The sequence below is a fragment of the Hypanus sabinus genome, chromosome 30 (assembly GCF_030144855.1).
Source record: "Hypanus sabinus isolate sHypSab1 chromosome 30, sHypSab1.hap1, whole genome shotgun sequence".
Taxonomy (NCBI): Eukaryota; Metazoa; Chordata; class Chondrichthyes; order Myliobatiformes; family Dasyatidae; genus Hypanus; species Hypanus sabinus.
In genome coordinates, this window is record NC_082735.1 from 35,999,536 (window position 1) to 36,143,714 (window position 144,179).

General features: G+C 42.8%; 1 protein-coding gene across 2 annotated transcripts; it reads left to right on the forward strand.

Moving 5' to 3' along the window:
• Positions 1–9,942: 9,942 nt before the first annotated feature.
• On the forward strand, positions 9,943–85,156 carry LOC132383566 (PR domain zinc finger protein 1-like). 2 transcript variants are annotated; one of them, XM_059954707.1, is made up of 7 exons: positions 9,943–10,010; positions 24,393–24,615; positions 50,077–50,196; positions 68,777–69,026; positions 78,850–79,898; positions 82,532–82,660; positions 84,068–85,156. In XM_059954707.1, the coding sequence occupies exons 2-7, from the start codon at positions 24,445–24,447 to the stop codon at positions 84,623–84,625; spliced, it is 2,277 nt and encodes a 758-aa protein (XP_059810690.1). In that variant the 5' UTR covers positions 9,943–10,010; positions 24,393–24,444; the 3' UTR covers positions 84,626–85,156. The 2 variants fall into 2 exon arrangements, with proteins under 2 accessions (XP_059810690.1, XP_059810691.1); XM_059954708.1 differs by lacking the exons at positions 9,943–10,010; positions 24,393–24,615; positions 50,077–50,196 and adding an exon at positions 68,550–68,655 and having other exon boundaries at positions 84,068–85,152.
• Positions 85,157–144,179: the final 59,023 nt, after the last annotated feature.

The following is a 144,179-nucleotide window of genomic DNA, read 5'->3' on the forward strand; positions in this document are numbered from 1 at the left end:
CATCCCAAAGTCACTACACAATAGCGTTACACAATTAGGCCTAAACAACAAATTTATGTAAATCTGCAGAAAGCCATAACACTAAACACCGCTAGAATAATCTGGAAGTTCCTAGCAATTGTGAAATGAGTGTGCTTGGCTATACCTGTATCTTAGGTTTTACCAACTTGAGCTGAGAAAAATAAAAAAGCACAACAACAATAATAATAATGATGATAATAATAATAATAATAATAATAAACTAAGCTATAAATATTGAGAACATGAGATAAAAAGTCCTCATAAGTGAGTCCATAGGTTGTGGGAATAGTTCAGGGATAGGGCAAGTGAAGTTATCCTTTCTGGTTCAAGAGCCTGAGGGTTGAGGGGTAATAACTGTTCCTGAACCTGGTGGTGAGAGTCTCGAGGCTCTTGTACCTCCTTTCTGATGGCAGCAGCAAGAAAAGAACATTACTTGGATGGTGGGGTCCCTGATGAAGGACGCTGCTTTCCTGCAGCAGTGTTTCATGAAAATGTGCTAAAATGTGCCCCAGGTATGTTTAAACAGATGCCTGCACCAAATTCCCAGGCTCAGAGGGTTCCCGAAAACCTTTGAATATTTCTGAATCATGCAAAAACAATGAAAAGTTTTGTAAGCTATTGAAATCTTTTTAGAAATTCATATTGAAACCAAAAGCAGACAGGTAGAACTGGAACAATATAAAGGCGGCTTTAAAGGAAGAGGTAGTTCACTTACGGCAAGCCATTGTTGTACTATTACAGCTGTGTAGAGCAAAGGGAAAACGAACAAGCTCAGAGCTCCTTGCTCAAAGGGTACTGTAGAGTAAGATTTATTTGTGATAAGTGTTGGATAATAAATATCTGAGTCAGGCTTATTATCACTGACTTTATGTCATGAAGTTCATGTATTATCAGAGTATGTATGTATTGTACAACCTTGAGATTCGTCTCCTTACAGGCAGCTACAAAACAAAGAAACCCCAAAAGAACCCATTTTAAAAAGACCGAAAAACATCAAATGTGCAGAGAGAAGAAAAAACAAATAGCATTCAGAATGAAAGTCAGTCCACAGACATGAAACTGGGCATCAGCATAGCCAGAGCAGGCCACAGCCTCAGTTCAGTGCAGAGCTGAGTGAATGTTGCGAAGTAGTTAGCAAAATCAGCCAGACCCTTGCCTCTGGTCCCGATACCCTGCCTCTTCAATCTGGCCTGACATTAGAATTGTCCGAACAATGGGTCATTCCTCGGTCTAGGTTCCGGGCCCTGTCAATTCGATACGCTCTGGGCCTGGGCCTCGCTGCCACACCTTGGCCCGTACCTGACCTTTCCAAATCGGTCTGGCACTTCGATCGATCAATCCATGGGTGTTTCCTTGCTCTGGGATTGGGGGACGGGCCTCGCCTTCGCTCACCTCGACTTTGCCTTGCCTCTGCTTGTCTCAATTCAGCCTTGCTTTCTCGCCTTGGCTCTGCCTCAACTCTGCTCACTTCTCCGTAAGCAGGATAGACTTCCAAGGATTTCAGAACCAAACGTTATTCCACAATCATCATTATCAAACCACTCTGTTTCATTATAGCATGAACAATACTTATTCATTTAGAGATACAGCACAGAACAGGCCCTTCTGGTCCTTTGAGCCCTGCTGCCCAGCAACCTTCCACAGTCCCGATTTAACCCTAAATTAAAGATGGGACAATTTACAATGACCAATTAACCCACTATCCAGTACGTCTTTAGACTGTGGGAGGAAACTGGAGCACCAAGAGGAAACCTATACATTCCACAGGGCGGACGTACAGAATCCTTACAGATAATGTTGGAATTGAACTCTGACCTCCGCAGCCCCGAGCTGTATTAGCTTGGTATTCTCTGCTGTGCTACCTGTGGTGTCCATTTTAATCTACTTTACAAAGCTGCCTTTGCCAGTTCACTCAATCTACCTGCATATTTCATTAAAATTATTAGATCTGGGTGATATGTTTGGTTATTTATTTATTCAGTGACACAACAAGGAATAGTCACTTCTGGCCCTTCAAGATGCACTACCCAGTAACACACGATTTAACCCTAACCTAATCACAGGATAATTTATAATGACCAATTAACCTATTAACCAGAACATCTTAGGTTTACAAAGCAATACACATTCTGATTACAACATTGTTGGACATATTCCAGAGTGCTATAAACTCATAAACTACTTAAACTTTTCCCTTAATTATAACAAGATATATGATTGATGTAAACAATACTCATTGTTGTAGATGCAGTGTAGGATTATGTTGTGTGGAAATTAGTTATATCACCCTCTCACCTTGTTAAAAATGATTGTACTTGGAATGCAATCTGTTGGCAGCAAGGTAACGCAGGTGAAATATGGGAGGAACTCAGCAGGTCAGTCAGCATCTAAGGAGAGAAGGAAAAAGTCGATATTTCAGACCAAGATCCTTCATCAGGATAATTGATGCAACATAGACCTTTAGGACCTGAAAGCTGACGTTGACGTCCATCCTCATATCCTGCATATCAAGATTCATCATTATACTTCTGGAAGGAAGGAGATATGAAGTGAACTGTGTTGACAGGAATCGTAAGTCGTTTTACATAACGATAAGTTAACATATTCCTCAATACGGTACGGTAGTGTAATGGTCAGCACAATGCTTTACGGTACCAGCGACCAGGGTTCAGTTCCCACCACTGTCTGTAAGGAGACTGTATGTCCTCCCCGTGAAGGCTTGTGTATCCTCCGGATGCTCTGGTTTCCTCCCACAGTCCAAAGACCCACCAGTTACTAGGTTAATTGGTAATTGTAAATTGTCCCGTGATTAGGCTGGGGTTAAACTGGGGGCTGCAGGGCAGAGCGGCTTGGAGGGCTGAAGGGCCAATTCCGCGCTGTAACTCAATAAATAAATAAATAGTTGGTGCCTTTAATTACAGCTCCTTGCCAGGCTATGAACAGACAGTAGGTGAATACAGTTAATCATCTGGGAGACCAGCTGAGTGTTTTTGCCAGCTGCTGTAGGGCTGCAGGTATCTTCTGCCAGGTGTGAAGAGGGCACCTCCGCGTCTCATCTCTCACCCCACTTTGAGCTGCATCACTGAGCAGAGCTGGGAGAGTTGAACAGACCCACTCCCTGAGTCTGTGAGACTGGCTGGCAGCCACACCCACTGCTGCTGTTTCGGTGAACTTTGATTCTCTCTGTGCCTTGTTTCTGCCCATTTCTGAGTTATAAACTGTGTGGGTTACTTGCAGAGCAACCTGCATACAAAGTCAAAATAAGTAAGGAAGACGTCCCATAGCCTCTAGAGCAGTGGGTCCCAACTTGGCGTCCACAGACCCCTTGGTTAATGGGAAGCTCCATGGCATAAAAAAAAGTTGGGAATCCCTGCCCTAGAGTTTTGGTTTGTAGTCTATTTGAAGGGGATTGAGTGGTCCACTGAATAAAGCTGAAGGCCAGCAAACTATTCTCTTTGTAAAATGTCAGTACCCATACTGTACATACTAAATTACACATATGGGTGGGAGGAATAGCACTGTTCTTGAACTCATTCTGTCTGGACGTACAACAGCTCGGTATGGCAACTGCTCGTTGCCACTCAACTGCAAACAGCTCAACTCCAGCCTCCCCTCCAAGGACTTCGTCTGCGCTCCTCGCTGCCGCAGAAAAGCAGCTAGCATGATCAGAGACCCCAACCACCCTGGACACTCTCTCTTTTCCTCTCTCCGATCAGGCAGAAGATTCAAAAGCCTGGAAGCATGTAAGAACAGATTCTGCCCCACTGCAACACGCACAAGATGCTGGAGGAACTCAGCAGGTCAGGCGGCATCTATGGCAATGGATAAACAGTCGACGCTTTGGGCAATGACTCTTCTTCAGGACTGGAAAGGAGAGGGAAAGCTGCCAGAATAAAAAAGGGAAGGGGAGGGGAAAAGTCTAGATCGAAGGTGATAGGTGAAGCCAGGTGTGTAGGAAAGATCAGGGGTTGGAGAACAAGGAATCTGATAGGAGAGGAGAGTGGACAGGAGAAAGTGAAGGAACAGGGGACATGCTGTCCTGTTTGTCTTGTAATTGTACATTCAATTTAAAATTATGTCAATAACTGTGCATGACCCTGTGAAATCAGAATCAGAATACATGATTACATGATAATATAGAAAAAATACTGAATGACATTAAGTATATATGCCTGTATTAAATAGTTAAAGTAAGTAGTGCAAAAGCAGAAATAATTTTTTTAAGAAGTAGTGAGATAATGTTCATGGGTTCAATGTCCATTCAGAAATCTGATGGCAGAGGAGAACCATAGAATCATAGAACATTACAGCATAGAAACAGGCCTTTTGGCCCTTCTTGGCTGTGCCGAACCATTTTTCTGCCTAGTTACACTGACCTGCACCTGGCCCATATCCCTCCAAACCCCTCTCATTCATACAGCTGTCCAAGTTTTTCTTAAATGTCAAAAGTGAGCCCGCATTCACCACTTCATCTGGCAGCTCATTCGAAGGAGCTGTTACTGAATCATTGAGTGTGTGTCTTCAGGCTTCTGTACCACCTCCTTAATGGCAGCACTGAGAGAGGGCATGTCCTGGGTGGTGGGGGTGTTAATGACAGTCACTGTCTTTTTGAGGTACTGTTCCTTGAAGATGCATTGGAAACGACGGAGTCCGTCTAATACCTAAGATGGAATTGACTAATTTTACAACTCTCTGCAGCTTACTTCAGTTCTGTGCAGATGGTACCCCACCCATAAAGGACAAAATGACTTTGCAACCTTTTTACCTTTATGGCTTAAATTGACACCTTGCAATTAAATTTACTGCTTGGGGTTTAGAACGGGACGATAATACTGCTCAGTGTCAGAACATTTAAGTATAGGAGAGAATTACAGAGCTTTATTAGTCAGTGATGGAAACGACTGAAATAGCTCGTGTTCTATATGTGAATGTGAAGTTTGATTGATGGAGGCAATGTGTTTCTGAGCTGCTTAACCACTTTTCCTTTTCTCTGGAAGAAAGATTAAGGTGAGGCCTGAATTAGTTGGCTTAAAATAGAACGTGTTCTTTTTGTCCTTCCTAATTTCACTGTGGATGAGGCCTGAAAATCTCTGCTATTTGGCCATGAGAAAACATTCTAGACATAGATCTGTGCCAGCAGTAAGACTATTGATTTCTACATCTGGATTACTACCACAGTCCAAAGATGTACCAGTTAGTAGATTAATTGATCGTTGCAAATAATCTAGGGTTAAGACGGGGGTTGCTGGGTGGCATGGCTTGAAGGGCCGGAAAGGCCTATTCCACACAATATCTCAATAAATAAATAAATGTGACGTGAAGGCTTTGCTTACTCGTCCGTTGAAAGCTGTTTTTACTGTGCTAATCATTGATTGGCCCGTTTGAAGGATGCAACATCTCTTTCCCGTTGGTTGCCGTGTGTGCCACAGGCCTGGTGTCTGGTTTCTGGTGCTTCAGGGCCTTTCCCTTGTCTCAGGGCACTCATCTTCACACTACGGTCACAACCAGTGCTGAAGAGCCATCGGGGAAGTGAACTGCAGATAAAGTGGGGCCCACACAAACTCTTAGCTCAGTACCTGTCTGTTGAAATTCTGTAGTTGTGTAACTTGGGGAAACTACATGGGGTACCTGCTGAGCTTGAAGTGCCAATGAATGTTTAGTATCGTAGTTTTTGTAATTTAGGGTGACTTAGATGTTCAGTTGAATGTTTTACTGTATGTCTATAAATTAATGGCTAATGTGCTTATTCATAATCAGTTTCCTCTGTCTCGCTTAGCAAACCCTGTGAACCTGCTTCCTTGTAACAATAATTAAATAAAATGTGCCCACGCCACACATGTGAACAATTATCCTCTGGAATGTGGGAGGAAACCAGAGCACCTGGAGAGAACGGGGAGAAGGTGGTTACTGGGAAAATGGACAAACTCTTACAGCCAGTGGTGGGAATTGAACCTGCTTTGCTGGCATGGTAAAGCGACGCGTTAACCACTATGCCACCATCTTCGCCATGTCCCATTGTTTGTTGTCTCTCAGGAAAAAATACCCCACAGCATGAACCTGTGCTGAGAGCTTCAGATCAGGTAATGCTGAAGCCAGCTTACACAATGAGATAAGGTGACATTAAGCACAGAATGGATTTACAAGCCAGGTCACGCAGCAGGTCAGAAATCTCTGAAAGTACCATCGACTGTCTGAACTGTACTATTGCCTTCACACTGTGTTTAATGGTAAACCTTGGAACCTGTCACTGTGCACAGGATCTATGGCAACCATGGAATTTCTGTTCCTGCTTGCCTCAGTAAGAAGGCAGCCTTGGGAACTCCCTAGAATTCACAAACAATGCTGCAAATGAACCAAAGTACTTATCAAAGAACTTGCATCATTTAGAAAAACCGTATTTCATCTCTACAATGCTCCAGTGAGCTCGAGGACTGTGATCGGCTTGACTTCAGACTCATCCATAGTACAGTCGGCCAAGGAAAGTTGACATTGGTCTCAATACATAGTGGTCTCATATCTTCTCTCAAACTCAGTCAAAGATATCGTATTATTTAAATGAAGAGAGTGCTTTATTAAGCAAAGGAATGTTGAGGCAGCATGCAGGATATCTCTGTTATCAGTCTGTTACAATTAGGTAAGCAATTTCTACACAGCGACAGATGAAAATTCCATTTAAAGAGTTATTGTGAATATTTTAATTTATTTAGAGATGCAGTGCAGAATAGGCCCTTCTGTCCCTTTAAGCCACTCCACCCAGCAACCCCCGACAACTCCCGATTTAATCCTAACCCAACTATGGGGCAATTTACAATGACCAATTAACCTACCAGGTCCATCTTTGGGGAGGAAACTGGAGGACGAGAATCAGAATCAGAATCGGGTTTAACATCACCAGCATATGTTGTGGAATTTGTTGAATTTGCAGCAGTAGTACATTGCAATACATGATAATAGGGAAAAAAACTGAATTACAGTAAGTATATATATATAAAATAGTTAAATAAGTAGAGCAAAAAATGTAGTGAGGTAGTGTTCATGGGTTCAATGTCCATTCAGAAACCTGATGGTAGAGTGGAAGAAGCTGTTCCTGAACCGTTGAGTGCGTGCCTTCAGGCTCTTGTACCTCCTCCCTGATGGCACTATGAGGGCATGTCCTGGGTGGTGGGGGGTCCTTAATTTTTTGAGGCACCATTCCTTCCTTGAAGATCTGGAGAAAACCCAAGCAGTCCACGGGGAGGATGTACAGAGGCTCCTTACAGAGGACACTGGGATTGAACTCTGAACTCTGACACCGCAAACTGTAACAGTGTCATGCTAATCACTACATTACTATGACAACATTGAATTGTCTACCCTAAACTTGGTTGCAGTACAAACACAGGGCACCGAGCCACGAGGTACAATGTCTGGAGAGGTACAAACCAATATTACACCCCTCCATTAGTCTTCGAAAAATGGGATAAAATAGCCATCTAGAATGACAATACACTTTAGCAGAGTCCTCAAGATATTGGATTCATATTTAGATTTACTTACTGCATGTATATCAAAACATATGGGGAACATGAGGAGGACCTTTTTCACTCAGAGGGTCATGAGAGTGTGGATGGGCTGCCAGTGCAAGTGGTGCATGTGAGCTCGATTTCAACGTTTAAGAGAAGTTTAGATAGGTACATGGATAGTAGAGGTATGGAGGGCTACGTCTAGATGCAGGTCAATGGGTATAGGAAGCTTAAATGGTTCAGCACAGTCTAGTGGGCTGAAGGGCCTGTTTATGTGCTGTACTTTTCTGTGACTATGATTTTAAATAAGTGGTGCATCTAGAGAAAAAAGTGAGGCAGTTTGCATGTATCCAAGGAATTAGCTGGGGCAGCCTGCAAATGTTGTGCACCTTGGTCTGGAGGAACATAGTCTCTTTTGGCAGTATGCATGTGTACGGTGAATGACAATAAACTTGAACTTAACAGTGTCAGATTGTTGACACCGAAGTATCTATTTTTGTTTGGTCACCTCCATTTATGCTCTGGCACTTTCTTGTTGCCGAGCCAAGTTAACGTACCACTGGTTACTCGTGTATTAACACCTTCACATTAGGCCCACTTAGCACTGGTCTCTTGCAGAGAATTGACTCACTCGGTCCTGGGTACTCTTAAAGTGACACTGTCTCCTTCCTTGCAATGCTGATTTCATCCGCTCTCAACATTGGACATTTGATGGCCATTTTGTTACAGAAATTATATTTCAATTCATCCCACTCATACCTTTTCACACATGCATTTCTTTCCCAGCCAGACTCAACACTAGTCTAAGCAACTTGTACTTCCTGCCATTGACATCGAATGCTTCCAGCTGACTTCGTGGCTTTGCAACTTCGCATGTCTGTATGCACTTCGCTGGTGTTAACTCTGCTTCACACGGGAACTATTTTCCTAGGCTGGACATTCATATCACGTAGGTCATCTCTGAGAGGTAGCACATTCAAAATGGTGCTTATCTGCAGACAGTCTGACGTCTGATGAGGGCGTATTAAAGGACTCTCGTTGCTTCTGGTGGTACACAATGGCCAACTAGCTCTTTCTTAGGAAGTTTACCATTTTCATAACTGCCTGCTTGTAATGCATTTAATGCTTTCTCCAAGGTACGAATTGAAGGTTTTATGGTACAATTCTGGGTGTTGGAGTAGAGATGCGTCTCTACCAAAGGAGGTTTAAGGCACTCCTTATCTCCATTAGCCTGCAGGTCACCCTTGTGCAAGGCATAGCACCTGCTTGGCCCCCAATCAGGGTCACATGAAGCCATGGGAGCAGGTGGTGGATGGTCGTATGAGCAGCCGGTGCATATCACAAGTCCTGGTAATGCGACCAGTGACGCCACACAACCTCTGTATGGAGTTGATAATGGCTGGGGTCACTCATCTTTTAAAGACACTGCCCAACAGAAGGCAATGGCAAACCACTTCTGTGGAAAAATTTGCCAAGAATGATCAAGGAAGTGATCACCCATGTCAAACTTCATGGCACATAATGGATAAACGATGGGACAATTCTGTCAACATGACAAGTGAAATGCAAATACACTATGCTCTGGTTGCCAGCTCAAACCATCTGCTTTTGCCAACTCAGTAAACTCTTCCAACCATTCCGTCTATCAATACATATCAATGCAGCTACAAAGAAGACATGACAGCAGCTATATTTCATTCGGAGTTTGAGGAGATGTTATATCACTGAAAACACGCACAGATTGCTACAGGTGTACCATGGAGAGCGTTCTAACTGGCTGCACTACCATCTGGTACGGGGTGTCTACTGCACTGGATTGAAATAAGCTACAGAAAGTTGTAAACTGAGTCAGCTCCATCATGGGCCCCTCTGTAGAACCCAGGGCATCTTCAGGAAGCGATGTCTCAAAAAGGCAGCATCATCATTAAGGCTCCATTCACCCAGTATATGCGTTGTTCTCATTGCTACCATCAGGAGGGAAGTACTGAAGTCTGAAGGCAACAGACTCAATTATTCAGGAACAGCTTTTTCCCCTCTGCAGACTTTGAACCCATGAACACTACCTCACTACTTTTTTATTTCTATTTTTTGCACAATTTATTTAATATAACTATTATATATATACATACCGTAATTCACAGGTTTTTCTGTTATTAAGTATTGCTCTGTACTGCTACTGCACAGACATCAAATTTCACAACTGATTCTGATTTTGTTTTTTCATTCCGTTGAAATCCACTTACTCAGCTGCTTACAGCGTTGTGCTTCGAGCAACTGAGCAGAAACACACAAAAATATAATTCAGCTGACCAGAAATGATGCCAGGCTCTTGGAAAATGCCAGCCTCCTGACCAGTAAGTCAAAAAGCCCAGAAAGTCAAAACTTTTGCCATTTATTTCTCTCCATAGATGCTGCCTGGACTGCTGAGTTCCTCCAGCAGTAATAGCATTGAGATGCTGAAATGTTTTATTCATCAGGAAACTACAGGTTAGTTTCTCTAATGTCTATCATTTTAAGATTGCTGGAAGCCATTATTAGAGAGGTAATGGCAAGACTTTTACAAAATCATTATAAAATAAAGCTGAAACAAAAAAGAGATGTTGCGTTGGATAACTTTGCCTGGGCTCTTTGACAATTTAACATCATTATCCTTATGTGCTGTGTCGTATGACGTGGGCCATCATGGTCTTCCATCTGTCCTTAATCTGAGTTCTGGTAAGCTCTTCAAAACTCTTGTCTGTCAATTCCTTGATGTAAATCATGAATATCATGTGCTGTAGACTGCAACTTTATCCTCCATCAATTTTTCCCATCATTGGAAAATGTTCATGCTTCTCTTTCCTCAGTACATGTCCCTGAAATTCCAGCTGCCTTGTCCTGATTGATAATATCAGCTCTTTTCTTATTCTAGGTTTTTGCAATATTTCCTCATTTGCTACTCTGTTATTCCATAATACTTTCATCATTCTGGTCAAAAACCACATTTCTGCAGCTTCAAGTCTTCCCTCATTTTACTTTGATGTTGTCTAATGTCTGCTTGCATGGAAGAGAATGTTGGACAATTTAATGACCAGGATGAAATAGGGGGAAACACTGGATGTAGCGTATTTGGATGTACAGAAGACATTCAATAAGATATCACATGAAAGACTTCTGTACAGCATAACAGCATCCAAGGCTCCAGAGTCAATGAAGAATACTACATGGAAGCAGGACCTTTGACTCAGCTTATTGGATGACTGAGGATCAGAGGTGGAGAGGGTCAGCAACTCTAAATTCCTTGGTATTATTATTTTAGAGGATCTATCTTGGGACCAGCACATAAGTGCAATTACGAAGACAGCACGGCAGTGCCTCTACTTTCTTAGGAGTTTGCAGAGATTTGGCATGACATCTAAAATTTTGATAAACTTCGATAGATGTGTGGTGGAGAATATATTGACTGGCTGTATCATGGCCTGGTATGGAAACACCAATGCCCTTGAACAGAAAATTCTACAGAAATTATTGAATACAGCTCAGTCCATCACGGGCAAAGCCCACCACTCCACTGAACACATCTACATGAAGTGCAGTTGCAGGAAAGCAGCATCCATCATCAGGGACCCCCACCACCCAAAACATGCTCTCTTCTCACTGCTGCCATCAGGTAGAAGGTACAGGAGCCTGAGAACTCACATCACCAGCTTCAAGAACAGTTACTACCCCTCAACCATCTGGCTCTTGAACCTGAGGGGTCAATTTCACTCAACTTCACTTGCCCCAGCATTGAAATTTTCTCACAACTAATGGACTCAGGAACTTTTCAACTCATGTTCTCGATATTTATTGCTTGTTTATTTATTATTATTGTTTCTTCCCACATGTATTCGCATAGTTTGTTGTCTTTTGTACTCTGGTGAATGCCCACATTGGTGGGCTTTTCATTGATTCTGTTATGGCTGTTATGCTATGGATTTATTGAGTATGCCCACAGGAAAATGAATCTCAGGATTGTATACAGTGACATATATATGTACTTGGATATTAAATTTACTTTGAACTTGAATATATTGGCATGTATAGATTGTTCGGTCATTTTTGGACTGGCAGTTAGTATCACTGAAATCTGTGCTTTCTTCTCAACTAATAACAGTGCATATTTGTGACTTTGATTAACGGATCGAGTATATTGTAGTTGAATTTGCCGATAATGCTTAAGGTAAGTCATTGAGCAAACTTTGAAGAGCACAAAAGAGCCTACAGAGTCATTTTGAGAAGTTAGTTGAATGGTAAGAATTTGGTGTGTGGCATATAATTATGGGGTTACAGGCTGAAAGCCAGGAACTAGGATTGAGGAGGAGGAAAAAAAGGATCAGCCATGATTGAATGGTGAAGCAGACTTGATGGGCTGAATGGCCTAATTCCGCTCCTATGTCTTATGGTCTATAATTAAATGGTAGGGCATTAAGTGGCTAGCTACTTTGGAAGGAAAACTAGAAAAATAAATTATTATTTAAGTAAGATGAGACAAAACAATTAGCAGTAGAAGGGGATCGGCGTTGAAATGCAAAATATTTGCATGCAGTTTTAACAAGTAATTAGAATTAGTTAAGGGTAGCGCTGCAGTATAGTCTAATGCTCTAACAGTGGCAATGACCTACGTTCAATTCCACTGCATTGCATAAGGAGTTTGTACGTTCTCCCTGTAACCACGTGGATTTCCTCCAGGTGCCCCAGATTTTACCCCCACATTACAAAGATGTATGGGTTCGCAGACGAATTCTTCTTATGGGTATAATTGGGTGGTGGGCTCGTTGGGCCACTGGTCCATGCTTTATTTCCAAATAACATAAGAATAAATCTTGGTCTTTATTTCAATATGTCATCATCATCATCATTATGTGTCGTGTCGCAATCATGGTCCTTCCATGATAATGACTGTTCTTGGCAGATTTTTCTACAGAAGTGGTTTGCCATTGCCTTCTTCTGGGCAGCGTCCTCACAAGATGGGTGACCCCCAGCCATTATCAATACTCTTCAGAGATTGTCTGCCTGGCGTCAGTAGTCGCATAACCATGACTTGTGATCTGCACCGGCTTGCTCATACGACCATCCACCATTTGCTCCTGTGGCTTCACGTGACTCTGATCGGGGGAGGGGGGAGGCTAAGCAGACAGTACACCTTGTCCAAAGCTGAACTGCAGGCTTGTGGATGGAGGAAGCACCCTACACCTCCTTTGGTAGGGAAGTATCCTCACCCCATCACCCAATTTCAATAGGTAACCAATGTAAAATTATGAACGTTCTGTGTTTGCAACTTTTTAAGGCACTGGTGAGCCATCACCTGGAGCACTGCATTTAGTTTTGGTCTCCACATTTATGAAACCTTATATTTCCGTAGGAGGTGTTGTAAAAGTGGTATTCATGGTTGATTGTTGGTTTGCAGAAGGTGATATTTGAAGGAAATATTAGCAGGATGAGCCTATACTTGTTGGTGCTTAGAAGAATAAGAAATGATCTCATCGAAAGACAAGATTTTGAAGAGGATTTATAGCAGAGATGCAGAGGATATTTCTCCTGCTGGGCTGAGTAGAAAAAATGATGCATTGTTTCAAAGTGAGAGATTGAGAGATTGCCCAATTAAGGAGATGGGGGGGAGGGGGGAAAGAATTTCCTATCTCAGAGGGTTCCGAACCTTTGGAATTCTTCTCTCTAAAGTGGTGAACCCCTGAGTATAGAAAATCTGCAGAGACAGGAATCCAGAGCAACACACACAAAATGCTGAGGAACTCAGCAGACCAGGCAGCGTCTACGGAAAAGAGTAAGCAGTCGATGTTTTGAGATGAGATCAAGGGTCCTGCCCATCACTTCCCTCTGATGCTCCGCCCACTTTTCTTTCTTCCATGGCTTTCTGTCCTTCTATCAGATTCCCCCTTCTCCAGCCTCGATCCCTTTCAACAATTAACTTCCCAGCTCTTTACTTCACCACTCCCTCCTCCTGGTTTCACCTATCACCTTGGGTTTCTTCCTCCTCTACCCCCACTTTTTTAATCTGACTCCCCATGTTTTTTTCTCCAGTCCTGATCAAGGGTTTCAGCCTGAAGTGTCGACTGTCCTCTTTTCCATAGATGCTCCCTGCAGAGTTTCTCCAGCATTTTGTGTGTGTTCCTTGACAGTCATAAGGCATGGTGTTGAGGTCAAATTGTATTGTTGAATGACAGAGTAGGTTTTTGGGAGACTGTTTCTGATATTCTTCCATTCCATATTATCATCTTCCTCCACCTCAATCACAGTTCCGATATTAAATCCAAAGTTAGAGAATGTTCTTAAATTATTTAAGATTCTGCTCTCTAAAAATCTGTGCACAGCAGGTGTTAAGGGATAACAGAGGTAAAGGATTCTAATCAAGGGGATTGCATGCTTTATGTGTAGAATAATGGAGGCTCCAGCTGAGAATTGGCCGATAATGATGTGGCTTGGGCTACTTATAAATACCATTACAGATCCTCAGAAGCAAGATACAGGCTAAAAGTTTTCATAGGTTTTGTGAAGATCATAACAGAATTATTTATCCCTAGTACTAAGTTAGAGGTGAAGAGTAATTGAGGGATTTGGGAACAAAAGTTATGGGCTAACTGAACCGATATAGTCATTCACATCTAGAATAATGGACATCCAAGAACAAGTTGTAGACTTTAACTTAGCTAAAGGTTTAAGGTTTATCTACAGAACATTCAATATTTAGGAGTGAGTTACAGACCAGCATCAGATTGAAGGGTTTGGCAGACTTACACACAGTGGCCACTTTATTAGATACCTCCCGTATCTAATGGCCAGAGTGAATGTCTGTGGTCTTCTGCTGCTGTAGCCCACCCACTTCAAGTTTTAATGTGTTGTGTGTTCAGAGTTGCTCTCTGCACACCACTGTTGTAACGTGGGGTGACTTGAGTTATTGTTGCCTTCCTGTCAGCTTGAACCATTCTTCCCATTCTCCTCTGACATCTCTCATTAACAAGGCATTTTTGCCTACAGAAGTGCTTCTCACTGGATGCTGTCTGTTTCTTGCAATATTCTCTGTAAACCCTGTAAAATCCCAGGAGGTCAGCAGTTTCTGAGATACTTAAACAACCCTGCCTAGAACCAACAATTATTCCACAGTCCAAGTCATTTAGATCATATTTCTTCCCCATTCTGATGTTTGGTCTGACCAACAACTGAACCTCTTGACCATGTCTACATGCTTTTATGCATTAAGTTGCTGCCACATGATTAGTGGATTAAATATTTGCATTATTGAGCAGGTGTACCTAATGAAGTGGCCACTGAGTGTATGTTGTATGTCGAAACTTAACTACCATAGAATTGGTTAAATGCCGGAATCTCATGAAGGGATTTAAAATAATGATTTATTTGTAATAAGGTGTAAGATGGAGTTTTATTCAGTGGGTTAACATATAGGACAATATTTAAAATATCATGGAATGTTTTAAGCTGAACATTTAAGAGAACATTTTCATAAGTCAGCTCAGGTATTCAGGTTGATTGTGAAGATGCCTTTGTGGCAAAGTGTGATAGCTGGTGTAAAATTGGGATTTACCCTACAACCATCAGGATCCTGATCCACAGTGCAGAACTTCTCTCACCTCAACACTGAATTGATTCCACCACCCATGGACTCACTTTCTAGTACTCTACCACACATATTCTCAATATTGCTAATTTATTAATGATTTTAACATTTTTTGCACTGTTTGTCCTTCTTTTGACGATTAAATGTTGTCAGTCTTTGTTTGTATTTAGCTTTTCATTGATTCCATTGCATTTCTTTGTCCTTTGGTGTGTATGTCCACAGGAATATTAATCTCAGGGTAGTATATCGTGACATATACATACTTTGATAATAAATTTACTTTGAACTTAGAAACCAAGAAGGGCGTGAAGAAGCTGACCTGGTGTTGGAAGTGCACCTGACCTAGAGATGAGGAAGGTCAGTCAGCAGATGGGCTTTTGGTTATGGCATGGTGAAACCCAACTGAAACCCGGTTACTTGGACAATGACTGGAGAGGAGCACAGGGTCTGGCTGAAGTGTGCTGCCTATGACCGTTCAATAGCAAGCTCAGTCTCATTACTTAATTGTTTGGCAAGGTGCAGGGAGGGCAGCCAACATTTTTGGCATGCTGCACCTCAGTGAAAGTTTGGGTTGCAGGAGAGGGGGGGGGGATAATTGTGTGGGAGAGGAATTGAGACTCAACCAGTCACTCACAACAATGGAATAACAGAGCAGAAAAAAAAAACAAACACACCAGCCTCTTGTTAGCCCCCCAGATGGCTGTGTGGAGCCAGAGCTGGACAGCACCATGCCGTGCTTTTGTGCACACGTTCTTTATCGAGGGATAATAACTTCAGTCTTAACAGATATGGTAATTGATTGTTTTTGTATGTAGGTCAGCTCCTGATTGCCGGCTTGTTCCAAGCGCTTGGTATTTAATGGGTTAAGGTCATTGTCAGAGCGAGTGAGACACAGGTCACTGATAGCATCAATCAGAATTATCACTGACCATGTGCTGTCTTTACATCTGTTCTTTGTTCCAGGATTTTATTTTCTGTGGGAGGGGAAGGCTAAGGAGGGAATCGGACAGCTTCCAAAGGCTAAACCATTAATGTCCTCCTCATTGGATAATCTTAAAAATAATCCATTGATGGCTTGGCACCCTGGTAGCCTATAGCTAGACTGAATGCAGACGGAGTCACCCTGCACTCTGTGCGATTGGGTAGTTCTGGCCCATTGGGTTGCTGAGGAGAGTGACTCTCTGCTGTCTAAAGCTTTGGAGGCCCACGTTGTGGGGCTGATTTTGGAGTGGAGTTCAAGCACGGAGCAAGGATGTGGGTTTAATCATAACCAGCAAGGAAAGGGGTATGGAAGGGAGGTTGATGCCGGCACTGTAGAGGCAAATCTTGACCTGTAAGTATGTTCATTCTGCAAGAAAGCCATTGTGACAATGTTCTCTAAAGCTGCTGTATAAATTTTTTGATCAACGTAGAATAAGACAGCCATAACAGGAGATGGACAGGCATTATGCCGATCAAATCTGTTTTGCTTTGGATTCTTGGTAAAGGATTGAGAGCCAGAGAATGACATATGAGAGAAAAGAAGAATTTTCTAGGGTAGTTCTAAAAATTCAGAAAGTTATGCATTGGACAAACCAAAGAAATAGAGCATGGACTCCCAACTTTTTTATGTGCGGACCTCTATCATGCACTGCAGGGTCTGTGCACCCCAGATTTTCAAGCCCTGAAGTAGAGAATGGTGGGAGAGAGGAAACTTGGGTCAGTTTATATTGTGTTTTCCCAGCTATTGAGCACATCTACATGAAACCCTGCCATAGAAAAACAGCATCCATCATCAAAGATCCTCACCATCCAAACCACGTTCTTTCTTCGCTGCTGCCATCAGGTAGAAGGTACAAGAGCATCAGGACTTGCGCCACCAGGCTCAGGAACAGTTACTATCCCTCAACCATCAGGCTCTTGAACAAAAAGGGATAGCTACACTCATTCTACTTTTGGGGTCCCCAGAACTGATGGTCTCACTTTAAGGACTCTTTATCTTGTTATTTCATGTTTGTTATTTATTGCTGTTTACTTATATTTGCATTTGCACAGTTTGTTGTCCATGATCCTGTTTACAGTTACTGTTCTATAGATTTGCTAAATATTCCCACAGAAAAAGAATCTCAGAGTTGTATATGGTGACATGTATGTACTCTGATTATAATATTTACCTTGAACTTTTTTGAAATTTGTATTTCCTTTCTAAGACTATTTAAGCCATGCACCAAGGTTGCTTGATGAAATGAAATTAATTCTCAGTGAACTGCCATTCTTGATGCTGTACTAAGACCATAAATTAATACAAACCTTTTGGAAAGGGAACCCAGTTTTGTAAAAATGGCTGATCCTGTTTTTTATCCACCCCTGTTTTTTAATTAATCACAAAAGGCAATGGTGTAAATTGGAATGAAACTTGCATCATGAGAGTAAGGTGATATTGTTTTGTCCCCATTTTTCCTTGTGGGGATGTTACACCTTGAAGCAAGTGCAGTTTAGGAATTTTGAAATCAATTCTGCAGTTTTCAGTCATGTACAACCTGAAGAAGTAACATCAAAAAATTTGCAAGCAAAATCTTAGATTTTTCCTAAACAGTACTGAATATATTTCCCTGGCTGATGTCTCACCGTATGGGTGCTCTTGACCTGAGTCCCAGGGTACTGTGCCATGTTCTCCTGCAGCCATATAGACACCTCGTTAACTGGCCAAGATCTGGTTCTAAGATCATAATACTTTATGATAGAATGGTGGGGAATTTGGTCTCTTTGTAGTTTTTCATTTTGCTCTTTTCATCTTAAAAGAAAGATCTGATTTTCTTTGGATGTCATTTGTGATTATGGAATATTTTTGTAGTTTACAGCCAATGAAGTATTCTGTGCAGTGAAGTTATTGTTGTCATGCAGGAAAATTGGTAGATAGTTTGCACACAAAGACCCACAAATAGCAATAAGACAATTATTAGATATCTGATTTCAGTTCAAAAGATATTAATTGTTCAAGATACCTCTCTGCATCACCAAACCAGGCAGTGTGCTCTATCTCACTTACCATTGTGCCTTTTCAACCTAGAGACAAACTGTATCTTTGTCATTGCTAAATACTTGTGAAAGTACATTTTAGATATTTTTACCACATGTTTGAAGTGAATTGTGATAGTGAGTTTCTGAATAATAAAGCCAAGTACAGCAGTGAGTGTAGGGGATTAAGGGACTTTTTAAAGGGAATTTTTGTTACATTAGATGCTGCCTGACCTGCTGAGTTCCTCCAGCATTTTGTGTGTGTTGCTCTGGATTTCCAGCATCTGCAGAATCGCTTGTATTTAGATTATCTTTAAAAGATATCAGCATATGGGAACTTTTGTTCAATGGACCTGAGATTTTAAAGGTCCTTCTACTGCAGGTCTATATATCAGGAATCCTTTTTTTAAAGGCTGCTGTCAGCTTTCTCATGATTAATGTCCAGATATCAATTCTCCTTCTTTAAAAGGAATCCATTTGCTTAGGTTGAATACTTATAGCTATAAGAATTTCAAAAATTTATTTTTCAAAATGTAAAAGTAGAATGAGCAATGATGAATCAGCAGCCTGCTTTAAGCTGCTCCTGTATTTCTTCATCATTGCCGTAAGTGGAATTACCCTGTATCCAGCTTACCTGTTCATGTATTTGACTGTTTCCAAATAAAACACCTGTATTTGATAGGGCATTAATCAAAGTCCAGCCTGCTGTCCTGAGATAGAAAGCAAAGCTACAACAAGTGAATCAGCAACTGAAAGAAAACTTCAACAGAACTAAAATTGTTCAGACCGGAAACAAGTGTCCTTGTTGCCCAGTCTGTCGTATGGGGTATTTACAGTCCCACACATCTGCACAGAATGGGCTTGGTAATGCACCTCCAACAGTTCTGCTCTGATAGTCAGGGAACAATGAACTGAGAAGAAATTTACTATAATTATTTTCCCAATAGAATTCCTTGTTGTAAGGACTCTTTCTTTTTAGTTGTGTTATTGGAGATGGACAAATAAAGAATCACTCCACAGGATAATGTATCAGTTTGCCTTCTGAGTGGGAAGGTAGAGGATCTTAACAAAGGACGTGTTGGTCAACCTATGGTGGAATGTAGTGCCATGGTACTGAAGATTGCAGTTCTTCACTTGAAGCTTTCAGGGATATCACTAGTCAGAGCTGAAAAAGGGCACAGCCTAGCCTGGTATCCAAAGCACAGGAGAGTTAATATTCTCCAAAATCTATTTCATATCAAATTCCCTGATGGATATGAATGCTCACCCCTGAGCAGAACCTAATGTTTAACTATAATATGCTAATCTGCTATGAGTGACTAATGTTTAGGATCATCCGGAAATATAAAGATGTTATTGAGTATTATGTCTTAAAAACAAAATTCTACAGTATCTAGAAGATACTAGAAGGTACAGGAGCTTCAAGACCCACACCACCAGGTTCAGGAACAGTTCCTACTCCTCAAACATCAGGCTCTTGAACCAGGGGGGATAACGTCACTTGCCTCATCCTTGAAATGTTTCCACAACCAATGGACTTAACTTTCAATGTCTCTTCATCTCATTCTCGATACTTATTGCTTATTTATGATTATTATTTTTCATTTTGTCTTTGCACAGTTTGTTTGACTTCTGCACTCTGGTTGAACGCCCTAGTTGGGTGATCTTCCATTGATTCTGTTACAGTTACTATTCTATAGAGTTACTGAGTAGGTTCACAGGAAAATGAATCTCAGGATTGTGTATGGTAACATATGTATACTTTGATACTAAAATTTACTTTGAACCTTAGATAGTTCAACAGGCAAACACGAAGAAGCTGTTGATGCTGAGTGAGAGGCATCAGCAAGATGCCCAGGTTCAAATTCTATTCAGAACTAAGCAAGCGGATCTCACATGCTGTAGGCTGGTGATTCTTAAAAGTGTTGTTAAAAGGTAAATTAGCAGCCAGGATTCATCTTCCTAAAGTCACACCTGTCTCGGCTATGATGCCTTTCGTAGTCAAATAACTCACCACTGAATCTGCACCCAGTTGCAGCTCCTTAGATACCAAGTTAAAGAAGTTGAATTCTGTCTGGGTGACCTTCAGCTCATCTGGGTGAATGGGAAAGTGGCAGATAGGAACTACAGAGAGGTAGTTACCCCTAAGTTGCAGGACGCACGTTCCTGGGTGACTGTCAAGAGGGGGAAAGGGAATCGGCAGCCCGTGCAGAGTAACGCTGTGACTGTTCCCTCAATAATAAGTCTACCACTTTTGAAACTGTTGCGGGGGATTAACTGCCAGGGGGAAGCCACAGTGACAGGTCTCTCCTACTGTGCTGTCTCTGACTCAGAAGGGAGGGCGAGAGAGGAAGAATGCAGTCATGATAGGGGATTTCATGTTTCGAGGAGCAAGAAGCAGGTTCTGTGGTTGCCCAGATGGTATGTTGCCTCCCAGATGCCAGGGCCAGGGAAGTCTCAGATCAGGTCCACAGCATTCTGGAAAGGAAGGGTGAACAGTCAGAAGTTATGGTACATATTGGCAGCAACAACCTAGGTGGGAAAAAGGAGGAGGTCCTGAAGAGAGAATTTAGGAAATTAGGCAGAAAGCAGGACCTCCAAGGTAGTAATCTCTGGATTGCTACCTGTGCCACGTGCCAGTGAGGGTAAGAATAGGATGACTTTGTAGATTAGTGTGGCTGAAAAATTGGTGCAGGGGACAGAGGTTCATATTTCTGGATCTTTGGGATCTCTTCTGGGGAAGGTGCATGACCTGTACAAAAGGGATGGGTAACACCTGTACCCTAGGAGAATCAATATCATTGCAGGGAGGTTTGCTAGAGCTGTGGGGGAGGGTTTAAACTAATTCGGCAGGGCAAAGTGAATTGAAACAATAGGGTGGAGAATGGAGCAGTTGGTATACAAGCAGATGCAGTGTATACATTGGACTGAATGTGTTATATTTGAATGTATGCAGTATATGGAGAAAGGTAGATGATCTTGTCGCACAGTCAGAGATTGGCAGGTATGATGTTGTGAGCACCTCTGAGACGTAGCTAAAAGAGGGTCTCATTGAAACCTATCAAATAATGAAAGGCCTAGAAGAGTGGATGTGGAGAAGGTGTTTCTTATAGTGGGGGAGTTTTAGGACTGGAAGGCACAGTCTTAGAACGGAGGGACACCCATTTAGAACAGAGAAGACGAAAAATTTCTTCAGCCAGTCTGTGGAATTCATTTTGCCACAGACAGCTGTGCAGGCCAGTTCAATGGGTATATTTAAGAAGGAGGTTAACAGGTTCTTGATTAATCAGCATGTCAAAATTTAAGTGGAGAAGGCAGGAGAATGGGATTGAGAAAGATAATAAATCAGCCATGATGGAATGGCAGAGCAGACTTGATGGGCTTAATGGCCTAATTCTGTTTTAGAATCAAAAGTATTCTGGTAACTGCTGCTGTGAAGTACTTTACAGATGCTCTTTAAATGCAAGTTATTATTGGAATAGGTTCTTAAATGGTATTTGACCTGTTAGTCTTAGTAAACCAACAGCAAGCTCTGGTGAAACTGTTTTCCTCCTTGATTCCAATTATCCATTTAAAAATTTAAAAAAATATTACTGATCTCAGTTGAGAGATTGCTTAAGGAGTTAATGGAAGGCTGAAGATGGATCAAGTGTCCAATCCTTGCTAATTCCAGCTCAGTCATTGCATTTACCTCGTGGGTAGAGCACTAAAGCATCTTACAGAAAATCTCATCTTACATTATTTGCATGAGAGATACTGCCCTAATTTCTGTACAGAGCAGGCTGCCTCTGTGGAGACAATTATCCATGAAATACTTTCATCAGAATATTCCTTATGAGTAATTCTCCATCCAGGATATAGACAACAGAAGAACATCCCAGGTTCTCTGGCTCATGAAAACCCCTTTATCCAACACTAATGGTGACCCTACATAGGATCTTGTACCATCAATGCCCCTTTCTTGCATCCATCTCCCTCTGTAACCTCTGTAGCTTTCTCTAACCCAACGATGAAGTCAATGACCTAACAGCCTACACAAAAGCCTGACAAAGCCTGGTGAGTCCTGAGGAATGGTCTCAGCCTGAAACGCCAACCATACTCTTTTCTGTAGATGCTGTCTGGCCCACTGAGTTCCTCCAGCATTTTATGTGTGTGTTGCTTGGATTTCCAGCGTCTGAAGATCTTCTCTTGTTTGTAATTGACTTAACAACCTGCCTTGGCGAAGAGTCTTGGCCCAAAACATCAAATGTTCATTCCTCTTCATAGATGCTGCCTGACATAATGACATCCTTCACCATTTTGTGTGTGTTACTCTGGATTGACAGTTTCGGCAAAATCTGTTGTGTTTCTAACCCGGTGAGGTCCCTGCATTCCTGCATTTCTAAAATGTTGGTGTTGGCAACTGTCTGCTACTTTTCCTTTTTTAACAGATGTTTGTTGAAACCTGCCTCTTTGGCTAAGCCTTTGGTTGTCTATCCCGATATATCCTTATGAGCTTTACAAGTTCCTTGAAACCTGCCTCCTTGGCCAAGCCTTTGGTTGTCCATCCCAATGCAACACACGAAAAATGCTGAAGGAACTCAGCAGGTCAGGCAACTATGGAAATAAGTAGATAGTCAACGTTTCGGGTCATGACCCTTCTTCAAGTCTGTCTATTTCAATTTCTCCTAATGAGCTTCAGGATCAAATTTTCTCATCATAATGCTCCTGTGAAGTGCTTTGGGATATTTTACTCCATTAGAGAAGACATTTCAATAAAAATAACTTATAGTGGCATGGGAGGAGGGGTTACCATGAAGCTACTTGAGTGTTGGCTTGGTGCTGAGGTTTTCAATTGTTTATTTAAATTTATATTCCAAATCCCATATACCGGACACCCCATATGGTCCTGTCTTATTTTTTAGTAATGGAGATGCACCAGACTGTGGAAAGATGCATTGGGATTTGAATGGAGATCCCGAACTGCCATCCTGGTGAGGATGGTGCATGAGGTAGCGTGGTGGTTAGCACAGTGCTTTACCATACCAGTGACACGGGTTCAATTCCCACCACTGCCCGTCAGGAGTTGCACATTTGCCCTGTGACCACGTGGGTTTCCTCTGGGTGCTCCAGTTTCCTCTCACAGTCCAAAGATGTATCGGTTTGCAGGTTAATTAATCACCGCAAATTGTACAATGCTTAGGCTAGGATTAAACTAGGATATTGCTGGGCGGCATGGCTTGAAGGCCCAGAAGGGCCTACTCCGTGCTGTATCTCAATAAATAAATGAAAATAAAAATTAATGATGGCAACACCGTTACTGTCACGACTTGAAGTCTTGTACATTCCTCTCCTGCTCTGAAACCTTGGATGGAAAGGGCACAATTGTCAACTGATTGTATGTTCCTGCACAAGCAATGATAATAATTAGGAGTTAACTGCGAGTCAGGGTGGTGCATTCCCTCTTGTCCATACAAGAAATCTGAGGACATAGCAGAGCTGAGGCAGAGTGCTGATGCAGTACTCCACCATCAGAGGTGTTACATTTCAAATGAGGTCCACAACCAAGAAATCACCTGCAGTCTCATCTGCTCATCAGATGTCCTGGCAATGTTTTGAAGTGTTCAGCCTGGTTTACTAGATCAGTATTAACCCTTCATCTAACATCATTATTATGTGCCGACTCATTCCGTGGGCAATGATAGTCTTTGACCATGATTGAAATTGGCAAATTTTTCTACAGAAGTGGTTTGTCATTGCCTTCTTCTTGGCAGTGTATCGGCAAGACAGGTGACTCCCAGCCATTATCAATGCTCTTCCGAGATTGTCTGCCTGGCGTCAGTGGTGGCATAACCAGGGCTTGTGATCTGCATCAGCGGCTCATACGACCATCCACCACCTGCTCCCTTGGCTTCACATGACCCTGATCAGGAGGCAAAGCAGGTGCTGCACCTTGCCCAAAGATGGTCTGCAGGCTAGCGGAGGGAAGGAACGCCTTACACCTCCTTTGGTAGGGATGTATCTCCATCCTGCCATTCCCCACTAACAGCATAGAAGGCATTTGTCTCATTATCCTGTGTGGGAACTTGGTGTATTTGAGTTTACTTCAGCCTGAATCAGTGGCTCCCAAACTGGGGTGCATGGACCCCTCAGCTAATGGTAAGGGTTCACAGCATAACCTAGGTTGTGAACCCCTGCAATTGAAAAAATGAAAGCACTTCAAAATGTTCTTCATTTTCAGTGAAATTGTTTTTTTTTCCCTCTTTGCTTGACTCTTGCAGAGTCTCCGATGTTGTGTTTGGCCCTGTCATGAGGCACTGAGAGGGCACGAAGATGAAAGCTGAGGTGTCGGACATGAGCCAGTGGAGAGAGGTGGATTTGGAAGAGAAGTGCACCTATATTGTAAATGACCAACCAAGGGACCCGACCAAATGTACAGAAATCCCTTGGGCCAGAGCTTCCATACCCCGAAACCTTACCTTCAAATACACAAACAACAACGAGGTAGGTCTTTCCGCAGTGGCGCATACAAAATGCTAGAGGTACTCCACAGACCAGGCAGCACCAATGAGAAGGAATAAAGGGCTTGATGTTCGGGGCCAAGACTCTTCATCAAGACTGGAAAGGAAGGGTAAAGAAACAAGAATAAGAAGGTTGGGGGCAGAGAGAGAGTACAGGCTAGAAGGCGATAGGTAAAGCAAGGGGAGGGGGTAGGTAGGTAGGTGTTCAGGGGAGAGGTATGAAGTGAGAAGCTGGAAGGTGATAGGCGGAAAAGGTAATGAGCTGAAGAAGATGGAATCTGATAGGACAGGAGAGTGGACCACAAGGGAAAAGAGGAGGAGAGGACCTGGGGAGAGGTGTTAGGCTGGTAAGGAGAGTAGCTAGGTGGGCAGGGGAGTGGTATGAAGTGAGAAGCTGGGAGGTGATAGGTGAAAAAGGTAATGAGCTGAAGGAAATGAGAGTGGACCATGTGGGAAATGGAAGGGGTACGAGCACCTGAGGCAGGTGATAGGCAGAAGAGGAGAAGAGAAGCAGTAAGAGCATGGTAAATGGGTAAAGAGAGTTGGGGGAGGGGGGCAAAAATTGACAAAGTGCTTCTGTATCTAATTGGTCCAATATCCTGAGCATCACATTGCAATTGCAATTTAATTTGTAAAACTAAATGTAAATTTGAATAAAATGGGCTGCAGTCTATGCATTTTAACTTGGCATGTTTGCATGCCGGAGGTACATGATTCATACAGATTGTGTGTGTGTGCATCATGGCCTGCTTCTAAAATTTGGTTCTGTTCTTTATATTTCAACTTAAAAACTTGCATTTTCTTCAAACAGAGATAGAGGACATTTAGCCCATCATCTCTATGTCAGCTCTCAGAGCACCCTCCCCCCATTCCTAGCCCCCAATATATTTCCCTGTAATATTCTCTAATCTTCCAGCTGTCAAAGAGGTGTGGGGAGGGTCTCTAGGTTACTGTTCCATGCAACTAAGGACAGAGTGGCATTTCAGAGTCTCAGGACCCTCCTGCTGAAGGGTGTCAGCCCTTTGACTATGACTCTTTTCTGTAGATGCTGCCTGGCTTGCTGAGTTCATCCAGCATTTCGTGTGTTTTGCACAGGTATGTGAGTGCTCCCTGATGGAACTACAGCCTTATAAACCAACATTTTCCAGTGAATATTCAAAGTAGGTCTTTGAATATGACAGCAAAAATAAATAGAGCCAAAAATAGGTACAATATCTTCAGGCAGGAAGCATTTAAAATTTGAAGCTGGAATCAAGTTTTAGATTAAGTTTGTAAAGAGCATTGTATAAACAGCTGGAAATACTCTTCCCTCTAAGCTGTGAGGGCTTGCGGCCCTGTAGTAACTGAAATGCTCCTGCGCACATAGCTTTTGTTCCTGTGCAGCAGGTATTTTCTTTTATATAATGGCAATAGAAATTTGAAATATATATAAATATATTTGTGAAATACCCTGTAATTAATTATGTGATAATGAATATACTGCACTGTGCAAAGATTTTAGGTACTTTACCTATGTATGTATGTATATATATATCTAAGACTTTTGCACAGCACTGTATAATTTTGCTCAAGTTGAGCATAAATGAAGCCTGGAATTTACAAGCAGTATTTTTTATCTGGGCTTTTCTGCAGATTGGGCAAGAGGAGATGTGAGGCAGGCAGCTCAGTAGTGTAGTGGAGAAGCAGAGCTATGTAACTTCATGTTAAAATGGCTTAAATTGTGATGAAATGTGAATGAAGTACAAGAGATCAATGCTGTAGTGCAGCTAACCCTTAATATCTACAATACAGAAGTTTAACTATTCAAGAAACCACTCAGGAGGATGCCATGGTAGTGTAGTAGTTAGCACGATGCACTTGCAGCTCGAGAGGAGTTCAGTTCCCATTAGATCTGCAAGGAATCTGTACATCCTCCCCGTGGAATCCTTGTATTTTCTCCGGGTGCTCCAGTTTCCTCCCACAGTCCAAAGGCATACTGGTTAGTAGGTTGATTATTCATTGTTCTTTCATTTAAAGAACATTGCAAGAGTTTGACATCTCACAACATCTTAAAGTGCAGGAACATTGATACTCGATTTTGTTTCTAGCTTATTAGATTGCTATAATACGCTCTTTTCAGGACCACCTAAGAAAGATATAAATCGGCTGCAGCTTGTCAAAATGCAGCAGCAAGAACTTTAATAATAAAAAAAGAAAATCTGAGCACACTTCACCAGTTTTATCCTCATTACCTTGGCTGCCTGAGTCCTTTAGTCTCAATTTTGAAATCCTCATAATTGTTTCTAAGGCTCTAAATAATCTATTCATTTAATTTATGTAAACCACTTTCAGCCTGCATCTTAATGTATGAGAGTTGCTATATAAATAAAGTTATTATTATTATTGTAAGTTGTCCTGTGATTGAAGTCAATGCGCTGCTGGGTGGCGCGGCTTGAAAGGACCGCAAGGGCCTATTATAACCATATAACCATATAACAATCACAGCACGGAAACAGGCCATCTTGGCCCTCCTAGTCCGTGCCAAACCCTTAATCTCACCTAGTCCCACCTACCCACACTCAGCCCATAACCCTCCACTCCTTTCCTGTCCATATACCTATCCAATTTTACCTTAAATGACACAACTGAACTGGCCTCTACTATTTCTACAGGAGTATTCTGCACTGTATCTCAATAAATAAATAAATGAAGATGTGATAGGTCCAAGCTTCCTCCTTTATAACAGCGTCTGTCTCCACCCCCACCTCCAGCCATCTGTTCTTGAAAATCTCTTCTGTACTTCTCATCATGACTTTGCCAATGTTCCTTTGGTAATGCATGAAGTCACCATATACTATCTGGTAGCAAATCCTCTCACCACAGCCCCGGTGTCTGTAGATGCCAACGGCTTCCAACACGCTAGTGACTCCATCACAAAATTTTCATTTTATTTCCCAGATCAATTGACATCTATTGTGTCTCTGAATGCTCTTCCACCATTACAAGCCTCATTCCTCCAGCTGGGATCCCTTGTCCCATCTTTGTTGCCTGCTCCCTCAACTGCAAAGCCTAGACTTTGGCAGCCCCTTCCCCAAGCCTTCCTCTTCCATCACACCTTCCTCAAAATCCACTTCTTAGGTCAAACATTTGATGACACGTTCAAATAATGTCTTAAGAGGCATGCAGCTAAATTTTGTTTGATAACATAGGAAAAACGTTAACGCAGAGACACAATGGAGAGGAATAATGAGTCAACGTGTCAGGCTGAGACCCTTTGTCAGGACCTGATGAAAGGTCTCAGCCAAAACATCGGATCTTTATTCTTCTCCATGGATGCTGCCTAACCTGCTAAGTTCCTCCAGCATTTTGTACGTGCTACACTGGATTTCCAGCATCTATAAATATTTTACTATTTTGTGGGTTTTAATGTTCACAGTGTTGTTACAGACATAGACGTGTGGGCCATAAACATTTCTTTCTACATCATTTTGATGCTATATGTAGTCAGGAAGTGTTTGATATGCAACATGGATCTATTTAATCTTTTCAATCTATTTTGTGCCTTCTCATTGTTTAATGGCAATAGCAAATGAAGTGTTAAAAACTAGTTTATTCCTGGCAATCCTTCACATAGTAAGAGAAGTATGAAGTGCTCATTGTCTGAAATGGAGGGAAAGGTTTTTCATCATGCCTGTCTCCACCCACACTCTGGGCAAATAGGTGGAAGGCGGCCTGACTTATGGCCAGTCAGTTATCTCACAAGCTATTCAGAAGGAGAGTCATTCCAAAATATTACTAATTTCACTTCTACTTGGCAAAGGGAAGGTGTCACCATTTCTGTTTTGTTTCGTTGGTCTCCATTTTTGGGGTAGTGAGAAGTTATCTCTCCCTCGAGGTCTGCCTCCCTCCCATTCAGGACATACAGCACATCAGAAGTTCTGTATAAGCAGTGCCCCCAGCATTGTCAAAGATCCCTCCCATCCTTCCTACTTGCCTTCTTGCTGTCGGACAGAAGGTACTGCAGCATAAGAACCAGAACTATCAGGCTGGGTGACAACTTCTTCCTCCAGGCTGTGAGACTTCTTAACAGTCTGATTCCACCCAGTACATAGATACACCCTGTTCGAATGTCCACTCCCCGACTCACAGACACTCTCTCATCCTGCAATGGTCACTTTTCGTCTTTTATTGCTCCTGTTTCACGTATTTATATTACTGTCAGTTTTACATCAAACTTTAGAACTCCTCCCTTGGAGTATCAGACACCCTGAGCCAATAGGTTGGTCCTGGACTTATTTCCACTTGGCAAAATTTACTTATTATTATTTAATTATTTATGGTTTTATATTGCTATATTTCTTCACTATTCTTGGTTGGTGCGACTGTAATGAAACCCAATTTCCCTCGGGATCACTAAAGTATGTCTGTCTGTCCGTGTCTGACTATTAAATCAAGTCAAGTTTATTGTCATTTAACTATGTATATGCATACTGCAAAACAAGACAACATTTCTCTGGAGCAGGGTGTAAAACACAGCAGTACACGTAACACACAATAACTTAGAAAACCAAGAACTAATCTACAATGGTAAGCAGAGCAAAGTGCTTAAATTAAATACTGTAGGGCACAGTACAAATTATCTGGTGACACTTCATGTGACAGGGAGATCAGAAGGCCAAAAGGCCTGAGGGAAGAAGCTGTTTCCCATCCTGACCGTTCTTGTTTTTATGCGTCAGAGCCTCCTGCCTGATGGTAGAAAGTCAAAGTGAATGCTGGATAGAATGGCAGGATTCTCCATAATACCCAGGTCCCTGCGCTTGCGGCGCCTCCGATAAATGTTCCCGGTGAATATTATAATAGCACCAGTAACTGTCTTACATAAACATGCATCTTGAACTTACGTCAACCTGTCAACCTTCAGACCATGGCGCACAGGGACTTGTGTCAATGTTACACTGTGACTGCATGACCTGGATCATAACTATAGGTGCTGTGTGTGACTGTATGTACTGTGTTTTGCACCTTGGCACCAGAGGGACAATGTTTCATTTCACTGTATACGTATGTATGGTTGAATGACTATAAACTTAAACTTATTTCCACTGGGACCTTGAAGAGGACCACAACCTTGTAATTGGGTGTGGAAGCTTGTGTACCTGAATGACTGGGAGAGCTATGTTGGCTGGAGTCAGGGCTTAAGGCCCATTTTGGGCCTTAGTAGTTTCACCCATGCCAAGCAGTCAAAGGGCAGAGGCCAGACTAAGAATGGTCCACCGGTCCTCCAGGTTCAGAGGTTCAGCTCAGGGCTAACCCTGTCTGCTGAAACTAAATTGTATGGAATCAATAATGAAGGATCCTTCTACATCTGAGTGTGACAGTATTCCTGAGCCTTCATCAGGGACTTGCATGACTGAGAATAGTGAAAACTGACAGGAATGTATTGACATTATGAAGAATGCCCTAAACACCAGTGATGTAATGGACAGTAAGTAAACAAGTAATTTCCACTGGGAAGCTGGAGAGACATTAGGATTCTCCCATTTTAGTATGAGGGGTGATTGATAAGTTCATGGCCTAAGGTAGAATGAGTCAGCTTTAGAAAACCTAGCACATTTATTTTTCAACATAGTCCCCTCCTATATGTACACACTTAGTCCAGCAGTCGTGGAGCATACGGATCCCTTCTTATAGAAGTGGTCCACAGCAGGAGATGCGTTATATGCACGTGCAGTTCAACTCTTTCAGTGAAAATACAGGAAGTTTGAAGTTAATAACTCATTTCCTTCGACCTTAGGCCACAAACTTATCAATCATCCCATGGTGTGGATCACTTCTGGAGGTCCAAGATGCTGACTTCTTCAAAGAAGGGATCCATGTGCTCCACGACCGCTGGACTAAGTGTGTAAATGTAGGAAAAGTAAATGTGCCAGGTTTTCTAAAATTGACTCCTCCTACCTTAGGCCACGAACTTATCAATCACCTCTTGTATGTCAAATTGGGGGTGTCTACTTCCTTTCACTGTTTACCCGTTTTAAATTTAGTGGCTACTGCATAATTCTCAGTGCAGTCATGATGAAGACTCTCTTGAGAAAACCTTGCAGCAATAACAGCGGCTTCTTCAGAAATAAAATACTAAAACATTTAACTTAGAACATGTTGGCTATATAATGTGGTCTTCTCTATCAAGCTCTGACCTTTGATGTGGTCCACAAAATGGTAACCCATTTTATTTCATTGATAGCATGAGACTGCATTTAACTCTTTCATGCTGTCAAGGAATTAAAATGGGTTAGCAAATTATGGACCACATCAAAGGTCAGAGTTTGATAGAGAAGACCACATAATATAGCCAATTTGTTCCATGCTTTACGATTTTTCAGCTCAAGTGGTTTTCAGAAATGCTGAAGGTTGTCTGTGGACTAGACCAGATCTCCTCACTCTGAATTAGACAATGGTGATGGATCTGACTATCGCTGTCATTCTGGTCCACACCCCTAACCTTTAATGTGATCTCCGATCCTATCCAATTGTCAAACCTCACCCCAGGACCGACTCCCAACTGATCTTTCTCTGGCATGGAACTTGCTTCTTGATTTGATCAATATGTATTTCAATGGATAATCACTGAAGAGTTGAAATATGAAAACAATATAGTTCTATTATTTTCTGGTGTAACAATGCAGATGACATTCTTTCTGTCTTATATTTTCACCCTTAGTTCTGTGAAACCACTGTGCCTCGGGGTCAGATGTTTGAGTAGAAAATGCAGCTGCTGAGGAAGAGTGCAGTGTAGGTGGTGTCAACTTTCCAGTCACCGTTCTCTCTAATTCAGCTACGTACACTAGCCATTGCTCTGAACATGAACATTTTACACAGCCTGAAAACTGCACGGCGCTTCAAACATTTCTTTTTTCTAGACAGCATTGGCATTCAGCAGGCCGGCAGTTTATTAACAGTGAGCTACCGACTTCCATTCTGTGTTTACTGTCATGACTTGTAACAGCGTTGTAACTCGAAACACTGGTTGATCTCTCAAACACGAGAAAATCTGCAGAGGCTGGAAATCCAAAGCAACACGCACACAATGCTGGAGGAACTCAGCAAGCCAGGCAGCATCTATGGAAAAGAGTGAACAACTCTGTGATGAAGGGTCACCATCCGAAACATTAATTGTTTACTCTTTCCCATAGATGCTGCCTGGCCTGCTGAGGTCCTTCAGCAGTTTGTATGTGTCTTGTTATGTTGAAGCTCAAACATTTCAAAGTGAAGGTTGTGGTATGTTTATTATTTAGAAAAATTATGAATTACAGTACTGTGCAAAAGTCTTAGGCACACATATATATATATATATAGCTAGGGTGCCTAAGGCTTTTGCACAGTAATGTAGTAATTTTGTGTATTGCACTGTACTGCTGCCATTAAAAAAAAACAAATTTCATGACATATATGAATGATGATAAACCTGATTCTGATATGGGTCTGTTGTGGATTGAGAGTGGGAAGGGAGCAGGGAGAGGGGTATCAAGGTTGGGAAAAGGGGAAGGGAGAGGGGATGGATTGGGAAGCACTGGAGAGACCTTCTGAAATTATCGATAAACCAATTGTTTGGAGTCAAGTGATCTTGCCTGGTGTCCCAGAGCTGGGTGTGTCCACAGCCATGCGACCCCCCTGCCCCTGGCACCCCACCTCTGGCACCTGTCCCACACCCCTTCCGTGGTGCTCCACCCTTGCCAACATCCTTTTCTCTCACCAGATTGACAGACTTGCTTGTCGCTCCAATGTTGACATATTACAGTACTGTGCTAAAAGTTTTAGATGTCCTAGTTATATATATGTACAGTGCCTTAGACTTTTACACAGTACTGTATTTGCTTCCAAAATGAAAATAAAACCATTTGCTGGAATTCTGAATATCAAAGAGAAAATGCTGAATCACTTTGCTGCTGCTCTTGACATATTTTCAGCATTTTTTGTAATTTTTTGTTCATTTCTGTGTAAACATTTATTTAACCACAACTTTTGTATCATTCTGGGCACAATGCTTTCTGAGGGACATGAGGGCTTTGGCGAGGATACTGAAGAAATTCACAAGAATAGTTCCTGTAATTACAATTGAACAAATAGACTGGAAAAGCTTGGGTTTATTCTTTACAGAAAGCCACAAGAGTGGATTTAGAACGGTTTAAAATCAGAAAGGATTTAAACACAGTAAATAAAGTCAAAGTATTTTCTGAGCAAAACACACAAAATGCTGGAAGAACTCAACAGGTCAGGTCAGGAGATGAACGAACAGTCAACATTTTGGGCTGAGCCCTTCATTAAGACTGGAAAGGAAGAGGGAGGATGCCAGAATAAAAGGTGGGAGGAGGGGAAGGAGGACAAACTAGAAGGTGAAAGGTGAAGGACCAGAGGAGGAATCTGACAGGACAGGACAGTGGACTATGGGAGAATCAGAGATTACGGGGACAGGAGAAAAAAAGGGTCTGCCATGATTGAATGGTGGAGCAGACTTGATGGGCCAAATGGCCTAATTCTGCTCCTATGCTTTAAGGTCTATGGTCTAAATAGAAGGAGGGACACCGGGGGGAGGTGACATACAGGTGAGGAGAGGAGGTAAGAATTCAGAGGGAAAGAGGCGGGTAAAAGAAAAGAGAAAAAATTACTGAAAAGAGAAATCAATATTTATGGCATTGGTTGGAGGCTACCAAGACAGAATATGAGATATTGCTCCTTTACCCTGAGGAGAAAAATGATGCAATCACAGTTTTATAAGTGACTTGCATACAAATAATTCATGAAAGGAATACCCGAAGGAAAAATTGATGCTCATACCATCAGGGCGGAGGCTACTTAAGCCAGAGGTTCCCAACTTGGTGTCCACGGACCCCTCGGTTAATGGTGGGGTCACTGGCATAAAAAAAAAGGTTGAGAACCCCTAACCTAGACAGAATACAAGGTGCTTTCAGTTGCAAAGATGCAAATAACTGGAGGGAATGCATTTGACTTAATTGACAAAAGAGTCAGAGGTGACAGGAGGCAAACCTGGTTTCCTCAATTACCGGTTCAGATTTTGAACGCATGACTCAGTAAGTGAATGGAAATAAATTGAAAAGTAGCCTAATCGCTCTTCATGAGAACCTGTGCAGATGAACTGAATGACCTTTATTGCTGTGCCTCTTTACTGTGCGGTGTTCCATGCAGGATACTCAAAAGGTTGCAAACCTTTGTGAGATTTGTCCACATAGCACTCTTGAGATCAGGAAACCCCAGTACATGTCATGGTCATTGTTCAAAGACTGTGACAAGTCAGAAGTTCTGACGGTGCATTTGCTTCATGTTAAGAGACCTCTAATCGGTTGGAGAATAAACAGGAAGCAGCTCTTTCCTCTGAACTCACTCGACTAAACCAGTAAGTGTAGCTTGTCAGATTTTCTGTTCACCGCTGTTGATGGGGATTTCCTTCACTGCATCATGAGGTGGATTTGAGTTACTGGCATTGAAGTGCTAACAGTCCCACAGTGTTTCCTATTCACCTCTTCACGTAGGCTCAGCATATGTTTCACAATCTCGGTGTTTGGAAGGCGGAAGCAAGAAAGAAAGTGTTTTTTCATGGCTAAATAACACCTCAAAATACAGAGTTAATAAAGTATTGTTGAAGTGTAGAATGGAGAAATGAGACAACTAGTTTTTATAAGTCAAGGTCCATAATGAGCTCAGAACTGATCTGTCCAGTAATGTTGGCTGAGAGGCAAGTTTTGGCAAGAGCAATGTGCAGAACTTCTCACTGATGCTGGGCCACGGCTGCAGTTAAATGATTCACCGCTGATAGGGTAAGGTTCTGTTAGTACTGAGCTCAAAGTGATGACCTGAACAAGTTCTTAGAGAACCCACAATCTTCTGTTAGAGGGGTGCTGTTCCAAATCTACAGAGCAGTGGACAACTGGTGAGAAAGTGATTATTTTTCTTATAGAACCAATCATTCCAGCTGTAAGAATGTACATCAGTCAAAGGGTCACCTCAGACTTGGCTTCCAATTCTCAAAGATGGCTCAGGAATCTCCAGGAGCTGAAGAGTGATATTCTGGATACTGCAGCCATCAGTGTGAGAAAAATCAGGGGAACATGGAATAACTGGGTTTTATTCAATTAATTATAGGTATTTTTTTGGCTATTGAAGTATGGGAGGTGGGATAAAAGGGCATCATCCTGGGGCATTTCCTCTGTGAACTCTGCCATGGACGGTCCCAAGCCTGGCTGCAAAAGGAGGAGGGTTGGGCATGGGGCTAGCAACCCCATCCTGTAAAAACCCAGAGCTACGTCCATTTACTTCATTCCTGGGAGAGCAAGGATCTTCACCAAGAAGATGTATGATGTCATGTGCAGAAAGTAGAAGCCATAGGGTTGATCAGACTTTTGTCGGCCCAGGTCAGAGGAAGCTGGTGAGCTGCTGTCAGCGGCCCATGCCCCAGTGGGGGTAATGGGCTTAAGAAGAAGTATGTCCCTGTGTTGAAATTTCCAAAGCTCCACACCCAGAGTCCCTACCCCTCAGCTTGGATATGGTAATTGACTTACAACTGTTAAAGTAACATCTACAGCTCTGCCAGGGGGTCTTCTTCCATAAGATCACTGGTGGACATTTAGTGAAAAGCCACTTACCTGTTGGTGTCCCTGATTCTTTTACTATTCCTCTGAGGAGATTATTCCCTGTTTAAGAAAAACTTATGGACCCCAAGTATCTTTTGACTGATTATGCCAAATTCCAGCTGCTCTATGTTAGAGAGTATTTTACAAATAAAACTTAGGTGATTGTGCATATCTTTGGTCTATGCTACAGGAAAAATATAGTGGCTTCAGTTAGGATATAGACCAAAATTGCCAGGAGGCTGTTTGATGTAGAAAATATACTAATAAAGAACAGAATGTGAAAAAGCACTTTTCCTTAAATAAACACGTTTTACAGGGCAGTAAGATCAGGTCAGTTAGAAGATGCAGCAGTGTAGCAAATTGTCTCCTGTAGCTGAAGGATGGCAGATAAAGGACCATGGATAAACACAAAGCAGGAGAGAAACATTTGAAGGTCAACATCTCTGAGTCTCTGGGACTCAAAGTTCAAAGCAAATTTATTATCAAAGTAGATAAATGTCACCACAAACAACCCTGAGATTCATTTTCTTCCAGGCATACTCAATAAATCCATAATCAAATAATAACCATAATAGAATCAATGAAAGACTGAATCATTGGTGTTCAACCAATGTACAAGAGGCAACAAACTTTGTAAATACAAAAAATAATAAAAATAAATAAATAAGCTATAAGTATTGAGACTACAAGATGAAGAGTCCTTGAAAGTCCCTTTCAAGATTAATGGTTGAATGTTAAACTATGGCCACATTCAAAATCAGATTAAAATTAACTGAACTCATCATAATTTGAGAAATTTGCTGTCCTGGCTTGATTCTGACTTGCAGCTTCAAAGTAATTTCTGTATTTTTTTCTGATCTCAAACACAGTGTTCTGAATGTATGTAATGCATTTACTTGCAGTAGATGTTCATGATACAATAAAATATATAGAGTGCAAAGTTCAGCTTCTATCCCCTTCATATCATTAAATCCTCTTCTTTAAATGATCAACTTTAAACCCCACCCTGACTTCACTTTGTATCTTTTTGACAAAGAATGCCATAATTTTCCCAATTCATCCCTGTGCAGAACCTAGGATGTTTACCCATGTTAGAAATGCCCAAGGAGTTTTTGATGGAACAGTGCAGCAGAAGCCTTACACTGAATCAGGAGTCCCTAACCTGGAGCTCACGAATCTCTCAGCTAATGGTAGGGGGTCCATGCCATAAAAAAGGTTTGGAACCACTGCCCCAAATAGAACTTGTACTAGAAAGGAAGTGCTTAATGGGAATGTGTGTGGTGGGGGTGCTTGACTCCAGTTAAGTGACCAATGCTGTACATCTCCAGTGCAAAGATTCACTTCAGCTCCTGTTCATAGTTGGAAATTGATCGAACGTGACTGGGCCATCTTTTTTTCCTCAGCAATACTTGGCCAGAATTGGAGTAAATTGGAGTATAAGTATACGTACGTCAAATAGGAAATGACTAGCACCATCCCTTCCCTGAAAAGCATTAATAAATCATGTTGGAATTTTTACCTGACATTAAACTAAACCCAGTGCTGGTCTTGCTATTGATGTCTAGATCCACTAAAATAAATCAATGAATGGAACACAGAACATTTCAGCACAGTACAGGCCCTTCGGCCCACAATGTTGTGCTGAACTTTAAACCTACTTTAAAACAATTTAACCCTTCTCTTGCACAGAGCTCTCCATTTTTCTATTGCCCATGCGCCTATCTAAGAGTCTGTGAAATGCCCCAAATGCATCTGTTTCAACTACCACCCCTGGCAGCGTACCCACATACCCACCATTCTCTGTGAAAAACCTACCTCTGATTTCCCCTATTCAGATATAGGTAAATGTGAAGTTATCCACGGTCAGGAAAACAGAAAGGCGAGTGTTATTGGCATGACAATTAACTGAGTAGACGTACAGAGGGTTCTGGGTGCCCATGATGTCTCACTACAATTATATAGTGTCTTGGTGAGACTGAACTAAGGAGGGCTATACTTACTTTAGAGGGAGTGCAACAAACACTCATCTTGGGATGGTAGAACTGTTGTATGAGGAGTGATTAGGTCAACCCAACCTTTATCTCAGTGTTTAGAAGAATGAGAGGCAATCTAATGGAACTGTGCAAATTTCTGACATAGCTTAACAGTTTGTACGCTAGGGAGATGTTTCCTCTGGGTGGGGCATCTAGAAACTGTTCACCGTTTCAGGATTTGGGGGTAAGATTTAGGACTTCTTCAGATGGTGGCAAAGTAGCATTGTAGAGCTGTTCAGTTTGGAAACAAGCCCACCTACTCAACCTGTCCATCACCAGAGACCCCCACCACCCAGGACATGCTCTCTTCTCGCTGCTGCCATCAGGAAGAAGGTACAGGAACCTCAGGACTCACACCACCAGGTTCAGGAACAGTTACTACCCCTCAACCATCAGACTCTTGAACCAGAGGGGATAACTCTACTCCACTTCCCCATCACTAAAATGTTCACCTATGGCTCAATTTCAGGACTCTATCTCATGTTCTTGATATTTATTATTATTTCTTCCTTTTGTATTTGCACAGTTTTATGTCTTCTGCACTCAGATTGGACGCCCAGTTGGTGTGGTCTTTCATTGTAGTCTATTCTAGTTATTATTCTATTAAGGATTTATTGAGTATGCCTGCAAGAAAATGAATCTCAGGGTTGTATATGGTGACATACTCTATCTGTACCTTGAGAATAAATTTACTTTGAAGTTTGAACCATTGTGACTGTGTTGCCCAGTGATCTAGTCGCATCTGACAATGTTTCACTCACAGTATTGTAACCCTCTCCTATCCATCTGGTCATCTAGATGGCTTTTTAAACTGTTGCTACTCCTCCCACCTCAACCACAATTTCTAGCAGCTCATTCTATATATGACCACAATTTGCATGATGAAGCTGTCCTTGATGTCCCTGTTAAATATCTTGTTTCTATTCTTAAACCCATACCCTCTTGCTTTCACTAGGTAAAAGACCATGTGCTTTCACCATGTCTATGCCTGTCATGATTTTATATACCTTTATCATACTATCTCTCAATCTCATACATTCCAGGGAATTAAGTCTTGGTCTGCAACCTCACCTTGTAACTTGGGCCAAGTCCAGCCAGCATCCTGGTAAATCTTTCCTGCAGTCTTTCTAGTCTCCATCACAGAAGCAAGATAACTGAATAAATTTGAGGAGAGCAGTCCAGTATCAAGACCTGGTGAAAGAGAAAAGTAGGAAATAAATGATATATATCCACATGCATTTGTATCTATCTAAAATACACTCAGTGGCCATTTTATTAGGAACACCTGTACACCTGCTTATTAATGCAAATATCTAATCAGCCAATTATGTGGCAGCACTTCAAGGCATAAAAACATGCAGACAGTTGTTGTTCAGACCAAACAATGGGGAAGAAATGTATTAAAAGTAATTTTGTCTGGCAGTGCAGGAATTGATCCCAGGTCAATGGAAATGTAAAGCATTGTTGCAACCACTATGCTACTGTGCAGCTACCAATAAAGTGTTCACATTATAGATTTTAAAGCATTGGTGGTATTGAGAGTAATGGGGAGAGGGTAGGAAATTATTTTGAGATAAAGGATCAATCATGTTTGTATTGAATGGTGGAAGTGACTCAAAATGCTCATTCTTTTCTACGCATCGAATGATAAACTTTCATGTTTTCTTTTTCTTCTTAGCCCACATGTTACAGATTCTTTCACAGTTGCTTTCACAACTACAGTGATCATGATTTTTGTGACATTAGGACTTGTAACACAAACCCAGGTTACCATATTCTAAAAATATATGTGAATTGTAATTTCAAGAACGCCTGATACTCTTCTGCAAAATGTGTGCTTTGGCCTAGATAAGTTGATTGCCCGGAAACTGAGAACTGTATTTCTTTTCCCAAGAAACTTCATTTCAATGTTAAACTTTAGATAGGAGATTACCAATAATTCATACCAGGTAGGCAAATAAAATAATTTAGTGTTGATGACTGAGAATGAGATCGAATAAAGTGTTGAAACGTTTCCCATAAAAAGCAATAATCAGCTGAAATGAGCTGGTGGACAAAGACTTATCAGGTGTTCACTAGACCTCAGCCTGTTTTGGGCTCTTGGGCATATGTGGAAATTGCAAGTGACTTGTCTGGTGGTTTAATGGCTGTTCACCTCATCTCCCATTCCACCCGAAGGTTTTTCATTCATCCATTCACAGAGCATTGCTGCTTTGGAGAGAGGGTCTGGGCACCTTTCACACCTGTAGCTCCTTGCTTCAGATCAGGACTGTCTGAATTTGAGAAGGTTGTTCCATTTATTTAATTGTAAACGCTGACAATGAGGAGAAATGCACAGAAATATTTTAATAACTTTACTGTATTCGAATGCCCTTTTGTGGAACTGTTCAATGATTTTCATCAGGGCCTGATGGGGTGGGGGTGTCTCAGCCCAGTCAACTCTTCATTCCTTTCCACAGTTGCCACTTGACCTGCCGAGATCCTCCAGCATTTTGCTTGTGTTACTCTGGATTTCCAGCATTTGCTGAATCTTGTGTTTATGTTCGTATTGCTTCATGTTCTATTCGTTGATTAATTTTTGATGATCTGGGCACCATTAGAAGGATCAGCTGTAATGTGCTAGCCATCTGCAATTGCAGTTAAGAAGCTGGTGAAGAGCCAAAGTGTTGAACTACAGCAGAGTTTCTCATAAAGTTACTGAAGATTCTCTTGCAGTGCTGTTGGGCAGGGATTTCAAGGATTTCGAAGCAGCAATGATGAAGGAGCAGTGCTAGGTTCTAAGTACATTTGCTATCATTACACAACCTTGAGATTCGTCTCCTAACAGGCAGCCACAAAAGAAAGAAACCCCAAAAGAACTCGTTAAAAAAGAGCGTTAAACACACAATGTGCAAAGAGAAAAAATGTGCACACAATAAAAGTAAGCAAACAGCTTCAGAACTGAGGTTTTATGAAAGACACAAGTCCGGACGTTAGAGCAGTTGGAGCAGGCCACAGCCTCAATTCAGTGCAGAGCCGAGAAAACGTCATGGGACCACAGACATGAAGCCAGGCATTGCTGCAGCTGGAGCAGACCACAGCCTCGTTTCAGCTCAGAGTTCAGTAAACATCTTGGAGCAGCAAGTAGAACTGCACAGAACCGGCAGAACAGGTCCATGCTTTGTCTCTGATTCTGACACCTTGACTTTTTCAATCTGGTCGGGTGCTTAAATTGATCAGGCATCAGGACTTTCCTTGCTCCGGGCTCTGCTTGCCTCCGGTATGTCTCGTCTCCTCCTGCCTCCACAAGCCTAGCCTTGTGCCTGCACACTTCTCCATGACAGCGCTGATTGTTATTAATAAAGTGCTTAGTAGTTTTCTTTGTATTTTGCTGCCGGTAAGTAGTTGCTAGGCCAGCACCATCTTAAACCAGAAGGACATATTCCAAGGTGAGCATGGAGTATGATCAGGAAGGAAACCTGCAATTACATTCCTGATCATCAGTTTCCCTTGTTAGTTTAACGACAGGTGACAGTGCAAAGAAAGGCGAAGGAACAGGTAGTGTTACAGAGGGAAGGAGTCTGCAGAAGGACATGGGCAGGTAAGGACAGAGGAGGCAAGCAAGAGGCAGATGGAATACAACGTTGGGTTGTGCATTTTAGTAGGAAGAAGAAAGACCTAGATTATTTTCTGAATGGGGAGAGAATTCCGAAATCAGCGGGTCAAAGGGATTTGGGAGTCTTAGTTCAAGATTCCCTTAAGATTAATTTGCAGGTTCAGTCAGTACTGAGGAAGGCAAATACAATGTTAACATTTTTTTGAGAGGAGTGGGGTATAAAAACAAGGATGTACTGCTGAGGTTTTATAAAGTATTGGTCAGACCATATTTGGAATTTTGGAAGCAATTTTGGAGGCTGTGTCAAAGGAAAGATGTGCTGGTCCCAGAAAGTGTCCGAAGGAGCTTCATAAGAATCATCCCAGGAGTGAACTGCTTAATATATAAGAGCAGCATTTGATGTCCCTGGCCTGCATTGGAGTTCAAATAGCTGAGGTGGGTGGGGGAGGTATTGGAATGAAACTTGAGAATAATGAAAGGCCTGGTTAGAGTGGACCGTGCACACTCAGTACCACCTGTACCACCTCAGTATCACCTACACCTGTACCTTACAAAATGGCCACAGAGTGCACAGTATATTTGTGGCCTGCTGCTGACGAGACCATTCACTTCAAGGTTCGAAGTGTTCTGCATTCAGAGATGCTCTTCTGCACACAATTGTTGTGTTGTTCCTTTCCATGCCTTGTGGCTGTGGTGAACTACATATACATGTCTGGACACGCCCCCTGCTGACTGCTCCTGTGGCCCCTCCCACTGACCCCTGTATAAAGGCGATTGAGGCCTGAGCCCAGCCCTCAGTCTCCAGGATGCAGTGTGGTGGTTAACTACTGCTTGTTCTTTCTTCCAGTCAATAAAAGCTGATATCTCGCCTCACGTCTCAGAGAGTTATTGATGGTGCATCAGTGGCGCATCATGCAAAACATCGCTGTTGTAACGCGTGGTTATTTGAGTTACTGTAACCTTCCTGTCAGCGTGAACCAGTCTGGTTCATTCTCCTCTGACCTTGCTCTCATTTACAAGGCATTTTCACCCACAGAACTGCCACTCACTGGATGTTTTTTGGGTTTTTTTTCCCACCATTTTCTGTAAACTGCAGAGACATGAAAATCCCAGGAGATCAGCAGTTTCTGAGATACTCAAACCACCCCGTCTGACATCAACAATCATTCTGTGATCTAAATCACTTAGATTACATTTCTTCCCCATTCTGATGTTTTGCCTGAATAACAACTGGACTTCTTGACCACGACTGCAAGCTGTTATGGATTGAGTTGCTGTCACATGATTGGCTGATTAGACATTTACGTTTGGGGGCAGGTGTACAGGTGTACCTAATGAAGTGGCAACTGAGAGCATGTGTGTCTACACAGTTAATTTTCTGTCCTGAGGGTGACTCCCAGGGTGCTTAGGGTGAGGAAATCAGTGATGGTAACAATACTGAATACCAAGATTAGACTAATAGGAATTAACAGAAATTCACTTTTGAGCAATTGTTGGGAAATGCTGGAATTTTACCCAAAACAACCACTGCTCACAATCTAGTCCCCACTTAGAAAGTGCAATGTTGGCATCCCTACAGTCACATCTACCGTCTGTAAAGAACTACTTCACGTGATAAGATCCAGCCCTGGGTTGTTTTGCTTACCATAAGGCCATAAGATATAGGAGCAGAATTTGGCCTTTATGTTTATTGAGTCTGCTCTGCCATTTCACCACGGCTGGTCCAATTTTCCTCTCAGACCCAGTCTCCTGTCTTCTTCCCGTATCCCTTCGTGGCATGATCAGTCAAGAATCCATCAACCTCTGGCTTAAAAATACATGAAGACTTGACCCCACAGCGGCCTGTGGCAAAGAATTCCACAGATTCACCACTCTCTGGCTAAAGAAATTCTTCCTCAGCTCCGTTCTAAAAGGATGTCCCTCTATACAGAGGCTGTGTCTTCTGGTTTTAGACTCTTGCACCATAGGAAACATCCTCTTCACATACACCCTATCAAGGTCTTTCACCATTTGATAGGTTTCACTGCAGTCACCCCTCATTCTTCTGAATTCTAGTGAATATAGGCCCAGGGCCACCAAACACTCTTTGTATGAGAAGTTATTCAACCCTGTAATCATTTTCATGAACTTCCTTTGAACCGTCTCTAGTTTTAGCACATCCTTTCTAAGATAAGGAGCCCAACCTATTCACAATACTCTAAGTGAGGCCTCACCAATGCTTTATAAAGTTTCAACATTACATCCTTGCTTTTATATTCTAGTCCTCTTGAAATGAATGCCAACATTGCATTTGCCTTCCTCACCACAGACTCAACCTGCAAATTAACCAAATTAACCTTTAGAGAGACCTGCACAAGGACTCCCAAGTCCCTTTGCACCCCAGTTTTTTGTATTTAGAAAATAGTCAACCCTTTCATCTACCAAAGTGCATGATCATACACTTCCCAACACTATATTCATCTGCCATTTCATTGCCCACTCTCTTAATCTGTCTAAGTCCTCCTGTAGCCTCCCTACTTCCTCAAAACTACCTGCCCCTCCAAGTATCTTCATATCATCTGCAAACTTTGCAACAAAGCCATCAATTCCATCATCCAAATCATTGACATATAACACAAAAAGAATCAATTCCAACACAGACCCCCTTGGAACACCACAATCATTCAGAAAAGGCTCCCTTTATTCCCACTATTTGCTTCCCGCCAATCAGCCAATGCTTTATCCGTGCTAGAATCTTTCCTGTAATACCATGGGCTCGTAGCTTGTTAAGTAGCCTCATGTGTGCCACCTTGTCAAAGGCCTTCTGAAAATCCAACTACACAACATGAACCTATTCTCCTTTGTCTATCCTGCTTGTTATTTCTTCAAAAAAATTCCAACAGATTTGTCAGACAAGATTATCCCTTGAGGAAACCATGCTGACTATGGCCTATTTTATCATGTGCCTCCAAGTACCCTGAAACCTCATTGTTAATAATATTCTAACATCTTCCCAACCACTGAGGTATGACTAACTGGCCTATAGTTTCCTTTCTTTTGCCTCTCTCCCTTCTTGAAGAATGGAGTGACATTTGCAATTCTCCAGTCTCTTGGAACCGTTCCAGAATCTAGTGATTCTTGAAAGATTAGCATTAATGCTTTCATCATCTCTTCAGCCACCTTCTTCAGAACTCTGAGGTGTATACCATCTAGCCCAGGTGACTTATCTACCTTCAAACCTTTCAGTTTCCCAAGAATCTTCTCTCTAGTTATGGTAGCTTCACACACTTCAAGACCCCTGACACCTGGAATTTCCACCATACTGCTGGTGCCTTTCATAATGAAGACTGATGCAAAATACTTATTTGGTTTGTCCACCATTTTGTTTTCCCCTATTACTTCCTCTCCAGCATCATTTTCCAGCAGTCCAATATTCACTCTCACCTCTCTTTTACACTTTATGTATTTGAAGAAACTTATGGCACCCTCTGTAATAGTATTGGCTAGCCTACTTTTGTATTCCATCTTTACCTTCTTAATGACTTTTTCTATTGCCTTCTGTTGGCTTTTAAAAGCTACCCATTCCTCTAACTTCCCTCTAATTTTTGTGCAATTATATGCTCTCTTTTTGGCTTTGACAGACAGACATACTTCATTGATCCCGAGGTTTTGTTACAGCTGCACCAATCAAGAATAGTGAAGAAATATAGCAATATAAAACCATAAATAATTAAATAATAATAAGCTAATCACGCCCAGTGGAAATAAGTCCAGGACCAGCCTATTGGTTCAGGGTGTCTGACACTCTGAGGGAGGAGTTGTAAAGTTTGGTGGCCACAGGTAGGAATGACTTCTTATGACGCTCAGTGTTACATCTTGGTGGAATGAGTCTCTGGCTGAATGTTCTCCTGTGCCTAACCAGTACGTTATGGAGTGGATGGGAGTCATTGTCCACGATGGCATGCAACTTGGACAGCATCCTCTTTTCAGACACCCCCACAACATCACTGTCCTTACGAATGAGTTTGTTGATTCTGTTGGTGTCTGCTACCCTCAGCCTGCTGCCCCAGCACACAACAGCAAACATGATAGCACTGGCCACCACAGACTCGTTGAACATCCTCAGCATCGTCCGGTAGATGTTAAAGGACCTCAGTCTCCTCAGGAAATAGAGACGGCTCTGACCCTTCTTGTAGACAGCCTCAGTGTTCTTTAACCAGTCCAGTTTATTGTCCATTCGTATCCCCAGGTACTTGTAATCCTCCATCATGTCCACATTGACCTCTCTTGTTAGCCATGGCTGTGTCATCTTTCCTTCCGATACTTCTTCCTCTTTGGGATGTACATATGCTGTGCCTTCCGATTTCTTCCAGAAATTCCAGCCATTGCTGCTCTGCCATCATCCCTGCCTGACCTGCTTGCAGTCTGCATCAGTTTCTGCATCTCAATGAACGTCTTCCATTCATTGCCACAGTTAAAAATCAAAGTAGTTTTACTCCTGATGAAGGGTTTCGGCCCGAAACGTCATCACTACCTCCTCCCATAGGTGCTGTCTGGCCTGCTGAGTTCTGCCAGCATTTTGTGTTTTTATTAAAGTAGTTTCAGTATCCAATTTCCAAATTGACTCCTTTCATGTATCACACTTAAGGGAAGAGTGACCGCATTCATGTTCTTTGTCTGAGGACCAATAATGCTAAAAATGTGACTCAGTGCAATTGATTTGTTCCCATCACATTACTTGCTTACTTCCATTTTGTAGTTAATTGTGTTCCAGTTAAGTAGGAGTGCTTTCCTGAATGATGGCATCACTGCTTGATGTGGTGAGAATTACTTGCTATAGCTGGGTGAACAGGCAATGTTTCATTATTTGGTCTCCATTTGCCGATTGCCCCCTCCCCTCAATTCCCACCAGTATTGGCCTGAAACCATCTGCCAGCCTGCCTCCTACTAGCCTATTAACAGGGTAACCTTCACCTTCCAAACTTCAACGCAATTAAATGCGATGATGTGGTCTTAAAAGTGTACAAATATGAGAAAATCTACAGACTCTGGAAATCCAAGCAAAACACACAAAATGATGGAGGAACTCAGCAGGCCAAGCAGATCCATGGAAAAGAGTAAACAGTCGATGTTTTGGGCCGAGACCCTTCATCTAATGAATATTTGGGGGGAACATAGAAACAACGGAACATGGAAATCTACAGCACATTACAGGCCCTTCAGCTTTCAACGTTGTGCTGACCGCATAGCCCTCTATTTTTCTAAGCCCCATGTACATATCTAAGAGTCTATTAAAAGATCCTATCGAATCCACCCCCCCTTTGGGGGGGGGATTGTTCCCTATTTATCCTCTAGTTCCCATCCTTCTCAATTCCCTCAGACAACAGGACCTCCTTATCAGCTGGGGCTTCATCATCATCATTGTGAGGTGTTTCCCATGAACATGTGTGTTCTATGAATTAATCTCATTCTACTTTGTCCCAGTCACAGTGAAAGTAGGAAGGGGCAGGAGAAGGACTTCACAGGGTTGAAGTAAGCTGCAGAGAGTTGTAAACTTAGTCAGCTCCATCATGAGCACTGGCCTCCATAGTATCCAGGGAATCTTCAAGGTGTGATGCCTCAAAAAGATGATGTCCATTATTAAGGTCCACCTCTACCCAGGGCATGCCCTGTTCTTATTGTTCCTAACAGGAAGGAGGTACAGGAGCCTGAAGGAACACACTCAACAATTCAGGAAACACTTCTTCCCCTCTGCCATCTGATTTCTGTATGGAGACTACCTCACTACCTTTTTATTTCTATTTTTGCACTACTTATCTAATTTAACAAGTTATGTATGTATAAACTTACTGTAATTCATGTTTCTTTTTTGTCTTATTATGTATTGCATTGAACTGCTGCTGACAAGTCAACAAATTTCACAACACATGCCGGTGATATTAAACCTGATTTTGATTCCAAATTAGTGTCAGTCTCTTCAGGGGTGACAACAGAGAGAAGAGGGGAGAAATTTTGACGTTCCTCCAAGAACACTGTACTGGTTCTGGCATCAAAAGAACCTTCCGTGTGTGAAAAGCATTTTCTTAAGAGAAGGGTTTCAAGGGATGTGGAACCAAGATGGTGAAAGGAGATGAGTTGAAGAGCCACCAAGGTATAAGTGGGTGACCCAGCAGGCTTGCAGGGTTGACTCGACTCTTCCCAGTTCTAATCACTTCATCTAACATTGAGTGTCATCCACTCACTCAAGGCATCACAACAGATATAAAAGGAAAGCAACTACTGGAGATTAAATTGGTACAGAAGTCACCCATCTGTGAGAATTCATTGGTTCCCCTTTAATTCTTGAAAACCATTACTCAAATGAAAGAGAGAAATGAAATGATTCTTTATCTTTAAAGCAGGATGTTGCAACATTGCCATTCACTGGTATTGCTGACATCCAAACTGTTTAATTTCATAATGCTGATTTCCTACAACGAGATTGTTAATTCAGTTTCCCCACATTAGTAGTTGTCATACACAGTCACTTTGTGAATTAATAGTTAGTGTAAAACAGACTATCTGGCCTTTGAATATTTAAGATAATGTCATTAGATCATGGGAGATACTGTATATCGAATAAGGAGCAAGGAAGATACACTTCCATTGCACGCAAGCACATCATTGGGATATTCCAAATTAGTGCACAGCCAAAGAACTGCTTATAAACTCTCCTCAGGCTTCCCTCCAGGTACAGGCATCAATGCCATCTTCAACACACACACAATGATGGGGGACCTCAGTAGGCCAGGCAGCATCGATGGGAAAAGTATAGTTTCGGGACGAAGGTCTTGCTGAAGGGTCTTGGCCTGAAACATCAACTGGACTTCTTGCTATAGATGCTGCCTGACCTGCTGAGTCCCTCCAGCATTTTGTGCGTATTGTTTTTACTTCCAGCATCTGCAGATTTTCTCTTATCTGGCCTGATGGTATTTATAGCCCCATATTGCCTCCCTCCTGATTGGTTAGCCCTCATCCAACTGGGCTTCCGCTCTCCCAATTGAGGAAGTATCTCTGTACCAAGAAAGTATCACTGCATATTTCCCCAAAATAAATATTATCTGCAGTTTATCTGCCCATCCAAACTATGTGTTCCGCTGCAGTGTGACACTGTGCTTTCTACAGTTCACAATACTGCAAACTTCCTGTGAACTACAAATTTACATTTTGCGCATTTCACTCAAGATCAATGCCTTTAATGTGGACTGGGGGGGGGGGGGGTAAGTAAAAACAATGGACCAATCCTAGGTTTGCTGACGAAGCTAATATAGGTGTTACCATGGACACTGTCATGTAGCATGCACAGTAGCATTGTGGTTAGCATAACAGTTTGCAGTACAGGCGATCGGGTTCGACTCCTGCCCCACTGCCTGTAAGGAGTTTATACATCCCATGACTGTGTGGGTTTCCTCTGGGTGATCTGGTTTACCCCCCCCCCCCCCCACAGTCCGAAGACTTACTGGTTGGTAGGTTAATTGTTGTTGTTCCGTGATTAGGCTAGGGTTAAATCAGGCTATTGAGTGGCACAGCTCAAAGGACCATAAGGGCCTACTTCACACTGTGTCTCAATAAAATAAAAAGATAGTGATTACCAAGAGATGTTGATCAATTACTAAGTGGGACAAGGAATGAAAATGGTTTATGTGTGAAGTATTGGGAAATCAAAACATGATAGGACTTTCAGAATGAAGCGTGGGGTCCTGGTGAGTGTTGTAGAACAAAATGACCTCAGTGTACAAATACCTAGTTCCTTGAAAGTGACATCATTTCTAGACAGGGTGGTGCCCAAGTCATCTGACACATTGGCCATGATCAATCAGGTACTGAATAATTGGGAGTTTATCAGTAACGTTCACTCAATGGTCTGTAAGTAGTTTGTACGTTCACCCCGTGACTGTCTGGTTTCCCTCCACAGTCCCAAGACATACTGGTTGGTGGGTTAATTGGTCGTTGTAAATGGTCCCGTGTTTAGGCTAGGATGAAATTGGGGCAGAGCAGCTTGGAGAGAGACGAGCCATTGAGGTTGCTGTACCTGAATGCTGTATCCACACTGTTGCTCAATAAATAAAAAAACAAATACATAATGTTGCACTTGTGTAAGCCATTAGTGATGCTGCAACTGGAGTCTTTCTCCCAGGGAAAGGAAATCAAAAACTAGGGGCATGGTTTTATGGGGACAGGGGAAAGGTTTGAATGGGTCTTGAGGAGCAACCTCTTCACAAAGTGGGTGAGGAGTATATGGAACAAGCTGCCAGTGGAAGAGGTGAAGCATTTAAAAGACATTTGGTTGGTACCTAGATTGTAAAGGCTTAGAGGACTATGATCCAAATGTGGATAAATAGGTTGAGCATAGATTTGCGTCTTGGGTTGGGGAGAACCAGTTAGATTGAAGAACCTGCTTCTGGACTGTGCTACATTTGAGCACTATGTCTTTGCTAATGCATAACATATTGCTCTGAAGATCACCCTAAGTTCAGCATCTCTGATGGCACACGAACACGCAGAGACTGGAAGGATGCGAGCATTGTGTAGGCAGACGTCTTGTGTCTTGGCTCAAAGCATTAGCCGTTTATTCCCGTCCATAGATGCTGCCTGACTGACTGATTTCCTCCAGCTGTTTGTCTGTGTTTCGTAGGATTTTTAGCATCTGTCAAATCTCTTGTGCCTTGGGGTCAGTGAGGCATTTAATTACAAGTTAACTAGTTCAGCACCACATTGTGGGCCGAATGACCTCTTCTGTGGGCGCCATGATAGCGTAGCAGTCAGCATGATGCTATTACAACTCGGGGCATCAAAGTTCACAGTTCATCCTCTATAAGGAGTTTGTACATCCTCCCCATGGCCGCATGGGATTCCTCTGGGTATCCGGTCTCCTCCCACAGTCCAAAGACGTATCAGTTAGTAGGTTAATTGGCCATTGTAAATTGTCCCGTGATTAGGCTAGGGTTTGATAGGTGAGTTGCTAGGCAGAGTGGCTCAATGGGCTGGAAGGGCCTGTTCTGTGCATTATCTCAAAATAAGCCAATTAATGAATCAATAATTACTGCCTCAGTAATGCACTGGAGCTTCCACCTGCACCCATAGCTTTGACCCTGCTGCTGTTGACTGAATGCCTGCGACACTAACCTGGCTTTCCACATGTTAACCTGAGCAAACCTGTCTGTCCTGACCTGCAGGTGATTGGAGTGATTAGCAGAGAATACATCCCCCAAGGGACACGCTTCGGGCCACTGGTTGGGGATATCTACACCAAAGATAACGTCCCAAAGAATATAAGCAGAAAGTACTTCTGGAGGGTGAGTAACATTATATTTATTTGAGATACACCTCCCAGCAACCCACCTATTTAATCCTAGCCTAATCACAGGACAATTTACAACCTACCGATCAGTACGTCTTTGGACCTTGGGAGGAAACTGGAGCACCTGGAGGACACCCACAGTCATGGGAGAACATTCAAACTCCTTACAGAACTCCTAACTCTGGAATACCCCAACCTAACCACTACATGACTGTGGTGTTGCCCCAAGGCCGCAAATCTTATCCTTGTGCCTGCACAAAAGGAAGAGTTTGTATTTACATCACGCTTTTCAGGAGATGCCAGTGAGTATCCAGCAGTTCATTGGGGTAATGGTTATTGTTCTGATGGGAAATTTGTGCTAAGCATATTCCTACAAATTGCAATGACTGGGATCATTCCCTTTTAATGATATCAGTTAAGATGTATTTTGCCAAAATAGTGCTGAGGCACCTTTTCTCTTCAATCAAGGGCAGGTTGAATTTGCTGAACTTCTGACTCCTAGAATACTCCACTGGAGATATCGCTATGGTTGCCAAAGCTGTTGAAGTTCGAAGTAAATTTATTATCAGAGTACATGAATGTCACTAGATACACCTTGAGATTTATTTTCTTGCAGGAAATCGCAGTAAATACAAGAAACTCAATAGGGTCAATGAAAGGTCGCACCCAACTAAAAAAAGTAATATTACTACTACTAATAATAAATAAACAGTAAAAATTGAGAACATGAGATGACGAGCCATTGAAGGTGAGTCCATAAGTTGTAGGGACAGTTCAGTAATGGGGCAAGTGAAATTATCCCCTCTGGTTCAAGACCCTAATGGCTGGGGGGTAGTAACAGTTCCTGAACCTGGTGGTGTGAGTCCTAAGGCTCCTGTACTTTATTCCTGATGGCATCAGCGAGAAGGGAGCACGTTCTGCATAATGGAGTCCTTGATGATCAATGCTGTTTTCCTGTGACGGCGCTCCGTATAGATGTGCTCAGTGGTGGAAAGAGCTTTACACATGAGGGACACATGAAAGGGCTTTACACATGGTCGATTCGTCCCACAGAAGAAGTTGTTCTCAAATGGCAGGGCTAGGCAACCATGGCAAACAAGGGAAGTTAAGGATTGCCTGAAAGCCAAGGAAAGGGCATATAATGTAGCAAAAGTAAGTGGGAAGTTGGATGATGGGGATATTTTTAAAATCCAACTAAAGGCAACTAAAAAAGCTATAAGAAGGGAAAAGATGAAATATGAGGGCAAACTAGCCAATAATACAAAGCAGGATACTAAAGGTTTTTACAGTTATTTAAAGAATAAAAGGGAAGTGAGAGTTGACATTGGACCACTGGAAAATGATGCTGGTAAAGTAGTAACGGGGGAAAAAGAAATGGCAGTACTTAATAAGTACTTTGCTTCAGTCTTTACTGTACGAGACACTAGCAGTGTGCCAGAGGTCTGTGAGTGTCAGAGCAGGAGTGAATGCCATTGCTATTGCAAAGGAAAAAGTGCTAGGCAATCTGAGAGGTCTTAAGGTGGATAAGTCACCTGGACCAGATGGAGCACATCCCAGAGTCCTGAAAGAGGTTGCTGAAGAGATAACAGATGTATTGTTCATGATCTTTCAAGAATCACCTGATTCTGACATGGTCTCAGAGGATTGGAAAATTGCAAATGTCACTCCATTCTTTAAGAAGGGAGGAAGACAAAAGAGAGGAAATTATAGGGCAGTTAGCCTAATCTCAGTGTTTGGGGAAGTGTTAGAGTGTATTATTAAGGACAAGGTTTCGGGGTACTTGGAGACTAATGATAAAATAAGTCAAAGTCAGCGTGGTTTCTGTAAAGGGAAATCTTGCCTGTTGGAAGTCTTTGAAGAAGTAGTAGGGAGGTAATGGATGTAATTTACATAGATTTTCAGAAAGCATTTGATAAAGTACCTAACATGAGGCTGCTTAACAAGACAAAATCCTACATGAAACCTACTGGCATGGATAGAGATATGGCTGACAGGCAGGATGCAGAGAGTGGGAATAAAAGGGGCCTTTTCTGGTTAGCTGCCAATGACTAGTGGTGTTCCTCAGGGGACAGTATTGGGACCGCTGATTTTCACATTGTTTGTCAATGATTTAGATAGTGGAATTGATGGCTTTGTGGCAAAGTTTGCAGATGATACAAAGATAGGTGGAGGGGTAGGTGGTGCTGAGGAAGCAACATGATTGAAGCAGACAAATTGGAAGAATGGGCAGAAATGTGGCAGATGGAATACTGTGTTGGGAAATGTATGATAATATATTTTGGTAAAAGGAACAATATTGCAGACTATTATCTAAATGGGGAGAAAATTCAAACATCAGAGATGCAAAAGGACTTAGGAGTCTTCGTGCAAAACTGCAAGGAGGGTAATTCACAGGTTGAGCCTGTGAGGGTAAAGAAGGTAAATGCAAAGTTGGCATTTATTTCAAGAGGAATAGAATATAAAAATAAGGAGATAATGGTGAAATTTTTTAAGACACTAGTCAGGCAGCTCTTGAAGTATTCTCAACAGTTTTGGGCCCCCTATCTCAGAAAGGATGTGTTGTCATTGGACAGAATCCAGAGGAGGTTCACAGGGATGATTCCAGGAATGAAGGGATTAACATATGAGGAGCGTTTGGCAGCTTTGGGTCTGTACTTCCCCCCCCCTCCCCCCATGGGAACTTAGAAGAATGCATGGGGATCTCATTGAAATCTACTGAATGTTGAAAGGACTAGAGGACTAGATAAGGTGGATGTGGAAAAGATGTTTGCTCTTGTGGGGGTATCCAGAACTAAAGGGCACAGCCTCAAAATTGAGGGGACACTTTTAGAACAGAAGTAAGGAGGAATCTTTTAGCCAAAGAGTGGTGAATTTGTAGAATGCTCTGTCACAGACTGTGGTTAAAACCTAGTTCGTAGTGAATGGGTTAACATATTTAAAGTGGAAGTTGACAGATTCCTGGTTTGTCAGGGCATCAAGGGATATGATGAGAGGACAGGTGTATGGGGTTAAATGGGATCTGGGATCAGCCATGATAAAATGGTAGAGTGGATTTGATGGGGTGAATGGTTTAATTCTGCTCCTATATCTTATGGTCTCCCCATCTCTGATCCTCTGATGAGGACAGGCTCATGGACGTCTAGTTTTCTCCTCCTGAAGTCAATAATCATGTCTTGTTGACATTGAGCGATAAGTTGTTGCTGTACCACCACTTTGCCAGATTTTCAGTTTCCCACTATATGCTGACTCATCACCACCTTTGATTCAGCCAATGACAAGTGGTGCTAATTTTACAAAGTTTCATATTTTGAAAGAGAATTAGGGAGGTGTAGGAACTTCGATCTATTACCATTAGGAAGTCCACACCTCAATGCTCTTACTTTTTCACAACCAATGTTCACACACCCCCTAAACTCAATTTGTAGATATTTTATAGTTGGGTTGAGTTTTCTCAGATCTTGGCAATTCACTTGCAAACATTTCATCACCATATGAGGAGACATCATCCTAAATCAGATTATGAACCAATGTGGGCAAAATTCCAGACCACAATGCAGAAGGTTCGCCACATAACCAGTGAGCGATGAGCTTTCCTCCCCACATCACAATTGAGTTTCAGTAATGTTGGCCAATCAGCTGACTGATAGGTATATAAGGGCCAAGCATTTGGAAGACAAACCACAACAATAGCACACTGACGAAGGCTCTTCCCACGTTGATAAAATGTTTGCAAGTAAATTGCCAAGTTCGGGGAACAACTCAACCCAACCATCAACCACTCGAGCTACACATTTTCCGAGATATTTTATGGATGGCTTTTGTTGAGATTGGGCAATCTTGTGACCTTGCACACATGCTGTTGAATGGGGCTTGAAGAAAGACCTTGATCATTGGGATTTAGAATGAGATCTATTGAGGAATGGAGGATGCTCTTATTTGATATGATCATAAAGTTCGCAGACTGAAAGTATGCAGGACAGATGTTGCTTATCGAGTTGTTTGGACACAATTTGGATTATTGCGGAACTTGGACAGTAGTCAAATATTATTGGCTTGAGAGGGTCTATAACATGATTTCTCGGATCAACAGTTTTAAGTTGTACTGAAAATTGTGCATAATCTGTTTGGAAAGTCCAAAAGATATAGGAGCAGAATTAGGCCATTTGGTCCATCAAGTCTGCTCCACCATTTATCATGGCTGATCCAATTTTCCCCTCAGTTCCAGTCTCCTGCCTTCTCCCCATATCCCTCCATACTCTCACCAATCAAGAATCTATCAACCTTTGCCTTAAATATATATTAAGACTATCTGTAGCAAAGAATTCCACAGATTCATCACTCTTTGGCAAAAGAATTTCCTCCTTACCTTCATACTAAAAGGATGTCTCTGTATTCTAGGCTGTATCTCAGAGCTGACTACCTCATGAGGCATTTGAGGTTTTTGTGGTTATGGAAGAGTACGGCAAGGCTGGTCTGGACACATTGCAAAAGTGTGGTGAAAACTCACAGCTCACAGATTAAAAAGTGAGGAAGTTAGAAGAAGGAAAGTGAAAAGAACTATCTTGTTCACTGAGATGTGGAAGTAGTTACCATAGAGGCTTTTTTGGTGCTGCTGGGGGTGGGGGGGATCATAGAGTCATCGTGATTGAGGGGTATGGAATTTTACAGGAAGATGAAGACAGCGGAGGGGGAGCAGGAGGAGGGTTGTGGGGCTGTGAGGTGGGGAGTGGTAGAGGGGAGTGGAGGGTGGAGAATCACTGACAGAAAAGGAGCAAAACAATTATCCCACAGTAATTTCATTCACTTGCTGAGAAAATTTACAAGGACGTTGCTGAGTCTGGAGGACCTGAGTTATAAGGAAAGATTGAAAAGGTTAGGACTTTATTCTTTGGAACGCAGAAAATTGAGAAGAGATTTAATAGTAGTATACAAAATTATGAATGGCATAGATAGAGTAAATGCAAGCAGGTTTATTTCACTGAGGTTGGACAAGACTACAACTAGAGATCATGGGTTAAGGGTGAGAGGTGAGAGTTTAAGGGGAACATGAGGGGAAACTACTTCACTCAGAGGGTCATGTGAGTGTGGAATGAGCTGCTAGCACCAGTGGTGCATGCGAGTTTGATTTCAACATTTAAGACAAGCTTGGATAGGTATGTGGATAGAAGGAGTATGGAGGGCTATGGTCCTGGTGCAGATCGATGGCAGGAGGCAGTCTAAATGGTTTGGCATGGACCAGATGGGCCAAAGGGCCAGTTTCTCTGCTGTACTTCTCTATGACTCTAGAACTTAGTGGAATCAGGTACAGCCTTTAAACTCTGGTGCCACATTCAGATAGATAATTTTTAGAAAAATCAATTACTTTAAAAGTGACTTCTAGTCATCCTTTAAAGATTATGATAAAGAGTGAGAGGCAAGTATTCTTTGACATGGAGAGCAGTGGGCGCCTGAAATGTACTCTTGGGGGAGGTAGTAGAAACAGATATGGTAATAATATTTAATGATTTTTTTAGTCAAACACATGAACAGATATGATTCTTATATAGGTAGATGGGATTAGATTGGCATGTTCTGCACAGAGATTTGTTGTATGATGTGGGCGATCATGGTCTTTTCAAATCCATGACTGGTCTTGGCAAATTTTTCTATAGAAGTGGTTTGCCAACACCCTTTTTCTGGGCAGTGTCTTCTCAAGATGGGTGACCCCAGTCATTATCATTACACTTCAGAGTTTGTCTGCCTGGCGTCAGTGGTCACATAACCAGGACTTGTGATGTGCATCAGAGGCTCATATGACCATCCACCACCTGCTCCCGTGGCTTCACATGACCCTGATCGGGTCATGATACACCTTGCCCAAGGGTGCCCTGCAGGCTAGCGGAGGGAAAATGGGTCAAAATCCTATTTCTTTGCTCTATTGTACTACGCTTTATAAGATGGGATATAGGTGGATGTGGGTTAAGGACTGAATGGAAATTGAGATGGGGGGTGGGGGGTGGAAGAATTGACAATCTGGTATCTGCAGATATGGAAAGGTGGCAATATGAAATTGCAAGGCATAGGGGAAGACAGATTTTGGGTTGTGAGGTGTAGATTGACAGCTGTAAGGAGCAGGATAGAGAGATATGGGGAAGTTGGAAAGGGAGGTGATGAGGCCAAAGTAGGAATATGGGGTTTGAGGGCTCGACAGATTTGGGTAGCATGGAGACTGGATTGATATCCATAGGAAAGGAGGTTCTGGGGTCTTGTGCTGTTGGGAACTGCAGGGTTTGAAGAGGAGTTGAGGGGATGGAAGTAAAGGGAGAGGGCTGAGGAGAGAAGTGAAAGCTGCAGAGATTTGATTTGAGGGACAGGGAGAAATGGGGAGACAGGATTGAGTTTCTAGACTGGTAGGAAGATAAGCTCAGGGGTTTGAATGGAGAGCCCTGGCTGGGCTATGGGAAGGTGTGTCTAATACTCATGGGGAGGTGGAGAATGTTTGCAGTGGGCTTAAGAGTTGTTGATGGAGGTGAGCCTTGAGAGATCGTTGGGGGTGGGGTGGTGTAGGGCCCTATGAATTCCCTAGGGAGATCAGGGAGTTGGGTAAAGTTAAAGGGCAGGACCCCCAGGGTTGCGATCTCAGGGTTGCTACCCATGCCATGTGCAAGTGAGACCAGAACAAGGAAGGTGATAGAGTTTAATAAGTGACAAAGGAGTTGGTGCAGGTGGAAGGGCATTAGATTTTTGGATCATTGGGCTCTCTTCCAGGGACGGTGGGACCTGTGCGGAAGGGATAGTTTGCACCTGAACTGAGGGGGGAAGGTGTGCCAATGCTGCATGGTGAGGGTTAGGGTTGCAGGGGAATGGGAACCAGAGTGTCAGACAGTTAGTGAAGAGGTTGTTGTACAACCTCAGACAAAGTTAGAAATGAAAAGGTTGAGCATGGTGCAAGCAGTGTCCTGAGCTGCCTATATTTCAATGCAAGAAGTATTGTACCGAAAGTTTACCGAAAGTTTCTTCGGATACATGAAGTATAAAAGAGAGGCAAGAGTGGATATCGGACCATGGGAAAAAGATGCTGGAGAGGTAGTAATGGGGACAACAAAACGGCAGATGAAGTGAATGAGTATTTTGCATCAGTCTTCACTGTGGAAGACACTAACAGTCTGGTGGAAATTCCAGGTATCAGGGATCGTGAAGTGTGTGAAGCTACCATAACTAGAGAGAAGGTTCTTGGGAAACTGAAAGGTCTGAAGGTAGATAAGTCACCTGGACCAGATGGTGTACACCCCAGAATGTTGGAAGAGGTGGCTGACAAGATCATGGAGGCATTAGTAATGATCCTTCAAGAATCACTAGATTCTAGAAGACTGGAAAATTGCAAATGTCACTCCAGTCTTCAAGAAGAGAGAGAGGCAGAGGAAAGGCAACTGTAGGCTAGTTAGTCTGACCTCAGTGGTTGGGAAGATGTTGCGGTCAATTATTAAGGATGAGGACGCAGGTGCTTGATAAAATAGGCTGTAGTCAGCATGCTTTCCTCAAGGGAAAATCTTCCCTAACAAACTTGTTGGAATTCTTTGAAGAAATAACAAACAGGATGGACAAAGGAGAATCATTTGAAGCTGTGTACTTGGATTTTCAGAAGGCCTTTGACAAGGTGCCACACATGGAGCTGCTTAACAAGCTACAAGCCCATGGGATTACAGGAAATATTCTATCATTTCTGTAGGGAAAGTGGTGAAAGGTTCAGGTTCAGGTGAAAGAGTGAAGTTGGGATTAAGGACTGCAGGAGATGAAGGTTTGGGTAGTAGGTAGATCGGAGAAAAATGATTGTGGATTCATTTGAGCCTATCATTTAATTTGCATATCTACTGTATTGTCTGTCTTTCTTTGTGTGTCATTATTCATTGATTTGTTTGTACTTCTTTGCATCTACTGTGAATGCCCGCAAGAAAACAAATCTTATGGATTGTATATGGTGACAGATACGTACTTCAATAATGAACTTACTTTGAACTTTGAAAGGTTTTCAGTCTCCAAGGCTTGGGAAAATGTGCAGCTCTTTCCCATGGAGGGTCGATCAGCCTGGCTGTTTAATCAACCCAATCCTGCTGGTTGGGTTTGCAAATTGGTGGCTTGATGATTAAAAACCAGGACGGGGTACAGACTGTTAATACATCATTACATTAACCATGAAAGGATCTGAACTGTAACACATACTTACTACACCTACAACATCCTGAAGGGTAGGAAGAAGTGCAGACAAGCCTTTGCTGAAAAATCACTGTCTGCCTCCTGTGTCTGACTCAATAAAAGTTCTGTTTCAGTCTGAATATTGGCCTCTTTTCATCGGTAACTATTCTGAAGAGAAATGCCCTCTTTTGAGGGGTAGTCAAGATCAGAGATTAGATAAGAAATGCATATTTAATTGACTTCCCTCCTTGGCAGCTGAGGACTATCTTTTCCAAATCTGCCTCTGATATGAAACACAGGCTGATTGTAAGTCGCAAGATGTTTGAGGGGAAGTGAGAGGGTGGGCAGGTGGGAAGGGGATTCTCTTGCTGCTGTAATCTTGTTTCATCTTGTTGTTGAACATAGTGGGGCATTCTATATTGATGCTTGATTGTGTGGAGACCCTTGGGGGATGCTCCCAGCACATCCTTGCATATGTTGGTTCCTGATGCAAGTGACATGTTTCACTGTACGTTGTGATGTTCTTGAGATAAATCAATCTGAATCAGGAGGATGGGGACGAGCTGAGTAAGTGGTAAGAAGATTGCTGATGGAAAAATGTGAAGTCATCTCCTTTAGTGCACAACATGCAAATAGAATATTTTTAAGCGATAGAAGTCTAGATAACATTAATACTCAAAACGAGGCATGTGTCCTTTTACATTGATCATTTTGATACAGCAAGAGATTAGGAAAGCCTTTGTGGGAGAATTGAGCTGATGAGTAAAGAGATCTGACTGTCTTTCAGCTAGAAAATCAGCTTCTTTATGTAGAGCCTTGGATAAAATCAGCTAGACTGTTGTGTACAGCTATGCTCAACTTATCTAAGAGAGGATTTCCTTGAGAGAATATGCTAAAGATTTGCTCCAGGGATGGCTGAGTGAAATTTTTTACAAGAATCCTGCTTATTTAGAGTATCCAATCTGGACAACAGCCCATCTCCACTCTACATTTCTTAACATTGACAAGTCTAGAATCATAGAGTCATGGACAGCAACAGCAAAGAAGCAGGCTTTTCGGCCCATCTATTATTCTGTGTAGACTCATCGACCCACAACTGGACCATACCCTTCCCATCCATGTACCTATCCAAACTTCTCTTATATGTTTCAATTGAACCTCCAGCACCTCTACTTCTTTAGGAGTTTGCGAAGATTCGGCATGACATCTAGAACTTTGACAAACTTCTGTAGATCTGTAGTGGAGATTATATTGACTGGCTGCATCATAGCCTGCTATGGATACACCAATACCCTTGAACAGAAAATCCAACAAAAAGTAGTGGACACAACCCAGTCCACCACTGAGCACATCTACATGAAACACTGTTGCAGGAAAGCAGCATCCATCAGCAGGGATCCCACCGCCCAGCTCATGCTGTCTTCTTACTGCTGCCATCAGGAAGAAGGTACAGGAGGTTTATGATTCACACCACAAGGTTCAGGAACAGTTACTACCCCTCAACCATCAGGCTCTTGAACCAAAGGTGATAACTTCACTCAAATTCACTTGCCCCATCATCGTGATGTTCTCACAACCGATGGACTTACTTTCAAGGACTCTTCACCTCATGTTCTTAATAGTTATTGTTTACTTATTTATTATTATTATTATTATTATATTTTTCTTTTTGTATGTGCACAGTTTGTTGTCTTTTGCACACTGGCTGAGTGCCCAAGTAGGGCGGTCTTTCGTTGATTCTGTTATTGTTATTATTCTATAGATTTATTGAGTACGCCCACAAGAAAATAAATCTCAGGGTTGTATATGGTGACATATCTGTATTTTGTTAACAAATTTACTTTAAACTTTGAATTTCCAGAGGCAGCTTGTTCCTTTCTTGCATCAGCCTCTGAGTGAAAGTTCCTTCTCGGATTCCTCTTCAATGTTTCACCTTTCACTCTGAGCATATGACCTCTAGTTCCAGTCTCACCCAACCCAAAGGCCTGCTTGTATTTGCCCATCTTTACCCTCATTATTGTGAACACATCTGTCAAATCTCCTCTCATTGCTTCAGGGAATAAAGTCTTAACGGACTCAAACTTTCCTGACCACTCAGGTCCTCCAGTCCTTTCAATATCCTTGTAAAATTTTCTCTGTACTCTTTCAATCTTTCCTGTAGGTAGGTGACCAGAATTGAACACAATATTCTTTTTTTTAAATTTCCCAGCTGAGAAAGATAAGATGGTAAATAATAATAATAATAACAACAAGTACTTTATTGATCCTGAGTGGGAAATTCTTTTGTTACAGCAGCATCATTTAAAAACTAAAAGTTAAAAAACTGCGGATGATGTCAATCTGAAATAAAAACAAGTAATGCTAGAAGTACTCACCAGGTCAGGCAACATCTGTAGGGAGAGAAGGAGAGTCAACCCCAAGGAAATGTCTTTGACCTGAAATATTAACTGTTTCTTATTTCTGTAGATATTGATAGAGTTGATGAATAGTTTTTGCTGTTAATGATTTTATGGCATTTAATGGCCCCTCATATCTGTCTTGCAGGCCCACCTGCACTGGTTATAATGCATAAATGAGTGAATCCTTGATCCTGTTACTGAATTAGTTCACAGCAAACACTTCTTGCTGATGTACAGGTCACACTGATGTATGTTAAAATTGTAAAGCCACAAGACTTGTAAAGCACATAATTGGGCCATTTTGTTCACAATGTCATTTACACTAATCCCATTTGCCTCACTGCACATTATTGAATTCACTCTGTCTCCTTAAACAAGGGAAAGTCTGCAGATGCTGGTAATCAGAGTAATACACACTAAATGCTGGAGGAACTCGGCGAGTCAGGCAGCATTTTGGGTCGAAATCCTGATGAAGTAGCCTGAAATGTCGACTGTTCCCTCTTTTCCACAGGTGCTGCTTGTCCTGCTGAGTTCCTCCAGCAGCTTGTATGTATTACTGTCCACTTAATTGTCCATTTAAACGTCTCCTGCCATGAGAACATGAAATCTGTATCTTGCTTGAATGTGTGGGAATTCACTCAGCCGCATTCCTGTGTGTTGTGTTTTGAAGTTCATCACGGACCCTTCTACCTCAGTGTAAGCCACCACTATGCTGTTTGCAAAGTATCTTTGGCCAATTTTATGTTTTATTTGTTGCCGGGCATGCAAATGAACAAGAACAGTGCTTTCTGCCTGGTGAATAGGTGAGGGGCAGTGCTATGTATTAATGTTGCCCTCAAACTTCCGTGAGTGTTACATACTGAATGTAATTTATTTGTTGAGATACAGCACTTCCAGCCTTCGAGCTGCGCACCAAACTACTTCCGATTTAACCTTAGCCTTATCACGGGACAATTTTCAATGACCAGTTAACCTATCAACCAGTAGGTCTTTGGACTGTGGGATAAATCAGGAGCACCCGGTGGAAACACACGCAGTCATGGGGAGACCGTACAGACTCCGCAAAGACAGCAACAGGAATTGAGACACTATGCTACCGATATGTGAGAAGGCGTTCTGGGTAAACCATGAACACCAGCGATGCTGCAGATGCTGGAAATCCAGAGCAGTGCAGGCCAGGCAGCGTCTGTGGAAAATAATAATCAGTCGGCGTTTTGGGCCAAGACCCTTCTACAAGTAAAATAAACAGCCGCACGTTTGCCCCTCCCCTCACCTCTCCGTCTCCTGTGTGTGTGTGTGTGATTCTCGACCCGCAGTACCACAAACATAACACACAGGTTATGTGTTCATCACCAAACCAGCTCACTCCTCGGTCTCATCGCCCTCTCCTGGGCGTTTACCGCCTCGTTTCCTCAATGAGCATTTCTAAAATGGGGGAAACGAGAGCTTTTTCTTATTGTATTTAATATATTTCTCATTGTAACTCATTGTGTTTGACTTATTTCTTATGCAACTTGTAGTATTTTTATGTTATTGCACAAATTTCACCTCACATGCCGGTGATAATGAACCTGAAACTGATTGTGTATTGTTGCCGCAAAACGGCAAATCTGACGACGTATTCCGGCGGTAATAAACTCGATTCTGATTGACCTTAACCCCAGTTGTCCAGCTTGTCACTTTACCTCCTCTTCTTTAGGCCCACTCCGTTTCAAAAACAACATATTTCCTTTCGTCGTGTTTAAATCAATTCGGACGTTCAAGGAGCTCCATTATAAGTAACTTTTTTTCCACAAACTTCCCACTTGTAGAATTATGTTGCGTTTCAACTGTCCAATTTATGATTTAACCCGGTTTCCTGATTTAATTCGTGCCGGGTGATATCTGACCCCCTTACCCCGCATTTAAAACTGTGAGCCTGAGCTGACTGAATTCTGTTTAGTTCACGCATTGAACGCGGCGAATTCGAAGTCCTTTTTAACGCGTTAATCGCCGAATTGTAACTGCAAGGGTAACTGGATAGGTAAAAAAAAATTGTAAATTGGAATGACCTGGAAACCGCATCCAGATTTGCCAGCTGTTCTTGTACACTCTGTAACAACGGCTAAGTTTTGTTTTTGATGTTTGGTGTTGGGGAACGGGGTGTGTATGTGTGTAGGTTCATGAGGTGGGACCCCCCCTCCCTCCTACATTTTACATTGTCGGCGGCATCACATCCTCACGCCCGCTGGTTCGAGTCATTATATAACCCCGGCTCCAACTCTTTCGAATAACGATCCCCGTTGATATCAGAAACTCTGCGAAATTCTCCCAAAAGTGAGTAATTGTTAAAACTAATCCCAGCTCGGGGAATATCCGCAGTTGTTTGTGCTGCGATCTCTCCCGCCTTCTGAATAAAGTATTGCTTTAAAAATGGACCGTGCGGTGCGGTACCTTACTACAAGGGAATCCTGAAGGGGTCAGCGATAATGACGCGTGTGCCAGGAATTATTGTGACATTGGAGAAAATCAAGGGAACCAACTTTCTGGTTCGGTTTTGACGATCCGAAACTTTAACGTAATAGCAAAAAAAAACCTCCTGAGTTTTGTGTGAGTTGACTGGGACATGGTGAGGAGCCGCGCCACCTAGATCAATTGGAGGCTAGGAATCCTCAGGCTGGTTGGTCATCTCGTTGCCAGCTCTGCCCCTAGTTACGATCAGAGCACAGAGCACCACCCAGCGAAGCTGCCAAAGCATTCTTGGAAACAAGTATGAACATTCCCGCTTGCTGTTGGGAACTCAAAGCCGTGACAACCCAACCTGTGAAGCACATGAGCAGACTGTTCGCTTCTCAATAAGAATATGACTAACCCACCGCATTACTGTTTATCCCATTCTAACCCTATATTTCTCGATCTCTTATATATATATATATATATATATATCTCCTTTCTAAATGGTATCAGTGACTGTCTCTCTCTCTCTCTCTCTCTCTCTCTCTCTCTCACACACACACACACACACACACACACACACACACACACACACACACACACACACACACACACACACACACACACACACACACACACACACACACACACACACACACACACATTCAAATGATACTCCTTACTCTCTTGCAGAAAGTTCTGCTTGTTTCTCTCCTAAATGGTTACTTCCCGACCTGGGGTCCATGGCATTAAAAGAGGTTTAGATTGTGACTGTGTTCTAAACTCCCCAAACCCAATGGAAAACATCCCATGTCCCACCCTGAGAGGGCTTCTGAGAACCTCATGTGGTTCAATAGGTCCTCATTGTGGAAACTCCTCGCTAGAAGCTCAGCCTACTCAACCTCACCTCTCCTACAACCAACCTGCAACTGAAGACCAGTTTGGTGAGTCATCGAGAGCAACTGGGAACTCATTTCTAATAACAGGGAATGATTTCAGAAGAATTGTCCAGTTCGATATCAGTACAGCTGTAATAAAATAGCTTTTCTAATGTACCTAAAATCCTCTTGTAATCAGCCACTTGCTCTTCATTATTACCCGCTGTGCCTAGAGTTGTTTTTCAGTGGCTTGTGTGGACGTACGCATCTACCAAAGGAGGTGTAAGGTGTTCCTTCCCTCCGCCAGCCTGCAGGACACGCTTGGGCAAGGAGTAGCCCCCCGATCAGGGTCACATGAAGCCATGGGAGCAGGTGGTAGATGGCCATATGAGCAGCTGGTGCATATCACAAGTCCTGGTTATGTGACCACTGACATCAGGCAGACAGTCTCTGAAGAGTATTGATAATGGTTAGGGTCACTCGTTTTGTAAAGTCACTGACCAGAAGAAAGTAATGGCAAACCCACTTCTGCAGAAAAAATTGGCAAGAGCAACCATGGTCATGGTCATGAGACCATGATTGCCTATGTCATGACCATGGCACATGATGATGATGGTGTGTGTAGGGAAACCAAATCCCTTTGAATATCAATACACTGCAGTCCTCACCATTCAACAAATACCCAGTATTTCTGGGATTCTTCTGTCAAAAAGGATCTCCCCACACTTTTTTCCATATTACACTCTGCTTGCCAAGTTGATGTCCATTCATTCTGTTTCTTTCATTATCATCCTTATGTGTCATGACATATGACATGGGCAATCAAGGTCTATGACCATGGTTCTTCTTGACAAGTTCTACAGAAGTGGTTTGCTATTGCCTTCTTCTTGGCAGTGTCTTTACAGGACGGGTGACCCCAGCCATTATCAATACTCTTCAGAGATTATCAGTCAGACATCAGCAATCACATAGCCAGGGCTTGTGATATGCACCAGCTGCTCATACGACCATCCACCTCCAGCTCCCATGGCTCCATGTGACCCTGATCAGAGGGGCTAATTAGTGTTGACTCTTTGCCCAAGGGTGACCTGCAGGCTAGCGGAGGGAAGGAGTGCTTTACACATCCATTTGTATCTCCACCCTGCCACTAATTCTGTTACTTTACATCCTCTTGAAGCCTCCTTACCCCCTTATCCCACATGCATTCCCATTTAGAATTTTTGGTTCATTCAGCAAAATTGTAAATATCATGGTTCTAGATTGCCATGGGTGGACAGGAATATAGAACAATAGTTGCAATCATATTAGCAAAGAAAATTTATTTTCAGCATTTTGGATGTGGACTTGTACTATAGACTTTTTTCAGTCTTGTCGTTTTTTTATACTCTGTGTATTTTACCCAATCTTGTTTTTTTTTGCATGGGAAGGATGGATTTGGGGGTTAATGATAGTATTGTCTTTCTTGGTTTCATGGCTATCCAGAGAAGAAAAATTTCAGAGTTGTATACTTTGATGATAAATGAAGCTTTGAACTTTTAAAAGGGACTAATGCCCTACTCCTGTTCCCAGCTCACCAAACTGCTGCCGCAGATTGTGAATGTTAAGTGCTGAGACGAACTCTGCCATTCACACTGGACACATCAGCCATGTGATGTGAATAGGCAGTTTAAATGGTTCAGCACAGATGTTGGGCTGAACGGTCTGTTACCGGGTGGTACTTTTCTATGACTCTATGGCTTCTGACCTCCAAAGCCAAGAGTAAATGCAGGTCATTCTGGTTCCTGAGGGCTCCCTAACATGATGAGAATTTTGCAGCGGTGTCTCAGAAAGGCAGCATCCATTATTAAGGACTTCCAGCATCCAGGGCATGTCCTTTTCTCACTGTTACCATCAGGTAGGAGTACGGAGGCCTGAAGACACACACTCAGTGACTCAGGGACAGCTTCTTCCCCTCTGCCATCCGATTCCTAAATGGACATTAAATCTTTGGATATTTCCTCACTTATTTTTAATATACAGTATTTCTGTTTTTGCATGTTTTTAAAAAACTATTTAACATGTGGAACTGATTTCCTTGTTTATTTATTATAATTATTTTATTAAATTTATTATTATTGTTGTTATTATTATTATTATCTCTGCTAGATTATGTATTGCATTGAACTGCTGCTGCTAAGTTAACAAATTTCACGTCACATGCCGGTGATAATAAACCTGATTCTCATTCTGATTCTGAGAGACAAACCTCCTGACACCCCAAAAACACCCCGCTGGTGACAATCGATTTACTTTATTTGAATGTAAATGTAAAGAAATCTTCTTTGGACTTTGAACTGCAAGGCCCAATGCAGGAGTGTGAAGGAGCTTGATACCACTGGGGACAAATCCTCAGGCACTGCCCAAACATTCATTCCCTCCACCACCAGTGCTATATTTTTATAAATTTCAGAAGTAAACCATACAAAATTAAAAACATATATATATATATATACATAAAGGGGAAAAAGACAATGTGAAAAACTTTTACATTGAATGTTGTTACATTCAGTTCCGTAAACTTCTAAATAAAAAAATAATGTGTAATACTTGTGACCCCTTCGTAGTCTGAGGGGTGTCTGCATCCAGCTCCATTTCTCCATGCACAGTGATGGAGAGACCCTTCCCAACAGATCCCTAGCATTGTCTTCCTCAACATGGACTGCTGCTGCTACCTGGCTGAGTTATTCTGACAGCAGCTCCTGAACCTGTGAGCTCCACCACCAAGAAAAACAAGAGTGGAAGGTGTGTGGGAACATCTCCAAGTCCTACACCATCCTGATTTGGTAATACCTTGTTGTTTTTGTGCCTCGTCCACAAAGGAAGCTGGTTTGTGTGTGGGTACAAGTGAGACTGTACTTATGCAAATATATTCTGAGAATTGTGTTCATCAAGCATTGTGTTCATCAAGCCTTGTATTCTGAGAATTGTGTTCATTAAGCACAAGGACTGGCATTGGCAGCTTGGGACAAACGCACAGTCTTTGTGTTAAGTTGCCTCTGTAATTCTATGGTAGATGTGATCGAAATGTTAGCAGACCCTCAGTGTCTGGATTAATGTCAGCCAGGGATCAAATCCACATCTCATCCAGCCTCCAAACCCTCTGAGATACCTTTGCCTCTGATTCTAAATCTTTGCGCTTTTCATTAGTAACGGAGCTGCCATTGGCAGTCACACCTGGAGTTGTAAAACTCTGAAATATCCCCAGTAAACCTCCTTTTTTGCCTGTCTTCCTTCATGTATGGCATGCCTCGATAAGCTTCAATGCCTGGTCAAATTTCTGCATATCATCCCAATGTTTCACCCTCTGTGTGAAACTGCCAAATGTGGAATTTGAAAGTGAGCTTTGCTGCTTTGTTTCGGTGGGGCTCAATGAGACAAGAACAGGTTGGTGCTGTGGACCTGCTTCAGAGAAAGTTGGTGACCGCAGGACCCACTGGAAGTTGTGTCTTGATTGCCAATGGGGCACAGTTCTTCAGGCATCTCCCTTCAGGTGCCAATCTCTATAGGCTCTGTGCCTTGGTCAGTCTATAAACATGAAAAGTTTTCAGATGTTGGAAATCCAAAGCAACACACACACACACACACTCACACACACACACACACACACACAATGTTGGAGGAACTCAGCAGGTTAGGCAGCATCTATTGAAATTAATGGATAGTTGACATTTTGACCCAAGACCCTTTAGTTGACCCTTGGTCAGACTAGGTGAGATAGGAGGCTGATGCCCATGGCTATGTGATTGTACCTGAGAGATCCATACGGAAACGGAGCCATGCCCATAGTACCTGTGAGACCTACACCCCAGGAGAAGGTGACGACGGGAGACCCAGTACAGTGTTTAACCATGGGACCTGTGTGCTCTAGCTGGTGGCAGTGGATTGTTGGTGGGGGGGAAGAAAGGAAAATCTTGACAGAAATATTCTCAGCTCCGGGATTGTGCTTCCGGGCCTTAGCAGCGTTTAAATCCAAGATGAGCGGGAATCAGGAGGCAAAACGGGTGTCTCAGAGAGCAGGGTTGTGGGCAAAACGCCACCGGGGAGTTGGTGGTCTGGTATGAGTTCCTCAGTTATTCCTTCCTGCAGGATTTGAGACTCGGGTCTGGTAGGAATCCAACACGAAGTGTAAACTCTATGATGCCGATTGATCAATATCCCCTGGCTCACTGCTATTCCCTCATTCAGAAAAGAAACAACAAATTACATCAGCTGTTTGAACGCTGTCGTTCTACTTCCTGCTCTGGAGAGACATTCCCTTTATCGGACAAAGATGAGAGGCGATTTGCCTGTCAGATGGGGTGGGGTAAATGCTAGTTTTTTAAAAAAAGGACGTGAATAGAAATGCGCACAGAAAGATCCAACCCTACCACGTGACAGCTCTTATAAATAACTCGCTTATCATGACAGCGTTAGGCTGAAACCTGTCAAGTGCTGCTACGTAGGGGGAGTCGTACGAGTGATAGTACTCCCAGTTCTGTTGCGCTCACAGTAACACTGAAAGGCGCAGAGTGGACCCGTGATTACATGGAGCAGGTTGAGAACTTGTTTTGATTATATTCGCCTGATCCGATTCTTTAATGGAATCAGGGACGCCAGTGATCGTTACATTAAAGCGTTCACCCAAATGTTTACGTTAATGTAATTTTCACCATAGGTTTATTCCGCCGGGCGGCTGCATCATTTTCTGGACGGCTACAACGAGTATCAGAGTAATTGGATGCGGTACGTGAACCCCGCACACTCGGCCGCGGAGCAGAATCTCGTCGCTTGTCAGAAAGGCACCGACATTTACTTCTACACAGTGAAGCCGATCCCTCGCAACGATGAGTTGCTGGTCTGGTACAGCCGAGACTTTGCCGAGAGATTGAATTACCCCCCAAGCGACATGGTGATGTTTAAATTCAGTGAGTCTTCGGTTTTTAATTGAACTATATATATTTTTTTTATATCGAAGTTGCCGAGAATGGAAATTTGCTTCTACTCTTGTCCAGTTTAAAATAAGGACTCCACCCCCTTCCCCACACCTCGCAGTGGTCATTCAAACAGCCAGAACGTAAAAGGTCTGAAACTTTCCCCCCAAGTTTGAGCCCGAGGGGTCTGCTCTCTTACCCACCCTGGGGCATTGAGTTGGGTTGAAGTGCAAAAGTTCCCCTCTCTTCTACTGCTCATCTCCCCCCACCCCACCAGGTTAACCCTGTGCTCCCCCCTCCCAAGCAAGCGGCTAGATGCGTCCAAGCGGCGTCCACCAGCTGGTATATTCTCCTTGGCGTGTTCGGTCTTGGCCGCTTACAACCGCTGCCCCACGTTCTCTGTCGGCACCCCACCACGGGATTGTTTATTGTTGTACAGTAGTATTTTCCCGGTCACGTATAGAATTCAAAGCAGGTGAGAACTTCTGATAGCGGGGAAGCAGGCTGCGACTGACAAGCGCCGGTCGTTTGCTGAATACAGAACGGGGCGGAGAGAGGCAATGTTTTAAACCTTGTTGCAGTTCACTCTTTAGTAAGTCCGGTGACTGCGGCGATGGTGCTATGCTGAAACAATGCAGACCCGCTCCAAATCTCACGTTAAATGTCTAAACCGTTCGAATCGGACGCATGCCGAGCCGTTTGAGAACGGCGGGGGGAATGGGCTGACTGATGAGGATGTAATGTGCCCCATATGTAACCCCCACCCCCTCATCACAACCGCTTTACCCAAAACCTCCCGTAACCCATCAATGGGCATGGTTGGCGTCAGCGGGTATCAACCAACTCCCCCTTTACTCTGGAACCTTTCACTGCTCTGTGAGATCAGAGTTTAAAAAAAAGGTCAGCAATCAAAGGTTTAGACAATCGTACCTGTTCCCTCTCACGTAACAAGAGGGGAAAGTGTTGGAACTAAACTGTTAAATCCAGATTTCACGGTGTGATTACAAGAAGTTTCAAATTTCCTGCGTATCAAAGCTGATGCGAAAGGGAGACACGGCAGCGCGGTGATTCCTTTCATTTCAACCCTGAGATGCGGTTAGCAAGATAAACCTTCCTTTAAGAGAAATAATTTACACTTTCAAACAGCCCCCCCCCCCCATATTATGTCCTGCAGGTGGAGGCTGTCTGTACCTTCTAAACACTTCAAAGGTTTGTGGAGCGGGGCTTGTTTTTTAAGAGATGAGATTAGAAGCCGCAATTGGGAAGGGTGAAGATTTATTAAAATGATGGAGTTGTGTTTTTCCCCAACACCATTTTCATTGTATTCTACCCACTCAGAATCAGAATCAGGTTTAATATCGCGAACTTTGTTGTCTCTGAGGCGGCAGTGCATTGCAATACATAATAATAGAGAAAACTGTGAATTACAGTAATACGTGTATAAATATAAAATTATTATAATCTATATAATAATTTAAATAAGTAATGCAAAAATAAAAATAAAAAGTAGTGAGGTAGTATTTATTCACGGGTTCAGTGTTCATCCAGAAACTTTGAAAGGTAGCTGAATGTTTTTAATAGATCCTATCGAGTGGGTGGCATTTTGAAATAGGATGTGGGGTGGTAACTGTGATCTCTCCTCCTCACCTTTGGAGTGCTGAAGTGAGAGCTCTCCAAAAGAAGTTATCCAAGTACCCTTTCAACAGAACCCGTTAAAGGAAGGGTGGTCTGGCCTCGTACTGTCCGGTGTCGTTTTAAAGAATCTGGTCATTTAGCTGTTAAAAATAACGCCATTGAAACCCGTGGGAAGAGATATTTTCTGCAGAATATTCAACCTAGAACTGAGAAGGCAAGTGAATGTGTGAAGGCTGAAGATTTTGTTGAGTCAAACTGAGCGTTTAAAACCAGGTCCAAGCTAAAGATGTGATGGAGAATCGGGATGAAAAATCCTGAGTTTGTGTACCTTTGTACGATTATGCATACATGCGTTTGTGTACATGTCAATGTGTGAGCATTTATTAGTGCGCACTTTAGCCTATATGTATGATAATACATATTTGCATATTTTTATTTGTATAGGAATGCATGCTGGTGTGCACATATCTATCTGTTGGTCCAGTTTACTCACAGCATATCTGAATATTACCCTCTATTATTCACTGTCTGGATTAAGTTAATCAGAAAGTTGTGACTTCATCTGGGCTCAGCGTCCTCTTGTAAAATATAATTTTTGTAGCTGAAGCCTTGTTGGTGCTGGTTGAGTAATGAGCAACAAGTTTCTGTTGTCTTGTGCTGTGGTTTAACAAGTGTTGGCCCTGCCAAACAGGTTTTTATTACATGTAGCAGCCACAAATTGAAAACTTAATTTGTCCTGATATTTCCCTCTCTCCCTACCCTGGGGTGTTAGTCAGTCTGCCAATATCATACTTTCATTGCTTGTCACAGACAGGCACACGGTTCTGGTTAAACATATTCTGTCAGGGTAGCCTCGAACCTGATGGCATGAATATTGATTTCTCCTTTTGGCAAAAATCTACCCCACCTTCCTCTATTCCCCACTCTGGCCCCTTAACTCTTCTCACCTATTACCTCCCCTGGGTCTCCTGCACCTTCCCTTTCTCCTATCAGACTCCTTCCCCTCCATCTCTTTATCTTTCCTACCTACCTGGCTTCACCTATCACCTTCTAGTTATCCTCCTTCCCCGACACCACACCATTTCATTGTGTTGTTTTCCCCCTTCCTTTCTACTCCTAAAGAAGTCTTGACCTGAAATGTTGACTGTTCATTCATTTCCATAGATACTGCCTGACCTGCTGAGTTCCTCTAAAATTTTGTGTGTGTTGCAAATGACCTTTTATCTGCACTGCTGTAGTTTGACGTGGATTAGAGAACAGGGCAAGCTGACAGTAGCTGACCACTGCTTCTGTAGGTCAAGGGTGACTGAAGATTGTTGAGAATGGGGCTCCTCTTAGTTCAAATTGCCAGCAAAGAAAATTTGCTGATATCTGGCATTTGTGTGTGTCAAGTCCAACGTCTGCTTGTACAAGCATACTGGTTCACCTATGATGTCTCCAGCCCATGAATTAAAAACAACTAAAAATTCACACCCTTTTTTCAAAGCTGCTCATGGCCACTGTCCCCTACCTACTTCTTGAACTTCTTCCACTTTACAACCCGCAGTTCACAACTCCCCCCATATTACAACACCTCACTTTACACTCCACCCCACTTTACAATGCCCCTCACCTTACAAACCCCCCCCCCCCGCCAATAACTCAAAAACCTTTATTGTACCCGTCACCACCAAAGCCCTTCTGGAATAAGCTTTTAACTCTGTTATCTCCTGGATGATGTTTTTCTCTCTCTCCCTCTCAGTCACTGCTTAAAACCAAATTTTTGGCCCCTTTGTATTTCCCTTAAGAGATTTTATAGTATCAGATTATATTTAATGTATTAAAACATCCCAATTTAAATAAAAATAAATAAATGATACTTGATAATGATAATGAGAGGCATTGGGATGTTTTAGTACGTTAAATGTACAGTGTGCTGTCACGAGCATAGAAATGTTGTAATTGTTTTAACAACAAAAACCTTTTGATGTGGAGAAGAGAAGTCACTGTCCAAAGACAATTGGATGAAATGCTTTGCCACTGCACTCAGATTCAATACAATCTGGTGGAACAGACTCGATGGGCCGAATGGTCCAATTCTGCTCCTGTGTCTTATGGTCATATGGAAATCTCAATGAGACTCATTTCCTTTGGAGTTGAGGTCGATAGCTGTGTGAAACTGGATAAATTGGCAGCTTGTGTTCTGGAGGAAAGTATGTTAATTTTACTGGTGGAAATGCTGAATTGCAGAGAATTAAGTGATACCATAGTGTCTTTTCATCTCTGAAAATAACTTACAATATTTGCATTGAAAGCTATTTCCACCCTCACTCTCCTGCCACTCTAGCCAGTTTCACTACATTCAAACTGAAAAAGAAAGTGGGGTTAAACATCAGTCAGTTAGGATCCACTTCATTACAAAGTCCAAAAACAATTTGAGGTTTTAATTGACTCAAATATTGACTCTGTTTATTAAATGACAGCATAACGCACAAAGAGAAATCAATGCAAAGGCCAGCTTGATTGTGCTGAGCTGGGAGAGTTGTGTATATGTGGGCTTCGTTGAGTTGGTGACAGTTGATTGCAGCTCTCCAGATATTAATGCAACCCTGTGAGAAAGTAAACTGATGTTTTTCGCTATGTCCACCCCGCCCTGCACCACCACCTCATGCTTCAAATACACCAAGCAATATTTCTCCCATTTCTGTTCTAGTTATCAAGATCATATCACTTAATGACTTGCCATGTGCAGTGTTTTCACTTCTTAGTCGGCAATAACTTGTTGCTGCCTTCCTCCAAGTGATGCCCTTTCCACAATCTTGGACTGATAAATAGTTTGGAGTTTCAGTGTGCCTTTTACCACCTCAGGAATCCTCGGGTGCTTCACAATCAATAGAATGCTTTGGAAATGTAATCACTGCTATAATAGTGTAGAAAATGCAGGAGTTAACTTTCACACGCAAGCTTCAATCAGCAGTATTTTGATAATCTGATTCTCAAGAAGATGATTGAGAGATAAATTCTGGTAAATAGTAGAGATATCTTTTTCCGCCAGTTTCCTGTAGAGGATCTACAAATTAATCCAACGGGCAAACAGGGGCTCTGTTTATAGGACTCATCTAGATGGTGAGAGAGAGTTTTTTGCTGATCTTGAGTCGGGGGAGCACAAATCAAAATGGTGCTGCAGACTGTAACATCAAACCGTGTGAGCTGTCTCTCTCTCACCATGGCAGGAGCACAATCTCTCTCTCCCTTGTTAGTGAGAGAGAGGACCTGTTGAGATGTCACAGCGATGGGATGGACACTAGTTTTTGATGGACTCCTGATCATGGTCTCCTTTGGGGCTTTGCTGTGCTTGCATGGCAGGTAGTGAGGCTGCTGCTCTTTGCTGAAATAAGTGGGGGGAACGGGAGGGGCGCTTTGGGGTTCTTATGTTTTTTCTGTCATTCGTTGTTGGGGGGGGGCTTTTCTTCTGTTTCGTGGATGTCTGCGGAGAGTAAGAATTTCAGTTTGTATACTGTATACCTTCTCGGATCCAGAATCAGGTTTAATATCACCAGCATAATTCGTGAAATTTGTTAAATTTACGGCAGTAATACGACACAATACATGGCAAGGTTAAAAAAACCCTGTGAATTACAGTAAGTATATACACATATATATTAAATATATAGTGCAAAAACAGAAATAAAAAATAATGAGGTAGTGTTCATGGTTTCAACGTCCATTCAGAAATTGTATATTAAATATGTTCTCTGATATGTTTGATATTAGATGGAACTATTGAATCATGGTACTATTGAAAGAATTTATGGATCTCCTCACTGAGCAGAGAAATGTATGGCCCATCAGTCGGGGACCTGATTGTGACTATGTGTTGAAAGTAAAGCTGATATTTAACTTACAGAGTAATCCAAGTTACATTCATCATTTTAGGTTTCAAATGATGGATATCATTGTGTAACAAAATATAAATGAGCCTGTCTATAAATGGCATATTATCAAATGTTCATCACCATTAGAGTCCAAGAATGAGGTGTATTGTGAAAGAGCTGTGTGTGACTCACACTCATAATTGAACATGACTTGTCAAAAGTAACCCCACGTATTCATTACCACAATAATTTGCATTTCTATAATTACTTTAATGCCTGAAACAAGTATGCAATATAATTGATACTGAAGCACATCAGGTGATAAAAGGAGAGGTGACCAAGGGTTTAGTGAATCAGGAAGGTTTTATAGGTGGAGAGAGAGCTGAAGATGTTTAGGGAGAGATTTACAGTGTTTGAAACTTTTTCACTTAAATGGGAGAATAATGAATTAAGTGAGGATACCTGAACAGTAATATTTGGAAGAGCTCTGGAGTCTCGAAGATTGCAGAGATGGTTTACAGGCACTGGGAGCAGGGCGAGATTTGAAAATTGGAATCAGCATGTTAAAACTGAAACTCTGACAGGTTTAGAGTTCTCCCTTGACTGCCTGGTTTGCCTCCTGGTGCTCCGCTTTCCTGCCATATCCCAAAGTTGTTGACTATCCATAGGCGATAAGTTGGCCCTAGTGTGTAGGCAGGCGGTTGATGGGAATGTGGGGCCAAGGGGCCTGTTTCTGTGCTCTGTCTCTGACTGTGATATAGGTTTATGGCTAGGCCTGAAGGTTAAATATTACTCAGTACAAGTTACTTTCTGCATTTGCATTACGATGAAGCAAAGCTCTTATCATGCTCACTTCCTTCCCTCTGATGCACCAGTCAATACCGGCAACTGCAGTGCTGGCCTTGACCAACCCCAATCCTGCTTCAGCCCAGTATGTTTGTTCTACAATCCGTCATTTACTCACGTCAAAAGGAAAGTTCAGCTTCATTTGTCGCACGTGCATTGAGGCATATAGCGAAGTGTGTCATTTTGCATCGAACCAGATCGGTGAGGATTGTGCTGGGGGCCACCAACGTTGCAGGCCTTTGGGTTGTGAGTACCCAGAGGAAAGTCATGCAGTCATGGGGCCAATGTACAAACTCCTTTCAGACAGCTGTGGGAATTCAACCCTGATCAGCAATTACTGGCACTGTAACAGAGTTATGTTAACTGCTACATTACTCTGCAGTTTTGAATGCTGAGGTGAGGCAGCAGGTGACTGGCTTGAAGCTAATATATGGAGTGGATATCACAGCTATCTATTTTTCCTGTTGTTTAGGGGTATTGTTATTAGGCTGGCTTGAAAATCTGAGGGTACTGTAAGGAACAGGAGCCTTAACTAGGTAAATATTCCAGTTTAACAATCTGCTGGAGGAACTCAACAGGTTGAGCAGCATCTGTGGAGGGAAAGGAATTGTCAACACATCCTCTCCCCCACACACTTTGTTGTGTTCTTCGAGCTGCTCCACATTCGAGCACCTGTGGGTGTCCCGCCGAAGGGTTTCAGCCCGAAACGTCGACTGTATTTTGTTCCATAGATACTCTCTAGCCCGCTGAGTTCCTCCAGCATTTTGCGTGTGTTGCTTGGATTTCCAGCATCTGCAGATTTCCTCATGTTTGTTTCTGCAGTATTTTGTGTTTCCAAGTGTGCTAGCTACTTTCATAGAAGAAGTGAAGCAGTTTGGGTGACAGGGGGAAGGGGGAAAGCAAAATGGCAAAATACCAATGCTCTAACGATTGGGAATGCATGGCCTGAAAGGGTGGTAGTTACTCCGCGGAGGAATAGGTGCTCTTTACCGCATTCACTAAGATCAGTCCAGTTTCACTTGTGAGATGAGCTTTGCAATGTTATCAGAAATGGTGCCAAGTAGTGAGACGAAGATGCCAATGAATCCTGTGCATGATGGGTTGGTTGACGCCACGTGGTTGCTGGTCCACAGGCCCCCATGCAGTCTGTAGCAGGTGCCAATAGTTTGGGTGGAAGGGGAAGAGGGATGAATAGCTAATGGAGCAGCACTTTGCAATGAGATTCAAGGGATGGTGCAGTGATAGAACAGGAAAGGACAACACAAGAGCCCAAATCAATAAGCTATAGTTTAAACCCATGTGTGAGAATTTTCTAGAGATTTATCGAGATACAGTGTGGAGTAGGCCCTTCCAGCCCTTTGAACTGTGCTGCCCAGCAACCCTCCGATTTAATCCTAGCCTAATCACGGGACTATTTGCAGTGACCAATTAACCTGCCCACCGGTACGTCTTTGGTCTGTGGGGGAAACTGGAGCACCCGCAGGAAACCCATGTAGTCATGGGGAGAACGTACAAAATCCTCACAGGCAGTGGCGGGTGTGAGACATGAAGGGCAACTACGAGCTTCAGACGACTTTCCACTAATGGTGATAATGGGAAACAGGATGGCATACTTGTTAAAGTAACAAAAAGAAGGATACACATCCAAAGACTGTGAAAGGTGGTAGGGAAATGCACCACTACATTAGATAGTTAATTAAAAGTCAAGCCTAGCTGTAAGGCTTGACACTTTCCTAAAATCATATTCCTGAACCTGCATTTACAAAGCATATTAATAAAAATTGTGTCTATTGTCTTCCTATCAATGAAAGGATAGGGAATTAGAAGTCAATAACTCAGTAAATAATGTTTCTTTCTTACCTTCTGTGTAACAGTAGTAAACTAAACTTGGTGATTTCTTATCCTCCGAGTTTACTGGGTTTAGAAACTTAATTCCACGCAGTGTCATTATATGATTCAGCACAATTCAGAATGACTGATTGCTCCACGGTTAGTCAGCCCCTTGCACCAAGACCCCACCCACTTAAATTTCTTCTGAAATGATTTGGCGAGTGAAAGAGGAAGCGCTGGTTCAGTGCGACTTGCCTCCTATCAGAAGGCTCATCTTTGGTCACAGATCAAAGCATAGTTATTTTTTTATAGCAGAAGCACTTTTACTCCAGCAGCTCTGCAGACCGCTGGGTTTAATGACTGTAACTCTTTATGTGCCTAATCAGCACCAAACCCATCTGCCCAATCCCATCCTGTCTGAAAGAGCTGGGTTCAATTTGAGTCCTCCTGCCTCATCTCTCAAACGTCTCTGAAGGTTGGCTCAGTACCCTAGTCCCATCCATGCATTGTTAGATTGACCTGGATGATAATATAGTGCAACGTGGCTTTCAAATATTTTGAGGAACCAAAATGTATAAATTCAGTAGAAATTTTATCCATCAACCTTCAGTAGGTGGGGAAATAATTCAATGATTCAGCATCGATCATTTTAATCTTATTCTTGTTTTGTTTCTGTGACCATGTTTTTGATGTTAGTGCCCTCTCAGCCTGTGTCAGTCCTCTCAGTCATTGCGGAAAGACAAATCCAAGTTGTCTGACCATGCAAGACACCAGAAAGGTTAAAAACACCTCAAATTTTTCACCTTTGATTTACTCCATAATCCAAAAACATAAGGCCTCTTTTATCACTGCACCTTCCTTTCTCTACCCCAGAGTGACAATATCTTTCACAGTCTGTTATCTCTACTTCAAGTGAAGTAACCTTATTTTCGTTGGAAACACAGAAAATATCTTTGTGCATGTTAGGACCCCACAACAGTGAAGAAGTGGAGTTAATCTGTTTTTGGCATTTTATTTTTATTCAGAGCTAAGTTTTGTCGGGGCACGGGGATGAATTTCCTGCATTTCTTCACAATAGTGTTAAAAAATCTATTAGGTGTCCATTTTATATACTGTCATGAAGTGTTGGCCTAGACTGGAATGGCAGAGAAAGCCACGGTTTTCTGTGCTACTAACTAGCCCATAATTAGTGCACAATTTCACTAAATGATTACATCTTTGATATCTCTTCTCTTCAACAATCTTTAGTTTTTGCTGGTATCTTAGACTGTGTGTCATGGTTCATCATCATGGTTTATCTACCACCTCAATCTATTTATTTTTAAAATTTACTTATTGTGATACAATGTGGAACAGGCCCTTCAATCTGCACCACCCAGCAAACCTCAATTTAATCCAAGCCTAATCACAGGACAATTTACAATGACCAATTAACCTGCCAACTGGTACGCCCTTGAACTATGGGAGGAAACCAGAGCACCTGGAGGAAACCAACACGGTCACAGGGAAAATGTACAAATTACTTGCAGGCAGTGGCAGGAATTGAATCTTGGCCACCTGTACTGTAAAGTGTTATGCTAATCACAATGCTATCCTGCCGTCCTGTTCTTCATTTCCCCGATTAACAATCTGGTTTGTCTTTGTCTTCCTAGAACAAAATCTCAAGGGATACAAAGATCCGGTGCCTGAATACACTGGCCAGCTACCTCAGAGCCAAGGAGATGTTCAAGAAGGCCAAAACCCAAATGATGGCAGCACAAGGAATGAGGAGAAAAAAGTGGACGTGGAGGTGATTGAAAGAGATACCCCTCCCATCACTCCAGACAGCCAAATAATGGACTTCAGTAAGAAGCTTTCATCAGATGTTGTCAGCAGATCTGCGTCAGACAAAAATGGTCCAAAGTTCATTGATGTTAAGGATAATGAACAGCCACTGGACAGGAACAATTCAAACCAAAGATCCAAAATTTCTGTAATTCAACAAACCCCTCGCATTCTTTCTCCTAGTTCAACAACCTCACCTCCCAATAAGCTCCCTCTGCCAATGAATGGGCATCCTAGCTATGCCGAGGGCTTGGTTTCCTACCCAATGTATTCACCTACAGGCCATGTCCAGCATCAATACATGTATCCATACAGCACTCTATCTCCTCACTATACCAGACTGGTATTGCCTAACTACTCACCTGGATTCAATGGCCTTCATCCGCTTGGCAGCCCAGCCACTTTGAACAACATGAACAACCTCAGCCTGTTCGGCAAGATGCCTCCAGTTTGTGGTGGCTTTGCAGCAGGAGACTGCCTCCCCTATCCCATGATGAGTCGGACTGTGTTGCCCGTCATGCTGCCCCCGGAAGAGAGGCAAAAGTGTCACATCTCAGAGCAGCCGAAAGGTGTTCTTATCCCCGCTCCCACCAGCGCCTTCTCGCCCATGGCTCCAGGGCTGGGCCTGAAGGAGATGCCCCTCACCCAGCCGCCAACTTCAGGGACCTCAATAAACTCAGAACTGTCAATGCATCTGAAAGCTACCTCATGGGTTTCAGGGAGTGAAGAGGCGATGAATCTGAGCAAACCAAAGACCTCTTCTGCAGATTTCCCTGGTTATAAGTCACTTCCTTACCCACTAAAGAAACAGAATGGGAAGATCAAATACGAGTGCAACGTGTGTTCCAAGACCTTCGGTCAACTATCTAACCTAAAAGTACGTATTTTCTTTACAATCTTTCTACGTGTAGTAACGTGCACAGACTTGCACTCTCAGCTCGGGCTGCACTTTGCATTGGAAGTCCCATGTGCTTCCTCACTGCTGACATGGGCAGGACGTGTAGAAGCACATAATTACTTGTGTGAAGGGCATTGTTCTCTCCTTCTGTTTCCAAGAAAGGAATTATCTGTGGCAGATGCACTTAAATACCTTCAGAAACTGTGGGGATTTCTGACTGCTTCCAAGTATGCCATCCGGAGTCCCTATGAGGTTTTTACAGGATAGGGAGGGATTAATAACGTAGAGCAAGAGGTCACTTTCAAAATAAAGGGTTTGCTAGTCTGGTGAAATGAGATTTCTTCACCCAGAATGCTGAGTTTTTGCACTTTTCTATTAAATGGGGTTGTGGCATCTAAGTCACTTATCGTTTTCTAGAAAGCAGTTGAATAATTGGTGCTTAGCTGTTAGAAAATGAAGGGGAAAGGGGTTAATACCTTTCTGTATTAAAAGGCGACAGTGACCCAGGTTCAATTCCCACCACTGTCTGTACGTACTCCCCGTGACTGTGTGGTTTTCCTCCGGGTGCTGCGGTTTCCTCCGGGTGCTACAGTTTCCTCCCACAGTCCAAAGACACGCTGGTTGGTAGGTTAATGGGTCATTGCAAATTGTCCCATGCTCAGGCTAGGATTGAATTGGGGGGATGCTGGACTGTACGATCGAAGGGCTGCAGGGGCCTACTCTGTGCTGAGGTAAAAGATTGCCGAGAATTTTTTGAATGATGTACAGGGATGAAGGGGTCAAAAGGCAAGTGCTTGCATTTGTTTATGTTCTCCCATAAGCTGTTGTGACCAGGATGCTGGTAGCTCTTATAATATAAAAGAGAAAATACTAAATACTGTTATGTTTTGTAACTTCAAAACATTAAAACCAATTGAAAGGAAAACAAGGAAGCCAGAGATAATGTATGTTTGTTTGTACTTTAAGTGAGAATCACGCGTTTGATGTGGTGGCGTTATGCCCTTTAACATATAACCCATAATTAATTATTTAAACAACAAAGGATGCTTAATCAAACAATATATTTACAGTAGCACACAAGCATTACTGAAATATAAAGCACACAGCTGTAACCTGAGGAGAAAAGTAAGCAGAAGGTTCTGGAAATACTCAGAAGATCAAGCAGAGGAGAGAGAAGCCAAGTTCAGGGTTCAGGTCACTGATATATCATTATAATGGGCAATGGTTACAGACACAGAGGAAGGACGGAAAAAAGGAGTGAACAAAAGTGGTTGGACTGTGACTGTGCCCAAACCAAATAAGACCAAAGGATGGGAGCTCAGGGTAATCTAAGATGCTGAGTTTAAATTGATGCCAAATTATCTGGTGCATCTCAATGAAACTATGAATGAAGTTGCTCTATAATTAACCCAACATGCTTCTATAACCAAATCAGTGGTCTCATCATTATTGGATAGAATTTGGTGTCAGTACGCTTGTTCAAACAGTTCCCAAATAAATAAAAGTTAGTTTTCAAAAACCGATATCTGCGAAAGTGGCCATACACTTCTGTGTTATCTAAAGACATAAAGCACTACAGCAAAGAAAGAACTGGCATTGGACCATTACAAAGACTAATGACAGAAGGAGGCAGCCCATCACCATTTCTCAGTGCAGATGGCTATTAAATACTGGCCTTCCCAATGATGCCCACCATCCACAAAATATATTTTTAGAAGTTTGTTATGCTTGTATCTTTTAATGCTCAAACAACACAAAATGCTGCAAATATTTTCTGATGGCTTATGCCTGGAGCAATCTGGTTGGAAGAGACTTCCCCAATGTTTCAACTTAAAGACAAACTGACCTAAAATTCAGATGTTCTAGCTTCCGAGGCAATAATGGCATCAAGTAACTGCTGAGGGAAATAGCTAGCAGGCACAAAGAACAGCATGACTGTTGGAGGGTTCCTTGTGAGGTGGAGGTGGAGTATGTGCCTTCGATGGTTCAGTTGGTGAACATACCTCCGGACCACAAGGTCTTAGGATCAAGCTCTATTCCAAGCAATTGGTCATATATTCCGGGCCGACACTCCAGCATATCTCTGGGGTAGCATTCCACAATTCTCTCAGATTCCACCTGCTGATTCTGGTGGATGTAAATGATCTCTCAAAGCAGCTTTAAAGAAGAGCAAATTTTTTTTCCCAGGGTGTCCTGGACAACACCCTTCAACCATTATCTCCAAGATAAGATAAACGAGTCATTATCATGTTACTTATTGTGCAAACTTGTGATACACAATTAACTGCTGCATTTCTTACTTGTAGTAAGAACTATACTTCACAAATGATTAATTGGATATAGACTGTTTTGGGACATCCTGAAATTATGAAAAGTGCTGTTGTCATGCATTTTTTTTCTTTCCTTTATGTGGCATATGCCACGTACCCTTTTGGTAATGAGTTGCTGGCTTACAAGCCTTAGCCTGTGACGTAAAGGAAAGTTGAAAAGAATGACTCATCTCTCATTAAAGAGAGTTAATATCTGGTGTAGCTATTACTAAAGCAGTTTTAATGGAACGTAGGACCCAGCCTCCAGCAGACTATGATCTAAATCCATTCCTTTCCTTGCAGGTGCATTTGAGGGTCCACAGTGGAGAGAGACCTTTTTCCTGCCACACTTGCAGTAAGACATTCACACAACTGGCCCATCTCCAGAAGCATTACCTTGTACATACTGGGGAGAAGCCTCACCAGTGTCAGGTAAGAGAGTGCATGCAAGGTGACTTGCAAAATAAACAGCCATGGTTCCTGACCTTAATTGCAAAAGGCAGCACGTACCATATAGACACGCCCCACAGTCGAATACCATCACTGCTGTCATGGATGGGGTGACTTTGACAAACTTCTATAGAGGTGTAGTGGAGCATATATTGACTGTCTGCATCTCATTCTGGTGTGGAAACACCAATGCTCTTGAACGGAAAATCCCACAAAAATAAATATATACAGCCCAGTCCATCAGGGGTAAAGCCCTGACAACTATTGAGCACATCTACATGAAACACTGTTGTAGGAAAGCAGCATCCATCATCAGGAACCTCCACCACCCAGGCCACACCTGGGAAGAAGGCTCAAGAGCCACAGGACTCACACCACCAGGTCGGGAACAGTTATCACCCTTCAACCATCAGGGGTAATTTCACTCAACTTCACTTGCCCCATCATTGAAATGGTCCCACACCCTGGACTAATTTTCAAAGACTCTTCATCTCATGTTCTTGATATTTATTGCTTATTTATTTATTATTATTGTTTCTTCTTTTTCCATTTGCACAGTTTGTTGTCTGGTTGGACACCCTAGTTGGGTCGTCTTTCATTGATTTTTGTTATGGTTATTATTCTATAGTGCCAACAAGGAAGTGAATCTCAGGCTTGTATATGGTGACATATATATACTTTAATAATAAATATACTTTGAAATTTGATGGGGGTGTGGAAATTTGTCTCTCTGTTTCTGGTAGGCTGCCTTGCAGTGATGCAGACAAAATTAGTAGGAGCATAACTGGCCATACTTTTTGAGTCCAGCCTGGCATCAGTGCAGACAGTACCTCAGAACTTTTTCAGTGAACTGATCCTGAGATTTTCCAAACAGGCTCCGACTGGCCAAGGCCAATGTCATGGGTTCCTGGGTGCACAGGCAGAGAGCACACCTGGCCTTCACACCTAGAACATTTTACAAATTACTGCCAAATCTGCATCATACCCTGAGTTCACTGGTGTACTATTAAACTGTTCACATGGCATACTTCTTGTGTGCAGAACTGTCTTGGTTGCCACTTCTCACTGCGGAGACCCTCAAAGGGCTGGTTTAGTTGAATGAGGCTTCAGATCATAGATGGCATCTGAAGAGCCTGTGACTCATTGCCTGCAGGAAAGCAGAATGGATGTGGGCAGCAGTGGTTGTGAGGAAAAGAAAGAATATTAATGAAATACAGGCCATAACATATAACACTTAGAGAAAAAGTAGAATAGGATTGCGTAACATTGACATTCACCTCCATTTTAACCCACATACCCCGTGGGACAGGAATTAAACTCATTTTAATGTGGCACAGTTTTGATTTTCTTCCAGTGCTTGACTTACCTTTCCTTCTTTTGCTTGGGCAGGTGTGTCACAAGCGTTTCAGTAGCACCAGTAACCTGAAGACCCACCTTCGCCTGCACTCTGGAGAGCGACCTTATCATTGCAAGCAATGCTCAGCCAAGTTCACCCAGTTTGTCCACCTCAAGCTGCACAGGCGCCTGCACAGCAAGGAGCGGCCACACAAGTGCCACCTCTGCTCCAAGAGCTACATTCACCAGTGCAGCCTGAAGATCCACCTAAATGGCAACTGCTGCATGGCGCCAGAGACCAGCCGGTCCAGGGAGGATCTCCTCAAGATCGACGATGAAATCAATAGGTTCGACATGAGTGAAAGTGCAGAAAATTTGGACAAAGCTGCCACAATAACAGAGATGGAGATGGTAACCGAGCAACCTCAAATGCACGGCCTTGACAAAGACCACAAAGAGAAACAATTCAGGGCAGAATACCACATGAGCAATGGAGGCACACATCCACCCTCTGACCTCCATGACAGGGCCAAGACTTCCAACCTAATACAGTTTCACCATGGTCCAGCAACCCTGGTCCCCATTAAAGTCAAGCAAGAAGCCAGTCTATAATTGTACAATGATCATTATCATGTGTGGGACTCATCACCAACAATGGTACATTATAAGAGAAAGGTGTTTGGATAAACTAGCAGGATAATTCATGACATTGAACAAAAGTGACAATTGTAGACTCAGACTATTTCCAAACTCTTTCTTGTGTGTTTTGTCTATTTTTCCCAGAGGGAGTAGTCTCTCTCAATGCAATCTGATGAATTGCAAATGGCTCCCTGCGTTTTTAATGAGTTTTTCATTCAGTCAGACCAAAAAGGAAGTCCCCCGACACATGGCCATTCCTGGGTACTGATATTGTACAGACCCAGCCTTTGCCGTGATAACCAGTTGTGCTTTCTGTGCTTTCTCAGGGTGTGTTACGTATATTTATGCAATAGAAAATGGTATATATTTTTTATCAGTTAAGAGACAATTGGATATGAGTTTATTCTTCTAAGGTCTATCTCTTATTTATTAAGAAACAGAACATTCTCTTTTTTTAAATAAAGTTGACAATGACAAAATCTTGATTGATATCTCCAGTATCTGATGAGAAAATAATCTGATTATTTAAAATTTCTTCTTGCAAATGGACATGGTAAAGACCAATAGTTGTCAACGCGTGGCATCCACGTCAGTGGCGTTGCATTTTTCAGATTCTGCGTGTTGCTTGTGGAAAATCATGTAGACACAATAGGTGCCATGTAGCGTTAGTGAGATGGCAGGATCAAATATTATGTAAAGATAGACAATTGAATCCAACCGGAAACTTGTAGTTATACAATCCCAGAAGCTTAACTCCGGAAGTCTGCCTCGGAAGGTCACCTTTGGCAGTTAAGAATGGTGAGGATAACGATGAATTTCTGGGACAGGGGTCACAGGGATTACTATACGGTACTTAGGCACAGATAGATAGCTAGGGTGCCTAAGACTTTTGCACAGTACTGTATTTGACAATATGGATCAGAAAGCGAGGTTATAAATCTGGTGGGAGCAAAGGATGTTGGGAATGGCGAAGGTGAAACACTGTTGGAGGGATGGGAGACAGGTGGCAGAGATGGAGTGCCAGGGTTGAGGGGTGGGGGTGGCGAGGGTGCAGATACACCCAGCCCTGAGACACCAGTCAAGGTCATTTGATTCCAAACAATTGTTTTGTGGTCATTACAGAATATCTCTCTGGTGTTTCCTGCTCCCTCCTCTCTCCCTTCCTCTTTTCCCAACCATGATTCCCATTTCCCTGTCCTCTTCCCACTCTTGGTCCGCAATAGAGACTCATATCAGAATCAGGTTTATCATCACTCACCTACGTCATGAAATTTGCTCAGTTTGCAGTGCAATACATAATTACAGTACAATGCAAAAGTCAGGCACCCTAGCAATATACACGTGCCCAAAACATTGCACAGTACTACTATATATGTTCAGCATGTGCTTGGATGGAATGGTGGACAGGTCTTGGTTAAGGAAGAGGTAAGACAGTGTTCCTTCACTCTACAGTCCTGGAGAAGAGGCTCTTTTTCACTTTGTATTTACCTGAAACACCTTCCATCACACTTCTTCTCTTTTGACTAGGTGTAATTCAGGGATAAAGAGTAAAAAAAAGATGAATCTCCCTCAACTTTGAAGCTTTTTGCCCCATTGGTGGTCCACAATGCTGCCCCTCCCTAATAGTAATGACCATGCTGGAATTGAAGTTTCCTCTCAGCATCCGACCTCCAGTCAGACTGCTAAATAAATCTGACCTTGTGTCATGGATGTCTAACACTGTTAAAATTTTTTGATTCAGGACCAGACGACACACTATGGAGGGTGCACTGGAGAGGCAATGCCCATTTTGCTGCTGGTGTTTACGGCAGCACTGAAGGTCTGCCATCTCTGGCGGTATTCAGGGCTTCCTTCATCATGTCAGTAGCTTCCTCTCCATCTTCCCGGCTGTCAGTCATGCAAGCCCCGGCTGGAGACTCAGGAATACCATTGCACTCAGACGTAGAACGATTCTTCATCGCTATTTCTGTAACAGTTTGTTTGTCCAGTCAATGTTGTTGGCCCTGAACTGAACCCTGAATCTGGAGGACCAGTGGACCACTCTTAGTCTGGCTTCTACACCTTGACCTGTTTGGCGTGGGGGACCATACCAAGGGCCAAAGCATAAAGCCCTGTCTCTAGTCAATGTAGCTCTCTGAAGCATTGAGGCATGCAATCCCTAAAAGGACTTCCACAAATCTGAAGTACCTTACTGGCTGGCTGAAAGCTGAGGTCAACTCAGAAACAGAAAGAGGAATTAATAGAAATTACGTGCAGCTGCATTGCCTGGAGATTGCCAAACTGGAGTGCGAAGGGATGGAAGTGGGTGGGTGAGTGTATTTCTACAGAAGGATCATTTAGATGAGTTATCAAAATACCAAAAAAAACCCCTTGAGGGTAGACATGGCAAGACCAAGTCACAGAGGGTTCAAATAGAAAGTGTGTATTAGAGTGAGTTGTCACTTATTGTGATTAGAACGAGCAAACACCTGCTCAGGGCAAACTTCTTGCTGAAAATAAAAACTAGATAAAAAGACTTTGTATTAGTAAACAGGGAGAAAAACAGTGACGTGGAAGCTTTCTAACATCATGATGGAGAGATTCCATTTCATGGTTTAATCTGTTGCTTTGTGGACATGATTAACCCTTTGCTGTTTACACCAGATGTGGATTTGAATATCTTGGAGTGGTATTGTCTAAAAAGCCCAGTTCACTGCAGCAGTGGGAGCTAGTAGTATTGCCACCTTGCGCCACAATTGGCCCAATAAAACTGAACGGTCACTTATGCCTCAATTTGCCTCTTCTTTCAAAAAGCAAAGAGAAGCAGAAAGTACTGTGGCTTTTCTTGTATAATATTCTAAAATGTCCATTGCTCCCATGGTTACCACTGATTCCAAGGCTATTAAGATTTTTACTCTAACTTTCCTTATTTCAGAGGTATCCATGGCTACTGTAGTTTTTGTAGGTACTGTCAAAAGCTATACTGGATTCCATAGTTTTAATTAAAGACCCCTGGGTTCACTGTTTCAACACTAAAAATGCAAGCCCCTTTTTCTTTCTTGAATTACTCTTCCTTTTGTGGTATTTCTTCATGCGAGGTGCAGTGACTTCATTTAAGTATTTCTCAGCATTCCAATAGCCTGTGGAATGTGCTGCCCCATGGGTTGAAACTAAGCTGAGCACATAGGCACATTGATTCATTGGACCCATTTCAGAGTTCCATATCAACTATTGCATCAAGACCAAGGTTGGGTCTTGAAGGATCTCAATGGAAAGGTACTGGAAAACAACTTACAGATTCTCAGGATGGAGAATTTGTACAGAGGGGAGGCAAAGCTGGGAAAAACCCTATATATGAAGTGGCTCATTCACTTTCACCTTTAACACACCAAACATGCGTACAGTTTTTGCCGCACACTGAAGGTCTCACTTACAGGAATCTTGCTTCACACTTGTACTTTTTGCTCACACTCTTCCACGTGCAATGATATTCTCTCTCTCAAATGTGCTTTCACATAACTTCTCTCACACATTTCTAATCATGACTTGCACTCACTAGGAGACAACTGTAACCTTTGCTGTTGCAAATAGCAGTCTCTCGCATTTGTACCCGTATCCCATGAACAATATTCTCTCTCTACACACACACACACACACACACACACACACACACACACACACACACACACACACACACACAAACACACACACACTCCCACCCTGGGATCCCTTGTTTATTCATATTGGTCTATGGCATAAAAGATTGAAAACCCCTGCATTAGGGTCTGTAAAGAGGCTATTGGTTGATGGAAAGAGTTTTAGTTAGAAAAGATTTTAAACTGTCCTGTTATTGACACAACATGATTTTTTTTCAGTCCAGTAGCTGATATATCTCTGTTTTAGGAAAGATTCTTTAAAGTCATGCCATTAGCACAAGGGAGACCAACAAGATCTCACATATGATGGCTAGGGTTTGTGAGGAGAATTCAGGCTATAATGGCATAATCTGGCCACAGTTTATCTTTTGCTTTATAAAATATTTCTTGTGGACTTCTTCTCTCCAAGTGCATGCTCTATTTCTATTGCAAGTTAGAGCATCTGTAATCTGTTTGATTTGAAAGCACTTTTTTGCTAAATTTGGTGGTCAAAGTACAAAACAAGCTTTAATTCCTTACTTAGGAAATGTAAGATTCTCTACGTTCCAGTGAATATTAGAACAGCGAGCTTAATAGATGCATGCTGCATGCTCCCTTGGTAACTTCTAATCTGTAGTTGAAGACCCTGCCACAAATATCAAGAAACAACAGTGGAGACACATTTCGTTTTGAAAGTTTGATTTTGTTAAATTCAGTCAGCCTATTTTTAAATTCATGACCGTTCTCATTTGATCAGAATGAGTAACAGGAAGTATCCATGCTGCCGAAGAAAAAACATGAGTAACATTTTCAATTAGTACACAGGGACCCAAATATTATTTCCCCATTGAAAGAAATAATTGACTCCACGGTCATGTACAAGAATAATTGCCTGAAAGTTTTATAAATGGAATTAAAAAGGAAATGGTGGCTATTGAAATGAAAGAATTTGCACTGGATCATTGCGCCTCCAACTCCTCCCCTCAATGAAATCCAAATCTTGCTGGATATTTTTCTGGGACTGGTTGGTAGATATTGGACTAAACTCGGCTGAAATGTTCTGTTTTCTGTCTTAACTAGCAAGTCAGAAATGTTACCTTGAGATTGATCGACATAGTTGCACCAAAGTTACTGTTTATTTGTGTTTTCCGGACAACTTTATATATTTTGTGTATCATCAGAGGTGTTTTTGTACAAAAAGATTTTTTTACAGTTATGTTTACATGTGGTTTATACTTTATTTATGTTTCTCTTGTGATTCATATGTAGTTGTGACTTAAATTAAACTTGTTCTTTTTTTATACCACCACAAAGTGACATAATTTTGCTCCTATCCCATTACTTGCTATTTTTCTTCCCTCTCTCAAATGCACTGGTTCCTTTTGGAGACCTAAATCCACCCATAGGTCCATCAGCTCTTTAGGGTAGACTGCCTGATAAACATCAGCCAAGATGCAATGTAGAATTATCTAAATTTACCTCACGTAAAACCCGACATTTCGATTTGCAAAACAATCCTTCAATGATTCACTCGGAGCATCAGTCAACATGGTTTTGACTCAAATCTCTTAAATGGGACTTGAACTTGTAACTTTACTGCCCAAAGACAAGAATGCTACAAATTAAAAACAAAGATTTGAATCTTTAATTTGGCAAGATATTAAAAGCTTCAACAAAAGGGCAAGAAAAAAGCTAATGGAATCGAGTGTACTATAGTAGAAAGTAAAGGCAAAGTTAGAGATCCAATGCTAAGCCTTAGGGAGATTACAATGGAAGAGAGTGTGGTTTTGAACTCCACATTGTGGAAACAATATCGTATGAAGCAGAAACCCTCACACACTCTTCCATTGTACATTCCCAAGGCTTTGTACAATAGATGTTACAACTCTGATTCATCATGAAACAGAAATACTGTATAGAGATTCAAAAACATGGAATGGTTTGCATTAGAAAGAGACTACAAGTGATGTTTAGCCAGGGGGAAATTGGGAGATGGGTTAGGGGCCTTCACCACAATATACAGCACTTGAAGAACAGACAGCATACAAGTGAATGTGCTTTATACAGTATGTATGTGTTTAATCTGCCCCTCCAACACACATCTCTGTAAGCAGCAGTCTTTACATTATGAAAGGATGGGGCAGTATATATACATATCAAAAGAATGATTTGCACTGCAGTCCAATCTCTTCATACAGAGGAAAACAAGAAGGAGGAGGTAGCATGTTGGAACTGCCACTCTGTTGAGGCTCCCAAAGGCACCATATTGAATTTAAGTCTTCCTTTTTTCCTTCCCTTTTGGAGAAATTGCAGCCCTGAGTTCCCACCTTAAGCAGCCAACTTAAGCTCCAGCTTATTAGTAGGTGAAGGTGAAAATTCAAAGGAGATGTGCAGGCACTGTTCCCTCTAAGCTGCATGGGTGCACGACCGCGCAGTAACTGAAATGTTCCCAAGCACATCGCCTTTGTTGCTGCACGGCTGGAATTTTCTTTTACACAATGTTAATATAATTTTGAGATCTATGTTAATACAATTGTGAAATACCCTGCAATTAATTATGTATTAATGAATATAATTCATAATTTTTCTAAGTAATAATTGTACCACAAACTTTACTTTGAAACATTTTAGAGCCTCAACATGTCTACATCGTCAGTGTTTCAAGTTACTGCACTGTTACAAATTGTAACAATAATCACAGAATGGAAATTGGTAGCTCATTGTTAATAAACTGCCAGCCTGCTGAATGCCAATGCCCTCTAAGTTTAAAAGTTTATGAAATGTGGAAGTTTTTTGTTACACTGTATTTTATTATACCCTTCAACTAATAAATAAAATCAAAAGAATGTGATTTTTCAATTTTCATTTTAAATATTCATAGTATGCACTTAAAAAAATTTAAGAGCTGTGCAGTTTTCAAGCTATGTAAAAATTCCCTGTTCAGACCAATGGTTGGACCACTAAAAAAATTAGAGGGAGCATGATGTGCAGGACAGATCTTTTCTTTAGATGGAGAATGGTAGGAGTTTGGAACAGGATGCCTGGGGGTACTGGTGGTAGGTGATACCAAGCTGTGCAAAAGTCTTAGGAACATAAATACAGCTAAGAGTTTTTTACAGTACTGTATTTGTCAATCTGGAGCAGAGAGCCATTTTATGCATCAGGCTGGAGCAAAGGAGATCGGGAATAGTGAGGGTGGAGTGCCATGGGAGGAATGTGGGACAGGTGACAGAGAAGGAGTGCCAGGGGTAGGAGGGGTGGCATGGGTGCAGACACACCCAGCTCTGAGGCACCGGGCAAGGTCATTCGATTCCAAACAACTGGTTTACTGATCATTACAGAATGTCTCTCTAGTGCTTCCTGTTCCCACCCCTCTCCCTTCCACTTTTCCCAAATACCTAATTCCTCTCTCCCTGCCCCCTTCCCACTCTCAGTACATGATAGAGACCCAGATCAGAATCAGGTTTATCGTCACTTCATTTGTCATGAAGTTTTTTTTGTGTGTGGCAGAAGTACAGCACAGTACATAAAATTACTACAGTACAGTACAGACGTTTTATGCACAGCACTGTGTATTGGCATCTAATAAGCTTATATAAATCTGCAAGGAACGGACGGATATGGATCACTTGCAGGCAGAAGAGATTTTGTTAAGTTTGGTGTCATACCTCACACACAGACAATGTGGGTCAACAGGACTCAATAAGATTAGTAATAACATTTCTCTTTCACTGGTGGTTAACCTCTAGGCTGGATGCTTAGCCCCTCCTGCTCTACTCCCTATTCTTCCGCACGACTGTGTGGCCAAGCACAGCTCCAGTGCCAACTTCAAACCTGCTGACAACGCTGCCGTTGCTGATTGAATCGCAGGTGGCACTATGTCAGTTTACTGGAACTAGGTAGATCACTTGCTTGTGTAGTGCTGCAAAACAAAAAAAACATCTCGCTCAACGTCAGCAAAACTGAAGAGCTGATTGTTGACCTCAGGAAGGGGAAGGAGGCATCTGATTGGGGGCTTGGCAATGGAGTCAGCAGCTTTAAATTTTCCGGTGTTAGCACCTGTCCAGGCCCAGCACGTAGTGAACCAGCTCCTTCACTTCCTCAGGAGGATAAGGATGAACACTAACAAACTTCTACAGACATATTGTTGAAGTGTGTTGACTGGTTGCATCGTGGCCTGGTGCAGCAACTTGAATGCAAAGGAGCATAAAGAGCTGCAGAGTAGTGGTCTCCATCCAAACTATCGTGAGCACATCGCTCCCACAAGCTTCTTTGAAGCAGCTTCGACAGAAGTTGCTGCCCCAAGAACTGTGGTAAACCACGTATGTAGGTTGTAACTGGGTTATCTGTCTGGACATGCCTAGACACGTCCCTCTGCTGACTGCTCCTGTGGCTCCTCCCACAGACCCGATTGGGTCACTGTTCCTCCCACTGTCCAGGACAGACATGCAGCAGGGACGTGGATCCATTTTACTGCTAATAAAAGCCTTTCAGTATTTACTCTACTTCCAGTCTTTTGGAGAAATTGATAGTGCATCAAGAACACAATAACCATTATCGAAAGTTTCCACCATCCAGAACAGGCCACAATCATGCAGCTACATTCATGCAGGAGGTGCAGATGCCTGCTGTTTCACCTGGTTCAAGAGTAATTACTTCCCTTTAACTATTCAGTTCTTGAAACAACTAGCAAAATACACTATAACCACTTACACCACCTTGCACTAAAATAGACTTAGTTTCTTTTCTATTTGTTTTCTTTAAAAAAAATTTTGTATAAATTAATCATAAATTGCCTTCATCTGAATGCTGCTTATATGGTGCTATGTATTCATGCTGCTGCTGTAAGATCGGACCTTCCACCAAGATGGCAGTATGCTCAGACGCAGTGGCCTCACTGGGGACAACCAAAGACAGTTTAGTCTTTTTCAAATGGCTTTTTTATTATTCCAGCACTCTGCCGGGTATTGAGAACTTCAGATACTGCAGGCCTGCCCTGTCAGTGAGTTGCTTGATAGCAGAGGAGCTGGACGTAGTGTGGACCGTGTTGCTGCCTGCCACAGAGAGGGTCTGCGAGTCAGTGTGCGAAAGCAGCGTGCATTCTACAGCAACAGTGAGTGAATGCCTAGGACGCTTTCCTTGCGATTGTGAGATTCTGCTGGACACTGGTAATGTAAAATACTGCAAGTCCGATTCACTGGTTTATCAGTGAGACGGCTGGAGAGGGAGATGCTTGACCTTGGTTGTAGTGAAGACTGGGCCTGATGCAGGGGGAGAGATCGCAGACGTGGAGTGGTACCACATCCAGGCTGGATTGGCGGCTGAACCCTCCCATCTGTGCTGCTCTCCAGTGTATGCTCGATGGAAGACAAGCTAGTTTGTATGCACAGATACGTTCATCCATAAACTCTCAAGACTGCTTGTTCTTACTGGCAACGCTCATGCACCATCAGTTTACAGGATATGTATATTTTCCTTAAATGCACTATACGAGGCATGATTGATAAGTTTGTGGCCTAAGGTAGAAGGAGTCAATTTTAGAAAACCTAACACATTTATTTTTCAACATAGTCTCCTCCTATATTTACACGCTTAGTCCAGCGGTTGTGGAGCATACCGATCTAGGACCTCTAGAAAGTGTCCACAGAGGGGCGAGTGATAAGTTTGCAGCCTAAAGTAGAAGGAGATGAGTTATACAGCTCTCATTACATGTACATGCAGGTCAACTCTTTGATTATGCAGAAAGTTTGAAGTTAATAATCTCATCATGGGTGATTGTTATATTCATGGCCTAAGGTAGAATGATGTGAGTTATTAACTTCAAACTTTCTGCATAATCACTCAACGAGTTGAACTGCATGTGCATGTAAAGAGAGCTGTATAACATCTCCTTCTACCTTAGGCCACAAACTTACCAATCACCCCTCCTATGTGCCTTGTGCTGTGTGTGACTGTTGGTAACTTGGCCCGGGAGAAATGTTGTTTTGTTTGGCTGTATTCATGGGTGTTCACGTGTGGTTGAATGATGAATAAACATGGATGAAAAATCCTACAAGAAGTAGTGGATATGGCCCAGTCCATCAACCAGTCAATGTACTATCCACCACACATCATTAGAAGTTTGTCAGAGTCTTAGATCACATGCTGAATCCGTGCAAAGCTCTAAGAAAGTAGAGGCGCTGCTGTGCTTTCTTCATCATTGCACTTACATGCTGACCCCAGGACAGATCCTCTGGAATTATAACACTGACGAATTTCAAGTTGCTGAGCCACTCCACCTCAGTTGAGGACAGGACAGGCTCGTGGACTTCCGGTTTCCTTCTCCTGAATTCAATAATCAGCTCCATGGTCTCGTTGACATTGAGTGAGAGCTCGTTGTGGCGCCACTCAGCCAGACTTTGAATTTCCCTCTTCTGTGCTGGTTCATTACAACCTTTGATTCGGCCAACGGCAGTGGTGTCAACAGCAAATTTAGGGTAAAACTCCCACTGCATAAGACAGACATCGATTCAAGTTCACCCTACAGTTATAACTGTCATTGCTGCTTCTGTTGGTATTATTGCTGCAGTCTGTATTGTGGCTTAGGCTGTTATGATTATTGCCGTTCGAATCGCTTCTTTCACAACTGCTGTTGGTATTGTGGCTTCAGTTCTAGCTTTTGCTGTTTATTGTAACCAGGGTGGGGCTGATAATCACAGTCCTCTTAATCCAGCTGTACATGGCTGGGAGATACTATCAGCCTCTGAGTAGAGGTTACAACGTAGGCTAAGATGTAAGTAAAGAAATTCAAAGCCATTGTAACATGGACAATAATCACTGGGGAATTTTAACCTACGGAGAGACAGGTGCTACAGGATATAGGATAATATTCATGGACTACATACAAAATGGAGTCCAAGATCGGTATATTGAGGAAACATTTAGAGAACTTTTAAATCATTATTGTTCTTTCTTTCCTTTAGTATTAGCAGAGTTTCTTGCCTTTTACACACTGCTTGAACGCCCCTGTTGGTGCAGTCTTCCATTGGTTCTGTTATGGTTTTTATTTTATTATGGATTTACAGGGTATGCCCACAAGATAATGAATCTCAGGGTTCTGTATGGTGATGTATACAGGGTGGATGGTCTTAGGCACATTTATCTAGCTAGGGATCTCAGACTTCTGCATGGTACTGTATTTGGAGTGGAGAGCAAGTTTGTAAATTTGACAGGAGCAAAGGATGTTGGGAATGGTGAGGGTGGCATGCCTTAGGAGGGGGGATGGGGCAGGTGGCAGAGAAGGAGTGCTAGGGAGGTGGGGGGTGGGGGGGAAATGGTGGCAACGTGGGTGCAGACACACCTAGCCCTGAGACACCAGGCAAGGTCATTTGCAAGATCTCTCTGGCAATAATCCACTTCTGCTTGCAGCTTCGAGTGAGATCTTCAGCTGCAGGGACCCCAACTTCGACCTTCTGTTCCAGAAAGAGAGGATGAGGATAACTACGCTGGCAGTTGAACAATGACATCCCATGCGCCGAATGCTGTAGGTGTTGTGGGCAACCTCTGCCCACATCTAATGGTCGCACCACTCATCAGGTCTGCCTGAGCCCAGGCATCTCAGGGTACATCCCAAATCTTGGTTCATCTGCTCCACCTGGCTGTTGGATAATGGGTGAAATCCAGTGGAAATACTTGCTGTTCCCCCTATCAGCTCACAGAACACCTTCCAGAACTGTGATGCGAATTATGGACCACGATCTGAGAAAATGTCCACCAGGAATCCATAGATCCTGAAGACCTGGTCCAGAACAATTTCGGCCGTCTCTGCCACAGATGGTAGATTCTCTAAGGCAATGAACTTGCAGGCTTTCGAAAATCAATCCACAATTACAGTCTTCCTCTTGGATGGTGGGAGACCAGTGACAAAGTCCATGGAGATGGGTGCCCATGACCTTTCCAGAACGGGTAGGGGGTGGAGGAGCCCTTGAAGTCAGGTACGAGGCTCCTTGTTCTGAGCGCACACCTCGCATGCTCTTTCATCATTCCAGGACACCAACACCTCCTCTTGATAAACTCAAGGGTCCTGGAAATCTCTGGGTGAATGGTTATTCTTGACAAGTTAAGTATCTGGGACCAGATGGAACTTGGGATGAACAGCTGACCTAGAATACCATTCTTAGGAATCTCCTCTTGTGCCTGAGCCCTGTCAACAAGAGCATTGATCCCCAATGAATTGGCTCTGCCAACTTGGCTTGGGGCAAAATGGTGGTAGGCTGCTTCACTCGTTCTGGTATGTCAAACTGACAGGACAAAGAATCTGGTTTCTGGTTCTTTGACCCCGGTTAATAGGTCACGATGAATTCAACGCAGTTAAAGAGCAAAGACAATCCAGCCTGCCTGGAATTCAGCCTCTTGGCATCCTGAATGCGAGTCAGGTTCCTGTGGTTTGTCCAAATGATTAAAATGTTCTTGGACCCCTCTAGCTAATGATGCCATTCCTCCAAAGGTAACTTAACTTCAAGAAGGTCACAGTTCCTCTTTGCTGGGGTTTGTCACCTGGAGAAGAATGCACACGGATGCAGTTGACAATCCGAAGGTGATCAGTGAGACAACACTGCACACACTCCGAGATCGGAAGTGCCCACTTCCACGAGGAAGGGAAGGTCCGGGTAAGGAGAAGCCAAGATAGGAGCTGATGTGAACTGTCATTTAAACTCTGCAAAAGCAGCCTCTGCTTCAGTAGTCCAGAGAAAAATTAGCGCCATCAGCGGCTCTGCCACTGAGCTGAAGTTTCTGATGACCTTCTGGTAGAAATTTGCAAACCCCAGGAATCACTGGACTTGTTTGATACTGGATGGTGGTGGCCAGTCTCTGACTGCCTGGGTCTTGGTAGGACCCATCTTGACATTCCCATTGGAGGTGATGAAACCAAAAATGAAACAGTCGTCATGTGAAACTCAGACTTCTCCAACTTGACATAAAATCCATGGTCTAGTAGCCCCTTTAAAATGTCCCTGACGTGAGCAACGTGCTCCTCCATGGACATCAAGAAGATTAGGATATCATCCAAATAGACGATGACATACTTATGGTGAGTATTCTAGAGCAGGTCATTTATAAAGGCCTGAAAACTGCTAGAGCGTTTGCATAATCGTAGTGCCACATCATTGTATTGAATGTAGACTTCCTCTCCTCGCCTTCCCTTATATGGAGTGGATTGTAGGCACTCTGTGGGCCTAGCTTTGTGAATACTCTCACTCTTTGGGGCACCTCAAAGGCCATCTCGAAAGGGTAACAACTCTTGGCGGTTATGCGATTTAATCCCCCTAAATCAAGGCAGTAGTGGCATCACCGCCAGACTTCAGAGTGAAGGCTACCGAGTTCAAATCCAGCCGGCTCCAAAAAACCTGGAGAGGGATGGGCTTTGCCAGTTTTCAGATGCCCAAGACACGCCGTACGATGAGCAATCACCAAAAAGATCGGTGCAAAAATCTTGTCATGACGGTGCCCCAACGACTCCACTAGGAGTTAAGGGCACACACACACACACACACACACACACCAACACACACACACACACACACACACACACACACACACACACACACACACACACACACACACACACACACACACACACACACAATCAATGCATGGCCTCAGGTTCCCACCTTTCATCGGTACGAAGAAGAAGCCTTCATTGTTGGGTGAGGTGGAGGGCCAAGGGAACCCCATGGCAAGAGCCTCCTTTATATACTTCTCCTTTGTACTTCCCTCTAGGCCTGAAAGCATGTACAATACACAAGCGTGTAGCGTGGGGTTCAAGTACCTGGTCTATAGCACAGTCACAGGGTCAAAGCGGTGGAAGAGTCGAGGCCTTTCCCTTGCTGAAGGGAAATGGAACGTATTTCAACCAGTTTGGGTGTTGCTATCTCCTCCTGACCTTTCTTCTCGGATGACTCCTGAGGCTTCCCAGGCGGCAGAGGTGATCCAACAGAACACAAAGGCCCCTCTCTGGGTTCACAAAGCTCAGTTATAGAAGCAGTGGCCAAATCAGAGTCGAAATCCCTGTCTGCATCTTCAGGCAAAGGCAGGAAGGCATTGCCGGTGGTCCTTGAGCCCCTTCCCCCCAAGCAATAAGCTTCAAGGATCGGGGTAGGGGAACCTTTCCTTTCCTCGACACCTGATGACTGGATTCTTTAGGCTTAGGTGAGTCTGCAGACTGTTCGGGCATCTTCTGGGTCTCTTTAAACTAGGGATTCCCTCCTTCTAGTTCCCATGCAGTCCTGATTGGACAGTATCAGCACTCTCACTGGCTTGTCCATCCTTGAGTGCAGGACTAGTCTCCAGAAGGCCTCAAGTTGCCTCACACTGAAAGCTGCCCCTTTACCAGTTATTGAGCTCGGGAGAGACTGGGTGTCCGAACACCACGCTGGAAACAAGTCCTCTTGCAAAGACTGGACCAAGCGATGATACTCCCTTCCTTCCAGTTCTCATTAGGGTTATGCTGGGACAGCCAAGGGTGCCCGAGGATCAGGGGTATGAGTGGAGAGTCAATAATGTCTTCCACATGATCCCCTATCCTCATCTGCAAAACCACAGTCTGTTGCTGAATCTGCCCGGAGCCTTGCCAAGACAGTTGCGGGAATGGACTGGCTCAACTGCAGCGGCGGGCGGTTCCTAAATCCGAAAAATGGTTGTCGATTAGCAGGACTGTACTGAGCCCTTGAAGCGGCTGTCCATACTCCAGAGAGTCAGAACATCTAAATCCTGGAAGATGGCGAGGTTGGGAGCGTCTCGTAACAGTACTCCCCCCCCCCACAGCCGACTCCTGACGGCCCTGGCTGCTCAGGGAGCCAGTGATGGTAGTCGTGGATGAGAGCTGGATCCAAGATGTCTTTTTTAGGTGCCCAGCACCTCTCCTTGGATCCGAATCCTTCCTAGTCCATGAGGATTTGCCGAACACCCCAAACAGTACATGAGTTCAAAAGTCTTCTCACCGTGAAGATCTGTTCCCCCCCGATAAATCTGGACAGCAGCAGGCCTGGTGGTGCTGGGCCTTCACCCGCCTCAGGTTCTGAACTCCCCCTTCAGCATGAAACCAGAATCAGTGCGATTGGGAATATTGGCTCCTACCTTCACTGTCCTCCCGACAGTTGACAGTCTTAGCAGTTCTCCTTACGGTTGCCCACAGGAGATCTGCTTCCTTGCAGTGCAGCAGCGACCGTGACACTGAGCTGGGACTTCTCGTTGGTGGAGAGTTTAGTGCAGCTGACCTGCATATGGGCTCGACAGCATCTGGAGCAGGAGATGGGTTGGTCAGGGTCTGAGACTGGGGAGCGGAACTGCGATGTGTAGGGATCGGCTCCCTTCAACCTCCCGAATCTGCCAGATGATTATCCAGCCGGATGGCCTGGTCAGTCAGAACCATTAAGTTCTCTGTTGGCTCTCCTAAGGTGAGGGCATCCCTCAGTTCATCTTGGAGTCTGTGGTGGTATAGTGTGGTCAAGGCCTTCCCGTTCCAACCAAACTCTTCAGCCAAGGTCTGAAATTCCACTGCGTAGTTGGTCGCTGACCGTCCTACCTATTGAACCTTCATCAGGTGGGGCGAGGCTCGGGAAGAGCCAGCAGGGTGATGAAATCTCTTCCTCGTGGTGGCCATGAATTCCTCTAAATCCGAGCAAATCTTTCATCTACGTTCCTAACGCACAGTGGCCCAGGCCAGGGCTCTCCCAGTCAGGAGAAGGATAAAGAAGACCACTTTTCTGTGTTCCAAAGGGAACCAGGGCGACTGGAAACATAGAAACAAAGAAAATCTACAGCACAATACAACACAAAGTTGTGCAGAACTTGTCCCTACCTTAGGAATTACTAGGCTTGCCTATAGCCCTCTATTTTACTAAGCTCCATATTCCTATCTAAAAGCCTCTTAAAAGACCCTATCGTATCCGCCTCCACCACCATTGCTGGCAGCCCATTCCACTCACTTACCACACTCTGAGTAAAAAACTTACCCCTGACATCTCATCTGTACCTACTCCACAGCCTTAAACCTGTGTCCTCTCGTGCTAGTCATTTCAGCCCCGGGAAAAAGCCTCTGACTATCCACATGATCAATGCCTCTCATCATCTTGTACGCCTCTATCAGGTCACCTCTCATCATCCGTCGCTCCAAGGAGAAAAGGCTGAGTTCACTCAACCTATTCTCAGAATGTGTATGGAGTTCAAACACTAATGAACATCGGGTGTGGAAGCTGAGGCAAGAACCTGGTCACCATTGAATTTCTCCGGGGTTGAAAGATGTGCTGGCTCCACAGAGCAACTGACTGGCTCTCCCGACCGACTCTGGCTTCCTCCTTGCGAAAGTCGATAAACAGCTACCTGGAGGTCGTGAATCTCGTAACAGCCCCCTTCATTCCCATTCTTCTTTTACTGGCAGTCAGCCAATCTGCTATCCATGCAAGTACCATGAGCTTTTACTTTGTTCAGCAGCCTCATTTGTGGTGTCTTGTCGAAGTCCTTCTGAAAATCCAAATCCAGATAAACATGAGCCATTGACTCTCCTTTGTCTATCCTGTCTTCAAAGAATTCCAGAAGATTTATCAGGCAATCACATGCCTCCAAGTACCCTGAAACCTCATCCTTAATAATAGGCTCTAAAATCTTCCCAATCACTGATTTTAGCCTTTCTGGCCTATAATTTTATTTCTTCTGCTTCTCCCTTTTTAAAGAATGGAGTGACATTTACAATTTTCCCGTCCTCATGAACCATTCCAGAATCTAGTACAACTTGAATGGTCATTACTAATGCTTCTGCAATCTCTTCAGCCACGTCTCCTCAGAACTCTGGGATGTGGTCCACCTGGTCCGGGTGACTCATCTACCTCAGGCTTTTCAACTTTGCAAGCACCTTCTCCTTAGTAATAGCAACCACACTCACCTCTGTCCACTGGCGCTCTCATATTTGTGGCATTTTGCTAGTGTCTTCCATAGCGAAGACCGATGCAAAATATTTATTAGATTCATCTGCCATTTCTTTGATCCCCATTACTACCTCTCCAGCATCATTTTCCAGCTGTTCGATATCCATTCCTGCCTCCCTTTTACTCTTTATAGATCTGCAAAAACTTCTTGTATCCTCTTTTATATTATTCACTAGCTTCCCTTCACATTTCATCTTTTCTCTCTTAATGTCTTTTATAGTTGCCTTCTGTTGGTTTTTAAAAGCTTCCAAATCCTTTACTTTTCCACTAATTTTTGCTATATTATATGCCCCCTCTTCGGTTTTATGCTGTCTTCTGCCATCTCATGCTCCATTTAGAATAGTTCTATACACCCCTTGGTTTCAGGTGGTAGGTTAATGGGTGACTGTCAGGAGAGGGAAGGGAAACAGGCAGCTGGTACAAAGTACCCTATGGCTGTTCCCCTCAATAACAAGAGTACAGCTCTGAATACTGTTGGGGGTCGTGGGAATAATCTACCGGCACAAGCCTCAGCAAACGGGTTTCTAAAGAGAAAAGAGAGGAGTGGGAATTTAGAGAGCTAGGCAGAAAGCTGAAAAGCAAAACTTCCAGGGTAACAGTCTCTGGTTTACTGCCTGTGCCATGTACCAGTGAGGGCAAGAATAGGGTGACTTGGCAGATGAATGCATGACTGAGGAACTGGTGCAGGGAGTAAGATTTCAGATTTATAATCATTGGGATCTTTGTTGGGGAAGGTACGACCTGTACAAAAGGGATGGAATACACCCGAACATGAAGGGTAACAATATTCTTGTGGGCAGGTTTGCCTCTACCATGGGGAGGACTTAAACTAATTTTGTTGGGGGATGGGAACCAGAGTGATAGGGCTGAGGATAGTGTATAGGGAGACTATTAGGAAAGACAGGCAGATGATAGGGTAAAATTGCAGTCAATAGGATGGGTTGAAGCATACCAGAAGGACAAAATTGAGAAAAGGTGACAAATACAGGACTGAAGATACTATGTTTGAATGCATGCAGTCTATGAAATAAGGCAGATGATCTTGTAGCACAGTTAGAGATTGGCAGGTGTGACATTGTGGGTATCACGGGGTCGTGGCTGAAAGATGATTGTAGTTGGGAGCCTAATATCCCAGGGTACACAATCTATCGAAAGGACAGGCTGCTAGGCAGAGGAGGAGAAGTGGCTCTGCCGGTAAGAAATTGAAATCAAATCTTTAGAAAGAAATAACCTATGATTGGAAAAAGTATAATCCTTGTGGGTAGAGATAAAAAACTGCAAGGGTAAAAAGACCCGGATGGGACTTATATACAGGCCTCCAGGCAGAAGCCAGGATGTGGTCTACAAATTACAGCAGGAGATACATAGAGAAAAGTATGTCAAAAAGGCAGCATTGTGTTAGTCATGCAGATGGATAGGGAAAATCAAGTTGATGCTGGATACCAAGAAAGAGAATATGTGGAAGGCCTTTCCAAATGGATTTTTGGAGCTGCTTGTGGTTGCGTCCACTAGGGGATCAGCAATTCTGGATTGGGTGTTGTTTAATGAATTGGATATGATTGGGGAGATTAAGGTAATGGTACATTTAGGAAACAGTGATCATAATATGATAGAATTCACCCTGCAGTTTGAGAAGGAGAAGCTAAAGTCAGATGTATCAGGAGTAATGGGAATTGCAGAGGTGTGAGAGAAGAGCCGGCCAAAGTTGATTGGAAGGGGGCAGTAGTAGAGATGATGGAAGAGCAGCAATGGCTGGAATTTCTGGGAGCAGTTCGGAAGGTGCAGGATAGATACATCCTGAAGAAGAGCAAGTATTCTCAAGGGAGGATGATGCAAGTGTGGTTAAGAAACACAGTCAAAACCAACATAAAAGCAAAATAGGTGGCATAAAGTACAGCAAAAAATAGAAATTAGAGGATCGGGAGAAGTTTAAAAACAAATTGCAGGCAACTAAATAAAACATAAGGAAGCAAAAGATGAAATATGAAGGTAGGCTAGTCAATAATATCAAACACGATACCAAAAGATTTTTTTTTCAGATATACAAAGAGTAAAGGAGAGTTTGGACTGTTGGAAAGTGACACTGGAGGGATAGTAATGGGGCAGATGAACTGAACGTGTGTTTTGCTTCAGTCTTCACTGTGAAAGATACTCATGGCATGCTGAAAGTTTAAGATTGTCAAGGAGCAGAAGTGAGTGCAGTTGCTATTACCAGGGAGATGGCCTCACTTCGAAGGCTCTTTATCTGTAGTTTCATGCTCGCTATTTATTTATATCTGAATTTTTTACAGTTTGTTGTTCATCCTGTTTACAGCTACTGTTCTATAGATTTGCTAAAAGTATGCCTACAGGAAGACAAAGCTCAGGGTTGTATGTGCTGATAATAAATTTTACTTTAAACTTTGAAGAGGGGAGGGAAGCAGAAGAAAGGAAATTATAGTTCATTGTCCTGACCTCAGTGGTTGGGAAGATGTTGGAGTCGAATTTTAAGGATGTGTTTTTGGAGTACTTTTAGGCATGTGACAAAATAGACTAAAGTCAGCATGGTTTCCTTGATGGGAAACCTTGCCTGACAAATCTGTTGGAATTATTTGAAAAATACAAGCAGGATAGACAAAGGAGAATTGGTAGATGTTGGATTTTCACACATGAGGCTACTAAAGAAGAGTGTTACAGAAAATATTCTATCATGGTTAAAGATGACTGGTAGGAGGCAAAGAGAGGGAATAAAGGGATCCTTTTTGGATTGGCTGCTGGTGACTAGTGGTATTTCACATGGTTCTTTTTACATTATATGTCAACGATTTGGATGATGGAATTGATGACTTTGTGACCAAGTTTGCGGATGATATGAAGATAAGTGGGGGGCAGGTAGTGTTAAGGAAGCAGAGTGGCTGCAAGAAGGACTTGGATAAATTAGGATAATGGGCAAAAAGATGGCATTTGGAATAAAGTGTTGGGAAGTGTATGATTATGCACTTTGGTAGAAAGAGTAAAAGCATAGGTTATTTTCCTAATAGGGAGAAAAACCAAAAATCCAAGGTCAGAGAGATTTGGGAATTGCCTTGCATGATTCCATGAAGGTTAATTTTCAGGTCGAATCGATACGAAGAAGGGAAATGCAATGTTAGCATTAATTTCAAGAGACCTAGAATTCATCCTGATATAATCCTGAGGTGGTATAAAACACTGATGAGGCATCACTTAGAGTATTGGGAGCAGTTTTGGGCCCCCTATTTAAGAAAGGATGTGCTGACATTGGAGAGGCTTCAAAGGAGGTTCACAAAAATGATTCTGGGATTGAAAAAGTTATCATATGAGGAGTGATTGATGACTCTGGGCCTGGACTCTCTGGAACTTGGAAGAATGAGTGTGATCTCATGAAACCTATCAAATGTTGAAAGGCCTAGATAGTGTGGATGTTTCCTTTGCTGAGGGACCCTAGGACAAGAGGACACAGCCTCGAAATCAAGGGATGTCAATTTAGAACAGGAATGAGCAGTAATTTCTTTAGCCAGAGGGGTGAATCTGTGGAATTCATTGCCAAAGACAGTAGTGGAGGCCAGGACACGGGTTGCATAGGTTCTTGACTAGTCAGGGCATGAATGGTTATGGGAAGAAGGCAGGAGAGTGGGGTTGAGAGGGAATTGGATCCGCTATGATGAAATGGCTGAGCAGACTTGACGGGCTGAATGGCCTAATTCTGTTCCAATGTTTAATGGTTTTATAGTCTATGGTGTATCCATTCTGTGCCTTCTGAATTGCTCCCTGAAACTCCAGCCACTGCTGTTCTGCCATCAACCCTGCTAATATTCCCTTCCAATCAACTTTGGCCAGCTCCTCTCTCATGCTTCTGTAGTTCCACTTACTCTACTACAGTACTGGTACATTCGATTTTACCTTCTCCTTCTCAAATTGCAGGATGAATTCTATCTTATTACGCTCACTATATCTTAAGGGCTCATTTACCTTAAGTTTCCTAATGAAATCTGGATCGTAACTTAACATCCAATCCAGAATTGCTATTTCCCTTAGCTGTTCTAAAATGCCATCTCATAGGCATTCTATAAATTCCCTCTCTTGGGATCCAGCACCAACCAGATTTTCTTAATCTACTGGCATATTGAAATCCCCTATTATTATTGCAACATTGCTATTTTTACATGTGTTTTCTATCTTCCATTGTAATTTGTAGCCCGCAATCTGACTACTGTTCAGAAACTTGTACACAATTCCCATCATGGTCTTTTTACCTTTGCAGTTTCTTAATTCTACCCACATGGATTCTACATCCTCAGATCCTGTACCACGTCTTTCTAAGGATTTCATTCCATTTTAAACCAACAGAGATACCCCACCCTCTCTGCCTGCCTGCCTATGCTTTCAATACAATCCTTATTAAAAGGGGCCCAACTAATGGATTATAGGAGTAAGTAAAGATCATATTCAATTTAAGAGAAGTTTTATTATGCTGCCAGGAAAGACAGCAATCTGAAGATTTAGACCTCAGCTAAGGTTTACAAATAAAAAGGTATTATAAGAGTGAGATATTATGAGAAACAAAAAGGAGTAAAGGAGTTTATATAGGCATGTAAGAAGGAAGACTAAGATGCAAGTGGGTGAATTTACAAGGAACTGATTGTAGACTTCAGTTGAAGGAAACCAGAGGTTCATGAGTCAGTCCTCATTGGAGGATGAAGAGGGTTAGCAACTTTAAGTTCCTCTAAATTACTATTTCAGAGGATCTGTCCTGAACCCAGAAGATAGGTGCAAATGTGAAGAAAACACTGCCGAGCCTTTGTTTCCTTAGGTGTCTGCAGAGATTCGACATGGCATTTAAAACTTTGACAAACTTCTATAGATGCATAGTGGAGAGTGTATTGACTGGCTGCATCACGGCCTGGTATGGAAACACTAATGCCTTTAAATGGAAATTCCTACAAAAAGTAGTGGATTCGGCCAAGCATCCACCATCAGGGATCCCCACCACCCAGGCCATTCTCTCTTCTTGCTGCTGCCATCAGGTAGAAGGTAAAAGGTTCAAGAACAGTTACTACCCCACAACCATCAGGCTCTTAAGCAAAAGAGGATAGCTACACTCATTTGCTCATCTAGTGAGATGTTCCCACCAACCAATTATTTCACTTTAAGTACTCTTGTTATCTCATGTTCTCATTATTTATTGCTATTTATTTATATTTGCATTTGCACAGTTTGTTGTCTTCTGCACTCAGGTCGATCTTTATTGATCCTGTTATAGTTACTATTCTGTAGATTTATTGTGTATTTCCACAAGAAAATGAATCTCAGGGTTGTATATGGTGACATGCATGTACTTTGATAACAAAATTTACTTTAAACTTTTGAACTTTGTATTTAAAATAAGGAATAAAAAGGAATTGCTTCAAATGAGAAAGGGTTAAAAAAAAAGTACCAATATAAAGTATTTATGACAGATTGTAAAAATCTGATGATTTGCTTCCTAGAATTTTTAAAGAGCTGATTTTAATGGTTGAGGTATAATCTTCCCAAACTCATTTCATTCTGAAATGGCTCCTGCAGATTTCTTGTAACATTGATACCAGCAGTAGGGAAAATGATAGAATCTAGAATAAGGGATGGAATACTTGAAATTATGGAACTTGGCCCTCTGGCCCAAAGCTTTCATGCCAACTTAAAAAGCAATATAGTGATCAATCAAATTTAACATGAAGCATGAAAGTGTATTTATGTTTGACTTACCTTGAGAAGTTCTTCGAGGATGTATGTAGTAAGTGAGTCATAGAATCATAAAACCGAAACAACCCCTGTTGCCCATGTAGTTCGTGCTGAATTATTATTCTGCCTAGTCCCACCAACCTGGAGCTGGACCATAGCCCTCCATACACCACCCATCCATGTAGCTATCCAAATTTCTCTTAAACTTTGAAATTGAACTCACATCTGCTGGCAGCTCATTCCACACTCTCACCTGAAGAAGTTTCTCTTAAACATTTCAGCTTTCATCCTTAACCCCTGATCTTTGGTTCTAGTCTCACCTAACCTTAGTGGAAAAAGCCTGTTTGCATTTACCTTATCTAGACCACTCATAAATTTATATACCTCTATCAAATCTCCCCTCATTCTCTGATGTCTAGGAAATGAAGTCCTAACCTATTCAACATTTCCCTATAACGCAGGTCCTTAAGTTCCGGCATCATCCTTGTAAATTTTCCCTGCACTCTCTCCAATTTATTGATTGTTATTATTATTATTATTATTATTATTATTATTATTATTATTATTATTTTTTTTTTAATTATTATTATTCTTTAGTTAGGTGACCCAAACTACACACAATTTTCCAAATTAGGCCTCACCAACATCTTATACAACTTCAGCATCCCATCCCAGAGGATGTGAGGGGAAGCTTGTGAATATGATATAGATTTTCAGAAGGTTTTTGATCGGGGTTGGACACAGAAGGTCGGTGAACAAGGTGATGCATTGCTTTTCTGAGCAGAAGCTGACCTTGCACTTCAGGACAGGAGGGTAAAACACAACCATGTAACACAAGAGATTCTGCAGATGCTCGAAATCTAGAGCAACACACACAAAACTCTTGAGGAACTCAGCAGGCCAGGCAGCATCTATGGAAATGAATAAACAGTCAACATTTTGGGCTGAGGCCCTTCTTCAGGACTGCAAAGAAGGTGAAAGACGCTAGAATAAAATGGTGGGGAGGGGTAGGACGACAAGCTGGAAGGTGATAATGAAGCCAGATGGGTAGGAAAGGTAAAGGGCTGGAGAAGAAGGAATCTGATAGGAGACGAGGGTGGACCATGGGAGAAAGGGAAGAAGGAGGGGCACCAGGGTGAGGTGAAAGGCAGGTGAGAAGAGGTGTGGGGCCTGATGCACTAACAATTACTCCAAAAGACTGGAAGTAGAGTAAATACTGAAAGGCTTTTATTAACAACAAAATGGATGCACGTCCATGCTGCACAACTCTCCTGGACAGTGGGAGGAGCAGTGACACAATCGGGTCTCTGCTTTACTGACACAAACACATATTTTTATAATTGGCTCGCATGCAATTAATTTCATGAAAGGAAACCTGAATCAAATGAAGAAAAATCTTGCCTTGCCAGCTGGAGCAAATTTGCACCACTTTCATTCGTCGCCATCTATGTTGACATTGATTTATTCTTCGATAAAGAAAAAGGTCAAGCTCCGGCAAGAATGATGCAAAGCTCAGCACTAAAACATTTAACTCCGTTGGCCTCCAGTTATCAATATCTCTACAATTTTATAAACTGTACCTCAAATTCTTTGCAGGCATTAAAATGCCTTCCTTCCTAGGCCCACCAATTTATAAAAATCAGTATGGAATCTGCTGAGGACTGTTGACATTTCTGCCAAATGTACCCAGCAAGTCAACCACAGGACATGAAGTGAATCTTCTAACCACTAAGCTCTTCAGGCCACCCAGCCCTCAACACATTTCCTTTTAATGTCACTAAGCCACTGCCACAGGCAATGTTCTAAAGCTATTTGAAGTTAAGTTTTTTTTTGACAGCCACAAAGCTGACAGCTAATGAAAGTTAAGCATTCAGCAGGAAGTGTTTGATATCTACACCAGTTATCACAGCCCAAAACACCATAACAGAAGGAGCTGAGTATTTTATACAGCACCATATTTTCACCAGGGTTCTCTGTGTCCCAAATCCACACACATTTATCTTATCCTAATATGACTCAGCATCTCATCTAAAGCTTTGACAGACTTCTATAGCTGTGTGGTGGAGAGTGTATTGACTGGTTGCATCACAGCCTGGTATGGAAACTCCAAATCTTACAAAAAGTAGTGGATATGGCCCAGTCCATCACAGGTAAAGCCCTCCCCACCATTGTGCACATCTACATGAAACGCTGTCGCAGCAAAGCAGCATCCATCATCAGGGACCCCCACCACACAGGACATGCTCTCTTCTCACTGCTGCCATCAGAAAGAAGGTACAGGAGCCTCAGTATTCACACCACCAGGTTCAGGAACAGTTGTTACCCCATAACCATCAGGCTCTTGAACCAAAGGGGATAGCTTCACTTAACTTCACTTGTGTGATCATTGAAATGTTCCCACAACCAATGGACCCACATTCAAGGACCCTTCGCCACTTGTTCTCAATATTTATTGCTTACAGTATTTATTTATTGTTATTATTTGTTTCTTTTTTGTATTTGCACAGTTCTGCACTCAAATTGTCCAGTCTTTTGTTGATTCTGTTATGGTTATTATTCTATAGATTTATTAAGTATGCCCACAAGAAAATTAATCTCAGGGTTGTATAAGGTGACATATATGTACTTTGAACTTTGAACTTCAAAAAGAGGCTGTTCTGCCATTAGATCCATACTAGCTCCTAAGGCAGCATTTCCATAACTTCCCTTTTCCTTTTGGTTATATTTCCTTGTCCTCTTGTAACTTACTCTCCCTCATTCTTGCCTTCGATTTTTTTAGCCATTTTCTGACATTGAGAATCAACTTACATAGAGCCATAGAAAAGTACAGCATGAAAACAGGCTCTTCGGCCCAACTGGTCTATGCTGCCTACAGCATCCTCTCTGCTAGTTCCAGTTGCCCCTGTTCTGCCCATAAGCCTCCGAGACCTTTCCCCTCCAAGTACCTTTCCAAATGCCTCCTATAGGATGCAAATGCACCTGCCTTGACGATTTCCTCTGTCGGCTCACTTCAGATACTCACAATTCTCTGTTTATCGGCCCTCGCATTTTGGACTCTCCAATCCTGTGGTGTTGTAGTGGCATCTGCACCGGACTTTGAGGCAAGGGGTCCCAGGTTCGAATCCAGCTGGCTCCTTGCACTCTTTCCATCCATGCTCAGTTGAGCATCAAGCTAGCAACACAACCTCATAAGTGCTAAAAAAAACAAGGCAAGGTTGCAACCTGATTCGCCTCGAGGTGTGAATAGACCTGGGGAAAAGACTATGACTGTTCATCACATCCATACCCTTATGATTTTGTAAATTTCTGCAAGGTCACCACTTAATACTCCTAAGCTCCTATTTGCTGAAAATGTTATCTTGTGTCTTACTTATTTGCACCGTTGCCTCAAGAGCAGAAGTTTAGAATGACAATCCAGCATAACACTGATATCAAGTTGCAATGCTGGAAGTGCTCTGGTGTGAATAAGGGTCACAACATTTTCAAGTAGATGCAAAAAATACTGGCATGAGTAGGTGTGAGAAGGGTTGAAGGGAGCTATTTACAGAAATTTGGCTAACATTTACGGTCACTTTATATTCACAAAAATAGACTATTTACACTTTATCACACTTTGTGTTTATGAGGGCTCCTGGAATTCAAATTAGGTTTGTGTTTCTCACCTTATGAAAAAGGAATATTTCCAAAAGATTTTGGCACTGAAATGCCTTTTAGGTTTCCTAAGATTAATGTGGAAGATGCAATGTAAATTAATGTTGTTCTCTTTGTTTTCCACAATATATTGTTATAACTGTTACCCACTTAGCCTCTTCCTTACTCTTGTCATGTTTCACTTTCAAATTATTTATCGTAAAAAGCTACTTGCTTTGACCATGTTCCAGCATTTTGCATCCAGGCATACACACTAGCATTTTTCAAATATTCCTCTAATTCTGTTAGTCATCATCCTCATGTGCCGTGTCATATGATGTGAGCGATCATGGTCCATGACCACGATTGTTCTGGGCAAATTTTTCTACAGAAGTAGTTTGCCATTGTCTTCTTCTGGTCAGTGTCTTTACGAGACAGGGGACCCCAGCCATTATCAATACTCTTCAGAGATTGTCTGCCTGGTGTCGGTGGCTGCATAACCAGGACCTGTGACGTGCACCGGCTGCTCATACGACCATCCACCACCTGCGCCCACAGCCTGATGTGAGACTGATCGGCGGGTGGGGGCTAAACGGGTGCCTAAGGGTGTCCTGCAGGCTAAGCGGAGGGAAGCAGTTCCTCACACCTCCTTTAGCAGAGATGTACCTCCATCTTGCCACCCTAATTCTGTTAGTGTAGATATTAAATGTGCCTTTTCTTCTATTCACTTTAAGAAACCACATTTTGACTTTCAACTACCCCCACCCCCCCCCCCCCCCCCGAGCTCTCTTTTTAACTTATTCAGTTCTGGTGTGATTTAGGCCAATCTTTTCCCGTCCTTGGTACAAGACATTCAGTCTTGGTACAAATTATTGTTTATTTGTCTTGAGACATTGGTATGAGCAATATTAATTCTCCATTTTAGCTATTGTTGAATGTCTCTGGTTTAAGGTGGTGCTGGTGAAGCCCAGCTTCTGCCTACTGGCAGCAAACTAAACAAAGTACTTAACACTCTTTCAGGTAAAAGTTATGGTAAACGATCAGCGCAAACAATGAAGAGGTGGGCGAAGGCAAAGCTGACTTGAGGTTGAAGCAAGCACGTGCAAGGGGAAGTCGAGGTGAGGTTGAGGTGAGCGGAGGTGAGGAAGAGTCCATGCCCGGAGCATATTGAGTTACAGGGCCTGAGTCCTAGAGCAAGGAATGACCTGATGTTTGGATGATTCCAGCGCCAGGCTGGATTGAAAAGGCAGCTGTTGGGATCAGAGGCGAGGGTCAGGCCGGTTCAGCTCGCTACTCCGCTACGCTTGCTTGGCTCTGCATTGAGCTGAGGCTGTGGCCTGCTCCAGCCGCTCCGTGTCTGTGGACTCACTTGCGTTCTGAATGCTATTTGCTTACTTTTATTGTTTGCACGTTTTGCTTTCTTTCTTGCGCTTTGGGTGTTTGGCAGTCTTGTTTTTATTAATGGATTCTTTTGGGTTTCTTTGTTTTGTGGCTGCTTGTATGGAGACGAATCTCAAGGTTGTGTAATGTATGCAAACTTTGATTATGAATGTATTTTGAATGTTGAAGAGCAATCACTCACCAAGATTGTGAATTCCCGGATTCTATCTCAATAAACGTCCAGTAGTGAAATGGAATGCTGCTTCTTCATTCATCTTCTCTCCACTTTGCCAAAAATTTTGAAGCCCAATGCAAAAGTTCCTCTCCTCTTCTGTCAATCAGCAGTTGACTGATTTTCCAAGCAAAACTTCTTACAGTTAAAAAAAAATTTTTAAAAATTAGGAGGGAAATAAGGAGCTTGCAAAATCCTATTGGTTGTTCTGGTGCTGACAGAGTTTGACTTGTCAATGTGGAGGGAGCTTAATACTGCATACTGCAGCACCGACTCTGTAACAGAAGGCTTAGTTATAATGGAATTGCATGAAGAAGCAAATGGCCAGATGGGAAAATGACAGTCATTTTGGGCCAAGACCTGTCCCGAGCAGGGCTCTCCGGCCAAAACTTCGACTCTTGATTGCTCTCCGCAGATACTGCCTAACCCACTGAGTTTCTCCACAGTTTTTTTTTGCGTGTTGCTCTGGATTTCCAGAATCTGCAGAATCTCTTCTGTTTAGGAAAGTAATCATTATCTGTGGGTCCATCCAGCTGGTAACCAAGAGTCTTTGATGGTCTCAGTTTATGGCAGATTGTTCAGAAGCAGCACAAAACATTTGAGGAACCTGTCATTAACCACTAGTACTCTAAATTCAAACGGGTCAAAAAGCAAGTTAGCATCTTCTGCACCCATGCTTTTCAGGGTGTGAAACTTCAATCCTATTCTCTTTGTACCGATAGCATCTGAGATGTGGGTGGTAAAGCAAATGTGATAGCGCCTGCAGTCTTTTTAGGTTATGTTGAGAGTGCCTCTGATGAGCAGTCATTAATCGTATAGCAACCGGAGACGCTGTGTTCGGAAACAGTTGCATTTCTCTTTCTTCAGAACTGCAAGGCATTACTTTAGTTCAAGAGAGTTTGGGGGTACTGGTGACAGGTGAAGAGTAGAGTATCCCTTTTATATCCCAAGTAATTACATGCTTTGTTAACCTGTAATTAACCCTCAGTTGCTATGTGTAACATTCTGGTGTGCACGTATTGCCTGCTATTATTTTATTCATCCACAGGATGTGGACATCAACAGCAAAATTGTCATTTCATAAGCAAAAAAAATTCTGCAGATACTGGAAGTCCAGAGCAACGTATACAAAATGCTGGAGGAACTCAGCATCAATATAAATGAATAAATATTTGAAGTTTTGGACCTAGACCCTTCAATATTAGCTTTTATTAAACATTTCTAACTGCCCTTGAGTTGATGAGCCGTTAGATTTCCACAGTTCCGTACAATTCATTACGGGTGTAAAGATAAAAGATTTCCTCTTCTGAAGAACAATTTATTTTCCCGTCATTCTAATGGTGACCATAGAACAAAAGTAAAGAGCTTGGTCACTGGAGCCCTGCTTTGCTCTAAGTCTGTCAAAAATTGCCTGAGGAATGTTAGTGCATTCTTAAATTCTTGAGAGGAAACTTGAGGCAAGGTGAGAATCAGAGTGCAAACAGCAACTAGGTGAGAAGCAACAGGTTATTAATAACATCGCACAGAGCGCAGTGTGCATGGCTGTGAGATAACTAAGCAAAGAAGCAGGCAAATGAGTTGGCTGCAAAGGAAATTAAGTCATCCCTTTCTCAAGCAGAACTGATGGACTAAAGGGGAGTTAGTTAACAATAGTGCAACAGAGGCTTGCTGATAAGTTGCTGTTTTACCTCACCAGTTGTTCCTTAAAATTGTCATAGCTGGGGAGTGGGTCAGTGGGGACTAGCTCCTACTACCCATTAAATACTCCCAATGGCGTGTATCTCTAATCACCTCTGACAACCAAGTCCAACTCCTGGCCTTAGTTACCAAGCCCGGCGGAACCATTTCTACCGAAGGAGAAGGGGCGCCTTAAAACAAGTCACTTTGGGAAGATGGGGTTCATCAGTCATGGTTAGTAGCTCGCCTAGGAGAAAGAAAACTCTGATCTCAAATCTCTACTGCCTTGTACTATAATGCACCCACTCATGGTGAAGGCTGCAGAAGTAAACCCTGAGGAAAAAATTCAGAGCTGGAGTCCTTCAGCATTGAACTCAATGCTGGTGCCAAACTGTGTTGGTCTTTACTGTTCCTTTGGATTCACCGGCTGTGCAGAGTTGCGGGCAACGGCTTGCTCTCTATAACGTACTGTCCTGGCTTGTATATCAATGGAACGCAACAGCTAGGACATAACATCCATGGTTGACCCCAACGGTGGTCCTCAAGGTCCTGTCAGGGTACCTTGGACAGTATGGCAAGTAAGGATTGTGCTTAATTCACTGGAGGAGGAAGATAATCATTGAGTCCTCTGAGTTCAGGCAAAGTTATATTTAGTTAATTTGTTAAACCTGGAGGAAGAAGTGGTGTTGACAATGGTGATGAAACTATTGTGTTTTATTAAAACCACATTCAGCTTATTTTAGGGAAAAATACTTCAAATATTTTGTTTGCAATACAGCATGGTAACAGGCCTTCTGAGCCAATGAGCCCATACTGTCCAATTATATCCACGTAACCAATTAACCTACTCACCCGTAGTATTTGGAATGTGGGAGGAAACTGAAGCACTGGGAGGAAACCCAGATGGTGACACACAGAACATAAAAACTCCTTACAGACAGCAACAGGTATTGAACCTGGGTCACTACCTTGCTGCCTAACCCAGTAAGGCCTAGAGCTTTTTGGACGACTTTTAACTTGTCTCTAAAACAGCTTCGCACACGTGTCAGGGCAAAGTGGGAGGGCACCAAATGCCAGGTATACTTTACAGACTTCAAGATTGTGTAATGTCATTTCCTGAAAACAAGTGTAAGGAGAATTAAGTAATTGTTACACCGGATCTGATGCAGATAATACAAAAGATAAATAATGCAATAATAACGTTAAAACACACAATAAATATAAATACATAGGATAGTTTTAAACATAGATTGATTGTATGTCTATAACATGATGCTAGGCTGTACATAAGGTGACTGATGGGAAATGCTAAAGTAGTGGTGGAGTTAGTGGGTGGAGGTGTTGATCAGCCTTATTGCTTGGGGAAAGTAACTGTTTTTGAGTCTGGTGGTCTTGGCGTGAATGCTACATAGTGTCCTCCCTGATGGGAGTGGGACAAACAGTCCATGAACAGGTTGGGTGGGGTCCTTGGTGCTATTGGCCCTTTTCCAGTACCTTTCTGTAAATAAGACCATAAGATATATGAGCAGAGTTATGACATTCGGCCTATCGAGTATGCTCTGCCATTTTATCATGGCTGATCCATTTTCCTCTCAGCCCAGTCTCCTGCTTTCTCCCCATATCTCTTCACAACCTGACTAGTCAAGAATCCATCAACTGCTGACTTAAATATACCCAATGACTTCGCCTCCGAGCCACAGGTGGCAACAAATTCCACAGATTTACCACTCTCCGGCTAAAGAAATTCCTCCTTATCTCCGTTCTTAAAAGAGGCCTCTCTATTCCAAGACTGTGTCCTCAGGTCTTAGAATCTCCCACCACAGGAAATATCCTTTCCACATACATTATATTGAGGCCTTTTAATATTTGATATGTTTCAATGAGATCCCCACTCATTCATCTGAATTCCAGCGAGTACAGGCTGAAATGCTCCTCTTATGATAAGCCTTTCAATCCCAGATTCAGTTTCCTGAGCCTCCTTTGAAAACTCTGCAACATCAGCACATCCTTTCTTAGAAATGGGGCCCAAAACTGCTCATAATACTCCAAGTGAGGCCTCACCAGTGCCTTATAAAGCCTTGATAACAGGTAGGCGGTGCCATTGATGCATTCCAAAATTTGTGCTGAATTTAAAGGAATATCATACCGTCCATACACAAGAGACGAGATTATAATGGGAAGCAGGAGCATTGGCTGACCTTCTCCAGCTGAGAAGGTCCTGAAGTCACCCTTAGCAGGACTCTTCCCAATCCATGTTTGTGACTGTGCCTAAGACTTTTGCAGAGAACCGTAATAATTTAACGTATTGCACTGTACTGCTGCAAAAAAAAATTCATGACATATGTGTGTGATGATAAATCTGATTCTGATATGGGTCTCTATTGCGGACTGAGAATGGAAAGAGGGCAAGGAGAGGGGAATCATGGTTGGGAAAAGGGGACGGGGGAGAGGAGAGAGTGGGAAACTCCAGAGAGACTTTTGGTAATGATCAATAAACGAATTGCTTGGAATCAAATAAGCTTGCCTGGTGTCGCAGGCCCCGGTGTGCCTGCACTCACACCACCCTGCCCCAGCACTCCTTCTCTGTCACCCATCCCACACCCCTCCCATAGCACTCCACCCTCGTCATTCCCAATACCCTTTGCTCCCGCTTGAGTCACAAACTCGCTCTCCACTCCACTTTGACAAATACAGTACTGTGCAGAAGTTTTAGGCACTGTAATTGTATATGCACTGTGTGTGGTTCTTCTTGGTCTGGAGGAACGTCGTCTTGATTGGCAATATATGTGTGCATGGTTGAATGACAATGAACTTGAACTTGAATTTGAGAAGTTATGAAGGTAGAAGCAGATGCATTGGCTGAAATATATTGATTCGGCTTCTCCCTTTACAGGAAACTGGAAGCTGTACAAATATGAACAGAAACTACTAATTAATTGTAATTGTTAATCTCAGTTACTGAGTCCTATAGGCAGAAATGGAAATAGTCGGAAGTTAAATCTAATCCCAAGCTTTATTGAATTTTTTTAGAGACCTGGGTGTGAGAGGTACCAGTGGGAGTGAGAGATTGGAAGCTTTGGGTCACACACATGAGCAGAATAGAGGAATCAGGATCAGTAATACAAGAAACACACACAAAATTCTGGAGGAACTCAGTAAGCTGGACAGCATCTATGGGAATGAATAAACAGTTGTGATTTTGGGCTGAGACCCTTCTTCAGGACAGGAAAGGAAGGGGGGAGAAGGAGAGGATAAGTGAAATCAGGTGGGTAGCTAAGTTAAACAGCTGGAGAGGAAGGAGTCTGCAAGGAGAGGAGAGTGGACCAAAGGAGAAAGGGAAGGAGGAGGTTTTAAGAATTAGGAGACCAGAGTGGGGAATAGAAGAGTGGAGATCACCCAGATAGAATATAAGGTGTTGCCCCTCCACCCTGAGGGTGGCTTCATCATAGACGAGAGGAGGCCATGGACCAACGTCAGAATTAAAATATTTGGCCACCGGGATGTTCCGTTTTTTCCGTAATCTGAACCAGTGTTTGGCTCCTCCGTTCCCCCGCCACCCTCAGTTTAGAGCAGACCCCGAAAGGTGGGCTGAATGGAAACAGTCCTGATGAAGGGTCTCAGCCCAAAATGTCGACTGTTTATTCTTCTCCATAGATGCTGCCTGACCTGCTGAGTTCCTCCCGCATTTTGTGTGTGTTGCTTTGAATAGAAACAGCAAATTGTTGCTTTCTCTGCAAGGTTATTTTGGAACCCTTGGTGTTGGGAAGAAAGGAGGTAAAAGAGCAAGTGTTGTCTCTCCTGGAGTTGCAGAACAAAGAGCAATTAATCAGGTTTGTTATCCGAGACATGGGACATCAATTTTTTAATTTTGTAGTACAGTGTAACAACATAAAATTCTATATATTACAAAAATAAATAAAAAGGGCAAACAAGGAAACAATGTGGTTGTGTCCATGAGTTCACGGACCTTTCATAAATCTGATGGAGGAGGGGAGCAAGCTTTCCTAATTTGCTGATCGTTGCTCTTCAGGCTCTTGTACCTTCTCCCCAATGGTAGTAACGAGAAGTGGACATGCTCTGTTTGGTGAAGGTTCTCAATAATGAATGCCGCCTTCTTGAGGCACGGATTCTCGAAGACGTCCACGATGGTGGGGAGGTTGTGTGACCTTATGTATTGGGGCTGTTATATGGTTATACCCCATAGAAATAATGATCGGAAAGGCACAGAGAGCATCTGTATTTATTGACAAGCACATTTACTGTCTTAGCTAAAAGCATGTGAATTTATATAATTGAATACCTGTGGCCCTACCCACTAGGATTCCCAGACGTTTCATGAACTGTCAATGAAGATAAAAGGTATTACCCGGGATGGGAGTCTACACTGGCCAGGCGTTCCTGGAGGTCCCACTCCGATCTTCACATGTCCATGGACTCCTCCACATCCACGATAGTTGGTCTCTGGAGAGTTGTTGCTGATTTGCATTTGAAGTTCCGAACTCTTATAGTGTTCCTCATCATTTCTATCCGATTGGCACAAGGCCACCTGACTTACTTGGGTTACCTTGTTATTGCTCTGGGCCAGTGCTGCAACCAGTATTGGTCTATGAACTCTACTCCCAGCCTTTAGTTCGTTCCAACTCTAACTGGTTCAAACCTGTCAAACCTGATGACACAGACAGAGTCCAAAGAGATTACAGATTTTTTTTAAAACTTTTTTTTATTGTATTTCAAGTAGTTACAAAATAAAAGTAGAAGAAAAAAAATGTATATTACCCATCCCCCCTCCCCTTAACCCCTCCCCCCTAGCATCCCTATAGAAAAAAAGAGAGAAAGAAAGAAAGAAAGAAAGAAAAAGAAAGAAAGAGTGCCTGGATATCGGAAGATCCCTACATGCTCCATGGAGTTCGTAATAACTTTAGTATATATATTTATTTCTTTCCCCAAATAACCGATTATTTCATCTTCGGAGCACCTATATATTTAATCCTGTCTTTTGTAAATAAGGACGCCAAATTTTCAAGAGATTACAGATTGTTTCTCCTGTCAGCTTGCCATTTTACTTGATAAATAGCTACATGTCTGTGAATGGCTTCAGGTTTAGTAGGTCCTTGTATCCACATGCAATTGCTCTTATTAAGTTACACCAGAGCAAGAATCGGTTCATCATACAGTTCACAAAATGGCGGCTGCAAGGACAGTCTCACAAAATGGCCACCTCTGTTCCTGCATTCTTTCTGGGCAACAAAGCCTCTGTACAAGGCTACAAAGCAAATTTTCAGAATACTCCCCACTGTGCAGCTGTAAGAGACTTTGTGACATGCCAAATATCCTCAAACTCAAAATGAAATAGACTTGTTGGCATGCTTGCTTTGAGATTGCATCAATATGGTGGGCCCAGGACAGATCTTCTGAGATGATGACGCCCAGGAACTTGAAGCTGCTCACCCTTTTCACTGCTGATCCCTTAATGAGGAGTGGGTGTGTGTTCCCTGAACTTCCCCTTCCTGAAATCCTCAGTCATTTCCTAGGTCTTGCTGACAGTGGGTGTGACATTGTTATTGTTATATCACTCAACCCGCCAAAAATCCATCTCATGCTTTATTGTCGCCAGCTGAGATTATATCAACAGTAGTGGCGCCAAGGACAAATTTTTAAATGGTGTTTGTGCTGTACTTAGCCTCACAGTCATGAGTGTAGAGAGAACGCATTGCAATGGGCTAAGCACACATTCTTGAGGGTGTACCTGTGTTGATAGTCAGCGAGGAGATGTTATTACCTACCTGCACTGACTATGATCTCCCAATAAGGAAGTCAGGAATTCATTTGCAGACAGAGTTAAAGAGGTCCAAAGTTCAAAGTGCAAAATGAATTTATTATCAAAGTACGTATATGATAAACCTGATTCTGATATGCGTCTGTTGTGGACTGAGAGTGGGAAGGGGGCAGGAAGAGGGTTATTATGGTATGGAAAAGGGGAATGTAGAGGAGAGGGAGCAGGAAGCACCAGAGAGAGATTCTGTAATGATCAGTAAAACAATTGTTTAGAATCAAATGGCCTTGCCTGGTGACTTAGGCTGGCAGTGGTCTGCACCTGTGGCACCTCCTGCCCCTGGCACTCCTTTTCTGCCACCTGTCCCACCCCCCCCCCCCCCCCCCCCCCGTGGCACTCCACCCTTGCTATTCCCAGCATCCTTTGCTCCCGCCAGATTTACAATCTTGTTGTCTGCTCCACATTGACAAATACAGTACTTTGCAAAAGACTTGGGTACGTTAGCTATGTTTAAGACACTAGCACAGTACTGTGAATAATTAAATAATACTGAGAGCAAGAGTTGTAGAGTCTTTGAAAGTGAGTCTACAGGTTGTGTTCAGCCATCAGTTCAGTGTTGAGGTGAATGCAGTTAATCACTGTGGTTCAGGAGCCTGATGGTTGAGGGTTAGTAATTGTTCCTGAATCTAGTCAGGTGGAATTGAGGGCTCCTGTTCTTCCTTTCTGCTGGCAGCAGCAAGAAGAGAGCACGGCCTGGATGGTGGAGGTCCATGATGATGGCTGGACCAGGTTGCTAGTACTGAAGGCATGTTGGTTCTGAACACTGAGCTATAATCAATAAACAGTAGCCTGACATAACCTTCCCTGCATGCATTACAGGGACATTACCAGAAGAAAGAAAACAAACTTGCACTAAATGGGTTTTGTCACATACCTATCAGAGCAGCTAAGAATCCTTTACAATGAAGGAAGTATTTTTGAAATGTATTTATGATCGTATAGAACATTTATTTACATATGGTTGGCTACCAGACAGCAATGTATTAAATCCAGCTGATGTGCTTAAGTAATGTTTGTTGATGGATAATTGTTACCCCAGGGCAACAAGAAAAACTTCTTTGGTTTTCCCCGAAGTAGTCCTGATGACGATTCAAGTTCAAGTTCAGGTTTATTACTATTCAAGCGTACACATGTATACCCCAAACAAGACAACGTTCCTCTGGACCAAGGTGCACGACATAGTACATTTAACTCAGACATATCATAAAAAGTAATATTATCACAAATCAATTAACAAATAATATGGTGCATTTACAATACAAGTTAAAAAGTAGAGAGTATAACATCACTGGCTCTTCATCTGTGATGAGACCTGGGTGGTGCTAGGGAGTTCAGCAGTCTTATGGCCTGGGGGAGGAAGCTGTTTCCATCCTAACTGCTCTTGATCTAATGTTATGGTACCTCCTGCCTGATGGTAGGAGGTCAATGAGATTGTTGGACAGTTGGGAGAGATCACTGATGATGCTGAAGGCCCAGCATTCCTCATCTAAAGAACCAGTCACAAAATCATTTCAACATCATATCCCATCACTAGAAGAGCTACACTCACTGAGCAGAGCAGACTAAGTCTGATATTTAGTTCTTCAAAGCTGGCCTTGCAACCACACAAGTTTCTGAATCAGAAGTGAGACTGTGATAAGCAAAGTACATATGTATAAAAACACGGAAAGAAGGGTCTCGGCCTGAGACGTCGACAGTGCTTCTCCCTATAGATGCTGCCTGGCCTGCTGTGTTCCACCAGCATTTTGTGTGTGTTGTTTGAATTTCCAGCATCTGCAGATTTCCTCGTGTTTGCCATGTATAAAAACACCATCATTTTCAAGACTGTCTTTGCTTTTATGACTGGAGAAGGATTAAGGCTGTTAAAACTGGTCACATCAGAAGAGAAAGAGACAAAAGAGAGTGGCACAATAGTATGACAGTTAGTCCTGCCACATCAAAATTTCAGGAATGGCTTCTTCCCCTCTGCCATCAGATTTCTGAATGGACAATGAACCCATCAGTACTACCTCACCATATTTTTCTCTCTCTCTGCACGATTTATTTAATTTAATATTTTATATACAGTATATATGGCTTTGTAGAGCAGCTTGTAGTTGAGTCCACTTGGGGAAAGGCAATTCTAGATTGCGTGTTGTGCAATGAACCAGATTTAACGAGGATCTTAAAGTAAAGGAACCCTTGGTAGATAATGATCATCAAATGACAGAATTCACTCTGCAGTTTGATAGGGAGGAGACAAAGTCAGAAGTATCAGTATTACAGTGGAATAAAGGAAATTACAAAGCATGAGAGGAGCTGGCCAAAATTAATTGGAAGGGGACACTAGCAGGACTGATGACAGATCAGCAATAGCTGGAATTTCTGGGGGCAATTTGGAAAGAACAGGATAGATACATCCTAAAGAAGAAGAAATAATCTAAAGGGAGAATGAGGCAAACATGGGTGACAAGGGAAATCAACGACAGTATAAAAGCCAAAGAGAGGGCATGTAGTATAGCAAAAATTAATGGGAAGTTAAAGGATTTGGAAGCTTTTAATGACCAAAATAAGGTGATTGGAAAGCAATAAGAAAGAAAAGATGAAATATGAAGATAATCTAGACAATAATATCAAGGATATCAAGGTATTTACAGTATATGAAGAGTAAAATCAAGGTGAGAGTGGATTCTGGACTGCTGGAAAATGATGCTGGGGAGGTAGTACTAAGTACAAAGAAATAATGGATGAACTTCATAAGTATTTTGCAACAATATTCACTGTGGAAGACATTATCATCAGTGGCATTCCAGAAACACGTGGAGTTTAGCTGCTATTACTTTAGAAGAAGGTGCTTGGGAAACTGCAAAGTCCAAAAGTAGATAAGTCACCTGGACCAAATGGGCACCCAGGATTCTGAAAGAGGTAGCCAAAGAAATTGTGGAGGCATTAGTAGATTTTGGAATGTTTCCAGAGGACTGGAACATTGCAAATCTCACCCCACTCTTTAAGAAGGAAGGGAGGCATAAAAGAGAAAACTATGGGCCAGTTAGCCTGACTTCAGTGGCTGAGCAGGTGTTGGAGTTTATTATTATGGATGAGGTTTTGGGGTACTTAAAGGCACATGATAAAATAGGCCAAAGTCAGAATGGTTTCTTTGAAGAAGTAACATGGGGATAGACAAAGGAGAATCAATGAATGTTGTATACTTAGATTTTCAGAAGGTATTTGACAAGCTGCTGCACTTGAGACTGCTAAACAAGATAACAGTCCATGGTATTACAGAAAAATACTAACATGGATAGAGGATTGACTGATTGTCAGGAAGCAAAGTGTAGAAATAAAGGGATCCTTTTCAGATTGACCGCCTGTGTCTAGTGGTGTTCCACAGAGGCCTGTGTTGGGACTGCTTCTTTTTATTTTGTATGTCAACAATTTGAATGATGGAATTGATGGCTTTGTGACCAAGTTTGTGGATGATATGAAGATAAGTGGAAGGGCAGGTTGTTCTAAGGAAGCAGAGTGTCTGCAGAAAGACTTAAACAGATTGTGAGGATATGCAAGGAAGTGGAAGGAGGAATATAATGTGGGAAGGGCACGGTCATGCACTTTGGTAGAAGGAATAAAGGTGCAGACCATATTCTAAATGGGGAGAAAATTCAAAAGTCAGAAGCATAAAGGGAATTGGGAGACCTCGTGCAGGATTCCCTAAAGGTTATCTTGTAGGTTGAGTCTGTGGTGAGGAAGGCAAATTCAATGTTAGCATTCATTTCAAGAGGTCTAGAGTACAAAAGCAATGCTGAGGCTGTATAAGGCACTGGTCAGACTGCACTGGAAACATGGTGAGCATTTTGGGCCCCTTATCAAAGGAGATGGTGCAGTGGAGGTTCCTGAGAGGATCCCAGGAATGGAGGGTCAACATTAAACAAGTGTTTGATGGCTCTGGGCCTGTATTCACTGGTCTTTAGAAGAATGGTGGGTGGAGGGAGGGAATCTCATTGAAACCTATTGAATATTGAAAGTCATAGATAGAGTGGATGTGGAGAGGATGTTTCCCATAGTGGATGATTCTGGGACCAGAAGGCACAGCTTCAGAATAGAGGGATGTCTATTTAGAACAGATATGAGGAAAAATTTCTTTACACAGAGAGTGGTGCATCCGTGGAATTCATTGCCACAGACATTCCAAGGTGGAGGTTGATAGGTTTTTGATTAATTAGGGCCTCAAAGATTATCTGGAGGAGACGGGCCAGAGGGGTTGAGAGAAATAAGTAATCAGCCATGATGGGATAATGGAGCAAGTTTAATGGGCTGAATGGCCTAATTTTGCTGCTATGTCTTCTGGTGAAGTCAGGAACAACCCTAGCCCCGTTACAGCAGTGTGAGGATGGGGTGAGCATGGATGTCCGGGAAGTGGAGGAGATGTGGGTGAGGGCAGCATCAATGGAGGAGAAAGGGATACAATAGATGAAATTACTATCTTTAACAGGTATTTAGATGGGCACATTAATATGCAAGGCTTGAAGGGGATGGTCCTGATGTGGTTAAATGGTGTAGATGGTTAAAAAAGATCAGCAGACTTGGTGGGCCTTATGGTCTATTTCTGTGCTCTACAACTCTATGGCCTTCTAACTCTAACATTTAGCTTTATGCCACGATGACGTCAGATGAATAAAGCATTTGTGAAATGTATTCATTCCAAGAAAGGTATGAAGGAAGGTAATAATTAATTTACACATGGTCAGCTACCAGACCATGGGAAGTAAGGAAATGTGAGAAGGGAATTTCCTAGCTAAACTTGGCTGCTGAATTTGTATCTTGCTTCCTACAGCCACATAAACTTTCAAAGTCTCTGATTTCCTATTTTCAAAGATAAAGAATAAATTTAATGGGATTCTATTAAAGCACACATAAAACAAAATGTTGTCATCAATCAATGCCATTAAGTCACCAGTCAGCTCTTTGTACAAGGATCATTTTGCCATAAATTCTAGGGTAATTGTTTTATCAGTGTATGAACAAAAAAAAACCTTCATAGAACAGGATTGAAGGTCCCTTTTAAAATCCTGTGCCAAATTCCTTGGGCTCCCAATAAATTCCATCATGCTGCTATCCTCCATCCTGTGTCGTCAGTCAGCTTCAGTTAGGTGGTGGAAGGGGTTGAACTTCATTTCTCTGATTCCTCTCCTAGTAATGTCTTTTCTTTGTTCCCTGAATGAGATACAAGCAGGATATCAGCCCACATATATCACACAATGTTCCTGGCAGTGAGGAAGTATTCTTCACAAGCTTATGAGGTCAGCAGGATTTCCAGACCGCCTGGGGTCTGAGTAAATTTCATTTGAAATCCACAGATTAACTTGTGGATCAGGTATTTCACAATCTTGATGTTTGCGGAGTCACTTTGTCTTTTCAGCTGATTCAAAACTGTGATTTTTTCCCCCCAGATGTTTGTAAGATCACTTCCTTCTCTTCCAGATACATACAGGATCTTTTATAGTTATATATAGTGCTTTCGATCTCCTCGGTAACTTTCGATTCCCTGGCCCTGACCACCTCAATTTCACCATGGGTGTCCACCCCCAAAACACCCCAAATCCCAATCAACAAGGCCTCAAAGCTTTCTGCTTCTTTCACAATAAAAGAACCAATCAGTTCCCATCCACCACCACCCTCCTCCATTTAGCAAAACAGGTCCTCAACCTCAACAAATTTTCTTTGGCCCCTTCCACTTTCTTCAGATTTGAGGGGTAGCCATGGGCCCCAACTACGCTTGCTCCTGATTGGCTACACAGAACAGTCCATGTTCCAAGCCTTCTCAGGTCATGTTTCCCAACTCTTCCTCTGCTATATTGAGGACTGCATCAGCACTGCTTCATACACCCATGCTAACCTCATCAATTTCATCAACTTTGCCTCCAACTTCCACCCTACCCTTAAATTCACTTGCTCCATTTCCTACACTTACCCACCCCCACTTTCTCAATCTTTCTGTCTCTATCTGTGGAGAAAAACTGTTGACTGACATAATTTACAAACCTATCGATTCCCATGGTTATCTTGACTATACCTCTTCCCACCGAATCTCCTGTAAAAACATCATTCCCTTTTCTTAATTCCTTTGCTGTCGCCGCTGCATCTGTTCCCTGGACGTGGCTTTCCATTCCGGGACATCAGAAATGTCCTCCTTCAACAAACGGGGTCTCCCTTCCTCCCAACTATTGATGCTCCCCTCAGCTGCATCTCCTCCACTTCCCCAATGTCTGCGGTCACCCCATCTTCCCACTGCCTTAACAGTGATAGAGTTCCTCCTGTTCTGACCTACCGCCCCATGAGCCTCCGCATTTAGCACACTATCCACTGCAGATGCCTCTATTTTCAATGGGATCCTACCAATAAATGCATTTTTCTCTCTCGACTCTCTGCGCTTCCTGCAGGGATCACACCCTCTGCGATTCCCTTGTCCATCTGAGCCTCTCCTCCGATCTCCCTCCAGACACTTATCCCTGCAGGCAGCCTAAGTGCGACACCTGCCCATACACCAGCTCGCTCACCTCTATTCAGGGCCCCAGGCAGTCCTTGCAGGTGAGGCAACACTTCATCTGTGCATCTGCTGGGGTTGTTAATTATGCCCAGCGCTCCCGATGCAGCCTACTCTATGTTGGTGAGACCGCCATAAATTGGGGGACTGCTTCATCGAGCACCTCCACTCCATTCGCCAAAAGAGGAACATCATGGTGGCCAAATATCTTAATTCCAATTCCCATTCCCGTTCCGACACGTCGGTCCATGGCCTCCTTTTATGCCAAGATGAGGCCCCCCTCAGGGTGGAGGAACAACACATACATTCCATCTAGGAAACCTCCAATCTGATGGCATGATTATCAATATTACTCCTTTGGGAAAAAAGAATTCCTTTCCCCTCTCCTCTTCTATTCCTCACTCTGACCTCTTATCTCTTCTCACCTACCTATTACTTCCCCTGGGTCCCCTTCTTCCCTTTCTCCTATGGTCCACTCTCCACTCCTATCAGATTCCTTCTTCTCCAGCCCTTTATCACCTGGTTTTACATATCACTGTCCAGCTGAACTTCCTTTTCCACCCACCCACCACCTTTTTATTCTGGCACCCTCCCCTTCCTTTGCAATCCTGAAGAAGAGTCTCGGCCTGAACCCGAGATAGAGAGGGGTGATTTGATATATAAAATTATGATGGGTATAGATAGCGTGAATGCAAGCAGGCTTTTTCCACTGAGGCTAGGGGAGAAAAAAAACCAGAGGACATGGATTAAGGGTGAAGGGGGAAAAGTTTAAAGGGAACATTGGGGGGGCTTCTTCACGCAGAGAGTGGTGGGAGTGTGGAATGAGCTGCCAGATGAAGTGGTGAATGCACGCTCACTATTGACATTTAAGAAAAACTTGGACAGGTATATGGATGAGAGGGGTTTGGAGGGATATGGGCCAGGTGCAGGTCAGTGGGACTAGGCAGAAAAATGGTTCGGCACAGCCAAGAAGGGCCAAAAGGCCTGTTTCTGTGCTGTAATGTTCTATGGTTCTGAAACGTCAACTTCTTTATTCATTTTCATCGACGCTGTTTGAACTGCTGGGTTCCTCCCGCATTTTGTGTGTGTACATATAGGATCATGCATCTGTGGCTGTCAATGGATCAATCCACCCTCACTCCATTACACCCAGAATCCCCCTATTGTATCCCTAACCCAAACTTCCTGCTGTCCCAGCTTGACAGCCTTTTAATGTTGTCACTTGGGATAGATTGGGATCATTATGGAATCGTTGTACTAATATGAACCATGATTTCTGGTTGTTCACTCTCCCCCTTTAGAGGGCTGTGTACCCAATTCAAGATATCCCTGACCCTGGGACATGAGAGGCAACATACCATCCAGGTGTCTCTTTCAGGTCCACAGAATCTGCTTTCTGCTCCTCTAATCCTGGAGTCATTATCACCGCTGGACTCCGCTTCTCCCCTTTCCATTCTGAGCCACAGAGCCAGAGATGTGGTCACTGCAGCTTTCTCCTGGTAGGTCGTACCCCCAACAGTATCCAAAGTGGCAAAGTCATTATTGAGGGGATTGGCCACAGGGGTGTTCTGCACTGGCTGCCTATTCCCTTTCTCTCTCCTAACAGTTACCCAGGGACCTGCTTCCTGCAAGTTAGGGGTGACTACCTTCCTTGTAGCTCCTTTCTATAACTTCCTCATACTCCCATATGAGTCAAAGGTCATCCAGCTGCAGCTCCAGTTCCTTAGCATGTTCTCTAAGGAGCTGCAGCTTGATGCACTTTGTGCAGATGTAGTAATCAAGGAGACTGGAGGTCTCCCAAAGTTCCCACATTGCACAAAAACAACATGCCACGACTTCCAGCCTCCAGACCCATTCTCAATGCACAAGCTATACTAACAGAGTTAGAACCTCAGCTTATGCCTGCTCAAGCCTGTTCTTGCCTAAGCCTGTTGAGCAATGCTGGACCATTCTAACATTGGCCCACTCACACAATGGCCGCTCCATTTGCACCTCTTTTATTTTTATTGGTCTTGCCCTGATTGTAACCTGGAAAATAAAATAAAAGCACCTGAGCTCTCTTTAAACATTCTGCGGCATCACTAGTGAAAGACCTTTGGCACTTGTTCTCAGCCTGCCAAAAGGAAAGTTGAGAGCTCCTGAGCTCTTTTAAAACCTTCCACTGCATCATTGATGAACAACCTCTCTTACTGATTTCAACCTGCCAATATGTCAGCTCCACTCAGAAAGCATGGACAGTATTGGGTGATGACTGAGGATTGGAAGGAGAATTATGAAATATATGTTGTTTGAGAATATGTAACATTTCATACTCACAATGTCAAACACACTCACCTTATCTCCTCTCTCTCTCTCTCTCTCACACACACACACACACACACACACACACACACACACAATGGATAGTGATTAAAGTCTGAGGATGGTCAATGAGTCAGAAGTAGACAAAGACTGAGAAGCGCTTTGGGTAGCACTTGACAGTAGGGTTAGCAGTTGACCATGATAGGACTGGATGGTGGGATATCCCTGGAGAAGGCAATGGGCAATTCCTGGCTGGCAATGCAATATCACTGGGATGAGTTGTAGTAGTAGTGAAATCACTTGGGTCGGGTATAATGTTCTCCTAAAGGGTTGTCTATTGGTGAGTCCTCAGGAGCCTGCAGAGGCCGATCCAGGATCCACCTATCTGGGACGTTAGAAAATGGCTATATGTGTCTTTGTTTAATGTGGGGCAGCCACCACATGACTTGAGAGATTGGGGCCACGGTCCTGTGGCATACAATGCAAGATGCCTGGGGACACCACACTGCTGCGGACTTCCTCCCCCTTCACTACCATTGCGATGTGTCGTCATCTTCTGGTAGTTCCACTGCTGAGGACTTGGTTTGGTCACTCTTTGTCTGAAACCTCTTCCTCATCCTTACCACCCTACCAGGAGCTAGGAACCAGATGGCTAAACTCCAGACGGCATCACACTTGTGATCTCAGGGACTGACCAGCGTCTCCACCGCAACGAAGTGATGATCCTCAGTGAGTTGCAGACAGTGACTGAGCTGGGCAGTTTGAGATCATTGGGTCTGGTGGTTGACAGTAACAGGACTGGGCAACGGGCCATCACTGAGGAAGTGACATAACTCTGGCATAGGCAGGAGAAAGTAAGGATGGTTTGGCAGCCAAGTAGTTAGCACAACACTTTACAGTACCAGTGACCAGCGTTCAATTCTGTAAGGAGTTTGCATGTTCTCCCTGTGACCGTGTGGGTTTCTTCTGGGTGTGCTGGCGTCCTCCCACGGTCCAAAGACATACCAGTTGGCAGATTAATTGGTCATTTTAAATGGTATTGTGATTAGGCTGGGGTTAAAATTGGGGGTCAATGGGCGGAGAGGGCTGGAATGGCCTAATTCTGCACTGTTTCCCAATATATAAAAATAACCAACAGCTGATCTAAGCAATGGAGAATGACTGGTGAATCTAGGATGCCTGCATATGCTAGCTTAAAATCCGTAACTTTAACTTTCATTTCCTCTATGTGGGGCTTCCCCAAGAGTAGCAAAAAAAAACCATAGGTTTGCTACTGTCAGATTTAATTGAGGAACATTGCCCTTTTAATGTGATAAAACGTTCTAAGTGAAACTTTCAGTTTCTAAGCATTTTTTTCATTCTTGCTGAAGTGTAATTATCATCTGCAAACAAAAACCGATATTAAAGCAATTCATATACCTGAAACTGAAATGATGAAAGGTCATTTACATCGTACCATTCCTGACTTCAGCTTTCTCAGCTTCATACTAAGAAGACAAAAAGATCTTTTGAGGTGCCTGTCACCATGGTAACGCAGTGGTCAGAATGCCCCTGCCCTGCTTGCGAATGAGTGGTGCAGGAAAATTTACGTGAATAGAAAGTAAGCAGCACTGTCATGTAGTAGTTAGCGCATCGCTTTACAGCACCACCGACCAGGGTTCCGTTCCTGCCACAGTCTGTATGCCCTTGCCATGGCCACATGCGTCTCCTTCAAGTTTCCTCCTATGTTCCAAGGACCTAGGGATTAGCAGGTTAATTGGTCTCACAGATATAATGGGTCCGCACGGGCTTGATGGGCCAGAAGGCTGTATCTCTAAGTAAATACATTTAGAAAATAAATAAGTTTGGTTTTAAAATACGTCTGACAGTGTAGGTGGTACTCTCTCATTTCTGTACTAGAGAGTTCACCCAGTCTTCGCGTAAAGTAACAAACAAAAGTGCTGCTGATAATCTCTAAAAAAAAGTGCAGAATATAGATCAGGAGGTGTGAAGGAAAGTCTTTGGCCTGAGGCATCCCATCCCTGTTAACGCTGATCGGCTGCCTCAGCATTCTCATCCTATTTGCTATTTTTGGTGTTATGCTTTGTAACTTCAGAACATTAAACTAATTCAAGGGAAGACACAGGAGTCCAAAAGGTGAGTCTAACTTTATGTTTACTTTTAAGTGAGGCATGCACGTATCATGTGGTATCATATGATAGTGTGATATTGTGTAATAGTGTGATAAAGTGTAATTCACATATGTATACGTATAACCCATAATGAATTACTTAAGCAACCAAGAATGCTTAATCAACCGATATATATATATACATACATATACATATTTACAAGATTACTCAAATATTACAGAAATATTAAATACACAATGTGACATGCGGTAGATGAACTGATGGAGGAGGTGAAAGTGGAGAAGGCGGCTTTGGGCTTTACATTTAACGATAGTCTAGTCTTGTCCTGACGTGAATTCTACCCCCAATGCTGAATATCAGGCCTGCACAGTAGGTGCCTTTCAGTTTCCACCCCACTAACAGGAATGGACAGCCACTCATTTTCAACTCGACCGCCGCAGCTTATTTAAACACTGTTCTCACCCTTAGCGCTTTTTCATTCATTGAACTGGGCAGCCTTAACCAGTTGTTTCCAGGCTTCAGTTACCTTGCTGCTTATCGTCGTTACTACCTGTTATCTCTTGTTTTCTGGCATGTTATTTTGCAGTTTATTGTTACCGCTATCACTGGCTGTTAAATTGTTTCTGCTGTTCTGCCTTTGGGTCAAGCCTCCTCTGCATTTCCTGACACACACCACACATTAATTCCAAACGTGGGAGACCCAACTTGTTTGATATCGATATTAGTTTATACTATCAAACTTACTAAGATACAGGGCAATGTTTTGTGTGCGTGCAGTCCATCCAGAGGGACCGTTCCAACATGAGTACATTGAGGTTAAAAAAGGAAAACAAAGCATAGCAAACGTGAAAGTGCAGTGCAGATAGACAAATCAGGTGCAAGGGCCACATTAATGTAGATAGGCAGGTCGAGAGTCTATCCCCTTCCATATTAGAAGTCTATTCAATAGTCCGATAGAAGCATTCCACACTTTCTCTCAGACTTTCATACCTTCTGCATAATGGCAGAAGGAAAAAGAGGAAAGTATTGGCCCTTGATTAGGTGGATACTTCCCCAAGGTAATGGGAAATGGAAGTGGAGGCTGAGTTGTATGATAGATTGGGCTGCGTTCACGGTTCTCTGCAATTTCCTGTGCTCCTGGGCAGAGCAGTTGCCATGCCAAGCTACGATATAGCTACATAGGATTCATTCTTATAAAAAAACAATAGTAACAGTCAGAGTGGACAAGGTGAATTTCCCAAGATTTCTGTGGATGTACAGGCATCAGTATGCTTTCTAGCTTTCATACACTTGGAGCAAAACAAATTGTTGGTGATAGTTACACCTGGGGACTTGAAGTTCGCAACCATGTCCACTCAGCACCAGGACGTGTACTCCACCTCACTTTCTGAGGTCAATAACCAGCTCCTTCATCTTGCTGAAAATGAGGGACAAGTTCTTGTCGTGCCTCCATGCCACCAGGCTCCCCTTTCCTTCCTGTACTCTGTCTTGTCGTGGTTTGAGATCCAGCCCACTGTGGAGGTGTCATCTCCCACAAAGCTCTTACTCTTCTATTTCCCCTACTCCCCAAGCCCTCTCACTCCTCTCCTCACTTGCCCCACCTCCGGTCTGAATCATGGTCTTTCCTTTTTCCCTAAAAACTAGTTCAAGAATTAAAACAAGGACTCCTTGAGGTGCTTCCTCCCCTGTCATCTTTCACACATCATGTGCACGATTACTTATTGATCCACAAAGCAAACAACTCACTGTCTGACAGATAACAAGAAGAGGAAGCAAGCCAAATCTTGACGCCACTCTACTGGTGGAGATACCCTGTCATACCCATGGAATATCTAAGCCTAACCAGCAGCCACAGGACAATTGATGTGTTTACAGTAATACAGCAAATCATATCCTTCTCAGTTACAGTAATTTGACGTTCACTTTAATGACACTAATCTTTGAAACTATCCCACAGGGTAATTCCAAGCATTCCTTACAAAGGAATGACTCATGCTTTGCAGGCTGGTTTCTCAATATTTCTACTTTCACTGCTGTAGTTTCTAACCTTGAATATCTGGGTTCTGATGAGGAGTGAAAGGCAGGACTGCTTACTAATTCACACGAGTCTGGCCAAGGTACAATGCTGAGGCAAAGTGCGTCATTCTCAACAGAAGGTTCTTCACAACAATACCAGCTAGCTTTGATGTTTTTCCTTTCATGTAGTAAAATGCCCTGAACCATTTTACAGGCAGTGTATTAAACCATATTTATCGCTGAATCACAGACAATAGTTCTGGGTTAGAAAAGGAATTTGGCCAAAGGGGTAAAGTTAAAGTAATGTGTTAGTGACAAATTGAGAGGCGTGGGGATGGAATACAAGATTCGGATGGCCGGGCCAGATTGAAAAGGTCAGGGTGTTGGGGCCGGAGGGGAGGTTCAGGCCGGTTCATCTTGCTCCTTTGTGGCATTTGGTCCTTTGCACCAAACTGAGACTATGGCCTGCTCCTGAATCAGTTGCCATGATGCCTGGCTTCGTGGCTGTGGACTCACTTTGGTAAACTTCAGCTCTGAATGCTATTTGCTTACTTTTATTGTTTGCACGTTTTGTTTCCTTTCTCTCTGCACGTTGGGTGTTTGACAGGTTTATTTTTTTAATTGGGTTCTATTGGGTTTCTTTGTTCTGTGGCTGCCTGTAAGGAGATGAATCTCAGGGTTGTAGAAAGTATACATACTTTAATTATCAATATACTTTGAACTCAGCCACCAATCACAGTGGTCAGTGAAGCATAGTGCTTTCAGACGCTTGTAAGGCGAGAGGAAGTCAGAGAGACAGGAAGAAGGAAGGCCATGGTGAGATTTAAATGTGACAATAGTATTTCTAAATATGTAAATACTGCTAGATCAGGAAAAATAAGTGCTGGCATTCATTCTAATTTCCAGCAGTCTTTTTCCATCTGAGCCACGTTCATACCTTAAATTCCTCAAGATGAGAAATTAAGTTGCTTTCCAGTCTTTAAAAGGGAGAAAGCAGCTGATAGGGTTGAAATGGAAACTAATTACATGAGTGAAAGAATTTAAGAAAAAGGGGAAACTGGTTTAAAAATGTTATGCAGGAGGAACTCAGCGGGTTGGGCAGCATCTGTGGGCGGTAAGGAATTGATACAGGGACTCGTCCAGCAGGTTCTTAGCTCAAAACTTTGACAATTCTTTACCACCCCACTCCCACCACAGATGCTAAATTCATTTTTTAAACTAGAATCCAGCATATGAAGTCTCTTGTGTCTCTATTAAAATAAAAACTCACCTTGGCAGAGCTGACATCTTTTTCACTTGTCTTTCAAGCCCAATATTTTTGTGTGTGATTCAATATTACTTATTCTGCAGCACATCACCTGTAAGATGCCTTGAGACATTTTACTAATTTAAAGGCACACCATCAAAGCAAGATGTGATTGTAAAAGACCTTCTAGTGAGACTGAAACATTTTGCCCTTGTAGGTAATATTTCTTCATAGAAATGTGACTGGTAGCTTGGAATGTGTTGCTGAAAAACTGCTGAGATGAGTCCTGCTGAAGGGTTTTTTCCATAGATGCTGCCTGGCCTGCTGAGTTCCTCCAGTATTTTGTGTGTGTTGCTCGGATTTCCAGCATCTCCTGAGTGAATTGAAGATGTCAAAACCAAGCACTGGTAAGTCTTTATTATGATAAGTGTTACGTCGGAAACAATTCAGATGATGTGAGCTCAGGTGGTTGATGTTGTTCTCCAATCTTGGCGATTTACCTGCAAGCGTTTGGACACCGCGTGAGGAATCAGCAGCACACTGACGATGTTTCCTAACCTGGAGATGAAAAGTTTGCAAGTAAATTGCCAAGATCAGTGAACAGCTCAACCCGGCTGTAAGCGTTAAGTGTTGCAAGGTTGTGAAATTAAGTGAATAGGTGGGTATATAATATTCCAGCGTGGGGCTTCGGTGTTCAGGGTTCAATCCCGGTGCCCTGTCAGCAGTTTGTGTACCCTCCTCGTGGAAGGCGTAGGTTTCCTCCAGGTGCTCTGATCTCCTCCCAGGGACCTGAGACATGTTGGTTAGTAGGTTAACTGGTTATTGCAAGTTGTCCAGTGATTAGGCTAGGGTTAAATCACTGGTTGCTGGTTGACCCAGCTTGAAGACCCAATGGGCCTACTCTGCGCTGTATCTATAAATACTATCAAAATAAAATGCAAATTAGACAGTGAATGACTGATCAAGTTCAAGGGACTGATGGTCCACATGCGGAGTTAGGTAGAACAAGACCCTCGAACAATGAAAGTGTGTGTCACCCCAGGGGAGGGGCATGTAAGCGGCAATGGTTTTGTTGTTCTAAAACTTAAGTTAATGCTCACAGGCACCACAAATATTTGCGAAGACAGCTTGATCATTTAAGGACTCGCACCCACCAAGTCACGCCCTGCTCTTACGCCAGTGATACTGAATCTGATTCTGAGATGGGCTGAGGAATGGCAATTTGGATAAGTGTGAGGTGATGCATTTTGGACATGGTGAGAGTTATACAGTGAACCAGTGAGCGGCAGGTCACTGACACGTGTTGTTGACAGGGGGATATGGATGTTCAAGTGAAGGCGGCCATACAAGATGAAAAGCAGGTGAAGTAGGTGTTTATTATGCTGGCCTTCATCAGTCAGAGCACTGAGATGCTTTTTCAGTCATTGGTGAGTCTGCACGCACTCGAAGCATACAGCTTTGGTCACCCTGTTACAGGAGAAACAGGGCCAAGCTGGAGAGGGTGCAGAAAAGTTTTACAAGGATGCTGACTGATCCAGTTATATCGGGTGAGGCTGGTCATGCCGAATCTTTATTCCCTAGTGCACTGGAGAATGAGGGGTGACTTCATGAAAGTTTATAAAATACGAGGAGGACAGTCATAGTATTTTCACCGGCGTTGGTGGGACCAAAACCAAAGGACAGATACAAGACAAGAGGGGAGAGATTACAAAAAGACCAGAGAAATAGCTTCACATACTGAGGGGATTGAGTGCCTGGAATGAGCTGGAACGAGGAGGGTAAAATTAAAGCATTTGGATACGTTTATGGAGGGAAGGAGGTTGGAAGGTTACAGGACAAGCGCAGGTGACTGGGACTGTCAGGGAGGAAGGTGTGGTTGGCATGGACTAGCTGGGCTGAATGGCCTGAATTGATGCTCAATTACTCCACGACTACTGAATATAGAAGTTTCGCACAGCACTAGATGGAATTGAACTGAATATGCCTGGACAAAAAAACTAATAAATCACGCAAATGGCAATGACAACTTGGTGGGTTGGTGTTTTATATTCATTGTCTCTTGCTCGTTTTTTTTTGTCATTTTGCGTGATTTGCTTTTTTTTCACATGTTGGTGGTGGGGGGGTGGGTGGTGGGTGATGCTTTTCTTCAAACAGGATCCATTTTCTTTGTTTCATGGCTGTCTGTGTGAAGACAAATCTCACGGTTGTATGCATACATACTTTGATAATAAATGTGCTCTGAATCTTTGTTTTTTATTTTATAGACAGTAGGTGCAGGAGTAGGCCATTCAGCCTTCGAGCCAGCACCGCCATTCAATGTGATCATGGCTGATCATCCACAATCAGTACCCCGTTCCTGCCTTCTCCCCAAATCCCCTGACTCCATTATCTTTAAGAGCTCTATCTAACTCTTTCTTGAAAGCATCCAGAAAATTGGTCTCCACTGCCTGCTGAGGCAGAGCACTCCATAGATCCACAACTCTCTGGGTGAAAAAGTTTTTCCTGAACTCCATTCTAAATGGCTCACCCCTTATTCTTAAACTGTGGCCTCTGGTTCTGGACTCCCCCAATATCAGGAACATGTTTCCTGCCTCTAGCGTGTCCAATCCCTTAATAATCTTATATGTTTCAATCAGATCCCCTCTCATCCTTCTAAATTCCAGTGTATACAAGCCCAGTTGCTCCAATCTTTCAACATATGACAGTCCTGCCATCCTGGGTATCAACCTTGTGAACCTACGCTGCATTCCCTCAATAGCAAGAATGTCCTTCCTCAGATTTGGAGATCAAAACTGAACACGATACTCCAGGTGTGGTCTCACCAGGGCCCTGTACAACTGCGGAAGGACCTCTTTGCTCATATACTCAACTCCCCTTGTTATTTTGTACACATTTTTATTATGAACAAAGCTTATTGAAATAAACAAAAATAGACAGCAGCACTACCTTCAAAAAAGGTCTTTAAGGGTTAATGAAGGAACTATATCTGGAGATTTTAGATAGCAACACTACTCATCCTTCAAAAATGGTCTTGAAGAGTTAATGAAGGAACCATATTGGCCATAAAATAATGATAAGGATCAGTTGTTTGAAGGAAACTTTTGACTGGGACTCCAAGGAGAACTCTGTTGAAGCCCTTTGAAAACGCGGCTAAGATTTTTTTTACATGCACCTAAGAAGGTTCTATGGCTTCACTTCAAATCCTCTTTTGAAATACTATACATCCCATGGTGCATCACTCCCAAAGCTCTTGACACATCAGTTTAATTATTTGTGTAAAAGTTCTCGGAGTAGTCAGAACCCACAAAACTCTGACTCAGAAAAAATGAGCCACAACTGCCATTAACTGGCAATTCAGCACAAAGTTATATCAAAGTATTAATGTGTGCAAAAAGGACAAATCAAAGGTGGCAATGTTCAAGCAGACCTTCTCTCAGCCTTTTTCAGTATTTCACCCACTTTGTGGGGGTCTTCCGTAACTGCTTCTTCCTAACCACAGTATAATCGCCCCAAGCCAGTTTCGCACTGATTCTATCCAGCAGTACAATGAAATATTTAAAAGAAGAATGTAACAGTGTTTTTGAATTGCTTGCCAGATTCTTCCTCCTAGAGGGCAACTGAAGAATTTCCCTCAGCCTCTGTTGATTAGAATATTTATTTTATGCAGACTTTGAACTGTTGTACCTCAATGAACTCAGGGAAGTTCCACATGCCCTCCCTCTAGTGTCACTGGCAGAGAAGCAAACGCTTTATTTAATTATGTGGCAGGGAGCAAATTACATGGAGTTCACATTAGAACATGGAATTTGACAGTAGTGTTTGTAATAGAGAAACTGTTGGAAAAATTCCGAGTGATCAGAATTATTTATTGTGAGGAAGACCCTTCTGGCATTTTGAGCTGCAGTACCCAGCAGTCCTCATCTTTAATCTGAGCCTAATCACAGGGCAATTTACAATGACTAATTAACCTATCAATTGGTAAGTCTTTGGACTGTGGGAGGAACCCAGAGCACCAGGAGGGTACACATGTGATCATGGGGAGAACGTACAAGCTTCTTACAGAGAGCGGCGGAACTGAACCCGGGTCACCTGTACTTAAAGCATTGTGCTAACCACTATGCTACCATGCTGCACAAATTCTACACTGCACAATATTGAGGCTTTGGCTAAGAAAAAGATGGAGATGCTCACATACACTGAAACAATGGACACCACGTACTGTAAATCTCTCAATGATTACAAGAACTGTACGATTGCATTTAAGAGAGAAGTTAGGAGGGCAAAATGAGCACATGAAAAGCATGTGGCAGGCAAGATGAGATGAGATTCCACAGGTACATTCAAAGTAAAAAGGTGGTTAGGTAGAGAATAGGTCCCCTTAAAAACCAGAAGGCCATCTGTATAAGGAACCAAAGGAGTTAAACTGCCTACTCCCATTGATCTGCACCAGGACCATAACCCTCTAAACCCCTATCATCCGTGTACCCATCCAAACTTCTCTTCAATGTTGAAATGAAACCCACATGTACCACTTGTGCTGGCAGCTCATTCCACACTCTCACCACCCTCTGACTGAAGAAGTTTCCACTCATGTTCCCTTTAAACTTTACACCGTTCAACCTTAACCCTTTAACCTCTGGTTGTAGTCCTACCCAATCGCAGTGGAAAAAGCCTGTTTGCATTTACCCTATCTTCACACCTCATTATTTATTGTACCTCTATCAAATCTCCTCTCAGTCTTCTATGTTCCAAGGAATATAGTCCTAACCTATCTAATCTGTCCTTATAACGCAGGCCCGCCAAACCCAGCAACATCCTAGTATATCTTCTCTGTACTCTTCCAACTTTATTTACATCTTGCCTCTAGGTAGGTGATGAAAACTGCACACAATACTCCAAATTAGGCCCCTCCAACCTTTTATACAACTTCAACATAACATCCCGTCTCCTGTACTCAATACTTTTATTTATGAAGGCCAATGTGGCAAAAGCTTTCTTTATGACCCTGTCTACATGTGACGATACTTTCAATGAATTATGGACCTGTATTCCCAGATCCCGTTGTTCTCCCGTACTCCTCAGTGCCCTACCGTTCACTGTGTTAGATCTACCCTGGTTTGTCCTACCAAAAAGCAACACCTCACACTTGTCTGCATTAAATTCCATCTGCCATTTTTCAGCCCATTTTTCCAGCTGGTCCAGATCCCACAGCAAGTCATGATCGTCTTCCTCGCTGTCCACTACAGCCACGATCTTGGTGTCATTTGCAAATTTGCTGATGCAGTTAACCACATTATCATCCAGATCGTTGATATAGATGACAAACAACAATGGACTCAGCACTGATCCCTGCAGCACCCCATTAGTTACAGGCCTCCAGTCAGACAGGCAACCATCTACTACCATTCTCTGGCTTCTCCCACAAATCCAATTTACTACCTCGACTGAACCTCCCTGACTAACCTCTCATGCGGGCCCTTGTCAAAGACCTAGCTAAAGTCCATGTGGACATCCTCCACTGTCTTGCCTTCATCAACTTTCCTGGTAGCTTCCTCAAAAAACTCTATAAGATTGGTTAGACATGAGTTAGTGGGGGCAATTATATTGTTTTAAATCACATACAAACTAATGGGGAGGAGGTACTGGGGGCCTTAAAATGTATTAAGGTGGATAACTCTACAGAGACAGACCTACTGCATTCTCGTACTCTGTGGGATGCTAGAGAGAAATTGCAGAGACCCTTGCAGAGATTTTTGATTCATCTCTGGCCACAGTTGAGGTTTCAGGGGACTGGAGAGCAGCTACTGCGTATCACTGATTAAGAAGGGTAGTGAAGACAAGTCAGTAAGCTACAGACTGGTGAGTCTGACATTGGTGGGGGGTACACTGATTCTGAGGGCCAGGATCTACCACCACTGGGAGGGATAGGGTCTGATTCAGTTAGCGCACTTTGTGCATGGGAAGTCATGGCTGACAAAATTCTTGGAGTTGTTCGAGGAGATAACTACCAGGGTAGAATAGTGGATGTTGTCTAATTGGGCTTTTGCAAAGCTTTTGACAAGGTTGGCAGGCTTGTCTGGAAGGTTGACTTCATGGGATCCAGGGAGAGATAGCAGACTTGGATTCCTAATTGGCTCTTTGGTAGGAGAGAGTAATGGGTGAGGGTGGTTTCTCAGACAGGAAACCTGTGCTTATTGGTGTGCCACAGGGTTTAGTGCTGGGACATTTGTTGTTAGTAATTAATATAAATGATTCAGATGTGAATATACAAGGCATGATTAGAAAGTTTGCAGGTGGTCCGAAAACAGGTGGTTTTGTAGACAGTGTAGAAGGTTATGAAAAATTACAAGGGTCCATAATCAGCTAGGTATGTAGGCTGAAAATGGGCAAATGGTTTTCAACCCAGACAAAAATTCGGTGTACAATGGCGCTACTAGAAGTTCCCAAAGCAAGAAATAAAACTAAATACTTTTTCTGGAAAAAATAATGGTAAACGATTACCGTGAACAATGAAGCCCCCCCGGGTGTGAAAATAAGGCTGAGTCGAGGGTCGAAGCCTGTGGACGTGAGCTGGGGAGAGGTCAAGGCATGTGTGAGATGGCGTTGGAGCATGTGGAACAGAGCAAAGTCGAAGTAGAGGAGAGGTAGGTTTGGAGACCGTCCACCTAAACCAGGAGTGATGTATTGATTGATGATGTATTGATATATGATGTATTGATTGGTGATGTATTGATTGATGTAACTAAGTGCCAGGTCGATTTGGAAAAGTTGGTTTTGGGCTGAAACATGGTGGCGGGGTCCAGGCCCAGAGCATATCGATGCAACAGGGCCCGGGTCTTAGAGTGAGGAGTATCCCAATGTTTGGATGATTTAAACACTGAGCCAGATGGATTGGAAAGTCAGGGTTTTTGGACCAGAGGTGAGGGTCAGGCTGTTTCTGCTCGCCAGTCTTCAACATTTACTCCACTCTTTGCTGCTCTGAGGCTGAGGCCGTGGGCCTGCTCCGGTTGCACTTGCCTTCGTGTCTAAGGACTCACTTACACTCTAAATGCTGCTTGTTTACTTTTATTGCTTGCGTGGTTTGTTTTTTCCCCTCTCTGTACAGTGGGTATTCATTGTGTTTTAATGAGTTCTTTAGGGTTTCTTGTTTTGTGATTGCCTGTAGGAATGAATTGCAAGGTTGTTTAATGTTAAAAGTAGATTTATTACCAAAGAAATGTACTTTGAACTTTGAACTTATAGCCTTTTGGAAGATCAATCAAAGCAAAATAGGGCTTATACCATGAATGGAAGGGGTCTGGAGGAATGCTGTGCAACAGAGGGACTGCGAGTCACTGAGAGCAGCATTGCAGGGTGGTGAGGGTGGTGTTAGCATTCTGGCCTTCATTTGTCAGGGTAGTGAGTATAGGAGTTGAGACATTATGTTGTAGTTATGTAAGATATTAATAAGTCCACACTCACAGTATTGTGTATAGTTTTTGTTGCCCAGTGATAGGAAAGATGTTACTAAACTAAAAAAAGTGCAGAAATAGTTCCACTTGGGGACCTAAGTTACTGGGAGAGGTTGCATTGACTAGGGCCTCACTCCCTGGAGTTTGAGATGTGACAGACGGACGTAGACAGGGTGAATACACGCAGTCTTTTTCCCAGGAGGGGATGATAACAATAGGAGGGCAGAGGTTTGAGATCTGAGGTGAAAGATTTAAATGGGACATCGGAGCAGCTTCTTCAAGCAATGGTTGCTGCATGTTTGGATTGGAGGAGGCATTCTGTTGGTCAGGGATCGAACATGGATATTGCATCCCAGCTGATTACGTGATACGCAACCCAGGGCAGTACGATATGGAGAGCAAGCCGTTGCCCATGCAGTAGGCTCCCCCTCTCTATGTAGCTCATAAATCCAAAGGAATGGCAGAGACTGATACAGTTTGACACCAACAGTGTCTCAGGAGTTGCCAGTCAATATACCTGCATATTGAAATCCCCCTTGACTATTGTAATGTTCCCTTTTAGCATGCATTTTCTGTCTCCTAGCGTCTATCCTTTCTACTGTTTGTGGGTCTGTATACAACTCCCATCAGGGTCTTTTTACTCTTGCAGTTTCTTAGTTCTGTCCACAATGATTTAACACTTTCCAACCCTATGTCACCTCTTTCTCATGATTTAATTTCATTTTTTACAGAGGGACACCAAACCCTCTGTCTTCCTGTCTTACCTTTCAATACAATGTGCATCCTTGCACATTAAGCCTCCGGCTATATTCTTCCTCCAGCCATGATTCAGTGATGAACACCATCATACCTGCCAATCTGTAACTGTGCTACAAACTCATCGACCTTATTCCATATTCTGAGCACATTCAAACATAACACCTTCAGTCCTGTATTAACCCCTTTTCGATTTTGTCCGCCTTTTACATTGCATCTCATCCTGTTGTCTGCAACCTTACCCTATCAACAGCATCTATTCACTCCACGTTGCCTCTGTAAACCAGCTACCTTGTTTTCAGTACTATCATCCGCCTATCCTTTGATACTTCTTGCATTGAAATATTCGCAGCTCAAGACACTAGTCCATTGATTAAGTTTCTTCTTAATCAATGGCGACAAAAGAGATTAAATGATTACTTATCACAATTGAAAGTCAGTGAGAACTATTTCTGTGTAGTTTGAATGCTGGAATCTTCACTTCATCATGAAGGACTATATCATTCAAATAATCCTTCAGACTCTATCAAAATGCACTTTGGGACAGTGTCTGAAAGGTGCTCCACAAAACAAAACTGCAAAAGTGTACATAATCTCTGTGTAAACTCTATAAACACTTCCGTTTTCTGAGGAAGTATTACCTGCTCACCATTTCTTTTGTTGAGGAGAAGGACCTGCGGCCTATTCCATTTTTGATCATAAGTTCCAGTGACAGAGACTGCGATCGGGGGCTTGGTCACCAAAAGAGCAAAGGAAGGGTGATAAACATATAGTAAGGCACAAAGAGGTCTAATAAGAAAGAGCATGAGAGCACTTTTTAAAATAGATGCAGTAATGAGTGTTGCATCCTGGATCTTGGAGCCCTATGAAACAGATGAATTTATTATAGTGCCAGGGAGTACAAAACCTGGGAGTAATGTTAAAATCACTGCTTAAGCTACAGCTGGTGCACAATGCACTGTATTCTGAAAAGATTGTCTACGTTAAGAAGTTTTCTACAATTAAAATGGAGGTTACGTGGAGAGACTTGAAGCATTGGGGTCATTTATCACAATTGAAAAGGAAGTTAAGACTTAAGAGGAAATTTAATGGTGGTGTTCAAATTTGAATCAGTATAAAGTACCTGTGGTGTGTCGTTGAAGGTTATCCACCCAGGGACACAGATTTAAAGTGATTGACAACAGGATCAACAATGACACAAGGAATGCTTTTGTTTTATATAGTAAGTTATTATGATCAGGAATGCATGATCTGAAGAGATGGTGCACATCCAAGGGCAACGTTCAAAGGATGTTTGACTCATCATCATCAAGTGCTGTGTCGTATGACGTGGGTGATCATGGTCTTTGACCATGATTGTTCTTGGCAAAGTATTCCTGCAGAACTGGTTTGCCACTTCCTTCTTCTGGGCAGTGTTCTTACAAGATAGGTGACCCCAGCCATTATCAATACACGTCAGAGATTGTCTGCCTGACTTCAGTGGTCGCATAACCAGGATTTGTGATATGCACTGGCTGCTCAGACGACCCATCCACCACCCGCTCCCATGGCTTCATGTGGCCCTGATTTTGGTGGGGGGGGGGCTAAGCAGGTGCTACACCTTGCCCAAGGGTGACCTGCAGGCTAGGGGAGGAAAGGAGCACCTTACACTCCCTTTGGTGGAGACACATCTTTACCCCGCCACCCTTGAAAAGATAATTGAGGAGAAAAAAATGAGTGGCTATGATGGTTCTTAGGCTCAGAACCCTCAAATGGCTTACGAAGATACCAACTGAGAAACAGCAGACACATAGAACCTCTAAACCACTTCCCGAATCTTTGGATTGGTTGCCATGGTTAGCCAACAGCTCCGTTATTGTGTGCACCAGAAAAGAAGAAAAACAAGATGATCTTTTATCACTTGTTAATTTTTATGTTTTTGATACTGATGTGCCAGCAGATCTCTTTTGCACTTCAAACACACCTTGTGCTTGGCCTTACAATGACCTGACACGAAACCACAGCTTCTACTTCTCTTGTGCACTTCAATTTTTATTCTATGCTTCTATTTATTCCTAAT

Coding starts and splice junctions, on each gene's coding strand:
- LOC132383566 (XM_059954707.1), top strand. CDS start 24,445: ATGAAAGCTGAGGTGTCGGACATGAGCCAGTGGAGAGAGGTGGATTTG. Junction 24,616..50,076: donor AATACACAAACAACAACGAG/GTAGGTCTTTCC, acceptor CCTGACCTGCAG/GTGATTGGAGTGATTAGCAG. Junction 69,027..78,849: donor CATGGTGATGTTTAAATTCA/GTGAGTCTTCGG, acceptor TTGTCTTCCTAG/AACAAAATCTCAAGGGATAC.